Here is a 117,115-nt window from a genome sequence, read left to right on the forward strand (position 1 = left end):
CTTCAAAGACAGGGAGAAATTAAATGATTGTGTAGCAACCATCTGCTCCGTACTTCAAATGTTGGTGCTTTTTGTATGCATGCAAATCTGTCACATTACTTGCAGATCACATACTGAAAATTATACACAATATAGTATGTCGTGTAGAGAAATCATACAATAGTATGTAGCATGGAGAAATCATGCAATATAGTATGTAGCATGGATAATTCATACAATATAGTATGTAGTGTGAAGAAATCATACAATATACTGTAGTAATAGTGTGGAGAAATCATACAATATAGTATGTAGCATGGAGAATTCATACAATATAGTATGTTGTGTAGAGAAATCATACAATAGTATGTAGCATGGAGAAATCATACAATATAGTATGTAGCATGGATAATTCATACAATATAGTATGTAGTGTGAAGAAATCATACAATATACTGTAGTAATAGTGTGGAGAAATCATACAATATAGTATGTAGCATGGAGAATTCATACAATATAGTATGTAGTGTTAAGAAATCATACAATATAGTATGTATGTACCATGGAGAAATCATACAATATTATAGTATGTAGTGTGAAGAAATCATACAATATAGTATGTAGTGTGAAGAAATCATACAATATAGTATGTATGTACCATGGAGAAATCATACAATATTATAGTATGTAGTGTGAAGAAATCATACAATATAGTATGTAGTGTTAAGAAATCATACAATATAGTATGTATGTACCATGGAGAAATCATACAATATTATAGTATGTAGTGTGAAGAAATCATACAATATAGTATGTAGTGTGAAAAAATCATACAATATAGTACATAGTTTGGAGAAATCGGTAGCAGTAAATGTGTGGTTATTAGAAACTGACTTTGTGAACTCAGTGTTTACCCATATGGGCCTTCTTTATAGCACTGCTTTCGTCTGTCTCGCCGGCTCCTCTGATTGGCTACAGCGTCTGGTCCTGGTTGTACTGGAAGCCGTGGGGAGTGTCTCTGATTGGCTACAGCATCTGGCCCTGGTTGTACTGGCAGCCGTGGGGAGTGTCTCTGATTGGCTACAGCATCTGGCCCTGGTTGTACTGGAAGCAGGGGGGCGTGTCTGGGCTGTGTTCCCAGTGCCGAACACGTGGCTGCAGCCTCAAGGCCTCCAGCCTTGAAGGGACAAACAGCCACATGTGCAACACATGTCATTAGTGTCTCCAGTGCTGTGCTTCAGACTCTCATTCTGCACGTTATATATGAACGGTATATCATGTGTACCTGGAAATGCCACTGCAGCAGGTCATGGTGATGGAGCGGAGGGGGGGACAGTTCTTCTCCAAGTAGCAGAGGCACCGATCTGTGAGAAGCACACAGCCACTGACGTCCAGCTCTCTCAGGTAGCGCGCCCCATTCGTCAGACACCGCACTGCAACGTCTGTCATCTTGAGACGAGAGGGTAGTGAGACAAACATGCAGACGTAACCGACACAAGGATGGAGCCAGGGGGACTAGGAGAAGGCAGGGGGGACTAGGAGAAGGCAGGGGAGACTAGGAGAAGGCAGGGGGGGGCTAGGAGAAGGCAGGGGGGGGCTAGGAGAAGGCAGGGGGGACTAGGAGAAGGCAGTGAAGAGCAGGGGGGACTAGGACAAGACAGTGGGGACTAGGAGAAGGCAGGGGGGGCTAGGAGAAGGCAGGGGGGACTAAGAGTAGACAGTGAAGAGATGGGGGGACTAGGACAAGACAGTGGGGACTAGGAGAAGGCAGGGGGGACTAGGAGAAGGCAGGGGGGACTAGGAGTAGACAGTGAAGAGATGGGGGGACTAGGACAAGACAGTGGGGACTAGGAGAAGGCAGGGGGGACTAGGAGTAGACAGTGAAGAGATGGGGGGACTAGGACAAGACAGTGGGGACTAGGAGAAGGCAGGGGGGACTAGGAGTAGACAGTGAAGAGATGGGGGGACTAGGACAAGACAGTGGGGACTAGGAGAAGGCAGGGGGGACTAGGAGTAGACAGTGAAGAGATGGGGGGACTAGGACAAGACAGTGAAGCGCCAGGGGGACTAGGAGAAGACGGGGGGACTAGGAGAAGGCAGTGGTGACTAGGAGAGCCGGGGGACTAGGAGAAGGCAGTGGGGACTAGGAGAGCCGGGGGACTAGGAGAAGGCAGTGGGGACTAGGAGAGCCGGGGGACTAGGAGAAGGCAGTGGGGACTTGGAGAGCCGGGGGACTAGGAGAAGGCAGTGGGGACTAGGAGAGCCGGGGGACTAGGAGAAGGCAGTGGGGACTTGGAGAGCCGGGGGACTAGGAGAAGGCAGTGGGGACTAGGAGAGCCGGGGGACTAGGAGAAGGCAGTGGTGACTAGGAGAGCCGGGGGACTAGGAGAAGGCAGTGGTGACTAGGAGAGCCGGGGGACTAGGAGAAGGCAGTGGGGACTAGGAGAGCCGGGGGACTAGGAGAAGGCAGTGGGGACTAGGAGAGCCGGGGGACTAGGAGAAGGCAGTGGGGACTAGGAGAGCCGGGGGACTAGGAGAAGGCAGTGGGGACTAGGAGAGCCGGGGGACTAGGAGAAGGCAGTGGGGACTAGGAGAAGGCAGTGGGGACTAGGAGAGCCGGGGGACTAGGAGAAGGCAGTGGGGACTAGGAGAGCCGGGGGACTAGGAGAAGGCAGTGGGGACTAGGAGAGCCGGGGGACTAGGAGAAGGCAGTGGGGACTAGGAGAGCCGGGGGACTAGGAGAAGGCAGTGGGGACTAGGAGAGCCGGGGGACTAGGAGAAGGCAGTGGGGACTAGGAGAGCCGGGGGACTAGGAGAAGGCAGTGGGGACTAGGAGAGCCGGGGGACTAGGAGAAGGCAGTGGGGACTAGGAGAGCCGGGGGACTAGGAGAAGGCAGTGGGGACTAGGAGAGCCGGGGGACTAGGAGAAGGCAGTGGGGACTAGGAGAGCCGGGGGACTAGGAGAAGGCAGTGGGGACTAGGAGAGCCGGGGGACTAGGAGAAGGCAGTGGGGACTAGGAGAGCCGGGGGACTAGGAGAAGGCAGTGGTGACTAGGAGAGCCGGGGGACTAGGAGAAGGCAGTGGGGACTAGGAGAGCCGGGGGACTAGGAGAGCCGGGGGACTAGGAGAAGGCAGTGGGGACTAGGAGAGCCGGGGGACTAGGAGAAGGCAGTGGGGACTAGGAGAGCCGGGGGACTAGGAGAAGGCAGTGGGGACTAGGAGAGCCGGGGGACTAGGAGAAGGCAGTGGGGACTAGGAGAGCCGGGGGACTAGGAGAAGGCAGTGGTGAGGAGTCAGGTCTTGAGGCAGGATTTGGAAAGCGGAGGTGGATTTTGAGTCACTAATGTGTTGGATAATGAGTTCCAGAGTTTTGGGAGCCGCCCCAGAGAGAAGGATCTGTCCAGGAACCAGCGGAGTTTGGACTTGGTGGGCGGAGAGAAGGCAGATCTGAAGGGCCGAGGAGGTCAGTGAGATATGTGGGGGGATATGTGGGGGCAGTTGGTGAAGGTACTTTTCTAGGTGGGGACCTGGATTTTGTAATTGCTCCAGTAGGAGACAGGGCGCTGGAGGTCTTTGAGGACTGGGGTGTGATGGGGTGTGTGGTGCCAGGATTGGGTGTGGGCTAAGAGCAGGGCGGAGGCCTTCTGGACCACGTGGAGCCTGTCGATGGAGCTGGCATGGAGGAGTGAGCTGTGGTAATCAGGAAGGGACAAAATGAAGTCGCGGAAGAGCGTTTCAGCTGCAGGGCTTGAGGGAGGCGGCTCTTTTCAATGTTGTGGAGGGCGCAGAAGGGGGATTTGACAGGTTTTTCTGATGTGAGGGTCATGGGAGAGGGTGGGGTCAAGGGTCGCGCCAAGGTTGAGGCCTGGGAGGAGGGGTTGTGTGGTTTTCTTTACTTGTTTATTTGTGTGTGTGTGTGTCTGTGTGTGTGTGTCTGTGTGGGAATTGTATTACTATAGTACAATAATTACTATAATAAGGACTTTTTGGGTAAATAAAGTAATTTTCGCTGGTCCTCACTGTTTATTAGGTCAGGACTAATGAAGCTTAACGATTTAGTTGAGTTGCAGATATCATTAGTTATGTACAGGGCAAAAGGCAGAGTATTGTCAGAAAGCTAGCAGAAGTAGTTTGTTTTTAGCTCCGAGGACGAGAACCATAGAAGGAAATGTAATTTTAAGCACCAGTATGTAGGACGACTTTAAAGCAGATGTGTATTTCAGTATGTGGCATAATACTGTGGAATTCTCTACAGAATGATTGAAAGAGCTGTACAAACATCTTTCAATTCAATTCGAGACAAAGAACCATTAGACTTTATGAAGTTGAGGAGTAATAACTTTCTGTATAACATGTTAGTATTGATACTTATGTAAGTATTGATAGTTAAATATGTGTAATTGACAGGCCATCTATTTCTATTGTCTATTTATTGTTTTGGGTAAGAGGCAGGCTAAATAATATTTTCTTCTCCCTGCTCCTTTTCGCTCATGGAATGTGCAAATTGAACTGTGCATTACCATGAACGGAACAAATACAAATTAAATTAAATGAAATAAGTGGCCATTGGGTTAAGGTTAGCGTGTAGTGGTGAGGGTTGGTGAATGGAGGATCCTTGCAGCTACAGTGTGGGGGTGTGTACCTTGGGACAGCCGGCCATTCGCAGTGTGACTAGACTACTGCAGTAGAAGGAGAGGGCTTTGATGGCCTGATCAGTCAACCCCTCACAATTTGAGACATCCAGGTGCTCCAGATCCACCCTCTTGCAGAACATCTACCCTCAGAGAGAGAGAGAGAGAGAGAGAGAGAGAGAGGGAGAGAGAGAGAGAGAGAGAGAGAGAGAGAGAGAGAGAGAGAGAGAGACTGGATGAAGGAACAGGTTTGAACGAGGACACCTCATAGATGCAAAGTACATTTCCAGTGAGCTGCCACTAGGGGCAGAGCGGCTAACCGTGAGTGAGTTACTGAACGAATGAGTTAGTGACAATTACTGGTCATATACTATAATAATAATAATAATAGATTGGATTTATATAGCGCTCTTCATGACACCCCAGTGACCCCAGAGCGCTTACAGAGTCCATTATTCGTTCATACACAGTCATACCGGTGGTGGTAAGCTACAATTGCAGCCAGAGCTGCCCTGAGGCAGACTCACGGAAGCGTGGCGAATAATCATCGCCTACGGCCCCTCCGACCACCACCAACATTCATTCACATGCATACACATTCATACGAGGCAAGTAGGTTAAGTGTCTTGCCCAAGGACACAACGGCAGTGGGATGGACATGGGCTTGAGCGGGATTCGAACCACCAACCCTTCGATCATTGGATGACCCGCTCTACCCCTGAGCCACGCCGCCCCACAAATATATATACTCCCAGGTAAAGAGAAAGAGACCGATTCCTATTCATAACAGAGACCACAGCAAAATAAACGTGTGTGAGTCGTACAAATGATACATGTCAGTCAATTTTGCAGAGTAAATTTGACTCAAACTGAGTACATTTTACTCAAACTGAGTAAAATTTTACTCAGTTTGAGTTAAATGTACTCAGTTTGAGTCAAATTTACTCTGCAAAATTTACTGTGATAGGCCTGTACTGTAAGTGTCTGTGCTCTAGATCTAGACTCACCGTACCTCTAGTCTAGACCGATGTCAGTGATACAGACACAGTCGGCAAGAACCACTGTCTTCAAACACGTTCCCTCCAGGGAGATCAGGCCCTGAACATACAAACATCAAGTTATCACCACAACAGCTACTGTAAAATGTCATTATCCAATGAATAAACGTTATTATCTTAGAATGGCAATGTTTTTATTTATTTTTTTAATATATTTGAAAGTCAACTATGAAGCTTGTGAGTGAATAATCAACTATTCAGGCCCATCCCTATAAAGAATATAGGACACACACACACACACACACACACACACACACACACACACACACACACACATACACACACACACACACACACACACACACACACACACACACACACACACACACACACACACACCTGATCCTGAATGTTACAACCGCTGACATCAAAAGAGGTGATGGAGCAGTTGCCACTCAACCACTTTAGGCTGCTGTCACTCAGACTCTTACAGCAGCTCAAATTAAGATGAGACAGTTTAGAAAACCTGAGGACACACACACACACAAATAGTGCTGTCAGAGCACAACAGACTAGAACAGAATTGTACACCAGTTTTGTTTGTATCAACACAACAATCCTCACCTCTGAGCTATCCTCATGACCGATATGTTACTGATGAGGCTGCAGTGACTCACATTCAGGTCTCTCAGTTTAGTGGCCGAGGGACCTTGTGTCAGGTACTGTATTCCTTTATCACCCACCCTGAAACAAACAAACAGAGAGAAAAACACAATGTAGGAAGTGCATACAGTTTACTGGGGTATAAGAGGGAGACTGTATGAGTGAATTAAGGGAGGCTATGAACAGAAACACACTCACAGTCATATAGAGTACTGTATACACACACACACACACAAATATTTGGACATCAACACAATTTTCATAATTTTGGCTCTGTACACTACAACAATGGATTTGAGATGTGCTTTAACCCGGTAAAGCCCAAATAAAAAATACAGTAGCAACTTCAGAGGCCAGAGGGTGGGACCTATAAGCACATTTACTACCATTAGCATTGTGAGGATGAACAACAGGACCCATTGACTATGTAAATGTGTAAAAAAAGAAAAAGAAATAGCTATTTTTAAAATTTTAAATAGCTCAAATCTAAAAGTGATGCACTAATTTCACAGGGTTATGTGCAGACATTAAGCTTTAATTTGAGGGTATTTACATCCAAATCAGGTGAACGGTGTAGGAATTATGTGCCTCCTCCTTTTTACAGGATCAACAGTAATTGGACAATTAGTAGGGTCATCTGTGGCACTTCCGTGACCGTGGAGAGCGAAGGTCCGTTTCTCAATGGATTTGTCATCTAGGAGGGTTAATAAACAAATTTAGCCGGGGCGTATTTTTTTAAAAGGCGGGAAAAATTCGTGAGAGACCAAAATCCAAAATGGCTGCCGTGGAAATTAACTTTTTAATGGTTTGACCTACAATGATGCACAATACATGGTTTCAGAGCTTATTTTGATCAAGGAATACATATTTGGTGTTTATATAATGATTTGACCTATTGTTGACCTTAAAATGCAAGATGGCTGCCAATTTTGAGCTCCAAAAGGGATTTTTTTTCAAAATCGTCACAGAGCCTTCATATTAGGTTCTAATGAAAGCTCTGCTCATGATGAGTTGCGTTATGGACAGAGGGGATGGGTGGGTATCTTCCACCATACTCCATCCATCTGTGAACGTCGGAGACATGATCACCCCTGTTTGCTTCAGCAGGGTGGGTTATTGGCCCCAGATGCTGTTTCCACAAGGTTGTCTGACTGCTTTGTCTGACCTCTCACCCTAGACCTGTCCGGTTTGGTCAAACCTGCTAGGAGTTTCCTCCTACTGGCATAGCTCTCAGGGTTCACTGAGGTACTCAAGCTCCCTTACTACAACAAGGTGAACAGTCAAAAGGGAGTTTTTTTTTTTTGGTTTTTTTATATATATTTTTTGTAACTTTTGTATAACTATGGTGCTTCAACAAATAGCACTCCAAAATAATAATTGATCAATTAGTAGCCTAATGGCCTTAAGGGCAGATTTGGAGGCAACAGCATCTCCCTCTGGCTGACACAGCAACTGAACCATGTAATGTCAAACTGAAAATATAATTGTTAGAATAAAATACACTAATGTTCACATCACAATATTAAAAAATAAAGGAAATAAGGGTGGAGAAAAAAGGCTGGTAGAAAACACAAAATACAGAGTAGGGATGGATATAAAGTAAGCTAAGCAGACAATATAACGTAACAACTTGTTGTTGATGGATGATGAGAACCGGAAACAGAATCACTATTCTTCATCAGAATCTGTTGATTCTTCACACTGACTCCATTCATCATCACTGCTACTCTCATCTGAGCAGTCATGAGATGGGAGCTGCTGGGGCAAGAGGGGAAGGGTATGACGCACTGGCCGGCACTTTCCATTCACTAGTTCCCAGCCATGACCAATGGGGGAAGGATGTTCTTGAAGGTTGTAATGGAGCTGGCAATATGTAATGTTGTTTGTCCTTTCCACATGAAGATCCAAGGAGTCCTCATCAGGTGGGAGACGAATCGTACACTTATTCAATTTGTGCCACTTGGAAGCTCTGGCCTGGCCACACGTAACATCTGCACTCTCAGCGTAAAAACAATTGAGAGGACAAATGCTTTCATATCCGCTCTCACTTCATCTTTCAACGTCCCAGGAGCTCTCTTGCCTCAGGAACAACCATCACCTTCTCCAACACCTTTTTCTTTCCATGGCCATAGAAGCCGGAGGTGTGGTCACTGCCAGTGATCACATGGAGAGGTATGATGATGTCTGCAACCTCTTCAGAGAGCATTGCATGGCAGTTGATAAATGCATTCTTGCGCTTGATCAGCAGATCACCTCTGATTTGTTGCGAGACACAAGCTGCTTGGACAAACACGTCTGTGTCTCCGCAGACAACAGGTCCAGTGTAGTTGGTGGTCCTCACCTTTGCATAGGCGGAGAGCAGCATTGTATCTGCCTCTGGATGTTTGAAGACATAGTCTCCATTAGGCACACCAGTGCTGAGGTTGGTTGACACTTCTCCCTCACAGTATATAATATCACCCTGCACTTGACCAACTTGTGTTTTCAGTTTCACCTGTTCTTTCACAAGTTTTTGCAATTGACCATGAGTTCACTGGATTCAGCAGCACCTGGGAACCTGTCTTCGGGTTTTGGGAAAACATTTGGGACGTGTGGATCACAGTAAGCTGTCTGTAGAGCCTCTTGAGTTTCAGTCAGTGCATTCCGCAGAATGTTGAGGTTCTCCTTGATGTCTTCCGATAGTTCTTGTGCTCAAGCATCTTTGACAGTTGATTTTGGATAAGAACCTCTCTCAAGAGCAGGATGCACCGCACTCCCCCGTCTGTAGTGCTTTCCTCCTAGTGCTTGTTCTACCGACCCCTCCACTACTACCCCTGCTGTAACCAAAGTGTCTGCCATTCCAGAGCCCTTGAATCTCTGTAGATAGCCATCAGCTGGTGGAAAGCTCAGAGGATTGGGATGATGTCCTTGAACATTTCTGGATTCTCCGCCTTGAGCTGAGTGATCGTCTTGTAGGTGGGCAGGTCACCAACAAGAAAGAATGGAATATTCTTCAGCCACATGGCCTCCACACAGGGGCGTATCTCCCACGGGGGACATTGGAATGTGTCCCCCGCATTTTTTCAGAATGCAGTTATGTCCCCCCCCTTCTGACTACCTGTCCTATTATTATGCAAAGAGGAGTAGATGGGGGTCGCATTCTTGCCCTTGCCTAGAGCTAAACCAGCAGCAGTGACGACACCAGCAGTGTGTGTGTGTGCAGTGGTGTGTTCCTGAAATCAACTGGGAGTGCACTCGCTATTTGCATATCAATAGCGCCGGTCGTCAGGTGTGTTAAATACGACCGGCGCTATTGATATGCAAATAGCGAGTACTTATCTGGGCTTGCACTTAGTAGTTAGGAGCACTTAGGAGTTCAAAAGTGCGTTCATTCTCAGCACTCTGTTATAACGGCGTTCAAAGATGTGCCAGATTTCATATGTATTTCAGCCGAAAACCCAGTTAAAATACACCGTAAACAGGCTTTAAAATTATGTGGAAAACCAACCGATCTGGCAACGCGCGTGTCAACCCCTGCTACGTCATCAGACTCATCACAACAACAGCTGAATCTGCATCTGCGAGCAGAAGCCCAGCAGCAGGTCGAGAGCAGCACTCGCTCAGAGAACTCTACCTCTTGACGTCGGTGCTTGGGGATTTAAAATAGTTTAACGTTAAAGTCAGTACTGACTCAGACGGAAACAATCTAACGTTTGTCTGTAAACTTTGTCCACCCGGTTTGAAGAAGCAAGTCCCCACATCGACGCGACCGCGACGACGTCAACAGCAACATTGAGAATATGCAAACGTCCTGTTTTAGTTTTCATAATAAAGACAATTCAAGCAAAGTTGTTCCTCATGTTTTTGAAAATATACTGTAGAGATGAAAGCTGCAGTGTGGACTGAATGCGCGGTGGCAAATCGTTATGGAAATGCCAGTATTCTGATTGCTGTCTGTGTGGTTCAATATTTAAAAAAAATAATAGTTTGCAGCAACGTATTGAAAAAAGAACTAACAAAATGGGCCGTTCAATATCTCCTTTAAATATGTTCGAAATGTCAAACAGACCTGGGTACCTACAGGCTACAGTCTATCACTACTTTTGGGAATCTAAGTGTTTATCCAGGTTCTGGGGCCAAGTGATTGATTGATTGAACACTTTATTAACATATTGCAGAATGGGTACAGTATAGTACAGCTCAGTCATGAATTGAAAATGGGGGACCCTGATGTAAACAAGACGAAAGTCTTTCTCTGGTCTGCATCCCCTTAACAATTGTATGTATTGAGCTGTACTGTATCAGGGTCCCCCATTTTCAATTAATCAGGACATACATGACATACAGATAGACAGTACTGCTACATCTATACATTTATGACATACCAGATTTGCAAATACAGTACTGTTTGTGATACAAAAAAGATACAAAAAATGCGGTATTGCACCCCTGGTATTTAAAAAAAAATCTAGGTAGAGAGGGGGGGGGCCCCCCGCCTACCCCCCCCCCCAGCGACGTCACTCGCCACGCCCACAAATCTGTCCCCCGCACACCTGGAGAGAGAGTTACGCCACTGCCTCCACATGTTTCACCATGATGTCATTCACCACTGACTTGCTTGGAGGTTCATTGTATGTTGTGTGGTAGTAAGGCTTGCTCTTGTTGGGTGGTGGATGACAGCAGGACTGGGCACCACTGTATCCTGGAACTCGCTGCTCTTCAGGTGGTGGTCTTGTACCATGATTGTCTACACGAGACAGTGCATGTATCACAGAGCGAGCACGCTGCGGAGCTGACCCATCCACTGGTGGATCTACCCTGGGACAAGCAGGTGGCTCACTCTTGCTACCAGGGGGGCATCTGTACTGGCAAACCTTTGTCAGTTCTGCACACTTCTGCTTTAGCTGTGCAGAGATTTCCTTCTTCTTGGTGAGCGTTTCAGCAGTCTCTTTGCCTGGTTTCTTTTCATAGCTCTCTGGCTGCACGTACATGACATTTGTTCGATGGGCTCCTGTAGAGTCACCTGTCATAGTGTCAATCTTGAAGTCATCATTGTCGATGATCACGATAGCTGGCTTGCTGTCTGTGATTTCCTGTGGGCAGGTTGCTGATGCCTCCATATCCATCAAAGCCCAGTGGTCATAGAGGAGCAGTGTATCTGCATAGCTGATGCAGACACCACTTGTGCAGAGTGTCTATTAGATCTTTACTCCTTGTCATGCCATGGACATTTACGCCTATGCATAGCATCATCTGTCTTGAAGACTGTGTGGTGGATATGCTTCATCCAACAGGCATAGTGGTACATTATATAATTTGCGTAAGGATCTGATAGTGCTGTCGTTGACTCAATTAGCCGTGTGAGACGATCCCTGAGCTCCTCATCTTCTATGAGGATTGTGTGGCGCTTGAAGGAGCGCCATGCTGACGGTGTGTTGATTCTTAACAGCTTGCCTTGTTTCCTGTTCGGGTGCCTCATGTCTGTACCCTGGTTTGCTTAACACACTCCCGGCCAACCACGGACATGTCCATGTTTCGGATCCAACGCTTGAGAGCCAACCACGGACATGTCCGTGGCAAGGTTGTTTTGGCTTTTATTCCATTTTAATATCCTACTCAATGTCACCGAGCGGCACTGCAGAATTACCCTACTCTTGGAATTCGGAAAAGTGCATTACCGGCCAGATCCTCATAGGGGCGCTGTCTCGATAATGCAGTGTTCCCTGTGGCAGAACGTTTTTTTTTTTTTTTTTTTCTTGAATGGAGTTTTCTGTTAGCCTGAAGCTATGCGTGTAGCATGTAGCATGGAATAGTCAAGTCAAGAGTTTTAATTGTCACGGCATACAGGTATACAATGAAATGCGGCTGGTCTTGCCCGCGACGATGTGCAATACAGTGGTACAACATATAATAGAATCCAATAAAAATACAGTGGTACAACATATAATAGAATCCAATAAAAACAACAGTGCAATAAACAGGTAACATGGTGTGACATCTCGGTATCTGTACATAGTATTTACAGAGCGTAGCTTTAGTAGTGCAATACACTGTTCCTGTTGTTATACTAATTTAAAGTGGCCTTTCCTCTTGGCCATAAGTGTGCGTGTGTGCGGCATGAGTGTTAAAGTGGCTGCTAGTGTGTGAGCATGCTCAGCGTGCGTGTCGTGTGTGTGCTTGTGTGTGCTTGTGTGTGGATAGTTCAGTTTCTGTGGCTCTCAATGTTCATTGTTCAAGGCTCTGATACGTTTTGGGACGCTGAATTCAGTATGCAGTAAAGGAATATATCATCAGCCAATGGACATATCGATCTACCAGATGGCGATCGATAACTGGGAAATCCTTTTTGGGATCCAACCAGCCCACGGTAAGAGCTTTTTCATGTAAATTACATGCTGATCAGGCCTTGTTATCATATCCAACCAGCCGATCAGCTAATGTGGCTACTGAGGCTAATGCCGTTATTGGTAATCAATAATCAGAAACGACGTCCCCCGCTTTCTTGCCTCCCACAAGCCGGCTGCAATGTGGACTAAGTCATACATAGCACAAGTCCCCTCCGGTACTTGAGGTAACAGCAGTCGCATCTTTTCACCTGCGCAGCTCGATCTCTCAGTGTCGAGGAGTAACGCGTGGGAGGCTCACGCTGCCCCCGACACTTCCTGATTCTACTGCGCAGGCACACCAACCGACTTGTAGGAGTCGCTTGTTCACAACGTTCGATCCCCACCCTTCAGTTTTCCCTCCCCGTAATACGGCCAATGTGTATTACTGCGGACGACCAGCCAAACTGAAAAACAATGTGGAGAGCTGGATTCGAACACGCGAATCCTAGCGTCTCCACACTGGTGGCGAGTGCCTTGCCCACTACACCACCTAGCCGCCCCCCCCCCCTCCCCTTTCATGCATTCATGGTGGACTATGATACAGACAATATGCATTTTGATTTTTAGCTCTAGTTTCGTTAGGGCCGAAACGCCATTCGATTTAACGTTATTAGCTTAGCGGCCTGTATCTTGTTTTGCAGGAATTATACCAGACCATTCTGCTATAACGTTCATATTCACGATGCTATAAAATGGGAACGTATTGATGAAACTCTTTTTTATTTAAGGCATTTTGAAGGGACGGTTTATAGTGTCAATTGACAATGAGAATGGACAGATAGCAATAATATAAACTATAGATTTAGCTCTACAAACAGCCTCACGCACAATGAAAGGTTGTTATGAAATGCTGGCCGTATAGAGTGAGATTAGACGGATCCAAATGGCTGTGAATGTGTTAAGCACAGGTGTACAATACAATATTCCCACACAAACCGAGACATTCCCACACAAACATAGATACATTGTATCATCTGGGAGAGTGGCATAACAAATTTTCTCGCAGCAACACCAATAAATAACCACGGTTTGGATTCCTGTCAAGTTCATTCTGATATTGATTTATTTCCATAATACAGTTCTAAAACTTACAAAGCAGTTTACTCAATAAAGTGTCTTCATATATTAGCCTGTTATAGTCAGATTGCATAAATGTTTACCCATTTTCTTCAATATGGGGAACAGCATGAATGAATATAATCCTATTTTCGATTGAATAAATAGGTATATTGTGTCTTAGGGCTATATGGGGACATATAAAATAAGGTTTGATATGGGGACTGGTTATGATATGATGATGTTTCAGGCAATACTATCTGCTCATATTCAGCCAAATGCTTCAGAACTTATTGGACGGTGCTTCACAGTGCAGATGGACAATGACCCGAAGCATACTACAAAAGCAACCAAAGAGTTTTTTAAGGCAAAACTGAAGGGAAAATGCACAAACAAGGAGGCTCAGTAGAGGCCTGGCAGAGCATCACCAGGAGGGGCCCCGTTCCCTGTACCTGGATAACTGAGTTAGCCGGATAATTTTCGGTCAAGCCTGACTTAAGCCGGACCTTCAGATTCCCCGAAGCTCGATTGTCTAAATCACCATGACAACAGATCAAAAAGTTTGAGCCTGGTCGGGAGCAGGGTTAAGTTCAGTTAGCCGGATGAACCATGGCCACGCCCCCGCAAAGAAATCCCAGCTCCCTTCCTGAAATGATTCTCACAGTCTAGAGATCCCATTTATACCATTCTGAATTACGTTTCTGTGCTTCGTTTTCCTAGAGGGGGCTTCTGAAATGTATAATAATAGAACTAAATGCTGATAATAAATCATATTGAGCCTATAGATTTACTTTGTCCTAAATAAAATAATGCACGTCATATACGGCGCTCGGAGTCGCGATACATGCTGTATGTGGTTATTTTAATAAGTGTCTATGCGGGGATTGTGGATTTTGTGTGATATTGTAACTGGGATTAAAATGTCTGATGAGATGCGCTGTTTGACGGATTTGAGAAATTGAATGAGCCGTTGACGTCACATTAATGCATTTGAGAATAAAGAGATAAAACTTCATTTTTTGGTAAGAAAAATATTCTAAACACGGGTCTCACGTCCATTAATGCATAAACAATGAGTATATCCTGTCTGGCACAGTGGCCCAGCGGCTAGTGCTGAATCCTGGCAACCGGGCGACCGGTGTTCGAAACCCTGTGTTTCCAATATAATTTTTTTGGAATATAATATTAATGTTTATACGCAAAAGTAGCCTAGTTTTAAGTTAAAATATTATAAATCTACATGCATTGAGGATGTCATTCTTTATATAGCTCTCAACGTGCACCAAATTGAATTATTCCTACATTGCAAAAAGAAGGAAAAGACTAGGATTCGAACCCCGGTCGTCTGCGTGAAAGTCAAAAGGACAAACCGTCACACCGCAGTACAGATAAATAAAAAATCCACCATACATCAATCAATGGATAAGAGAGCCGTATCCTTATTCTGAAACAGTTGAACTAATTATTTTCGCTAGCAAGATCTCATTTGATTATCCAATGCATAAACCTACTGCCAGCAGGAACGTTTAAAGAAATATAATCTGATTGATTGGGGTAATGAGGGATTTAAAATTAGCCTATAGATTATGCATTTAACTTGTCGGCAAGGCTATTGAGCCGCCTGCAATCTGTAAAACAATCAATCAATCAATGCCGTTAGAAGATCAGGATTTCTGCTATCTACACCTGCTGTCTTTTCAACTGAAGCGGCCGCGCGCACTTATCCAGAGTCTCAAGTCTGGCTCGAGTTAACGAGACTGAATCAGCGTTCCAGGAACAGGAAAATCCCGGCTTCAAACATCGGGTTAACTGAATCTGGATAATGGGACTCTTGATCGACTTAGTTGAACCAGGTACGGGGAATAGGGCCCAGGGATGAAACCCAGTGTCTGGTGATGTTTATGGTTTCCAGACTGCAGGCTGTCATCGACTGCAAATGATTTGCAACCAAGTAGTAAAAGTGACCATGTTATTTATGGATTGTTTGTCCAATTATTTTTGGTCCCTTAAAAAGGGCGGCGCATGGGGGTGGGAGTAGGGGAAGAAATGTCAAATGTCTTTTGTAATGCCTGTGGTAGCATCATTTTATTTTTATATCCTGTTTTATTATTTTGTTATTTCTATTGTCATTATATTGTTGTTATTACTATTGCTATGTCCTGTGAAGTCATGTTTATTGTTATTATTAGTGTATTGTGTTTTGTCTTGTTTCATGTAAAAGAAAAGAAAGAAAAGAAAAGAAGAAGAAAAAAAAACATTGGAGGTTGAGAGATGCGCTGTTTGACGGATTTGAGAAATTGAATGAGCCGTTGACGTCACATTAATGCATTTGAGAATAAAGAGATAAAACTTCATTTTTTGGTAAGAAAAATATTCTAAACACGGGTCTCACGTCCATTAATGCATAAACAATGAGTATATCCTGTCTGGCACAGTGGCCCAGTGGCTAGTGCTGAATCCTGGCAACCGGGCGACCGGTGTTCGAAACCCTGTGTTTCCAATATAATTTTTTTGGAATATAATATTAATGTTTATACGCAAAAGTAGCCTAGTTTTAAGTTAAAATATTATAAATCTACATGCATTGAGGATGTCATTCTTTATATAGCTCTCAACGTGCACCAAATTGAATTATTCCTACATTGCAAAAAGAAGGAAAAGACTAGGATTCGAACCCCGGTCGTCTGCGTGAAAGTCAAAAGGACAAACCGTCACACCGCAGTACAGATAAATAAAAAATCCACCATACATCAATCAATGGATAAGAGAGCCGTATCCTTATTCTGAAACAGTTGAACTAATTATTTTCGCTAGCAAGATCTCATTTGATTATCCAATGCATAAACCTACTGCCAGCAGGAACGTTTAAAGAAATATAATCTGATTGATTGGGGTAATGAGGGATTTAAAATTAGCCTATAGATTATGCATTTAACTTGTCGGCAAGGCTATTGAGCCGCCTGCAATCTGTAAAACAATCAATCAATCAATGCCGTTAGAAGATCAGGATTTCTGCTATCTACACCTGCTGTCTTTTCAACTGAAGCGGCCGCGCGCACTTATCCAGAGTCTCAAGTCTGGCTCGAGTTAACGAGACTGAATCAGCGTTCCAGGAACAGGAAAATCCCGGCTTCAAACATCGGGTTAACTGAATCTGGATAATGGGACTCTTGATCGACTTAGTTGAACCAGGTACGGGGAATAGGGCCCAGGGATGAAACCCAGTGTCTGGTGATGTTTATGGTTTCCAGACTGCAGGCTGTCATCGACTGCAAATGATTTGCAACCAAGTAGTAAAAGTGACCATGTTATTTATGGATTGTTTGTCCAATTATTTTTGGTCCCTTAAAAAGGGCGGCGCATGGGGGTGGGAGTAGGGGAAGAAATGTCAAATGTCTTTTGTAATGCCTGTGGTAGCATCATTTTATTTTTATATCCTGTTTTATTATTTTGTTATTTCTATTGTCATTATATTGTTGTTATTACTATTGCTATGTCCTGTGAAGTCATGTTTATTGTTATTATTAGTGTATTGTGTTTTGTCTTGTTTCATGTAAAAGAAAAGAAAGAAAAGAAAAGAAGAAGAAAAAAAAACATTGGAGGTGGTTGGGTGGGGGGGGGGGGGTAGGCGGGGTACATATTGACTGTTTCATTTCAAGTCCATTGCGGTGCTGTACAGGGACAAAATTGTGAAAATTGTGTGGGGCGACAGTGGCTCAGGAGGTAGATCAGTCATCTGGTAATCGATTCCCACTCCCCCGGGCAGCATGTCGAAGTGTCCTTGAGCAAGACCCCTAATTGCTTCCAATGAGCAGGTTGGCACCTTGCATGGTTGACTCTGACGTCGGTGTGTGAATGTGTGAGGGAATGGGTCAAATGTGAGGAACAAATTGTAAAGCTTGTTTGGATACAATTGTTTGGATTTCCCAAAGGGGATCAATAAAGGAATATCTTATCTTATCTTATGAAAGCGCTATATAAATGCACCATTTACCAAATATTTATGGGCCTGACTGTATACACACACAGAGACATACACACACAGACACATACACACACAGTCACATACACACACAGTCACATACTGTACACACAAACCCACTTGTCGCAGCGGGAGATGTTGAGGTGCTGCAGGTGTTTCAGCGTGGCCACAGATCTGAGACCAGCGTCAGTCATCCTCGGGCAGTCGGAGGCATGGAGTCTGCGGAGGCCAGGTGAGCCTCGACACAGAGCCCTCCAGCTCACGTCTGTTAGGAAGTCGTTACCTGCAGGAGGACACACACACGTGCACGGACAGCGGCATTATGCTTTGTCATACGATGTACACAGGGGTGCAGTCGTAATATCAGAACTGCCTGGACGCCACGTGCACGCGCGCTCCCGCGCACGCGCATACATGTTCCCTCGCGTGTGCACAGACCAGCTCAAGCAAACCCCCCACAGGGCTTGTATTTTGGTCTTGCACTTCTCTTTCTTTCACAGTTCTTCATATTAGGATCTAACGTCCCAATATTCCTCTTTGTTTACGACCTGATCGTCACACACAATATAGGCCATTTAAAAATAGACAGTAATAAAAGAGCAGCAAAATAGTGCAGTGCAATAAAACAGTTAGTAAAATAGAATAGACAGAGTAAAATAAATGCAATAGTGCAGTTCTGAATTACTGTTTAAACCTAACAGTCTTTCCTCCTGTTTGATACACACACAGCTTAAAATCCTAAAATCAGATGACCTACATTCCACTAATTATACTGAGTGCTCTTAACACTTTCAATGCCAACGACACTATATGTCGTTTGTTCATGCCGACCGTTCATTGCCAACGACGCGATATGTTGTTTGTTTTTTTATTCGCGATTTTAATTCATATTTCATCAATCTAGTCTCACGTTAGTGCTGCAAACTCTCTCTGAGCTCCATTGGGAAAATACCGCCCCCTATCGTCTCCCGGATGGTAATGCACGCATTGGAATGGACTCAATGAAAATGGATGAGAAAAGAAAAATCCGGAATCCACATTTTACTTCTCAGGCAAGTAACCCGAGCCCATCGGACTCATTGTGGACCATCAGAACAGCGTGGAATACATATTTCCAGTATGCAGCGTTGGATCAATAAACGCGATCGATATTTGGAATGGCGATCAGGAATTGGAATAATCTTTTTGGAGAACATCTGATCTGAGGTAAGGAATCTATTTTACCAGTCTTAGGATAATCAGAACTTTTTTCACAGAGATATCAACGTTTGCCCTATGTGTGTGTGTGTGTGTGTGTGTGTGTGCTGATCAGGAAATGAGATTTGATTTTTCAGCTCGCTTCTCTAGCGTGCATAAGTACACATATACTATCGATAATCTAGCGTTTATTTGAAAACGATTCATAAATAGGCTGAAAAATGACAACGGTTTTTGTGTATTCCAGAATATTCCAGTAAAGGGCGATTATCATAGAATCGTTATATTTTCCTGAAACTTAAAAAAAACAAGCGATTTTCAAAATGGTATAAAACGGAAATGAACCGATTAGAAAACAATCCGTTTCGACAATGTTGACTGCAAACAAGTCATTGATAAGCGACGGCCAGATTAGACACATAGCCATAATTTAAGACATAGGTTATGCGTTCACAAATGCGAGTGCTATATCAAGTGGGTGGCGGCATTCAAAAGGAAAAGGAAAACACGGCCGGCACGGAAAGTGTTAATTAAGCAGTGGCAAGTTGGAGGGGCTGGAGAGAGAGAGCACATGCTGACTCCTGATGCTGATGTATAATTTGAAGATGGAAGATTATTGACTATTGAAGATTGAAGACTGGAAAATTGTGAAGAGGAATATTTTGCTATACCTGTGTATTGGAGGATATGGACCCTTTGTTGTGTTTATTGCCTGTCTAAAAAGACAGCTGAAGAAGGCCTGGAGGTCAAGCTAAAGAGCCCAGGGAAGAGGAGTTATAGTCTGGAGCTACTACCCTACTAACCTACTAACCCCTACCCCTCTCTTCTGCTCTCTACCATACTAACCTACTAACCCCTACCCCTATCCCCTGCTCTCTACTACCCCACTAACCCACTAACCCCATACCCCTATCCTCTGCTCTCTACTACCATACTAACCTACTAACCCCTACCCCTCTCCTCTGCTCTCTACTACCCTACTAACCTACTAACCCCACCCCTCTCCTCTGCTCTTTACTACCCTACTAACCCCTACCCCTCTGCTCTCTACTACCATACTAACAGCTACCCCTCTCCTCTGCTCTCTACTACCCTACTAACCCCACCCCTCTCCTCTGCTCTTTACTACCCTACTAACCCCTACCCCTCTCCTCTGCTCTCTACTACCATACTAACACCTACCCCTCTCCTCTGCTCTCTACTAACCCCTACCCCTCTCCTCTGATCTCTATACCCTACTAATCCCTACCCCTCTCATCTGCTCTCTACTAACCCCTACCCCTCTCCTCTGCTCTCGCCCTCCAGGCAACTGCAAGACAACAACCCCAGAAGGGAGGAATTTATGTTTGATTACTCCCCACAGTTGGACAATAAAACATACTATTCTTTTGAACTTGCAAACCCAACTTTTGCCTCTCATTTCAATTGTTGAGCTGAAGCTAGGCCAGCAGGGGCGTAATTATGGGGGGACACACGTCCCCTGCATGGCTTCAGAAGGCAGTTATTGTCCCCTGCACCTTTTTACCGTCCAAAACAATGTTACACGATAATAAACGGTGATGCGACGCAGCACTTGGACCATACGGAAACCGGCTGCTTGTTCCATCTGAGCTCAGGTCTCTGACGACCTGAGTCATTGTCATGCAAAGACAAGTAGCCATGTGAGCACCCGGCGAGGGACGAGTCACATTTATTTTTCACACGCACCAAGTACCGACCTGGCCACCTGTATTTGCATAACAACAGCCCATGTCGTCAGGTGTGCTCAAATACATATCACCCCTCCCCTCAAAGTTTGGTGTGAACGATGGTCTGTGTGATTGCCATGAAATGCAACAGCATTGCTTGGTGTCTGTGAAATATCTGTCTATGACCTTGTTGTATTTAAAAGCCTCTAGGCTGTTGTTTTATACATATAGTATGTTGTCTACTTGACCCTCTCTCTCTCACACACACAACGCAGTACGCACATTCCGAGACTCACGCGGCGTTATGACTTGTCATAAGTGAATTAAATTGTATAGAAACAACTCAACAAAATGTACTATTGCACAACTGATTTAAAAAAAAAAATCTACGAAGGGGGGGGGGGGGGGGGTCCACCCCTTCACCCCCCGCGACCTTAAAACTATACGTAGCACCGGCCGCAACAGCCACCCTCCCTCCTTGGCTTTTACTGAAACAACGCCACTGACCACACCCCCAAATGTGTCCCCTCCACCATTGAAAACAAAATTACGCCCTTGTAGGCCAGGCTTCGCACAACACACAGGCACACAAAATGCACACACCGTACCCCTCTCTCACCCTCTGTGCTAAACGTCTTCAGTTTGGCCGCCTCGGCGATGGCCTCGAAGGCGGCGTCTGACAGATGCGGCGTGTCCAGCAGGGAGACAGCAGACAGCGAGCGACACTTGGTGATCAGCGCCTGTTGGGACAAGACAAGGAATATTCCACAACACCAGGAAGTGACCCTGTTTTTCTGTCTTCCGTGGGGCCGTTAGGTACTTAAAAAATGTACACTGTGGTGGAACCGGAGGTCAATTATGCTCGTGGTCAGATCTTCATGGTTGATACAGATTGATTGTTAAAACGTTGCAAGTCAAGGCAATCAGGTTTAGGAGTCTGGAAGGAGGTTTTGTCCCTCTCCTACTAAGGGATCTACCTAACCTATTACTACCTACTATGCTAATATGCAGTGGTGCGTTGTTAATATGGACTGAGCCGGCACGCAGGATAATGACGCCGCGCGCACGGGCGCGCGCACGCGCGGCCCCGCGCGCATGCGCATATGTTCCATCGCGCACATAATAATAATAATACACTTTGTTTGTATAGCCTTTCATACAGAAACTGCAGCTCAAAGTGCTTCACAACAGAAGAAAGACAGGCATAAAATGAGCATATAAAGTGCAGACATATAAAATCAGTTTTTCACATTAGGATCTAACATCCCAACAGGCAACCTTGTTTATGGTTTGATTCAGTTTTAATATAAATAATAAAAATAAAGAGAAGATTAATTAATTATCTACTCAGTCCCAAAGTTTGTGATGTAAATATGGAATGTCCCAAGTTGCTGCTGTTTACAGAGTGTATTGTTGTCCAAAGGTGAATGATGGTGAATGAAGGGTTAAATCAAAACAGTTGTCAATTCCAAACGGTGAGACACGTCCTCATACATCATTCACCTTTGGACAACAATACACTCTGTAAACAGCAGCAACTTGGGACATTCCATATTTACATCACAAAGAGTCCAGACGTGGTTGAAGACACCGGCCTAGCGGCTATTGTTATGATAATGCGAGGTAGCGCCGGGAGGCAGGTAAACAGACGAGCCGAGTCGAGCGCAGCGCATTCTTGAGTGCACGCGCATGCGCGCACAACCATGCATGTGCGTGCACGCGCTTCTGCTCAAATCTTTAATACTCAGTGAGCTTGCACACCGTGCTACCCCGTCCCATGAACAACGCATGCCTGCTAATATGCACTCAAGTCTGTAGCACTCAGGTTCGACACTGTTTGACGAACAATCTCACTGACCCTTAGCTGCCAGAGTTGTATCTTTCCTGCTGACTTGTTGTACACAACTTTTCCCAGCCCTTCCCAGTCGCATTTCTCTCCTCACCCCAGGCTCCTCAAGGCCGTTCCTACCGCCGCCTCTACTGCTCCATGAAGCCCGACGCTGCTATGCTCTGTGCTTCGTGCCGGTTGCCGGACTATACTCAAATCAACTTGAAATGGATCTAATCAGTGGATTGCATATTTTCGTCAAGAAGCAGAATAAGGCTAACCCTCTCTGCCTCTTGGGACATCATAATCGGGCTACCAACTTGAAGACGTGGTCATTTTTGGATTATCAAAGCTTTTGGACTGCAATAAGAAGATTTTGGATCTGTTTACCGCGCACAGGACCTACCAAAATGAACTGATTAAGACACTTGGACACTTGGACTAATGCATTCAGTCATTTGGACGGAGTTGTTCAAACTCACTCCACTCGACTTCCGGTTTGACCGCGGAAGAACATGGCAGCCTAACTCACGAGCTACCCGACAGCAAAATGCTATAGCCCCGAAAAACATTTATTGACAACACCAGGGTATATATTTAATAGGGATGAAAGAAGGGGCTATCACAAGACGTAGGGCGAACAACTGAAAAAGACGACGGAATGGCAGAGAATGGCAATACAACGGGAGAAAAAGATGGCGAAGATGACTCTGAGCGAGAGGCCACGCTGATGAACATCTACAAGGAGCTCAAAGAGTTCAGAAGAGACAATGAGCGTCAATTTCGGGAAATTAAAAATGAGATGAAGACAAGGGGGGGACAAATATTTAATAAAGATAATGTTGATAGCGGCCAGAAAAGCAATAACGAGACTGTGGTACAAGGAAGACCCACCGACAATAGCAAAATGGGTAGGAATAGTGGAAGAAATACAGGATATGGAAAGGATAACACACATGCTGAGGTTACAGGAAGAGAAATTTGGGGAAAGATGGGGAAAGTGGGAGGATTATAAAAGGAACGAGAACGACATCACAGAGGAAGAACCAAATGCAACACAAGAGGGCGAAGGGTAAAGGAGGAAAGATGTCCAAGGAGGGTCTATGAACCCATGTCACACACCTGTGCTTTAGTTAGTATTTTCTATTTTGTTTTTGGGATATTACAATTGCTGAATGCTTTTATACCTTATTATTTATGTCTGTTTAACGGTGTGATATTAAATATTCAGGGATGATGTGGTTTGTGTATGGGTGAACCAAAAGGCAAAGTGAAAGTTAATAAACAAGAGAAAAAAAAAGAAAGGACGAAGGATAAGGGAAGAAAGAAGCTCAAGGAGGGTCTCTGGACCCAGATCACACATACAAGCCTTAGTCAGCATTTATCATCTTTGAGTAGGAATTACCTGTTTATGCCTGTTTAAGGGAGATACACAATCAGCCTTTGTATCAAATACCTAGAAAACAACAGTAGGGGAACCAGACAACTAACCATGATACCCATGTAAATATTTATGTGCACTGTTTTTTCTTTTTGTTTTTATTGTGATGCTAGTTTCTTTATTTTTTATTCTTTATTTTTTGTAAGTGCTGTCTGTCTAAAAACTGTTAATAAAAAATTTAAGTTAAAAAAAAAAAAAAAATGAGATGAACAAAATGAACAACAGACTCGGTGAAGCGGAGGGGAGAATCGGAGAAAATGAAAATGTGCTTGATGCGGCAACGGTTTTAATCAAGAAGCTAATGCAGAGGCAGGCTGACGTGGAAGCTAAACTGCTCGACCAGGAGGGCAGAACGAGGAGGGAGAACCTACGGGTCTACGGTATCCCAGAGGAGAAAGAGGGAAAAGACATGCACGGATTTCTAGACAGCCTGTTTAAGGACGCACTTGGCCTGCCTCATGACATGGACCTTCGTATCGAACGAGCACACCGGGCATTAGCCCCAAGGCCTAACAACCCGCAGCTGAAGCCACGGTCAATCGTGGTTAAGTTTGGGAGCTACAAAATGAAGGAAGAGATAATACGCCGGATGTGGCAGAAGAAAAACGTCTCATGTGGCAATGAACGCTTCTATGTTGACCATGATTTCCCCACTGAAATCCTGAAGAAGCGCGGAGAATATGCCGAAGCCAAGAGAATAATGAAGGAGAAGAATCTCAAGTTCCAGACACCGTATCCTGCGAAAATGAGGGTCTTTTACGAAGATGGCACCCGCCTATACCAGAACGCAGCGGAGGCGACGGCGGATATGGCAAGACGTGGATACCAGATCACCGTGGTGAACCCTCCTGCCGACCCAGATCGAGAGGAGATACTGCGGCTGTCTACCTGGCAGACAGTGGGAAGACAACGGGGACCGGGAGGCGACATACAGGCGACGGAGAATGGAGGTCCCGCACAGCAGGGCAATGAGCATCACGGGTACCGGGAGAAACTCCAGGGATTCAGACGGGGACAGTCGGAGGCGGACAATTAAGATAATGGTCAAGAAACACGTGGATACAGATAAGTCTCAGGGGCATCGTCGTAGAGTAACGAACATCACAAAGTGCCAATATATTAAAAAAGAAAAAAGAAAACTTGAAGTGAAAATAGAGTGCACTAAATAGAAAAATATGCTATAAGCGTGGGAAGGGAAATACCCTGGATAGATAAAAAAGGGATGGCGAAATGAACCACAGTCCAATATGGCTATGACATAGAAATTGCAATGTACCAATATATATCTAGGGGATATACAAATGTTAATTGTTGGAAAAGAAAAAAACATCACCATCTTGATAAGTTCAGTTGAGTTGATCACACTGTATATAGACTACAGTGTGAGCCATACGTTACATTAGGGTATACAAAATAGTAGGGGCACAGTTTTGGGCAACCTGCCTTGTGCCAAATGCACTCCTCTGGTAGACGAGGGGGACCAAAGTGCACGGGTGAGTATCGATCTCACCCTCGGTACAATTGTTCTATCTGGGGTCCTATCGAACGTAGCTTGGGTAAATGTGGGGGGGGGGAATGTATTTATGTTTTTATATGTTCCTTTTTATTTCATCATACTATGTTGTTGTATATATATCATCACAGTCTCAGGTCCTAGATATGGAAATATGGGATATAGCGCCCCAGACATAGAAGCATTACATGCTGGATTGCACAGGGGAGATACATTACAAGGGATATGGGGCTGATTAAAATAGTATCGTGGAATATAGACGGATGTCATCATCCCATTAAGAGAAAAAAAGTACTGACGTTCTTGAAACAAAAAAATACGGATATTGCACTAACTCAAGAATCACACCTGAATGAGGAAGAGTCGGCCAAGCTTAAGAGGGACTGGGTGGGACAAATATTCTATAGTACGTTCTCTTCTAGGAAGAGGGGGGTGGCAATATTAGTGAGAAAAAACATAGACGTTAAGGTGCACAACAGTTTCTCGCATGATGAGGGGAGATGGGTTATATTGGATGCAGATTTGGAGGGACAGAGAACTACATTAGCTAATATATATGCACCCAACGTGTCGTCCTCATACTTTTTTCATGAAGTGTGTGAGGTGATTAGGAAGATAGGGAATAGCAACGTAATCATAGGGGGGGACTTCAACCTGGTTGGAGACACCTTGCTGGACAAATCATCTCAACCCATGACCGCTGACAACGCAGGGAGACTGGCGGTCGGTGTACTGATAGATGAATTGGGCCTAGTGGATATCTGGAGGGTTCTGAACCCACAGGAAAGAGACTACACATTTTACTCTCACCCACATGCCTCATACTCTAGAATAGACTATTTCCTGATCTCTAGCACGCTGGTAGAACAAATAGCAGATAGTAGGATAGGGAACATTGTAATATCTGATCATGCTCCAGTTGAGTTGGTAATCGCATCCATAGAGGAGAGGCAGCGGTCCCTGAGATGGTGATTTAATAACCTAATGTTGAATGACGAAGTGTCATGTGCATACATTAGAACTGTATTTAAGGAATTCTGGGAACTTAATGAAGGGTCAATAGATGATAGTGGCATAATGTGGGACACATGTAAAGCATACATGAGAGGACGACTCATACAATACAGTGCAATACTAAAAAGGGCAGAGAAACAGAAAATGACAGCATTGGACAAAGAAATTAAAGCACTCTCGAAACAGCACAGCCAGAGACCAGACCCAGAAACGTGGAGAAATCTGAACAAATCCAAATATGAATTGAACAACATATACCAAAAAAAGGCTGAATATGCTTTATTTAGGACCAACCAAAGATATTATGAACAAGGGGAGAGAGCGGGTAAAATACTAGCGAATTGGGTTAAACAAATGCAAAATCAAAATATTATATCCTCAATTTATAATAAGGATGACGAAATTATTACAGACAAAAAGGAAATTAACAATGTTTTCAGGTGCTTTTACCAGGATTTATATACCCCACAGGCGGCGGTGGATCAGGTAAAAATGGACGCGTTCTTCAACAAGATTGAATTACCATCGTTATCGAAACAACAAATGAAGTCAATGGAGGGGGAGGTCTCGATAGAGGAATTACACGCGGCAATCAATAGCCTTAAATTAGGTAAAGCGCCAGGAGACGATGGGTTTACTCCCGATTTCTACAAACAATTCAGTGATATAATTTCTCCAAGACTATTGAAAGTATATCAAGATTCACTGTTAAAAGGGAGCTTGCCCACTAGCTTGAGATCGGCCACTATTACGTTACTACAGAAAAAGGGCAAAGACCCTCAATACTGTGGGAACTATAGGCCTATATCCCTGAGCAATTTGGAAGAAAAAGTATTAGCAAAAATACTAGCAAATAGAATAGAAGATGTACTACCAAGTTTGGTACACTCAGACCAAGTGGGTTTCGTGAAGGGGAGAAACTCAGCTGATAATATTCGCAGACTCCTACACATAATGTGGAAGGTTAGGAATGATGTAGAGCCTACAGTGGCCTTCTCATTGGATGCCGAAAAGGCCTTTGATAAGGTGGAGTTTGCATTTTTGTTTCACACGCTAGATCGCTTCGGATTCGGACCATCGTTTACTGGGTGGGTAAAGCTGTTGTACACAAATCCGATGGCCTCTGTCTTGACTAACGGGATCGTATCCTCGCCCTTTAACCTAGGACGGGGGACGAGGCAAGGTTCTCCGCTTTCTCCCCAAATGTTCGCGCTTTTCCTCGAACCACTTGCTATCGCACTAAGGACTAATCAAGACATCAAAGGGGTAATAGCGGGACAGGTGGAACATAAACTATTTTTATATGCGGATGATATCTTATTGGTATCCAGCAATCCCCAAACAGCAGCTGGGGTCATTGGAACTGTTATCGAGTCCTTCTCAGAAATATCTGGATACACAATCAACTGGAGCAAGTCAGAAGCAATGCCTCTCTCTAAGTGCTGTCCCTCTGCTATTAGGAGGGGATGGCAGTTCAGGTGGATGCCGTCAGGGTTGATATATCTAGGAATAAAGCTGATCCCAGGTCTGAAAGAGATAGTACAAGCCAATATTGCCCCTATAATCGAACACGTTAGTGCTCTGACCCAGAATTGGGCCAAGATGAATATGTCCCTCCTTGGGAAGGTAAACTTAGTCAAACTTATATTGGCTCCCAAATTAAATTATATCCTATATATGCTGCCGCTGACCCTCTCGACTCAGTTACTCAAACAGTATGACAAGATAATTAATGTATATTTGTGGGGGGGCAAAAGGCCACTATTTGATCGGGCCAAAATGTATGCAGCAAAGGAAGATGGCGGCTTATCCCTGCCTAAGCTAGACTGGTATCACTACGCATTCTCACTCTCCCAGCTCTCCAAATTGAATCACTCGACTGAGGAGGCACCTGCTTGGGTCAAGATGGAGGAGGAAATGGTATATCCCTCATCTCTGGAATCCTTCCTGACACAATCAGACAGACCTATACCTTTTAAGAACCCTCTAATGGCGTTTGCCAGGGAAACTTGGAATCAGTCGCACAGGCTGACTAGTGATAGCCCATATCTAACTACAAGAGCCTCTATATGGTATAATAAAAAACTAAAGATTGGTAAGAAATCAGTCATATAGGAGGACTGGATTAAAAGGGGGATACATGTACTAGGTGATATAGCCGGGGAAGATGGGGTATTACCTTTTGAGGATATTAGAAAGGACTTTGGTATAGATAATAAAAACTTCTATAGATTCCTGCAGATTAGACATTGTATATCGTCATCAATGGGAGGGCCAAAATGTGGCCCGATTACTGCAATTCAAGAAATATTTTATAAAGGATGGCGTAGGAAAGGCGGTGCGTCAAGATTCTATGATGTTATAAGGGAACACAATGCACCCAAGTTGGCGGGTCTGAGGTTGAGCTGGGAGAACGATGTACGTGAGGATATTACAGAGGAAATATGGGAGAAGCTGGTGTCCAAATGGGGTAAATTCTCGCGGGAGGCACAATCACAACTTATCTTTTACAAAGTTTTAAACAGAAGCTATTGGACGCCTAGTAAACTGGCCAGACTAAAATTAAGGGACAGTGACATCTGCTGGAGATGTGAGAAGGAGACAGGCACTTTACTACATATGTTATACGAATGTGAGAAAGTCCGGAAAATGTGGGATCAAATTGTGATATTCCTAAGTAAAGTTTTGAATGTAAAGGTGAATAACTCCCCAATGGCATGTGTTTTGGGTATAGTACCGAAAGAGATTAAACTGCCTAAATACCAGGGAATGTGGTATAGAATGGCCATGAATGAATGAATGAAAACTTTATTTAACAGATTGCAGAATGGGTACAATACAGTACGGCTCAATACACACAATTGTTAAGGGGATGCAGACCTGAGAAAGACGTTTGTCTTGTTTCCATCAGGGTCCCCCGTGATATCAGGGTGTAGAATTGCCCATTGATATTACTTTTAAAGAATGGATGGAACTGATGTTCCGGACAGCATCATATGAAAGGGTAACATATAGAGTCGCAGGGAGAGAGGATATCTTTGCTGAGGTATGGGACAGTTTTCTACACCTGACTGAACGGTCTGGGGACGAATGATTAAGGTGGGGTTTCAGTATTATCAATGATGAAGGTGAAAAATGGGATCTGACCTGATGGTACCTATACTTTATATTGTATTATGTATGTATATGCATAGATTGTATGTCCGGATGGTGTATCTATGGAATGGCCACTTTCTCTATCACACTCTCACATGCGCATATCTAGCCGCATACGCATGTCTAGGACACACATACTTGTATGTGTACATAACTGAATTACACACACTCATATGCACATGGCTGGGATATACATGCCAGAGGCACACATACACGCATATCCTCATCCAGCTCCACTGGCTCCCCATCAAATCCTGCATCACCTACAAAACCCTCCTGCTCACCTACAAATCCCTTCACGCCCTGGCACCTCAGTACCTCACCGACCTCCTCCACCCCTACACTCAGTCACGGTCCCTGCGATCCACGGACACTGGTCAGCTCTCCATCCCCCGAACCAGACTGCGGACGTTCGGGGACAGAGCTTTCAGTGTGGCAGCTCCCACCCTCTGGAACTCCCTCCCCGCAGAACTCCGCACCACCCCAACTCTGGACTCATTTAAAAAACTGCTCAAAACCCACCTCTTCAACCTGGCCTTCAACCCCTAACTTTCTCACTTTATATGTATGTGTTGTGTCTGTCCACTATGTTTGTTGACTTGTTATCTCCCCCCCCCCCCCCCCCTTATGTAAAGCGACCTTGGGTCCTTTGAAAGGCGCTATATAAAACGAAGTATTATTATTATTATTATTATATACTCACATGTAGGAAGCAGGCATACACACACGTACTTATACACATATCTGAAGCATAAGCTCTCACTTACACATATAGGGGATATACACATACATATGGGACACACACACATACATAGCTGAGACGCACATACATATACACACCTGAGATATACACTCACACATGTGGCAGAGACGTACATGGATACGAGACACACACAAAAGGTAGGATCACAGTCACGTATCTGAGAGATGCACACACACACACGTATGAGACATACACACATACTTCCGTGAGACACGTACCCACATACACATATCTGAGACACACATTCATACATGTTCTCACGCACACCTACATATATCTGAGACACATCCTCTCACATGCACTATTGAGAAAGATGGCATCCCGATAGAAGATGCAGCACATACCTGCTCGCAGGTAGATCGGTCTACATGTAACGTATATGCATCAGGGGTATATATGCACAATGTATAGTAATGTTTTTCTTTTTTTTGTAAGTGCTTTTTTAATTTCCATGTCAGTTTTTAATATGTTTGTATGAGTCTTTTGTATGTTTTGTATGTTATTACGAAAAAGAAAAAGACAAATCTTGGATGTTGCATATTATGCTGTGGAAAGATGTCTTGTGAATGTTTGGAAGATTTGTGCAAAAATATATATATAAAAAAAGAAAAAAAACTCACTCCACTCAAATCAATAGAGTTATATTTCACTCTACTCAAATCAAATTTAAAGTGACGTGGCTGGGATAAATGTTGCCAGTCAGTTCAGCCAAAACAAATTCCTGGACCAAGGTCGAACCAGGGAGCTGCTGGAGTCGAAGGCCCTCTGGGAGATAAGAGTGGCAAGCGCTCCCCCCCCACCCCCAATCCCTATACCCAATCCCCCCTCCCGCGTGTACGCCTGGCGCCTATCCCACGTGATGGTGACGGCAGCCGACTAGTACGCGTGCTGGAGGGGGGAGCCTAAGACTGTCTCATCACCAAAGTCCTATCCCCCAGCTGACGGTAGTTAGTGTCATAAATCCCCGCCCCTCCCGTTGCTGCAACTGTGGTTTCTGGACAATCTTTCCTCCCTCCCTCCCGCCTGGCGTAACGACACCCCGGTGTTGCTGCAGCCGACAATCGCATATGGTGTCTCAGGCATTCTGTAGTCGACATGTGTCAACAAATGTACATGCCTGTTTGAATTTATTTTGTGCCGTTGTTACTGTAAAATGTAATGATTGTGATATGATGTTGTTAATGAGACGATGAGCTGTATGTGTATGTCACTGGAATTTCCCCAAGGGGATCAATAAAGTACCTATCAATAAGTCGCTTTGGATAAAAGTGTAGTAAATGTTAATGTGATGTTGTCTCTCTGGCCATGAGAAGTGAAGTCCCCTCTCAGTTATGTGAGCTTCTTAAGCTTTCTGGGAAGGGAGGTGGGGGCTGTGGGAAAAGGGGTGGGGGCTGTGGAGAGGGTGAATAACAAAGGCTGGTTGGTCGAGGAGGTGAGGAAGACAAAAGGTAAGGTATGGAGGGAGGAGGGGGGTGAACAGAAAGCCACACCCAAAGTGGAAAACATGAAAACTCTGTTCCACATTCTCCCCTGTATCCTCCCTGCCATCCGATGGCATCCTGTGTTGAACCTGAACCACGTGTTGGGGGGAAAGAACATGCATACCATGATACAGCCATCCGAGAGGGTGGTCATGTCGTTGATCACGACATCCTTGAGGAGGGGGCACGCAGTGGAAACGTACCCGAACCCGTCCACTGATATCTGGGGGAGAGAGAGGGGGGGGAGAGAGCGAGAGAGAGCATTGTAAGTGTGTGTATGACAGGAATCTAAAACATCTAGCTGGCTTCAGTATTCCTCAGCTCCATCACTGCCAGCAGAGTGAAACCATCTGGAGCTGAGGAAACACACACACACACACGGGGAAGGGTGTGTTTACAGTTTCAATATGTGGAGGTGGATGTAGCACGATGGGACGTGATGCAGAGTGCTGCACGTGGTGGGTGGGTGGGTCTGAGGTTGGAGTGTAATTCAAAACCACACACTTGGCTGCAGCCTCTCTCTCTCTCTCTCTCTCTCTCTCTCTCTCTCTCTCTCTCTCTCTCTCTCTCTCTCTCTCTCTCTCTCTCTCTCTCACACAGCCAAGAGAGAGAGACCCCTGATCATTCTTCCTTGGATCTGACAGCGGACAGCATTAAAGGAGAGGACCAGCGAACAACCAAAAACAAGAGAATACTCATCCACGTGGGTAGGACTTACAAAGCTTAACCCAGCCAAAGAGACCGACCTGCGGACTTACCTCGCCAATGCATGAAAAGCTGTGACCTGAGTACAGCCGAGAGAAGAGGACAGAAGTAAACTGACCTGAGTGCAGCCGGTGAGGTTGAGGTGGACCAGTCGGTGGCAGCCCTTCCCTGTGGCCAGGTACTGTAAGCCCTTATCGGTGAACCTGTGGCAGTAGGCCAGGCTCAGATACTGCAGGTTCACACAGCTCCTGCACCGAAACCAAGGGGTAGATCGCAACACAGATAGTAGTGTGTGTTTAAACTTTCCGTAAGTTATTCTTAATTGGGAAGAGTGTAGAGAGGGGCAAGGAAGCATGTTAACCCTTTCATTACCACAATACATAAGGTTAACGCTTTCACAACCACACCACAGAAGGTTAACGCTTTCACTACCACACTACAGAAGGTTAACGCTTTCACTACCACACTACAGAAGGTTAACCCTTTCACTACCACACTACAGAAGGTTAACACTTTCACTACCACACTACAGAAGGTTAACGCTTTCACTACCACACTACAGAAGGTTCACACTTTCACTAGCACACTACAGACGGGTAACCCTTTCACTACCACACTACAGAAGGATGACCTTTCACTAGCACACTACAGACGGGTAACCTTTCACTACCATACTACATAAGGTTAACCTTTCACTACCACACTACAGAAGGTTAACCTTTCACTACCACACTACAGAAGGTTAACCCTTTCACTACCACACTACAGAAGGATGACCTTTCACTAGCACACTACAGACGGGTAACCTTTCACTACCACACTACATAAGGTTAACCTTTCACTACCACACTACAGAAGGTTAACCTTTCACTACCACACTACAGAAGGTTAACCCTTTCACTACCACACTACAGAAGGATGACCTTTCACTACCACACTACAGACGGGTAACCTTTCACTACCACACTACAGAAGGTTAACCTTTCACTACCACACTACATAAGGTTAACCTTTCATTACCACACTACAGACGGTTAACCTTTCATTACCACACTACAGACGGTTAACCTTTCACTACCACACTACAGAAGGTTAACCTTTCACTACCACACTACATAAGGTTAACCCTTTCACTACCACACTACAGAAGGTTAACCCTTTCACCACCACACTACAGGTTAACCTTTCACTACCACACTACAGGTTAACCTTTCACTACCACACTACAGAAGGTTAACCCTTTCACTACCACACTACATAAGGTTAACCTTTCACTACCACACTACAAAAGGTTAACCTTTCACTACCACACTACAGAAGGTTAACCTTTCACTACCACACTACAGGTTAACCTTTCACTACCACACTACAGAAGGTTAACCCTTTCACTACCACACTACAGAAGGTTAACCTTTCACTACCACACTACAGAAGGATAACCTTTCACTACCACACTACAGAAAGATAACATTTCACTACCACACTACAAAAGGTTAACCCTGTCACTACCACAGTACAGATGGTTAACCTTTCACTACCACACTACAGAAGGTTAACTGTATAACCATGTGGTAGTGAAAGGGTTAATGGTAACCATGAGCTAGTCCCATAATATTGTTATTGTCAGTGGGAAAACCCTGGAGGTGGTGAGGATATGTTCAAATGTATTTATGATCCCAAATATGGATTGATAATTGGATAAGCTTAGCCGTGAAGAACTCCAGCTCTTTTATGGTACCATACAGCTCCCTCTTAATCATAACGGAACCGCACTAGGCTTTCTGACATGAAATATGGCCTGGCCTGGCACTGGCCTGTGTGTGCAACATACATCTTTCCTTGTGTGTGAGAGAGAGAGAGTTGGAGTGAGAGAGAAATAGAGCGAGAGAGAAAGAGAGCGAGAGAGAGAGAAAGAGAGAGAGACACACACAGAGAGTTGGAGTGAGAGAGAAAGAGAGAGATAGAGAAAGAGAGAGAGAAAAAGAGATTCTGGTAATGTGGTGGCAGAGAGCCAGTGGAAATGGGCCTCATACAAGACGTTTGGACCAAACAGACACGTTTAGTGGGCGGGAACTGATGCACACAAGCCTCACAGTTACAGAGTGCAGAACTGATGCACACAAGCCTCACAGTTACAGAGTGCAGAACTGATGCACTCAAGCCTTACAATTACAGAGTGCAGAACTGATGCACACAAGCCTCACAGTTACAGAGTGCAGAACTGATGCACTCAAGCCTTACAGTTACAGAGTGCAGAACTGATGCACACAAGCCTCACAGTTACAGAGTGCAGAACTGATGCACACAAGCCTCACAATTACAGAGTGCAGAACTGATGCACACAAGCCTCACAGTTACAGAGTGCAGAACTGATGCACACAAGCCTCACAGTTACAGAGTGCAGAACTGATTCACTCAAGCCTTACAATTACAGAGTGCAGAACTGATGCACACAAGCCTCACAATTACAGAGTGCAGAACTGATGCACACAAGCCTCACAGTTACAGAGTGCAGAACTGATGCACACAAGCCTCACAGTTACAGAGTGCAGAACTGATGCACTCAAGCCTTACAATTACAGAGTGCAGAACTGATGCACACAAGCCTCACAGTTACAGAGTGCAGAACTGATGCACACAAGCCTCACAATTACAGAGTGCAGAACTGATGCACACAAGCCTCACAGTTACAGAGTGCAGAACTGATGCACTCAAGCCTTACAGTTACAGAGTGCAGAACTGATGCACACAAGCCTCACAGTTACAGAGTGCAGAACTGATGCACACAAGCCTCACAATTACAGAGTGCAGAACTGATGCACACAAGCCTTACAATTACAGAGTGCAGAACTGATGCACACAAGCCTCACAGTTACAGAGTGCAGAACTGATGCACTCAAGCCTTACAGTTACAGAGTGCAGAACTGATGCACACAAGCCTCACAGTTACAGAGTGCAGAACTGATGCACACAAGCCTTACAGTTACAGAGTGCAGAACTGATGCACACAAGCCTCACAGTTACAGAGTGCAGAACTGATGCACACAAGCCTTACAGTTACAGAGTGCAGAACTGATGCACACAAGCCTTACAGTTACAGAGTGCAGAACTGATGCACACAAGCCTTACAGTTACAGAGTGCAGAACTGATGCACACAAGCCTCACAGTTACAGAGTGCAGAACTGATGCACACAAGCCTCACAGTTACAGAGTGCAGAACTGATGCACACAAGCCTTACAGTTACAGAGTGCAGAACTGATGCACACAAGCCTCACAGTTACAGAGTGCAGAACTGATGCACACAAGCCTTACAGTTACAGAGTGCAGAACTGATGCACACAAGCCTCACAGTTACAGAGTGCAGAACTGATGCACACAAGCCTCACAATTACAGAGTGCAGAACTGATGCACACAAGCCTTACAGTTACAGAGTGCAGAACTGATGCACACAAGCCTCACAGTTACAGAGTGCAGAACTGATGCACACAAGCCTTACAGTTACAGAGTGCAGAACTGATGCACTCAAGCCTTACAGTTACAGAGTGCAGAACTGATGCACACAAGCCTCACAGTTACAGAGTGCAGAACTGATGCACACAAGCCTCACAGTTACAGCGTGCAGAACTGATGCACACAAGCCTCACAGTTACAGAGTGCAGAACTGATGCACACAAGCCTTACAGTTACAGAGTGCAGAACTGATGCACACAAGCCACAGTTACAGAGTGCAGAATTGAGGTTGGAATCAAGTCTAACTTCAAATCATTCTCCCACACAGAGGTTTACCTGGACAGGTGCCTCAGAGTCTCATTGGTCACTGGAGTGCAGGACAGGTTGAGGTAGAGTAGGATGGAGCAGCTCTCAACCATTCTCTGCACCATCTCATCCTGCCCACGTGAAAAGTACAGCGATGCAAAGTCAAATCCATGCATAGCTACAGTATCTAAACTATACAAACTTTTGACTAAAGGCTGTACAATAATAATATTATAATTTGTGGAATGTATAATCTCGTAAAATGTATGAGAAGGTTTGCTTCCATCTGAAGAGGTTTTTCAAGTACTTAATCTGGTGTATTTTGAGAGAGGGATACAGTTTTTGTATTCTGTATCATTTTATCATTTATACCGGCACATTATATTATATTAGATTAACTAAATTAAATTGACATCTAACCAGAGTACAAAGTAGCAGTAAAGTGCATTGCAGTATACAGTATAACATGTCAATATGTGGAGTATATATGATGAAGCTACGGAGTAAATATCAGTGCGTACAGTGTACAGTCATGATACACTTGACGGGTGTTTAGCTGGAGTTGAGGATGTAGAGAAAATACTTATTGGAGACTGGAACACGAATATGCAACGAAAAGATGCACCCGTCTTCAAGTCTTTCAGTAGGTTTTGCGATCTGCATGGCTTCAGCCAGCTAATCACAGCATCTTACCTCCATCTCGAAAGTCATGGAAAAAATAGTATACGAACAGGTCGAAAAGTACCTTGCGGGAAAAAATCGAATCTACAAATTACAATCTGGCTTCAGAACATCCCACTCCACTGACACATGCCTTCTCTATTTGAACGACCACATCAAACAAGAGGTGGACGGACGTGGGCAAATACTGCGGCATGGTCATGCTGGACCTACAAAAGGCCTTCGACCAGGGGCGTCATTTTGGTATGGCAAGGTATGGCACTCGCCATACCTTGGCAAAAAAAAAAGTAAAGATTTTTTTTTTTTTTTTATTACGTTTTTTTATGTTGATTTATAATTTGAATGTCAACATTATGAACGAAGCTTCGAACTATTCGGTACAGCCCTAGCATGTTTTGATATTGTCAATTATCTCACTTTCACTAGGTGACTTTTACTGTGACTAACTGAAATATGCCCAAAAGAAAAGGAAAATGGACATAGGGACGTTTTTTAATCAAAGGGCAGCAGAGACAAGTGATACAGGGACACAGGTAAGGTCTGGCTTAGTGATTATAATAGTGCAGTTCAGCATTCAGTAACCCATTTTTGTGAATGTGTTTTTGATACTACATTCTGTTGAACACACACCTCAAAACCGTACCTAAGGAAAATTGGCTCAATTGCAAGAAAAGTAATAGACAGTTATGATATTACATTCTGCATAATTCGTATGCAAAATATTGTGGTTCCCTGCTTTAGTCTGTTGACACATTTCTATACTAAAAATGCTTGTGTAGTCCTGTGTCATACCTAAATGTCATATAACTGAATTGTATAGAAACAACTCACCAAAAGTGACTATTGCACAACTGATTTGACAAAAAAAATCCACCAAGGGGGGTAAACCCCCCCTTCACCCCCCCTTCACCCCCCTCCTCGCCATACCTTGGCTTTTACTGAAATGACGCCACTGCCTTCGACACTGTCAATCACTCCATTCTGATTGACAAGCTAAAAGCAATTGGTTTTGATAGTCTATCAGTGAGCTGGATGTAATCCTACCTAGAGGGGAGAGAACAGATGGTGGAGGTAAACGATACCCTATCCCCCCCCCCCCCCCCTCCCAGTGAGCTGTGGTGTTCCACAAGGAAGCATACTAGGACCGTTACTGTTCCTAATTTATGCAAATGACATGTCGTCAGCTTGTGACTGCAACTTGTTCCTGTTTGCGGATGACTCAGCCCTGCTGGTCTCTGACAAGAACAAGTTACAGGTTGAAAAAACCCTCAGCTCGGAACTCGGCAGAATCTGCACCTGGCTCGCTGATAACAAACTAGTTTCAAGTTCAAGTTTCAAGTTTCTTTAATAGTTGTCATACAGAAGTACAGGATACTTTCATACAAAATGCTTCTTACTGTTACGCTCCAGAGACTGTGCTAGACAAGATAGTATCAAATAACATAGTATAGCATGTAATTTAGAAGTAGAAAATGAGGTCACAGTGTTCAGTATAGACATATGTACAATGTTCGATGCAGAATAGACGTAACTGAGTTACCATATAATATACAATACTATGCTACTAATGTACAGTACTATATAGTGCAAAGCAGAAATGGGATGAGGTACAATTTAGGTACAATTTACAGTAAGGTGTACGAGTTGTAGTGCAATCCTTCATCAATAAATATAAAGTGTGGGGAGTGGGTGCTACAGTGTGTTTGTTTAAAGTGAGTGTGTGCTATAAAGTGTGTGGAGTGGGTGCTACAGTGTGTTTGTTTAAAGTGAGTGTGTGCGTGTGGATGTGTGTGCTATGTGCGTTTGATGGTTGTTGTTGTGTAGTGTTCATTGTTCGTTTAGCAGCCTGATGGCCTGGGGATAGAAGCTTCTTCTGAGTCTTTCTGTGCTCGCCTTGAGACTCCGGTATCGCTTGCCTGACCGCAGCAGTTCAAAGAGGCAGTTGTTCGGGTGACTGGAGTCTTTAATGATTCTCTTAGCCTTGCCCCTGCAACGCTTGTTGTAAATGTTCTGGAGGGTGGGGAGCCCCCCTCCAATTGTGCGTTCGGCTGAACGTGTCACTCTTTGTAGTCTGCTTCGGTCTTGTGCAGTGCTATTCCCAAACCAGCAGGAGGTGATGTTGCCAGTCAGGATGCTCTCTATTGTACATGAGTAGAAGTTCTTAAGGATCTTCTGACTGACTTGGAACTTCCTTAGGCGCCTGAGGAAGTAGAGGCATTGTCGTGCCTTCTTCACAACACTGTCAATGTGTGTGGTCCATGTCAAGTCCTCGGATATGTAGGCTCCGAGGTACTTAAAGCTGTTGACTCTCTCAACCAGTGCCCCGTCGATGCTGAGGGGGCTGTAGTCCTTGACCCCCGACCTCCTGAAGTCCACAATCATCTCCTTTGTTTTGCTGACGTTCAGGGAGAGGCTGTTTTCCTGGCACCATCCCGCCAGGACCTTGACCTCTTCCAGGTAGGCCCTCTCGTCGTTGGCAGAGATCAGGCCCACCACCACTGTGTCGTCAGCAAATTTGATGATTGTATTGCTACTCCGCTGAGCCACACAGTCGTGTGTGTACAGGGAGTAGAGGAGGGGACTCAGAACACAGCCCTGGGGGGCCCCTATGTTGAGGGTGATGGATGAGGAGGTGCAGTTGCCTGCTCTCACCACCTGGGGTCTGCCCGTCAGGAAGTCCAAGACCCACTGGCAGAGGTCATAGTTCAAGCCCATTAGACCTGGGTAAAACAGAGTCCATTCTCTTCTGTTCAAATAACAAACTCAGCAAGACCAACGGCTTCTCAGTTACAGTGGGTGACAATATTGTCACAAGGAAAGATGAATTACATACCTGGGTTCCATCCTAGAGGCAAATATTTCCTGTGACAAAATGGCATCCAATGTAATCAAAAAAGTCAACCAACGAACTAGATTGAGCCGTACTGTATTGTACCCATTCTGCAATCTGTTAAATAAAGTTTTCATTCATTCATTCATTAATTAAAGCATAGCGATAAATACATATTCATAGCATAACATTAGTATTTAGATAAGCCACAGAAAAAATCACGTTATAAAAATAAGCAGTTTCTAAGAAAAAACGATTTGTTATGTGCATTTTTGAAGCATATTTATCATTATGGGCGCAGCCATTTTGTTGCTGACGTCATGGGGCTGGTTTGGTGTATACACTGCTGGTTAGCTGCCTATAGTGAATGGGTCAGTCAGTAAATAAAATGTTGCCTACAAAACAACGGGACCGCGGTGGTTCTTTTTGTATTGCTCCTGGCTGTTCAAACTAATTTTACCGTGTGAAAGAGAGGAAAGTTGGTTAATTTCCACAAACTACCAGTGAAAAAAACAGTGTTGTTGGCACGTTGGCTCAGGCTGGCTGCACTCAGGCGGCGCGACCAGCCTGTTGGACAGGGAAGGAGGATCTGCAGCGAACACTTCATTGCCTCGGATTATGTTGTTGGGGTGGGAGGTTTGTCCAGAAGACCACTAATCAGCTGAAGCCGGACGCGGTTCCCTCGGTCTTCGACAGACAGACCGGCCCAGGCAGTTCAGCGTCGCGGAGCATTCAGCCTGCTGGCTACCTAGCTCCACTTCAACCAGCGTCACGGAGCATTCAGCCTGCTGGCTAGCTAATAGCCTCAGCAAGCTAATGGTAGCTGGCTCCAGCAGCTTGTCGGTGTGCTAATAGCCTCGGAAAGCTAACGGTAGCTAGCTCCAGCAGCTTGTCGGTGTGCTAATAGCCTCGGCAAGCTAACGGTAGCTGGCTCCAGCAGCTTGTCGGTGTGCTAATAGCCTCGGCAAGCTAACGGTAGCTGGCTCCAGCAGCTTGTCGGTGTGCTAATAGCCTCGGCAAGCTAACGGTAGCTGGCTCCAGCAGGTTGTCGGTGTGCTAATAGCCTCGGCAAGCTAACGGTAGCTAGCTCCAGCAGCTTGTCGGTGTGCTAATAGCCTCGGCAAGCTAACGGTAGCTGGCTCCAGCAGCTTGTCGGTGTGCTAATAGCCTCTGCAAGCTAACGGTAGCTGGCTCCAGCAGCTTGTCGGTGTGCTAATAGCCTCGGCAAGCTAACGGTAGCTGGCTCCAGCAGCTTGTCGGTGTGCTAATAGCCTCGGCAAGCTAACGGTAGCTGGCTCCAGCAGCTTGTCGGTGTGCTGGAGCCTCGGCAAGCTAACGGTAGCTGGCTCCAGCAGCTTGTCGGTGTGCTGGAGCCTCGGCAAGCTAACGGTAGCTAGCTCCAGGCTATTAGCACATCGACAAGCTGCTGGAGCTCCCGACACTCGGCTGGTTGAAGTGGAGCTAGGTAGCCAGCAGGCTGAATGCTCTGCGACGCTGAACTGCCTGGGCCGGTCTGTCTGTCGAAGACCGAGGGAACCGCGTCCGGCTTCAGCTGATTAGTGGTCTTCTGGACAAACCTCCCACCCCCAACAACATAATCCGAGGCAATGAAATGTTCGCTGCAGATCCTCCTTCCCTGTCCAACAGGCTGGTCGCGCCGCCTGAGTGCAGCCAGCCTGAGCCAACGTGCCAACAACACTGTTTTTTTCACTGGTAGTTTGTGGAAATTAACCAACTTTCCTCTCTTTCACACGGTAAAATTAGTTTGAACAGCCAGGAGCAATACAAAAAGAACCACCGCGGTCCCGTTGTTTTGTAGGCAACATTTTATTTACTGACTGACCCATTCACTATAGGCAGCTAATCAGCAGTGTATACACCAAACCAGCCCCATGATGTCAGCAACAAAATGGCAGCGCCCATGGCGAAAACAGGGAAATTATATTTGATTTTTCAGACAAATAAGCAGGATTTCACATTTTATTATAGGACCCTGTCTTACACAAGGTACACAACAAACAAACTAGGATTACATTGTTCACTGCTTCATCTCCCCTTTAAAGGCAGGTCTGCCATCCCCTTGGCCCATTATTAGGAGTTCACACCTGTGCTCATAATTTGATTATATGAAAGAAAGTCCAAGGTTACATTCCAAAACAAAATATACACCATTTAATAACATGCTACACCTACCCAAACAAAAGGACAGTTAGACTGAAAGAAAAGTGCAATATGAATTACTAGTGAAGTTGTTAGCTTACCTTTGGTTACAAAATAGTAATATTTTAGATGTAAGTGTATACCAGAAACAAGGGAATATAGCCTTATTAGAAGGAGATCCCATCAGGTAAGATAGAGTAGTAAATTACTACATACTGTAAGATACAAAGGCCCCATCCTCTAAGACGGTTACATGATTGTATTATGTTCAATGAATAGTCACCAGTCTATACAATGTTTTACTTACAGTGATATTGGAGCATTCAGACAGGTTTAGCTCCAGTAGATTTCTGCATTCACCTATGAGAGAGAGAGAGAGAGAGAGAGAGAGAGAGAGAGAGAGAGAGAGAGAGAGAGAGAGAGAGAGAGAGAGAGAGAGAGAGAGAGAGAGAGAGAGAGAGAGAGAGAGAGAGAGAGAGAGAGAGAGAGAGAGAGAGAGGTTAGGGAACAATGTAACAAAGCAAATAATTTGATAGGGCTTGGCGATATGGCCAAAATATCATATCGGATATCACAATATCTTTCTTGGTTTTTTGTTCCAGTACAAATTACAATGTGATATGACATTTCATTAACACAATGGTCATGGTGCCAAAAATTACACTGCTTCAAGGAATTTAATAATAACCAGTGTGTATATCAACAAACACGTATAGGCTATATTGTGGATGACTGTATAGTAAAAAGCCCTAACTTTGCATGGATCCATGACAGTATACCTCCTAGAACTATCTGATATACGTACTTTGACACACTACAATTCCCTTGAAGAAGAATGAGTTTGTAAAATGTTGTCGTCAGAATATAATGTTGTCTATATAATTGATGTATCATTTAACAATCTAGATCTAGATTCAATCAGAAATGTCCAGTTATCTTTGCCAAAGAATACAAACACGACTGCAGAATAAAGCATTCTTGTTTGTATTCACTCTGAAGCGGCCTCTCCTTTAGGCTGCATAATGTAGACACTTTGTCTTCTCTTCTCCCGCTGCAGGGAACTGTGTCTCGCCAACAATAACACTGTTGACCTGTGACCCTTGGCTTCTGTTTCCAACTATTTCCGAAGAGCCACTCTCTTGACTCCGGTTCTGCCCACTGGAAAGACAATCCCAGCTGGGCTCAAGATGCGTGTAACCTCCTCTCTCCTCGTGACCCTCCTGGTTCTCCTGCTGGTTCCATCTGCCCGGATGGAAAGAGAAGGCAGGGGCAGAGGGCTCAGAGGGACCCGGCGGGGCCTCAAAAGAGACAGGTAGGAGTTTTCCATGGTGCATATTTCTCCAAATGTACGTATTGTTCATCCCGTTGATTGTGCACTGCGGTGACTTCATGTATGAAACCTGTTGATGAAAGTGTTTCTTTTCTGAAATCATGTCATTGTAAGAATAAGAATAAGAACAAACTGGCAAGGATCGTTAACATGGGCATTGGCCAGTGAAGTCATAGGGAAACCACAAAGAGTTGTCTGAGTTATATGTACTAAGGAATAGGGACAAGGCTCAGAAAATATTGTCTGTTCCTTTGCATCCAATTCACAGTGAGTTTGACAAACTTCCATCTGGAATACGCCATCGATTTCGCCTAGCCCCTAGGGCGGCTGACTGGCGCAGTGGGCAAGGCGCTCGCCACTAACGCAGGATATGCTGGTATCGAGCCCAGCTCTCGACGTTGCTACCGGCTTGGCCGGCCGTCATACTAACACAATTGGCAGTGTTAGAGGGTGGGAAAGCCGGTGGGTGGGGATTGGACGTTGTGGACAGCGACTCCTACAGGTCGGTTGGGTGACGCCGGTACGGCGGAAACAGGAAGTGTAGGGGGCAGCGTGAGCCTCCCACGCGTTACTCCTCGCCACTGAGAGTTTGAGCTGTTGCGGTGAAAAGATGCGACAGGCTGCCTCCTCGTGTACCGGAGGGGACACGTGATGCAAGGCTTCTATCCTCACTACAGCCGACCAGTGGGAGGCATAGTCTAGCAACGTTCAAGACAGGGGAGGGTAGCGGTCAGGTGGCGTAGCGGAGATTGCGTTCGTCACCAACCCCGGAGACGCTGGATTCGCCTGTTCGAATCCAGCTCACAGCTCCGGGGTTGTCACCAGCTTGGCTGGCCGTTCACACTAATACAATTGGCAGTATTAGAGGGTGGGAGAAGCTGGCGGGGTGGGTCCGGGTTGTTGTAAACAGCGACTCCTACAGTTCGGTCGGGGCGCCTGCTAAGCGCGGATAGGATCTAAGTGGGATAGTGTGATCCTTCCACACGCTACGCCCTCTCAGTGAGAGTCCGCGCTGCCAGGTGAAAAGAAGCGGTTGATTGGTTAGACGTGTGTCGGAGGAAGCACGTGATAGCCTCCACTCTCCCAGACCGACTGTGGGGGGTAAGTGCACAGCGACCAGGAAGGGGATTGGGAATTGGCATAACGACTAACATTGGGATGGGAGAAAATCTGAGGAAAAAGGAGGGGGAAAAAGACCAAAAAAAAAAGAGACAGGGGAGGGTAGAATTGGAAATACGAAATTGGGATGGGAGAAAAAGGGGATAAAAAAAATAAAACATTTCGCCTAGCCCCCCAAAACATATCTAAGAGGTGTTTCATTCCACATGCCATTGCTCTGATAAATTCTTAGATTTTCATTTTAACCATGGTGCTGATTAGGTGCCTGAAGCTCTGTCTGTGTTTGTGTTGATAGGCAACCGTGGTGAAGCCAAAGATCAATTTCCACGAAAGTTGACAAATAAAACTCTCTCTCTCTCTCTCTCTCTCTCTCTCTCTCTCTCTCTCTCTCTCTCTCTCTCTCTCTCTCTCTCTCTCTCTCTCTCATAAGAGGTAGCAAGCCCTACAGCAGAGCAGGCCCCTCCAGGCTTGTGGCATCCGACTGCTCACTGACCACAGAATCCAGGGCCGTATTCCTGGACTGTCAGGACCGCCTCCTCGCCTCCGTCCCGGCCTCAGACGCCTGGTCCCAGGAGCCCGACCACCTCCTTCTGGCCCGCAACCAGATACGGGTCCTTCACGACGGGGCCTTCGCCGGGTTCGAGAATTTAAAGAGTCTGGACCTGCAGCAGAATCAGATCTCCATAGTGGCGGAAGGGGCCTTCCAGGGCCTGACACGCCTCAGGACCCTGCTGCTACAGCACAACCGCCTGGGCACGCTCAGCGAGGAGGCCGTCATCCCCATGCCCAGCCTGCACTACCTACGTCTCTACGACAACCCCTGGGAATGCCACTGCCCCCTGGATAGTCTCGTGCGCACCCTACAGGTCCCTAGCAACCGTAACCTAGGAAGCCACGCCAGGTGAATGATTCTAAAAAGTGATTTATTCATTCCTCAGGTGAGCCACACATGGAGGTGTCTCAGTAGATTCGATCAAATGTATTGTCATTATACAGTACAATTGCAGTACAATGAAAAGGAAGTTTGGCATCCAACCAGAGTGCAAATTGTTGGATTCTGGCAATCAGCCAATCTCATCTCATCATGGCTCCTTTGTGACTCTCTCTGTTGTGCGTTGTGTTTTATTGCAACCCCTGATAGTACATCCATAGTCATAAGAAACTACACTGCAACTGGATCTCTTTCCTCAGACCATCATGTTTATCATAAACCTAGCCTCGTCATCAGATGTAAACCAGTTCTGTATTGTCATTGTTCAGTCTTAATTCTCGTCTCTCCGTCTCCTGTCATTAGTCCGATGGTTCTGGGCCTTGTCGTAGCCAACCACCATATCTGCTAGTGATGATGTGTCATCTTCTCCATTGCTGCCCCCCCCCCCCCCTTTGCGAGGGGAGGAGGGAGCCGTTTCAAAGTCTCTGATCAACGCTTCTCCTCTGTGTGTCGTAGCTCAGTCTAACTTACACCCGGAAGACACTCACATTATATTATTCTCGCCATAGCAACGACAGGCCAGGCCCCTCTTCTCGATGCTATGTGACACGCTGTTATGACAACTGCTGTTCACCTTTAACACACACTAAACATCTGTTCTATTGATGTCAAACTCTCCATAGTTCTCTCTCAGTCCTTATCAGTGTTTATGTTAGCGAGCTGCCGAACGACCTCGAAGCCACACACCCTGCTTGCTACCGTGGAGACACAGAACTGGCTGCCCTACTTTTAAGATCTATAGATCCGTCTGAGTAGATGCTGTCACCCACCGATATATATACATTATATACACCTTGAAAAACATAGACATCCTTCAAAATGTAACAGTAAAGTGTAATAGTAATATACAATGTACAGGTGATTAAACTGGGTATAAAATATATAAATGAGTACTACTGAGTAATAATGCTAATCAGATGCATGTATAGAGTTGTAGTATTAATATGTACAGTGATACATGAATAGCAGGGGTGACAGTGGCTAAGGAGGTAGAGCGGTCATTTGGTAATCAGAAGGTTCCTGGTTTGATTCCCGCTCCTCCCGGGCAGCGTGTCGAAGTGTCCTTGAGCAAGATACTTAACCCCTAACTGCTCCCTATGAGCAGCTTGGCACTTTACATGGTCGCCTCTGCTATCTGTGTGTGAATGTGTGAGTGAATGGGTGAATGTGAGGAACAAAATTGTAAAGCGCTTTGGATAAAAGCTGCTAATGCACCATTTACCAGTAAAGACACCATGGTAGTAAATCTTACTGGCCAGCAGCCAGTAGTCTGTATCTGTAGTATATATACACAACGAGATTGCTTACCAGTTGTTATTTTCTGTTAGCTATTTGCCATTAGTTAAATACCATCCCCTTTACCCCACACCATTAACTTCAATTATTTGGCTCCCAGTGCATGAACTTTTGGGGAGGTTTTACATGTAAGCACATCATCATAACCTCAGCTTTTGGGGAGGTTTTAGATGTAAGCACATCATCATAACCTCAGCTTTTGGGGAGGTTTTAGATGTAAGCACATCATCATAACCTCATCATTCTCCCAGTGTGTGAGCTTTTGGGGAGGTTTTAGATGTAAGCACATCATCATAACCTCATCGTTCTCCATCCACCCTCCAGGTGTTCAGAGCCTGCCAAGCTGAGCGGCATGAAGCTGAGGGAGCTCAACCCCGAGCTGCTCTGTCAGGAGTCCCAACTACACATCACCAACTACACACAGAGCGACCAGATGGACTTCTCGGACTCTCTGCTACCCAGTCCCATCCGCAGCAAGCCAGACGCCACCGTCTCCTGCCACACCTACCTGTTCCCCACGCCACGGCTGGACTGTAGGAACAAAGGTTAGCTCATTTACATTTAGTCATTTAGCTGACGCTTTTATCCAAAGTGACTTACAAGTCCTGTACAGGAAGGGCACGACTCTGGCAGCTAAGGGTCAGTAACATTGTTCATCAAACTCTCCTTCTACTGCAGTAGTCTACTCACACTGCGAATGGCCGGCTGTCCCAAGGTACACTATAGGTCAATAAAAGAAAATAATAATAATATATATATTTTTAATCAATGCAGTTGAAACGTCACCTTAGGATTGATAATTTGCGATGCATCAATGCATTGTTACACCCCTAGTAAATGGCAAATGGTGCATTTATATAGTAGCTTTTATCCAAAGCGCTTTACAATTTGTTCCTCACATTTGACCCATTCACTCACACATTCACAAACCGACGGCAGAGGAAACTATGCAAGGTGCCAACCTGCTCATCGGGAGCAATTAGGGGTTAAGTGTCTTGCCCAATGACACTTCGACACGCTGCAGGGGCGGGAATCAAACTCTGCTGGAATGAGAAAACAAAGAGCAGGCAAAGAGAGACAGACAAACACATTCCTACGCGGAGCTGTCTCTCCCACGGTGATATGTCACAACCTGTTCCACAGCTCTGCCCGAGAGAGCCCACATTTATACCAAATCCGGACATCCATGACCAAAATAGTTGGAAGGAAAATTTGGCTGATAAACAAGGTTGCACAGACGCTGTGAAATTTAATTATAAATATTTTTCGGTTCTTATTTATAAAAGAGTCAAAAGATATGGGGGGGGGGGGGGAATAATATAATGTTAAAAATAATACTAGTATAGGTGGCACCCGGTTTGTTTACTTCCTCTTTGGGCAGAAAGAAAGTCATCCAGCTCTCTGCATAGGAGGAATGACTGACAATGTGTCAGGTTTTCCTACTCGACTCTGCAGCATGTGAGCTTGCGTTTCCACTTTCTTGTCTCACTCTAGAGTTCACTCTATCCCATCTTCACGAGGAACTAGGAAACTATTGGCCAAATAAAGGTATTATCATCACATATCAAGTCCACCTGGAACAACTAATAAACAAAACCGATAACGGGTCCAATCCACTCTGGATTACATTAAACCTATCCATGTGTGCTAGCTTAAATACAAGCCTATTGGCCGAAGGCCCGGATATACACTTAACATCGCATCAGGCCCGGACCGGCCGCCAGGGAGTCGGGACAGTTCTGTTGCCTGATTTGACCTGCAGTCGTGACCAAAAGACAGCACAAACAAAAAAGGGTATTCGGTCCAAATCACATTAGCAGGGTGTTAGCATGTTAGCTGTAGGCTAAGTCCACACATGTGGTCCACAGACTGAATTCATTATCAGTTCATTTTGGCCCTGCTCCCTTCTCCACATGCCACAGATCAAGTGGACCGTTTCTCCCTACAGCGTTCTCTGCTCTGCACCTGCATTGTATTCTGAATGAAATCGCATCAACCCTCACAGGAGCGAGTATATCAGATTCAAATTCTTTATTGCAATAATTACTAATATAATTATTGTAACGTATGATATACTGAAACCGATAGGGCATACATCTGCACCTTTGTTTACACTGTTTATCTTTCTCATATTTATATATTGAGAATCTACTATTACCCTGCCCATACCTGTACCTCCCATCCCCCCTCCCCCATGCTGCTATGACGCCCAAATTTCCCCAAGGGGATTGTTAAGTAAAGTATTGATGTTTGCATGTAACCGCATGATACTTATCCACAGCAAGAGGGCGCTGTCGGCAGAATGAGACGCGGTCTAATGACTGACGTCATGTACTTGATAAAAGGGAATGTTCCCCCCCTTTCTATCTCTCTGTGCTCTAGCTCTCACGGAGAGCAGGTCATGTGGTGCATATGTAAATAGACCATGCCATTTAGGCTAAAGATGAATACCTCATCATGACAAAGTTATTGCTGTTAATGTGACTCTGACAACAGGTTATGGGCCCAGATCACGGAAGAGCAAAGTAACGGTAGCTAGTTAGCTGAAAAGTATAGGCTAGTTTAGCGGTGGGAGAACTGCGAGATGCTGAAGCTAGGCTAACGGGCAGCTAAGCTAAGCTACAACCAAAATCCATGGCGACCAGAGGCAGAAGCAAGTGGCCCACGTTTGACGGAAGGGCAGAAGAATATGAGCTCTGGGAAGAGAGGATGTTGTGCTGCATGCACGGAGTGGGGCTGAAAAAGATGATTTTATCAGAGCTTACAGGAGAAATAGCGGAGGCCACGAGCCCTAGATGCTAAGCTGAACGCCGACGCGTACTGTGAGTTAGCACCGCTCCTCGACAACACGAGTTTGGGACTAATATTCAGAGACACAAAGGACAAGGGCTGAGAGAGTCTCAAAGTGTTGAGAGAGCACTACATCGGCAAAGGTAGGCCCTGGATTGTCTCCTTGTACATAACAATGACCGCGCTGAAGAAAGCTAACACAGAGACTGTGACTGAATATATCATCAGGGCAGAACAGATCATCACGGCACTCAAGAGTGCAGGTGAAGCACCAAGCGAGGGACTGATGATGGCGACTACCGGAGATGTATAAACCATTCACGCTGTTGGTGACACACGGTTCAGCAGACACGTCGCTGGGGGAGTTCAAGGCCAAGCTGCGGAACTTCGAAGACTCAGACCCGGTCGCCGAGGAGGCGGGAGAGAGGATAACGCCAAGGAAGAAGACCGGACCCCCGACGGAGCTGGCGTGTTGGCGATGCGGAGAAAAGGGTCACCGGACAGACGGTCAACAGCCACCAGAGGATGATGGCGAGAAGCACCCTAGGGTGATGTCACATGCCTCATGCAGTGGGAGATATCCCTCCCAGGAGCATAAACCCCCAAAGTATCTGGGAGATTATGCTCAGAGAGAAAATGACGTAGTAGTGAGTGGTGTACCTCAGACCTTTAAAGAGGCCATGATATCCCCTGAGTCGGGAAAATGGGAGAGAGCGATGGATGAGGAGATGAAGTCCCTGGAGGACAATCAGACTTTCACTCTAACAAAATTACCAGAAGGCAGACAGACAGTGGGAGGAAAATGGGTGCACTCAATCAAGGAGGGTATTGAGGGACACGACAGATGGAGGTGGCGTCTGTATATACATACACAAAGACACCAAATTCATCAACAGAAATGACCTGAATCATAAATCAATTGAAACTGTATGGGTGGAAATCCTATTCGAAAGGGCGAAATCCCTACTGGTTGGCTCAATCTACAGGCCACCAGATCATAGTGGCTTTTATGATACACTTGACAGGTGTTTAGCTGGAGTTGAGGATGTAGACAAAATTCTTATTGGAGACTGGAACACGGATATGCAACGAAAAGATGCACTCGTCTTCAAGTCATTCAGTAGGCTTTGTGATCTGCACGGCCTCAGCCAGCTAATCACCCAACCCACACGTGTATGTGAATCAACTCAGACTACCATTGACCTCATTCTGACCTCCGACAAGTCCAAGATCTCCAATAAAGGGGTTATAGCATGCGGGTTAAGTGATCATTATATGATATTCTGTACTGTAAAACAAAAGGCAGGCTGCCACAAAACAGTCACATCTAGAGACCTCAAAACCTACTCTAGCAAGGCCTTTAACCTTGAACTGGAGAGTCTGGACTGGTCAGATGAACTCAATGGTACACTGGTTGAAGAAACATGGCTTGGTTTCAAAACCAAATTTTCAACAATACTAAACGACATGGCCCCCCTAAGAACCACCAGGGTAAAAAATCGCGCTGAGCCGTGGATGCACTCCGAAATACTGGCCGCTATGAAAACCAAAGACAGAAAATGCTCTGAGTTTAGAAAAAGTCAGTCAAAGCTTACCAAAAGCACGAGCAGTGAACTCCAAGCCCACGTGACCGAACTCAAACTAGAAAGAAACAGACTAAGAAACGACGTAAACTCCATGAACAAAACTGCAAAAAAGAATTTCATCAATGACAAAACTGAGGAAAACAAAAACAAACCATGTGAACTTTGGAAATTACTCAATAATCAACTAGGATGCAGTAAAAAACTTAAAACCAGATTCTCAAACATAAACATAAAAACGGACAACACGCTCATCACAGACAAGCTGGATGTAGCCAATTACTTAAACATTTTCTTCACAAACATAGCCACAACACTGGTAAACAAACTACCCTCCCACTCAGGGCTTTATGGGGTAGAACACATAGTAGCTTACTACAAAAACCTAGGGGTCCGCAAGGACGACTTCAAGCTGGAAATGGTAACAACAGATGAGGTACTCAATAAACTGAGCGTCCTCCAACCTAACAAGGCCACTGGCCATGACAACATCCCCTCCAAATTCCTCAGAGACTCAGCAGCCGCCATCACCCCAGTCATCACACACATAATAAACCTCTCCATAAAACAGGGACACGTCTCCAAGGACTTCAAAATTGCGAGGGTAACCCCTCTGCACAAAAAGGGCAGCAAATTAGACCCAGGCAACTACCGCCCTGTTTCTATTCTCACCTCCATCTCGAAAGTCATGGAAAAAATAGTCTACGAACAGGTCGAAAAGTACCTAGCGGAAAAAAATCTAATCTACGAATTCCAATCTGGCTTCAGAACATCCCACTCCACTGACACATGCCTTCTCTATTTGAATGACCACATCAAACAAGAGGTGGACGCAGGCAAATACTGCGGCATGGTCATGCTGGACCTACAAAAGGCCTTCGACACTGTCAATCACTCCATTCTGATTGACAAGCTAAAAGCAATTGGTTTTGATAGGCTATCAGTGAGCTGGATGCAATCCTACCTTGAGGGGAGGGAACAGATGGTGGAGGTAAACTGTACCCTATCCCCCCCCCCTCACAGTGAGCTGTGGTGTTCCACAAGGAAGCATACTAGGACCGCTACTGTTCCTAATTTATGCAAATGACATGTCGTCAGCTTGTGACTGCAACTTGTTCCTGTTTGCGGACGACTCAGCCCTGCTGGTCTCTGACAATAACAAGTTACAGGTTGAAAAAACCCTCAGCTCGGAACTAGGCAAAATCTGCATATGGCTCGCTGATAACAAACTATCATTACACATGGGCAAAACAGAGTCCATTCTCTTCGGTTCAAATAACAAACTCAGCAAGACCGACGACTTCTCAGTTACAGTGGGTGACAATATTGTCACAAGGAAAGATGAAATTACCTACCTGGGTTCCATCCTAGAGGCTAATCTCTCCTGTGACAAAATGGCATCCAATGTAATAAAAAAAGTCAACCAACGAACTCGATTCTTGTACCGGATCTCCTCTCTGGTAAACAAGAATACCCTGAAGACTCTGGCTGGAGCACTCATTCAAGGGTACTACGACTATGCTTGCACCTCATGGTACCAAAGCACCTCAAAGGCGCTAAAAACAAAATTACAAACATCTCAAAACAAACTGGTCAGACTACTGCTTGACCTTACTCCTAGAACCCACCTCACCCCTGCCCACTTTGACAACCTAGGATGGCTTAGAGTAGACGACAGAGTACAGCAACTTGCAATGGGCCTGGTCTACAAGATACACTACACGACCAAGGTACCCATGTACATGTCAAAATACTTCCCAAAGGTCAGTGAATACCACGATCACAACACCAGAGGGAGCGCCACAAATCATGTTAAACCCAGATTCGGCTCAAATAAGGGAATAAACACGTTTCGCAATTATGCCACATCAATGTGGAACGCCCTACCCAAAGCTGTAAAGGAATGTGGATCACTACCCACTTTCAAAACCACTCTCAAGGGACACCTACGGGAGACTGCAATTCAAAACTGGCCCCTGTAAATGTCCTAACCCAACCCCCTCCAATGTACAGTCACTTACCTAGTATGGTTTTGTCAACAGTCCAATGTACAATTTTGCTTGTTTGTACAGTGTCTCCCCCCCCCCTCAATGTACAGTTTTGCTTGTTTATACAGTGTTTCTCCCCCCCCCCCCCAACCACCTCCAATGTAAATTACCCAGTATGGTTGACAATATCCCAATGTACCCAACCCCCCCCACACAACCCCACCCAACCTCCTCCAATGTACATTTTCTACGTCAAATGTATATACTCCCTTTTCTTGACTCCTTCTGAATCACAAACAGTACTGTATTTGCAAATCTGGTTTGTCATAAATGTATAGATGTAGCAGTACTGAATATCTGTATGTCATGTATGTCATATATGTCCTGATGAATTGAAAATGGGGGACCCTGATGTAAACAAGACGAAAGTCTTTCTCTGGTCTGCATCCCCTTAACAATTGTGTGTATTGAGCTGTACTGTATTGTACCCATTCTGCAATCTGTTAATAAAGTTTTCAATCAATCAATCAATCAATCAGATACAAGGCTAGGTTTGTAGCGAAAGGCTACAGTCAGAGGGAAGGGATAGACTATGGTGAGATATTATCACCTACAGCTAATCTGACCAGTGTGTGTGTAGTGATGCAGAAGGCAGCCCAAGACGACTTGATCTTACATCAAATGGATGTGAAGACAGCCTACCTGCACGCGCCTATTGATAGAGATATATATATGGAACAACCTGAAGGTTACGAGAAGAAAGGAGAGAAGCTAGTGTGTAAGCTACAAAAATCCATTTACGTTCTGAAACAGTCTGGGCGAGATTGGAACGAGATGCTTCATACATGTCTAATTGACGACCACTTCATACAGAACCCAGTAGACCCCTGTGTTTATACAAAGGAGTCAAAAGAGTCAGGGAAGGTAATAATTGTGATTTGGGTGGATGATTTAATTATCGCAGCCAACAACACTAAGAGCCTAGAGCAAGTGAAGGGTATGCTTTCCATCAGATTCAAGATGAAGGACCTAGGCAGGTTAAAGCATTTCCTAGGCATGGAACAGTCCGCCAGTTGTGTGCAAATATCCCAGAAGAGATATGTGGAAAAGATCCTGAATCATTTTGACATGCAGGAGTGTAACTAGGGAAACATCATGTGACCAAAAGCTAAACTACACTGAGGATGCACCAAAAATGACAGATGTGAAAATGTACAGAGAGGCTGTAGGCAGCCTCATCTATTTGACTACATGTACTCGCCCTGACCTATGTTTTGTAGTAAGTAAGTTATCACAGCATTTTGCTGATCCCACAGAAGAGCACTGGATTACAGCAAAACATGTTTTTCGTTATCTTAGAGGTACTGCAGATAAACAGCTTTGTTTTATAAAGAGCAGCGAGGGTTTAGGCCTCCAAGCCTATAGTGATGCAGACTGGGCGGCGGATGCCAGCAACAGGAGAAGTACCACAGGGTATTGTGTGAGTATGGATAAAGACAGCTCACTGGTCTCATGGAAAACAAACTTGTGAAGCAGAATATATGGCTCTAGCTCTAACAATACAGGAATGTATTTATCTGGAGCAACTGCTCGAAGGTATAGATACTGTATGTATAGAAAACTGTTGTTTATGAAGACAACCAGGGGACTATTGCACTTGCCACAAACCCTGTGTGCAGACAGAGGTGTAAACATGTAATTAATTAATTCTCTGTGTGCAGACAGAGGTGTAAACAGGATATAAAATACCACCCCATTAGATCTATCATAAGAGAAGAGAAGATGACACTTGTTTACTGTTCTACAGATGACATGGTTGCAGATGCTATGACCAAGCCTGTCTCCAAGCTGAAATTAAAGAAATTAGCAGGGGTCATGTTTGGTGTGTAAAAATATTGACTGCTATGTAATATATTGACTGCTATGTAATATATTGACTGCCATGTTCTTTTGTTGTTTAAACTGATTTTGGAAAAGTTGTACAGTATACACATTCATAAGTGGGAGTGTTAAGTAAAGTATTGATGTATGTTTGCATGTAACTACACAATACTTATCCACAGTGAGAGGGTGCTGTCGGCAGAATGAGACACGGTCTAATGACTGACGTCATGTACTTGATAAAAGGGAATGTTCCCCCCCTTTCTATCTCTCTGTGCTCTAGCTCTCACAGAGAGCAGGTCATGTGGTATATATGTAAATAAACCATGCCATTTTCATTTAGGCTAAAGATGAATATCTCGTCATGAAAAAGTTATTACTGCTTAATGTGACTCTGACAACAGGGATCAGTAGTGTTTCCCCTACCATTGCCTTGGCGGGGTGGCCCACCCCGCCAACGGGACCCCCCGCTCCCCCTGAAAAGATTATAATAAAAAAAACTGTATTATACATATATATATATTTTTAATCTTTTTTAAGTTTGCTTTAATCACAGTAACGTTGGCGAGCTAGCTAAATTATATAAAAACGAACTGGATAGTTGATATATATTTTTTTTATCCACTTTTTCTCCCCATTTTCTATTTTTCTCCCATCCCAATTTCGTATTTCCAATTCTTCCCTCCCCTGTCTTGAAAGTTGCTAGACAATGCCTCCCACTGGTCGGCTGTAGTGAGGATAGAAGCCTTGCATCATGTGTCCCCTCTGGTACACGAGGAGGCAGCCTGTCGCATCTTTTCACCGCAGCAGCTCGAACTCTCAGTGGCGAGGAGTAACGCGTGGGAGGCTCACGCTGCCCCCGATACTTCCCGTTTCCGCCGCACCGGCATCACTCAACCGACCTGTAGGAGTCGCTGTCCACAACGTCCAATCCCCACCCACCGGCTTTCCCACCCTCTAACACTGCCAATTGCATTAGTATGACGGCCGACCAAGCCGGTAGCAACGCTGAGAGCTGGGCTCGATACCAGCATATCCTGTGTTAGTGGTGAGTGCCTTGCCCACTGCGCCACTCAGCCGCCCTATAAGTTGATATATTAATTGGATAGTTCATATAAGCCATTCTCCCTTTCTGTGTGTGTGTATGTGCGCGCGTACCCGTCCCAACTCTGGTCTTTGACCAGATAAAGTTTTTTTCTTTTTTATCCACTTTTTCTCCTTATTTTCTATTTTTCTCCCATCCCAATTTCGTATCGCCAATTCTCCCCTTCAATTCTCCCCTCCCCTGTCTAGAACGTTGCTAGACTATGCCTCCCACTGATCGGCTGTAGTGAGGATAGAAGCCTTGCATCACGTGTCCCCTCCGGTACACGAGGAGGCAGCCTGTTGCATCTTTTCACCAGACAGTGCGGACTCTCAGTGGCGAGGAGTAACGCGTGGGAGGCTCACGCTGCCCCCGATACTTCCTGTCTCTGCTGTACAGGTGTCACCCAACTGACCTGTAGGAGTCGCTGTCCACAACGTCCAATCCCCACCCATCGACTTCCACCCGCTACCTCTGCCAATTGAGATAGTATGACGACTGGCCCAAGCCGCAGGCAATGCTGACTCGGGGAGTCGAGACCGGAGTCTCTTGCATTGGTGACGAGCGCAGATATCCCAGCTTCTTCCACTGGAGAGATTGACCTTGGAGGAACATGGCCGGGGGCGGATGTTCCGGGACCTTTGGTCTCCGCTGTTTTCTCGATTGGGCGGGGGGGCTGTTGATTGATATGGCTAATGACGATATGTGAATATGTCCGCATGCTGTCACTGGCCGTGTCGACTGGTGGTTTCGCTGTTTGGTTGGGGGAGGGGTGGGGGCCGGGAGTCCTGGGGTGTCTGTCCCCGGTTGTGTTTGTCGGAGGTGGGTTTCCCTAATGGAAGAAGTTGTACAGCAGACGTGTAAGAGGTGTGCTGTTCATTTGTTGACGATGTTGTTGTTGTCAGTTGTTATTATTTATTGTTGTTTATTTTAATTTTATTATTGTCCTGTCTTTATTTAGTTTTGTTGGCCGTGGGTGGGGGAAGGGACCAGAGGGTGAGAGAATTGGCGTGTGCTGTGGGGCATGTATCTGCTGTACACCTGTTTCTCAAATAAAAAAGTTAAAATGTGTTGTCATCATACAGCACAAGTACAGTACAACGAAAATAAGTTTTGCATCCAACCAGAGTGCAAATGTAACAGTAAAGTATTGTAGTATTAATATTTACAATGATTGTACTGACCAGCAGGGTAACTAGTAAGAATAGGTATGGATATGTACAGATATGGTAAATGGTAAATGGACTGTATTTATATAGCATTTTTATCCAAAGTGCTTTACAATTTGTTCCTCACATTCACCCATTCACTCACACATTCACACACCAACGGCGGAGGCAACCATGCAAGGTGCCGACCTGCTCATCAGGAGCAATTAAGGGTTAAGTGTATTGGACACTTCGACACACTGCCCGTTGGAGCGGGAATCGAACTGGGAACCTTTCGATTACCAGATGACTGCTCTACCTCCTGAGCCACTGTTGCCCTTAGATATATAGATAGATATAGTATCTACGGATATGTAAAAAGAAATATTATATACAAATGATAACTTTTGGGTGAAGTGCTCCTTTAAGAAGAGAAAATTGGAGGCATCAGCATCAAGAATGGGAAAGCTGTGGGACCCTGACAGTCAGTAGCCTCTGCCAACGTGTCATGGTCTGAATTATTGTCCCAGTCCGGCCATGCCACCAATAAAGCTGAGGTTGAAACTGTTTCTGTGCCAGTTTTCCAATTACTGACCTTTCAGCGTTTACGGTACCCATGGGAATCTCAAAGTGATCCACAGAGACAAATGCATATTTGTTGCCAGACATAAACTGACCAAATCTGATTGGCAGACCCCAAATGACCCCCTTCCCCTCTCCCTTCAGGTTTAACGGAGGTTCCTGCAGGTATCCCAGGTGACATCGTTCATATGGACTTGTCCCAGAATTCCATCCAGCACCTCAGGCCCAGAGATTTCCAGGAAGCGAGGAGCCTGAGGACACTTAACCTCAGAGGAAACAACCTGGAGCACATTGACAAAGGTATCATACCTTTATACCATACCTTTATACACATCCACAAAGGTACCACACCTTTATACAATACCGTTATACACATCCACAAAGGTACCATACATTTATACAATACCTTTATACACATCCACAAAGGTACCATACATTTATACAATACCTTTATACACATCCACAAAGGTACCATACCTTTATACAATACCTTTATACACATCCACAAAGGTACCATACATTTATACACAACAACAAAGGTACCATACCTTTATACACATCCACAAAGGTACCATACATTTATACAATACCTTTATACACATCCACAAAGGTACCATACCTTTATACAATACCTTTATACACATCCACAAAGGTACCATACATTTATACACAACAACAAAGGTACCATACCTTTATACAATACCTTTATACACATCCACAAAGGTACCATACCTTTATACCATACCTTTATACACATCCACAAAGGTACCATACATTTATACAATACCTTTATACACATCCACACAGGTACCATACATTTATACACAACAACAAAGGTACCATACCTTTATACCATACCTTTATACACATCCACAAAGGTACCATACATTTATACAATACCTTTATACACATCCACACAGGTACCATACATTTATACCATACCTTTATACACAACAACAAAGGTACCATACCTTTATACACAACAACAAAGGTACCATACCTTTATACACAACAACAAAGGTACCAGACCTTTATACACATCCACAAAGGTACCATACATTTATAGAATACATTTATACACATCCACAAATGTAACAAACGTTTATACACAACAACAAAGTGTTAGATTCTGATCAATTGGCCAGTATCACGTCTTCTTGTGTTATCACCTCTCCATCACTCCCTCTGCGTTGTGTACTTTTAATGATCCCGACGTCTCATATACTGGCTGTACAATCCTTATCTCTCCCCGTTAGTGCAATCCGCATACCGTAGTAATTCTCCACCTTCGTAAGAATTCGACACCTTGACAGCATACCTTTCTTGAAAAAGCGTTGTTTATTGATATAAACAGAAGCCTCAGCCCAGATGTTATCAGATTGTATTTTCATTGCTATCGTCTCTGCTGTTATTCAGTCCAATGGTGGTCAGGCCTGGTCGTTAGCCTGAACCATCCTTGTGTTAGCCGAAGCTAATGATGATGTGTCATTCCCCCCCCCCCCTCTCTGTGATGAGAGGAGAGAGTCTCTTCTGGTTTCTTCCCTCTTAGTCTCAGTCAGATTTTAGTCTGGACCTACCCGGAACCACTGTTCGATTTATAGATCTTCGTCATAGCAACGACGGCCCGCCCCCCTTCTGGTTGTCATGTGACGCGCTGTCATGACAACTGCTAATAACCTTTCACACATTTCAAAACGTTTCATTACTGTTTCATTAAGGATGTCACCTCTCTCCCTCGCCCTGTGCTGCTATCAGCTTGTTGATGTACTGGGGAATTCAAAACATTCTGTTCTGCTCAGTGTGGTGCTCACACTAATACCCTGCTCGCTCTTCCACCACCGTCAGCCTGCACATTTCGACCTCCCTGATGCTCTCATCTCCCCCCAATCTATACATCATACATACATTGAAAAACACCCCAAAACACCCGTTTCCTTCATTCCCCCCTTTGATTCTTAATCACAGCTAGATCACAGCTGCAGACAGCAATTGAAAGACAGGGACTCACTCCTCAAACAGAGCTTAAAGTCTGGACTGTCTATCGACAGACAGAGATTCACGCATGCTAGGAACAAGGTCACACAGACCCTCAGAAAGGCCAGAGCAAACTTCTTTATTAGTATAATTGAAGCAGGAAAAGGGAACGGCAAAAAAATCTGGCAAACCTTGAATAAACTCCTAGGCAAACACCAGAATCGGGAAAAAGACCCCCTAGAACTGAATGTGAATGACATACTAGTTAAAGACCCCACAGTACTGGCCTGCACCCTCAACGAACACTTCTTAAATAGTGTTCTAGACAGCACCAAACACTTTGCCCCCTCCAGTATCCTACCAAACCCAGTAACCAACACCCAGCCCCTCTTTGAACTGGAGGAGATAACAGAGCCTGAAGTGAAAAAGATCATTCTGGCTCTGAAAGGCTCCAAAGCCAAGGACGCCTACGGGCTCGACACTGATTTCCTCAAAACATACTCTGATGCACTCATTAAACCCATCACTCTACTAGTGAATCAATCAATCACCTCCAGGGAAGTTCCATCATCCTGGAAGATGGCCATGGTGACCCCTATCTTTAAATCTGGCAACAAGGCACTGGTGACCAATTATAGGCCCATCAGTATACTTCCTGTCATATCCAAAGTTGCAGAGAAGTGGGTGTCGAATCTCATGACTAAACATCTCGACTTGGGCCCCACCCCACTTAACCCAATGCAGTTTGGATTCCGTGCCCTTCACTCAACAGAGTCAGCCAACTGTCTGTTTGTTGAAAAGGTCAAGAGTGCACTAGATAGCAACAAGTATGTTGGTGCTGTCTTCTTAGACCTTAGCAAGGCTTTCGACTGTGTCAACCATAATATCCTCCTAACCAAACTAACTCACTTCAATTTCTCAGCTGCTACAATAGAATGGTTTAGATCCTACTTATCAAACCGAAAACAATGTGTCACGGTCAATGGCGCCAAGTCCCCATATCTAGACAACCCTGTAGGTGTCCCTCAGGGATCAATCCTTGGCCCCTGCTATTCTCCCTGTATATCAATGACCTGCCAAATGTGTGTCCCGAACTCAATGTACAGATGTATGCCGATGATGCAGTCATCTACACACAGGGCAAGGACATAGAGTTGATTACATCCAGGCTCACATGCGCACTAGACAAGGTACAATGCTGGCTAAACAGCACCTGTCTCCTACTTAATGCGAAAAAGACTGTGTGCATGTTCTTTAGCAAGCGTCCAGAAACCATCAAGCGGTCCAATGTGTTCCTGAGGAAGGAGGGAAGGAAGGAAGAACTAGAACTTGTTTCCCACTTCAAATTCCTTGGGGTCATCTTGGACTCAAACCTGACCTTTAAGAAACACATAAAGAAAGTGAGGAACACCATCAACTTCAACATTTCCAACTTCAAACAAATACGGCCCTCCCTAACACTTGAAGCCGCAAAGACATACCTACACTGTATGGTCTTCTCTCACATTGAATATTGCCTTCTAAACTGGTCATTTACTGGGGCCACAGCCATGAAACCCATAGAACAACTCTACAACAGAGCATTGAAGGTATATGACAGGAAACAGTACTCATACCACCACTGTAAAATCCTGGATAAGCATCAAATTTTTAATTTTGAAAACCTCAGACGTTATAAAAGTTCCTGCTTTGTATATAAATGCCTGCACAGATTAGCCCCTCCCCCTCTCAAGGAGTTTATCCACGAGAAAAGGAACACTGGATTAGCCACTAGATCAAACACCAGAGGGGATTGTGAGGTCCATTTTAGAAAGACCGCCTTCAGCAAAAATTGTCTATCGATAAAGGGAAGTGGAACATGGAACAGCCTTCCGGTCCCCTTAAGGGAATGTCCCACCCTGTCCACCTTTAAGGGCCAACTCAGGAAATGGCTGTTAGACAGCCAAATATGCACTCATTAGGGATGTTAGTGATGTTGTACTGACTGAATGTCATGTTAGTGTGGTCATGTCAGTGATGTCAGTTTTTATGAATGAACGTTGTATGGTCCGTTTTGTGTTTGTTTTATGTTAGGACTACGGGTGGAAATTAGCCCTGTGCTATTCCCGGCATATTTACGTCCTTATCATGCTGTGATGTTATGCATACACATGTAAATGATGTTCATTAATTTGCATTGTCCTTAATAAACAAATCTTAATCGTAATCTTAATCAACCTTCAGAATCAACAGACTACTTGGTTTTTCAATTAATTATACCCAAAAATAGACTCATAACAATTAGGGCACCTCCGTCTGCTCCCAACAATTCTATCCTGTTGCCTTATTGTTTCCCATTACACGCATCACACCTAAACCAGAAAGGCTAAACAACGGTCAGGGAGGAGAGAGAGAGAGAGAGACAGAGAAAGACACAGATTTGCAACTTTTCAGACAACACACCTAAACCCTTTGGCCCCCCTACTTAGGTACACCCCACGTCAAATCAGAGCGCTCCCTTCCCTCTTACAGTACACCCCCCATCTTGGGCCGGTCCCGTCTTCTAGGGCAAGGGCCCCTTCAGCGACGGCTCCTTTCCTGAGCTGGTCCCCGTTCCAGGGCGCGGTCCCCTAGGCAAAAATGTCTCCTCTGGTCTGCTACGGCCTCAGTGCTCTGGCTGTCCTCTCCACATCTGCTCTCCCACCGCCGCCGTCTCCTCCCTCTTGTTGTAGATGATCTGTGTACCAGGCTGCAGTGCCTGGCCCCTGCTGCTTCCTCCTCCTCCAGTCTGTCTCCTGGTCGTCTCCACCGCGGTCGGACATCTCCAGACCCTAAAAGCAGAAAACAACACCAGCAGTTTTCTGTACACTCGACCCTTGTGTTTTATATTAGTCTATGACCTTCTCCACACCTATTATCTGTACTACAGGGCGGTTCCCTGTTTGTCGTCTTCCGTCGTGACACCAGCAGCTAACCGATACCCACTCCGCGCAACTCTTCGTCCCACGGGTGACCCCCAGCGCGCACCAGTTCTTTCTGGTGACGTGTCTTCCGAAGACTCTGCCTATTTATTAGGTGTGAGAAGGCCCCACTGGAGATCAAACTCCCTCTTATTTCATAATTAAACCTATTTAATTAACTGCACCTCATCTCTCTGTGCAATTCTTATTTAACCCATTGTATAATTAAACTCTATTTAATTAACCTGTATATCAATATTCTAGGTGGTAGTAGAGACCTATGGAATCACTCTGTCATCTTCCTGATAAAACTCCCCTTCACTACCCCCCCCCCTCCACTAGAGGGTAGTAGAGACCTATCTTCAAACATTTGCCTGCATTATCCCACTGTCCCCCCTAGATGGTGGCAAACTCAGTCTAGAGTATTTTAGCTGACGTCACTCTCTGACTCTTATCCGTTAGCATCCTCGTGGCTCACGGCCATCTTGTCTCGGTGCAAATGGCTACTCTCTCAAACAAACGGCCGCTGCCCTTCCTTCCGAGGCCTAAAACACTGCTGTTTTTCTCTCTTTCCTATCCATATCAGGGGACGCTATCTCAGACTAATACTCTTGCCTGATCGGACATAATACCCACTGGTAAATCTCCTTTCGACTTTCCTCCTGTCATAACAACAGTCCCGCCATAACAATTTTTCGATCTGGTTCAAGCGTTCCCCCCCCCCCCCTTTCTCCTCCTGCATTTACACTCCCAACACCAAAAACCGTGCAGCCTGCCTCTATCTCGCCAGCACTCCTTCTGCACCGGCCCCATTTTGTTTTTCATTCTCTGTAGATAAAAACCCTCGATTTTCAAAACACCATGGCTCTCTGCTCATATTATTACAGCTGGCTTCTCTGTCGCTACTTATTTACGGATGCACTCTGTTCATTTTTATTTGGCTTAAAAGATCAAAACAACCGTGTGTGCACATTGAACTCACATCTTTCTCCTGAGCGCTGTTTCTCCTACAGCGCTGGTTCGCCTCCTGACCGCTCGACTCGGCGCACTCTCTCAGGGCTGGCCGGCCTTGCTTCGATCATGATTCTCCCACACACGATGACTGTTGTTCACTGTCGCCCCATTATTGAAAAAGCCTTTTTCCGTTGTTCTTATCTCTTGCAAATCCGGGTCACGGCACCAACTGTTAGATTCTGATCAATTGGCCAGTATCACGTCTTCTTGTGTTATCACCTCTCCATCACTCCCTCTGCGTTGTGTACTTTTAATGATCCCGACGTCTCATATACTGGCTGTACAATCCTTATCTCTCCCCGTTAGTGCAATCCGCATACCGTAGTAATTCTCCACCTTCGTAAGAATTCGACACCTTGACAGCATACCTTTCTTGAAAAAGCGTTGTTTATTGATATAAACAGAAGCCTCAGCCCCGATGTTATCAGATTGTATTTTCATTGCTATCGTCTCTGCTGTTATTCAGTCCAATGGTGGTCAGGCCTGGTCGTTAGCCTGAACCATCCTTGTGTTAGCCGAAGCTAATGATGATGTGTCATTTCCCCCCCCCCCCTCTACGTGATGAGAGGAGAGAGTCTCTTCTGGTTTCTTCCCTCTTAGTCTCAGTCAGATTTTAGTCTGGACCTACCCGGAACCACTGTTCGATTTATAGATCTTCGTCATAGCAACGACGGCCCACCCCCTTCTGGTTGTCATGTGACGCGCTGTCCTTTCACACATTTCAAAACGTTTCATTACTGTTTCATTAAGGATGTCACCTCCCTCGCCCTGTGCTGCTATCAGCTTGTTGATGTACTGGGGAATTCAAAACATTCTGTTCTGCTCAGTGTGGTGCTCACACTAATACCCTGCTCGCTCTTCCACCACCGTCAGCCTGCACATTTCGACCTCCCTGATGCTCTCATCTCCCCCCAATCTATACATCATACATACATTGAAAAACACCCCAAAACACCCGTTTCCTTCATTCCCCCCTTTGATTCTTAATCACAGCTAGATCACAGCTGCAGACAGCAATTGAAAGACAGGGACTCACTCCTCAAACAGAGCTTAAAGTCTGGACTGTCTATCGACAGACAGAGATTCACGCATGCTAGGAACAAGGTCACACAGACCCTCAGAAAGGCCAGAGCAAACTTCTTTATTAGTATAATTGAAGCAGGAAAAGGGAACGGCAAAAAAATCTGGCAAACCTTGAATAAACTCCTAGGCAAACACCAGAATCGGGAAAAAGACCCCCTAGAACTGAATGTGAATGACATACTAGTTAAAGACCCCACAGTACTGGCCTGCACCCTCAACGAACACTTCTTAAATAGTGTTCTAGACAGCACCAAACACTTTGCCCCCTCCAGTATCCTACCAAACCCAGTAACCAACACCCAGCCCCTCTTTGAACTGGAGGAGATAACAGAGCCTGAAGTGAAAAAGATCATTCTGGCTCTGAAAGGCTCCAAAGCCAAGGACGCCTACGGGCTCGACACTGATTTCCTCAAAACATACTCTGATGCACTCATTAAACCCATCACTCTACTAGTGAATCAATCAATCACCTCCAGGGAAGTTCCATCATCCTGGAAGATGGCCATGGTGACCCCTATCTTTAAATCTGGCAACAAGGCACTGGTGACCAATTATAGGCCCATCAGTATACTTCCTGTCATATCCAAAGTTGCAGAGAAGTGGGTGTCAAATCTCATGACTAAACATCTCGACTTGGGCCCCACCCCACTTAACCCAATGCAGTTTGGATTCCGTGCCCTTCACTCAACAGAGTCAGCCAACTGTCTGTTTGTTGAAAAGGTCAAGAGTGCACTAGATAGCAACAAGTATGTTGGTGCTGTCTTCTTAGACCTTAGCAAGGCTTTCGACTGTGTCAACCATAATATCCTCCTAACCAAACTAACTCACTTCAATTTCTCAGCTGCTACAATAGAATGGTTTAGATCAGGGGTCTCAAACTCAATTTACCTGGGGGCCGCTGGAGGTAGAGTCTGGGTGAGGCTGGGCCGCATCAAATATTCCACAAAAAAAGGGTTTCAAGTATTAAAAAAAAAAGTACAACTGATCCAATCTTCTCAATCTTTAGCAATAACATTTCAGAACATGAACAGTTCTTCAGAACATGAACGGTTCTTCAGGCTTCTCAGTGGTGTCAGTGGACTCATCCACAGCTATGGAAATGCACTGTGCATTTTTTTTATTCTATCACAAAGCTGTTTATAAAAAAAATAGGTAAAAACCATATTATGCGTTTTCATCAATAAATAAATGCCCCACATTTTTTAATAGATTGGGGGCCCACAAATTGATTCTTTCATGGGGCCCAGAATCTCCAGCTACGCCCCTGGCTGGGACTTTTTCCGTCCATTCACCTTTGAATTGCAGTCGACTTTTCTTTTACTGACCATCTTTGAAAATGCCATATTTTTCTGCTGGCTGCCTGCTGGCGAAAATAGGCTAATAGCTACATTTATCTCACAGAGATAAAACTGGGAGTGAGTTTACTGTAGATACGCAGCGCTGTCAACTCTGCTCCGACTTGAACTGACTGAAAGAGAGAGACGACATGCAGTCCGTGAAGACCCGCCCTACTCCCCTACTCTGCCTCTGATTCGCAGACTGTGGGTGAGGGGGAAAAACGCTGACGGGACGCGTATGTGATTGGACCAGACTCGTACACAGACAGACGGTGGCAGTGCAGGCGGACAGCGCGCAGCACTGCTCGCAGAGGAGAGAGATAGCGAGGATGCATTTGCTTCCACTTTACTTGATATCATATCACTCCGGAATCACGTTTCAACCAAGTCACTAACATAACGTTGCTGTCATGAGCCTGCGCTATGGTAGCCTACAAGTGATAAAATAAATAAAACGTCCAACTCTCGCGCAACGACTCGGCAAACAGTAGTGCGCGGGCCGCATTAACACTACACTTTGATGTCCAGTAGGGGGCCGCAAAATATCATCCCGCGGGCCGCAATTGGCCCGCGGGCCGCGAGTTTGAGACCCCTGGTTTAGATCCTACTTATCAAACCGAAAACAATGTGTCACGGTCAATGGCGCCAAGTCCCCATATCTAGACAACCCTGTAGGTGTCCCTCAGGGATCAATCCTTGGGCCCCTGCTATTCTCCCTGTATATCAATGACCTGCCAAATATGTGTCCCGAACTCAATGTACAGATGTATGCCGATGATGCAGTCATCTACACACAGGGCAAGGACATAGAGTTGATTACATCCAGGCTCACATGCGCACTAGACAAGGTACAATGCTGGCTAAACAGCACCTGTCTCCTACTTAATGCGAAAAAGACTGTGTGCATGTTCTTTAGCAAGCGTCCAGAAACCATCAAGCGGTCCAATGTGTTCCTGAGGAAGGAGGGAAGGAAGGAAGAACTAGAACTTGTTTCCCACTTCAAATTCCTTGGGGTCATCTTGGACTCAAACCTGACCTTTAAGAAACACATAAAGAAAGTGAGGAACACCATCAACTTCAACATTTCCAACTTCAAACAAATACGGCCCTCCCTAACACTTGAAGCCGCAAAGACATACCTACACTGTATGGTCTTCTCTCACATTGAATATTGCCTTCTAAACTGGTCATTTACTGGGGCCACAGCCATGAAACCCATAGAACAACTCTACAACAGAGCATTGAAGGTATATGACAGGAAACAGTACTCATACCACCACTGTAAAATCCTGGATAAGCATCAAATTTTTAATTTTGAAAACCTCAGACGTTATAAAAGTTCCTGCTTTGTATATAAATGCCTGCACAGATTAGCCCCTCCCCCTCTCAAGGAGTTTATCCACGAGAAAAGGAACACTGGATTAGCCACTAGATCAAACACCAGAGGGGATTGTGAGGTCCATTTTAGAAAGACCGCCTTCAGCAAAAATTGTCTATCGATAAAGGGAAGTGGAACATGGAACAGCCTTCCGGTCCCCTTAAGGGAATGTCCCACCCTGTCCACCTTTAAGGGCCAACTCAGGAAATGGCTGTTCACCTTGACAGCATACCTTTCTTGAAAAAGCGTTGTTTATTGATATAAACAGAAGCCTCAGCCCCGATGTTATCAGATTGTATTTTCATTGCTATCGTCTCTGCTGTTATTCAGTCCAATGGTGGTCAGGCCTGGTCGTTAGCCTGAACCATCCTCGTGTTAGCCGAAGCTAATGATGATGTGTCATTTCCCCCCCCCCCCCTCTACGTGATGAGAGGAGAGAGTCTCTTCTGGTTTCTTCCCTCTTAGTCTCAGTCAGATTTTAGTCTGGACCTACCCGGAACCACTGTTCGATTTATAGATCTTCGTCATAGCAACGACGGCCCGCCCCCCTTCTGGTTGTCATGTGACGCGCTGTCCTTTAAGGATGTCACCTCCCTCGCCCTGTGCTGCTATCAGCTTGTTGATGTACTGGGGAATTCAAAACATTCTGTTCTGCTCAGTGTGGTGCTCACACTAATACCCTGCTCGCTCTTCCACCACCGTCAGCCTGCACATTTCGACCTCCCTGATGCTCTCATCTCCCCCCAATCTATACATCACATACATTGAAAAACACCCAAAAACACCTGTTTCCTTCAAAAGGTACCATACCTTTATACACATCCACAAAGGTACCATACCTTTATACACATCCACAAAGGTACCATACATTTATACACATCCACAAAGGTACCATACATTTATACAGAGAGAGAGAGAGAGAGAGAGAAACGGGGAGAGAGGGATAAACCAGGAGATAGAGAGACAGGGAGAGAGAGACAGAGGGAGAGAGAGGGAGAAACAGAGGGGGAGAAAGAGAAACAGAGGGAGAGAGAAACAGGGAGAGAGAGACAGGGAGAGAGAGACATGGAAAGAGAGAGACAGACAGAGGGAGAGAGAGAAACAGGGAGAGATGGAGAAACCAGGAGATAGAGAGACAGGGAGAGAGAGACAGGCAGAGGGAGAGAGAGAGGAACAGAGGGAGAGAGAGACATATGGAGAGAGAGAGAAACAGGGAGAGAGAGAAACAGGGAGAGAGAGAGAGACAGACAGAGGGAGAGAGATACACAGGGAGATATAGAGAAACAGAGGGGGAGAGAGAGACAGACAGAGGGAGAGAGAAACAGAGGGGTAGAGAGACAGACAGTGGGAGAGAGAGAAACAGGGAGAGAGAGAAACAGGGAGAGAGAGACAGGGGGAGATATAGAAATAGGGGGAGGGAGAGAAACAGGGAGAGAGAGACAGGGAGATAGAGAGAAACACAGAGAGAGAGACAGGGGAGAGAGAGAAATGGGGAGAGAGAGAGACAGGGAGAGAGAGAGAGAGAGAGAGAGAGAGAGAGAGAGAGAGAGAGAGAGAGAGAGAGAGAGAGAGAGAGAGAGAGAGAGAGAGAGAGAGAGAGAGAGAGAAACAGAGGGGGAGAGAGAGACAGACAGAGGGATAGAGAGAACAGACAGAGAGAGACAGGGGTAGAGAAACAGAGGGAGAAAGAGATAAGAGGGAGGGGAGAGAGAGACAGACAGAAGGAGAGAGAGAAACAGGGAGAGGGAGAGACAGACAGAGGGAGGGAGAAACGTAGGGAGAGAGTTTCCCATGTCAAAGTTGAATTGAACATTTTAGAGAGAGAAAGAGAGAGAAAGAGAGAGAGAGAGGAACAGAGGGGGGGAGAGAGAGAGAGACAGGGTGAGAGGGAGGGAGAGAGAGAGACAGACAGAAGGAGAGAGAGAAACAGGGAGAGGGAGAGGCAGAGAGATACAGACAGAGGGAGAGGGAGAAACAGAGAGAGAGAGAGACAGAGGGAGAGAGATAGACAAAAGGAGGGAGAAAGACAGAGGGAGAGAGAAACGTAGGGAGAGAGAGTTTCCCATGTCAATAAAGCCCCTTTGAATAGAAGATTTTAGAGAGAGAGAGAGAGAGAGAGAGAGAGAGAGAGAGAGAGAGAGAGAGAGAGAGAGAGAGAGAGAGAGAGAGAGAGAGAGAGAGAGAGAGAGAGAGAGAGAGAGAGAGAGAGAGATACAATAACATAACATTGCTTCTCTGTAACACCATATCATACAGCTGGCTTAGATGAATAGTATTATTTGCAACTTTTGTATTGTCTTTCCAAATGGACCAAGATGAAGGTTGAGTATCAACACCTTGACAGCCTCCAGGCCTCTGGGAAGGAATCTCTCAATCAGTCACTTTTGGATTTGTCACTCTTCACTGTAATATTCAGGACAAATAAACTCACATACCTATAGTTGTTTTCTTTCGTATAATGATGATAATATTTGGTCAGGTTAAAAAAAAAGTACAGGGAGCAGACTTAACTGTATATCACTGGTAAAATAGTTTTTGTTTTAGCAAGCTAGGGCTGACGGATGGGTGGAGTTTACAGTGGGGAGCTGTTTTTGAGCATCCAGTAACTTTCCATAGAAAAGTATAGTAAATTAACTTTCATATTATTCCCTGTGATTGTCTAAACGTCCTCATACATCCTTTCCAAATACCTGATCAAGGTCTTTATTTAGACAGGGGGAAGTGGAAAGGATGGCTGACCCTCCTAATAATTAAGTATCCATCCCATCAACCCCCCCCCTTTCTCTCTTCAAGCCTCCCTGTCAGGCCTCCTCCAGCTCAGGATAACACACAGACCTTGTTGTGAGCAGGTTCAGGTAGGAAGTATCTTTTACCAAACGTACACACCCATTCATTATTATGGGGGTGTACTTTGGTAGAAAATAGTTCCTACATGATACTGCTCACAACAAGGTCTTTGGGTGAACTGCCCCTTTAAAGGGATAGTTGTGATTCTTCTAACCCTAGACCTATTCGCTATTTACCAATGATGTTGTGGACCGTCCTTCCTCAGCACAACCCATGCTGTTCCTCATACTAGCTCTGGCTACTGTACTGTAGTTAGACACACACCAATTAAAAGTCAATGGGGTCAAGCTGACTGAAGACTATGGGAATATACTCCACAGAGCACCCAAAGCAGATCTCAGTCGTCTCCAATCAGCTTGTACAGACGGGAGCTTGACCCCATTGACTTTTAATTGGTTTGTGGCTAACTATCTGGAGTACGAGGAACAGCGTGGTATCCATCCCTCTATCAACCCCCCCTCCCTCTCTCTCTCTTCAAGGCTCCCTGTCAGGCCTCCTCCACCTCCGTGAGATGGATCTGTCTGACAACAGCCTACACTTCATCCAGTATGGGGTTCTAGAAGACCTCTACTTCCTGTCCCAGCTGAGGTTAGGAGGAAACCCCTGGGTGTGTGACTACAGGTGGGTTCCTATTGGTTCAGCAGGTTTAAAGGTACCTAGATATACTTCCTGTCCCAGCTGAGGTTAGGGGGAAACCCCTGGGTGTGTGACTACAGGTGGGTTCCTATTGGTTCAGCAGGTTTAAAGGTACCTAGATATACTTCCTGTCCCAGCTGAGGTTAGGGGGAAACCCCTGGGTGTGTGACTACAGGTGGGTTGCTATTGGCTCAGGAGGTAACAGGAAACATCTCCATAGGCACCAATACTACTCCACCAATATTACAAAACTACACCAATATTACTCTAACTGATACTATACTATATATACCATACTATTAGGAATGTCTGACCACTAAGTGTCAGGGGATATCAAGGGCTTACGCACAGTCGGTCGTGAAGCTACCATCTGACATTCGGGGCAGGAGCGACAATAATCCTCCACCTCTCTTTGCACCCCCGGCCAGGAAAATCTGGCCTTGATTCGGTCTAGGGTCTTCTTGACCCCCAAGTGAGCCCCTAGCAAGTGTGAGTGGGCTAGGCATAGCACCGTACTTATATCTGGATCGGGGAACCAACAACAACTCTAGAATCGACTCTCCTTTTTTCACCACCTGATACAACAATGTTTTCTTGATAGCAAAATGTGGAAACATTAATTCTCCTACCCCATCCATCTTCTTTCAAGTAGCAGCAGCGATGAGGAACTACAATCTCACACTGCTCGGAATAAACAAGACAGGATGGACACAGTCCGGACAGAAACGACTGGCCTCAGGAGAGTTACTGCTGTACTCCGGACACGAACGTGAACGTTCTACAACGTTCTACAACGTTCTACAACAGACTGCAGTCCATGATAGAAAAGCACCCAGAGAGAGACATCACAATCCTGATGGGAGACCTTAATGCCAAGATCGGAAGTGACAACAGGGGGTACAAAGATATAATGGGAAGACACGGATTGGGGGCCATGAATGAAAATGGGGAGAGGCTGGCGGACCTGTGCGCTATGAACAACTTGGTCATTGGCGGCAGTGTTTTCCCCCATAAGAACATCCACAAGGCCACTTGGATATCGCCAGACCACATAACCGAGAACCAGATTGACCACGTCTGTATCAGCAAGAAATTCAGGAGGTCCATGCAGGATATAAGAGTAAAGAGAGGAGCAGATGTGGCTTCAGACCACCACCTCATCGTAGCCAGCCTGAAGCTGAAGCTGAGAAAGCACTGGATGTCGGCACATACAACACGACACAGGTACAACACAGCTTTCTTGAGAGACGCCAGTAAGCTGGAAGAGTTCAGAGTAACACTCAGCAACAAGTTCCAAGTTTTACAGGAGCTGTTGGAAGAGGACGAGTGCACCCTGGAGAACAGTTGGAAGGGGATAAAAGAGACAGTAACGTCTACCTGCCAGGAAGTTCTTGGCCCCAAGAAGCACCAGCACAAAGAGTGGATCTCAGGGGACAGTCTGCGAAAGATCCAAGAGAGGAGGGAGAAGAAGGCGGCAGTGAACAACAGCCGGACAAGAGCAGAGAAGGCCAAGGCACAAGAAAGGTATGCAGAAGGAAACAAGCTAGTAAAGAAGAGCATCAGAGCAGACAAGCGAAGGTATATGGACGACCTGGCAACAGAGGCAGAGCAAGCAGCAAGAGAGGGGAATCTGAGAGAATTGTACAACATCACCAAGAAGCTGGCAGGAAAGTACAGCAAACCAGAACGACCTGTGAAGGACAAAGAGGGAAGACCGATAACAATGGGAGAGGAGCAACAGAAGAACAGATGGATGGACCAGCACCACAAAACCCACCAGACATCGCACAGGATGACACAGACCTACCCATAGCCTGCAACGCACCAACCAGGGAAGAAATTAGGAAGGCTATCAAGCAGCTGAGGAACAGAAAAGGCTGCAAGACCAGACAACATCCCAGCGGAGGCACTGAAATCAGATATAGAAACCACGGTGAAGATGCTCCACCCACTCTTCATGAAGATATGGGAGGAAGAAGACGTGCCAGGAGATTGGATACCTCATCAAGATCCCAAAGAAAGGCGACCTTAGCAATTGCGCAAATGACAGAGGGATCACACTGCTATCAGTGCCAGGGAAAGTTTTTAACAGAGTCATCTTGAACAGGATGAAGGACCTCATCAATGCACAACTCCGCGATGAGCAAGCTGGTTTCCGCAAGGACCGATCCTGCACAGACCAGATTGCAGTGCTGCGCATCATCGTGGAGCAGTCGATAGAGTGGAACTCACCCCTGTACATAAACTTTGTGGACTATGAGAAAGCCTTTGACAGCCTAGACAGAGAGACCCTCTGGAAGCTTCTCCGACATTACGGGGTGCCGACCAAGATTGTTTCCATCATCAGGAACTCCTATGAGGGACTGACATGCAAGGTGGTCCACGAAGGGCAGCTCACAGAGGCATTCCAAATGAGGTCCGGGCTCAGACAAGGTTGTCTGCTCTCGCCCTTCCTTTTCCTGCTGGCCATTGACTGGATAATGAAGACCTCCACAGCACAGAGAAGGTACGGGATTCAGTGGACACCTTGAACGCAACTGGACGACTTGGACTATGCTGACGAATTGGCACTACTGTCGCACACCCAACAACAGATGCAGGAGAATACCAACAACGTGGCATCCACTTCCACGCAAGTGGGACTCAACATCCACAAAGGCAAGATCCTCAAGACCAATGCAGCAAACAACACCAACGCAATCATGCTGGATGGCGAGGCTTTGGAAGAAGTTGAAGCCTTTACCTACCTTGGCAGTGTTATTGACAAGCAGGGCGGCACAGATGCTGATGTCAGAGCACGAATAAGGAAAGCACGTACAGCATTCGTGCAATTACGGAATATCTGGAGCTCCAAAGAACTGACTTCCAACACCAAAGTCAGATTCTTTAACACCAACATCAAGGCAGTCCTACTATACAGAGCAGAGACGTGGAGAACTACAGCTGCAACCATCAGGAAAGTGCAGGTCTTCATTAACAACTGCCTGCGGAAGATCATCCACATCCGATGGCCAGACACCATCAGCAACTGCGAACTCTGGCAGAGAACAAACCAGCTGCCCGCAGAAGAAGAAATTAAGAAACGCAGATGGCGCTGGATAGGCCACACCCTGCGAAAGCCTGCAACATCACCAGACACGCCCTAACATGGAACCCACAGGGCAAGCGGAGAAGGGGCCGCCCAAGAAACACCTGGCGCAGAGACCTGGAGGCAGACACCAAGACCATGAAGATGACCTGGAACCAACTGGAGAGAACAGCTCAAGACAGAGATGCTTGGAGATCACTTGTTGATGGCCTATGCCCCAGAAGGGGTAGCAGGCATAAGTAAGTAAGTAATCCATCTTCTTACCGTCGACCATGGCTACCTAACATAGTGCTGGGGCCAGGTTCTCATCCTCCAGCTGGGCGGTGCCGAATCGTCCCGTCAGTTGTGGTGGTAAGGGTGGGGTGTCATCATTCGGGTTGCCGGGGAACAGATCTCCCCAGACAGGTTCGTCCTCGTCATGGAGGGATGAATCCTCTCCTCCGCTGTCGACCGGTGGACCGTTGTACTCTGCTGGGCCGTTGTCCTCTGCTGGGCCGGCGGTGGGATCCCCCTCGTCTGTGTCCTTGCTGACAGGGCTGGACTCTTCCTCTGGTAGGGGGTCGGTAGACGCCTGGGGGTCCACCTTGTGTAACCCGCACATCCGGGTCCTCTGGTCGGCGTGGTGGTGGACACTGTTCTGGGGGGGACAGCGTCATTCGGCCGCCAGACTCTCCCACAGCGAACAATGCACAGTCGGTTCCGATTAATACTTCTACTGGGAGGTTGTCTACTACCTCCACAGTCGTCGTACATTTTCCCTGGGTGGAGGTTAGTTCGATGGTGGCGGTCGGATATTGTCTATTCTCCCCATGTACACATGTGACTCCCACTGTTTTTCCCAGGATGGGCCCATCCACCAACTCCGGTTTTACTAGTGTCACCGTGCTACCTGAGTCTAACAGTGCAGTCATGTCATGGTTATTAGCTCTTACTGGTGTGAGAGTGGACACGTTTGTGTCCTCCGCCAACAGGCGGTCGCAAGTTCACACGGTCGGGACAGGTGTGGTTCAGCTGCAGAGGGCATCGATAGGTCATTTTTATATGGACAGTCTCTGGAAATATGGCCCTCCTCGCCACAATTGAAACACCTTCTTCTGTCATTATACATTACAGGTTGTCTGAAGAGGGATGCAGGGTTGAGGTAGCGGGGTGGCGTCTCTACTTTCCGTAGCTGCATTTCTGCAGACCCCTCTCTGATTGGTTGAGCCCATTTCTGCAGACCCCTCTCTGATTGGTTGAGCAAAGCCCCTCTCTGATCGCTATAGTTTCCCAACAGGAGTAAAGTCTGGAACGCACCACAGCTTGTCACAAGCAGTAGAGATATGTCGTAGCAATCCGAAGTGACATTGACCACCAGACTCTTTCTCTTAAGGCATTAACTGGGTTAATTAATATAAATGTTATATTGTAACTGTCTAGTTACACATTGGTTCCGAAACATGTATGTTCCAGGCTGCAATTAAAACTTTGAATCTGAGAGTGCTGGACCGGCTTCCTGCTTTCTTCTAACTGTCTAGTTAGGCATTAACTGTGTTAATCTAAATGTTACATTGTAACTGTCTAGTTAAGGCATTAACTGGGTTAATCTAAATGTTAGGTATTGTCACACCAGGATCAGTTGGTATGATGAAACACATGTTATTATATGTTGATTGAAATGTTGTGTCTTACTAATAATAACTAATTCCTTGGTCAATAGAAGTCTCTGTGATACTTTCTGAATATGATTTGGGAACATCAAATGGGCAGGGTTATAATAGAAGAAAGACAGTGTAAACAATATAATTAACTCTGAATATAATAATGAGGAAAAAGAAACAGGATACACAACAAGGTGCATGAGATGAGGTTATATGTAGAACATGGTACAGTTACAGTAAGTGGGGAGTGCGTCATGGTACAGTTACAGTAAGTGGGGAGTGTAAACACTAGACAGTGATTCAAACCCCCTCAATGTACAGTTTCTGACAGCTGGGCTGTGTTGAACTTGTCACGTGAAATAACGTTATGTGCATAACGTTATGAATAAACCGCGAAATAACATAACGTTATGTTACAATGTACAGTTTCTGACAGCTGGCTGTGTTGTGAAATGTGCATAACGTTATGAATAAACCGCGAAGTCACGCGAAATAACGTTATACGCAAATCTGGTAGTACATTTCTTTTTATCTTCTTGATATGATAACATTACGTCCGCCTTTTGCTCAACCAATCAGAGAGGGGTCTGCAGAAATGGGCTCAACCAATCAGAGAGGGGTCTGCAGAAATGCAGCTACGGAAAGTAGAGACGCAGCGGGGTGATTCGTGTCTCTTACCCGTCTCCGTCGCCGGCTGGGGGGTCCGGTTTTCGTGCTGCTAGTCCTCCGGTATAGCGATTCCGCTGCTTGATACACCTCCATTCCCTCTACGACCTCGTCCAAACATGTGGGCTTTGTTTGGCTGATGATTTTACGTGCGTCGGCAGGTAGGGCACGTAAATATCTGTCCATTGCCATTCGTTCGATTGGTGAAATGTTCCGGGGCTCTGCTAATAGCCAGCTGTTTGCTAGCCATAACAAATCATGTTGTTGTTCTCTGGGGGACAAGTTCCCGTCATATGCACAATCGTGATACCGCTGGGATCGAGTGAGAAATGTAATTCCCAAACGACGAAGTATTTCTTTTTTCAGAAACTCATACGTTTTATCCCCCAGCGGGGCGGTGTCATGATACGCCGTCTGGGCTAGTCCGGATAAGAATGGTGCTAACAAACTAACCCACTGTTCTGTTGGCCAGTTCTCTCGTTCAGCGGTCCGTTCAAACGCCGACAAATAACTCTCAATGTTGTCTACTTTGACCCTTTGAACCTCCCTTACTTAGGGTACACCTCTCCTCTACACAGGGGCAGGTTCCCTCTTCTAGGCGAAGGTCTCCTCTCATAGATAGAGGTCCCCTCTTCCAGGGCGCAGTTCTAGGCAAGGTCCCTTTCCACCCTTAGGCCTTACCATCCAGACTGCTCTGGACCGACAGACCTTAGCTGTCTGCTTCCCGGCATTTTCTTTTAAAAAACACAGATCACAGAAACACTACTTGCCTACTAACTCATTCGGTTTCAGCTTATAGTGGCCTGACTGTACATTGAGCCGAACGCGGCGGCCATCATCATAGTCTTACTGCCATATGCGATCCAACTGGCCGGTGATGCAGTTGATAGTGATCCCAGAACCCGTAGTGGTTGTTGGCCACCCAGTTAGGAACCGACGGTCTGATCCCCACCCCACTTTGCTTTGGGTATGGAAACTTTGACCGTTTTCACCAGCCTTGCCTGTAGCAGAGGTGCCTTTGCCCCCTCTGCTAGGTGTGGACTGTCGCCCACATACCACGTGTTGCCCACACTTACGTGCAACACACACCCGACTAGATGGAGCCACAGTGACATGTTAATTCATATCTCATCAGACACGGGGACCTTCGGTATCTTCCCAGCACTATATGACATTTTTAACGTGCCTTCGGAACTTTGCGGTCCCACTGCCGCCTGTTAGCGACTAAGGTTCAGGGGGCCTAATCCCCTCCCTAATCGCTATTCAGTTTGACCAAAAAACATCTGGGGTTAATATTGTTCATCTGCCTCTCCTCTCTGTGGGTCTCTGCACGGTGGAATGAATCGAGCGCTTCCTGTCTCCATTTCTATGCCGTTTCCCGAGATTCACTCAGAACCGCGTCATGGCGTGCCTGAGCGTCTTGCATCGCTTCCTTATGTCGCTTCTGATTTACCCGTTGCTGGGTCTCGCTGTACCGAGCCCACTCCTGGAACAATGCCGTAACATCGACTGGATTCGCCATTGCTCCTGTGTTTTTGTTTGAAAAATGCTTGTTTTTAAACCAAAACTGCTCGCATCCTCCATCAAATGTGACGAGCCTGGTGGTATTCAGACTTGTCACAGTTCAAAAACAAACAAATTCAAATGTCCACACAAGTGCAATATCAATCAATAAGAATATTTATTGAATACAGTAGAATATAGTTCGATGGGCAAATAGAATGGTCGTAATACAGTCCGATGTCCAAAACACAAAACAGGCTCTCGTACAGAAAAAGGATTGTTCAATACTCAGAGTAGTCATCCGGTCCAGGGTCAGTACACAAGGGGGTTTCTCAGCCAGTCTAGGTTCCAGTAAACAATGAACACCTTCTTGCCTTCACCTCTCCTCTCACTACCTCTCACCTCGCAAAACTCTGTACACAATCAATCTCTCTCTCTCAATACAACAACTCCTACCTCACCTCCTCTCAACTCAACTCTCTCTGTCCTAGTGTATTTGTAGTGTGTGTGTCTGGCGTGTGTGCGTGTGGGATGTACTAATCAGCTACCTAATTGCTTCTACTCCTGCCGTGGCAGTAGTACCTCTTTTCCTTCACATATCCATGAGACGGGGGTGATATCTGCCACAATATATTCATATTAAAATTCTTTATTGCCTATATTTATTGTAACATATAATATAACCAATGGGGCATACAGACCCTCATCTGCACCTTTGTTTGCACTGTTTACTGTCTCATATTTTTATGTCCAGAGTTAATTCTATTGTTTACACTGTTTATCTTTTCTCATATTTTTATATTCAGATCAAATTGTATTGCCTATATTTATATCTTTCTCCTATTACCCTGCCCATACCTGTACCTCCCCTCCCCCTGCTGTTATGACGCTTGAATTTTGAGTTATGTTGTGTTATGTTATCTTATGTTATCTTATCCTATCTTACATTATTTTATCTTACAGTATCTTATCTTATCTTAGAATATCTTATCTTATCTTACAGTATTTTATCTTATCTTATCTTACAGTATCTTATCTTATAGTATCTTATCTTACAGTATCTTATAGTATCTTATCTTACAGTATCTTATCTTATTATCTTATCTTACAGTATCTTATCTTATCCTATCTTATTTTACAGTATCTTATCTTATCCTATCTTGTCTTATCTTACAGTATCTTATCTTACCCTATCTTATCTTACAGTATCTTATCTTATCTTAACACTTTCGCGGCCACTGGGATCCGTCTAATCTCACTTTATAAGGCCAGCTTATCATAACAACCTTTCATTGTGCGTGAGGCTGTTTGTAGAGCTAAATCTATACTTTATATTATTGCTATCTGTCCATTGTCATTGTCAATTGACACTATAAACCGTCCCTTCAATATGCCTTAAATAAAGAATTTCTTCATCAATACGTTCCCATTTTATAGCATTGTGAATATGAACTATATACCGCAATGTTCTGGGGTATTTCCTGGAAGGCGAGATACAGGGCGCTAAGCTAATAACGTTAAATCGAATGGCGTTTCGGCTATACACAAGCTAGAGCTAAAACTCAAAATGCATATTATCGGTATCATGGTTCACCATGAATGCATGAAAGGGGGGGGGGATGTAGTTTCCGATGATTGATTACCAATAATGGAATTAGCCTCATTAGCCTCATTCGCTGATCGGCTGGTCGGCTATCAAAGCAAGGCCCGATCGGGCTGTAATTTACGTGAAAAAGCTCTTACCGTGGGCCGGTTGGATCCCAAACAGGATTTCCCAGTTATCGATCGCCATCTGGTAGATCGATATGTCCATTGGCTGATGCTATATTCCTTTACTGCATACTGAATTCAGCGTAAAGTATTCCATGCTACATGCTACAGGCATAGCTTCAGGCTAACAAAAAAGTCCACCCATGATGAAAAAAATAAAAACACCAGTCTGTAACAGGGAACACTGCATTATCGAGACAGCGCCCCTACGAGGATCTGGCCGGTAATGCACTTTTCCGAATCCCAAGAGTAGGGTAAATCTGCAGTGCCGCTCGGTGACATTGAGTAGGATATTACAATGGAATAAAAGCCAAAACAACCTTACCACGTATATATACGTTGTTGGCCACGAATGTGTTAAACAAACCTTCACTGAACATAACAACCAAACCCTTGCTCCGCAGCATCCACTACATGGTGTACTGGCTGCACCTGCACCCGGGAGTGACCCACAGCGGCCTGTCCTGCCGCTCCCCTCCCGAGTACCTGGGCGAGAGCGTGAAAGAGTATGTGCACTCGTACAACCGAGAGTGTCCCAAGGTGAGTAACAGGCAGCGTGGCCAGACGGACCAGAGCGAGACAGACCCCCAGCTGTGGAACACGGCCATGGAGGTGCAGCGCGAACTGGAGGAGGAGCTGGAGCCCAGCCACCAGAGGACTTCCCAGAAATACCAGATCATCAGGCTGTCCTGATCGGAACATTTGAGAACTGACCTTAAAAAACTGTTTGTCTTCCTTTCCCTTTTGAAGAGGCGGCCGGTATGTATCCGATTGGAGAAACGTACTTTTTCAAACGGCGCTGCTTTGTCACTATATATACTGTCTTTTTTGGCCATATGAAAATATACAGTATGTGATTTAAATAACTTACGTATGATTCGTTTTTAAGTTGTTGTTGTTGTTGTTGTTAGTAAACACAATCATCTTTATAGGTACATTTGACTATTCTATATATATATACAGTATATGTGTCAAATATAGATTTTATTTTTGTATAGTATCTGCAGATAATTCTTAGTTGATATTTGAACCTGCTTGTAGAGCCAGAACCAAAAAGGTTATGCCTTTTTATTTCTTTTTTACAACATCAAATGCAAAACTCTTCGGTTTCCAAACTGCACATGCATCTTTTGAGTTGAAATCCTGACACGTCCTCTGAGATGTGAAACAGACATGTTATTTAGTGGCGTCTGCCCGATTATCATGCTCTGCTGCAGTGAGCTGGGTCAGGATCTTTGGCGTGTAATGCCCTTGCATACCTGGTTAGATTATTGTATTCCGCTATCTTTCTGTGGGAGAGATTCTGGAGAGATTCTGGATGAAAACACGTGACTAGGCGGAGGTAACCATAGATATATATATAACTAGATGGTGCAAGGGGGAGTTTCCAGCATAGTTCACCGGCTGCCATCTTGTCACAGGCAGCACGCCCACTCATAACATAAATGTCTATGGTGCATGTACTATTGAAATAACCATAGCTTGCTAAATTCTTAACTGATTTATAAACGGTTTGGTTTATTACAAACGTTATTAACGTGGCTATGATTCAGGATGCTTGGACATGTTGAAATTATTTTCATATGAAAGTCCATTATAAGTATGCAGTATGACTACATCTCTTACGTTTATAACAAACCAAACCGTTTGAAAATCGGTTGAAAACTTAGCAAGCTATGGTTATTTCAATAGTACATGCACCATAAACATTCATGTTATGAGTGGGTGTGCTGCCTGTGGCAAGATGGCCACCATGTGGCAACGCCGGTCTCCATTGGCCAGCAGTGCGGGTGAGTCATCTAGCCTTTATATATGTCTATGGCGGTAACCAGGACGCCTATTCTTTATTCCCAGCGGAAGAGTGCTGCCGAGTGCTTCCGCGTTTTCCCTGATTGGCTGCGACACGCCCCGCGGCAGCGCGGCAGCCGCAGAGCGGAGCGGCAGAGCTTGTGGCATTATGTAGCCGTAATCCCCAATGTTTTTCATTTGACGCTTAGCTCAACTGGTATGCCGCCGTGCTGTGGAGCCTGCTGTGCGGTTGGTCACAAGTTCGAATCGCTTCAATTTTTATTTGTTTTATTTTTTACGTTTATCATCTCTCGCTATAAACGTGCATTCTTCCGCTGGTTAAGTTTAGGCATTCTTTCGGAGTTGGTTAAGGTTAGGGAGGGTTAAGGTTAGGCATTCTTTCGGAGTTGGTTAAGGTTAGGGAGGGTTAAGGTTAGGCATTCTTTCGGAGTTGGTTAAGGTTAGGGTTAAGTTAAGGTTAGGCATTATTTCGGAGTTGGTTAAGGTTAGGGTTAAGTTAAGGTTAGGGAGGGTTAAGGTTTGGCATTATTTCGGAGTTGGTTAAGGTTAGGGTTTGTCACAGAGAATGCCTGTCTGTCTTTCTTGACGTGGAGGATGCAGCCTATTTCCGCACTGCCGCTCTCTCGCGCTGCCGCGATCACATGGGCGTCGCAGCCAATCAGGGAAAACGCGGAAGCACGCGACGCACTCTTCCGCTGGGAATAAGCTACACGCAACCAGGACAGGTCGTTGGACGTCACGCAGCCTCGTCCAGAATGTCCCTGGAGAGTCTTGTGTGACAAAATTGCGGGTGCATTCCAGGAATGGCATCATTGTTTGCTGAATGGTGACCGCAGGTTAAATTATGTTAATCAAAAGCAGCTCCACCGTCCCCTTGGCCCCTTATTGGGAGTTCACACATGTGCTCATAATTTGATTATTATGAAAGAACGTCAAAGGTTACATTCCAATACAAGATATACACCATTTAATACTATATCTCATAATGATGTGTATACATACATGATTGTAAAAGGGTCTATTTGAATGTCAATTTACAATGTACCTATTGGGATATGGGATATAAATCTTTAAGTGATCTTTCTCTGTTTCTCTACTTGCATAGTTTGCAGAGCATGTATCTGTTTGCTCTTTTCTGTATTTGGGAAATTACCTGAAACCATCAGTATCACCCTGATGCAGATAGACCCACATATTTAGTTCTCCAAGCAAGTTTAAATAAATGCTAGGATTTAATTAAATGCCAATTGACTGAAGTCTGATCTGAGGACAGCATGTGTGCAGATAATGGGTGGAGATAACTTTTAAGGACTTTTACTCAATTAGTGTAGCTACTGTATGTACATGTTTAAGGTACTTGTATTTGAGTATTCCCCATTAAACCAATTTTACATTTGACCTAATTTCAAATATCCAACTTCTTTATTCCAATCACATTTAACCAAGACTTGCATTCATTCCCCTTTAGGAACAAGATTTTACATACAAATGTATTCATACAAACTATACAATACGTGAGCATTATGGACCAGCAATAACTTCATCTTCATTTATAGAGGCAAATGCCTTGAAGATGGGAGCACTTCCGAGACTCTATGAACCGCGACAGGGTAACAGGCAGCACGACAGAATACGGAAATAGAGTAATGAACCCACAAGGATGACAGGAGGGAGCACACATAAATACACACACTGATTGGATGAGGGACACCTGGGAGGAACACAGACAGACTACAGTGACACTAAATACAAGACAGGACTGATAACAAATACACACACACACTGGAGACATAACACTAGACCAGACAAGGGAACACATCAGGTAACAGGTACACAGGGATGGACAACATGAGAGTACACTATAATGACTAAAGACAGATTGACAATAGCACGAATGGATAAACACAAGCAGAGGCAGTAGCGGCAGTAGTCCAGTAGGTGGGGGTATAGGACTGAGCAAAAGTCTCTGGATGGACAGGAGGGGGAGGGGGAGTGCAGGGGCAGGCAGATTGTAACATAGGGTTCCAAAAATCAGAACTATCCCTTTAAGTACATTTCATATGAAACATTTTGAACGGAGGGCAACACTCACTGACGCACGTGAAGCTCGGCCACTGCAGGGAGCTGCATCCACGCATGTTGAGGTGGATGACAAACGTCCGGTACGTGCCCAGGACCCGCTGCACGGTGCTGTCCGTCACCCAGCGCTTCTCCGCGGATAAGTTGATCTGTGAACATTCAGGGAGAATAACAGTTCAAGTAAGTTGATCTGCGAACATTCAGGGAGAATAACAGTTCAAGTGAGGCTTTCCTTTTGTAAATATATGATTAAATTGACTGTAATTCAAAACACAGAGTGTCGCTGCTTGTTTCTGACCCGACTCCACAGCGAGCCCGTCTGAGAGATGGCCCTCCATGTGCAGCACACCTCGGTGCAGTTCAGCAGCTCTTGCAGATCTAAATACTGGAAGATCTGAAGGAAAACACACACCATGCACAAACAAACACATTACGAGCCAGATCAAAATGTTTGTGCTAACGCCATGTGTCTCGCGGCTGAAATGTGATGTTTAGACACGGTTGTCAAAAGTGAAGTGCAAATGTAACAGTAAAGTGCAATAGTAATATACAATGTACAGGTGATTAAACTAGGTATAAAATATACAAACGAGTACTACTGAGTAATAGTGCTAATCAGATGTATGTACAGTAGTCCAGTACAGAGTTGTAGTATTAATATGTACAGTGATACAGGTATTAAGACGCTATTATTGGAAGTCATACTGGCCAGCAGCGTAACTAACTAGTAAGAGTAGGTAGTAGGTACTTTGTATTTCTGTATTTATTTATTAACACAGTTAAACAAAAGTAAAAAAAATACATAATAAGTAATAACCATATTGTGAAGGAGAAGTTAGAAGCCTAGAGGCTTATCGAGAACTTCCCCTGTTTTGTAAAATCAAACATACAATAATACAAAAATATACATGTTATAAAATACCAGAATACATTCAAAAGATACGTGTTAAATAATACAAACATACATACACACAGTACATACATGCATACTGTATACTGCGTACATTGCTGTCAATCTATTAAAATATTTAACTCGATTAATCGCATGATTGTCCATAGTTAACTCGCGATTAATTGCAAATTAATCGCATTTTTTTTTATACCTTAAACAGATCTTTTTCAAGTTCCAAGTTTTAATACTCTTTTAATACTCTTATATATATATATATATATATATATATATATATATATATATATATATATATATATATATATATATATAAAAAAAAAAACGAGAAAAAACCCCCTAACTAACCTTACTGTCATGCACTTGTCCTAATAAACTAACCTATACACTGTAACACGCAACACTTTGATGAACATTGTTACTCAGCTGATAGAGTTGTACCCTTCCTGATGACTTGTCGTACAGAACTTGTAAGTCGCTTTGGATAAAAGCGTCAGCTAAATGACTAAATGTAAATGTAAAATGTAAACATGCGAGTCAACAAATGCTTTCTTTATGCAGCCATTTAACACAAAAGGATGACCCTCATGCATTGCAAATGTGCATCAAATTCAAAACAGAGTGATGCACAAAATAACTTAAAAGAAAAGAATAATTTTAAACAATGAATAAAGTGTGCATGAAATAATAGGGGAAAGAAAACGTTAGGAACTTGTTACATTCACCCACACAAGAGCTGAGTAATCACCCCCCCCTCTCTCTCTCTCACACACACACTCTCCCAGGTCTCTTTCTCTCTTGCCCCTTCCTCATCTCTTTCACCCCCCTCTCTCTCTATATATCACACATACACACACACACACACACACACACACACACACACACACACACACACACACACACACACACACACACACACACACACACACACACACACACACACACACACACACACACACACACTTCAGAAACAAACATAGTATCAATGAGAGCCTCAATAATACACCTGAGTGAAGTCTAGTAAAAAAATATATATATATATATTTAAAAGAAATTCTTAAAAGTTAATCGTGAGTTAACAGCCTTAAATAATACATAACCACCCACCCACCTGCCTACAAACCTACCCACCCACATAACCAAATGCATACCTACATGTATGACCTATTTATATCTACTACTTTTAGATATGAGCATTTTTTTGTAGTTTGCTTAAAAAATAAGCATAGATGGAGATTTCCTCAGTATAGGATCAGCTGCATTCCAAAGATTGGACCTTCTATACCTCACTGAGAACTGCCTAAGTGAAGTACCACAATAAGGTATATGCAGGTCCCTGGACTGACGTGTAACATATGAATGAACATCTGAATTAAAAGAAAAAAAACGATTAATGCATTGTACACAAATATACATATCTGTAAAGAATTAACCTCAGACAGTCAGAATGTTTAGTTTCTTGAAAAGAGGAGCAGATGGTTCAAATCGATCTAAGAGGGTTGCCAGTCTAACAAATCTTTTTTGAAGTAAAATCATTTTTTGAAGATGAGATGAATGAGTGCTAGCCCATATTATGTTACAATAAGATATGCAAGGAAAGATCAGACTATAATACAGGATTAAAAAACAACTTCTATTTATCAATGACCAGCAGAAGAACATTTTAGTTCATCAATTAAGTCACTTATTTCTTGAGTGTCTGGGGGCTCAAAAGAAGAAAAAGGAAGAAAATATCTTGAGATGAAATCAAGTGGAGCCTTGGAATTCTTGTGCGTGAGAGAACAGAGGCTTATTTTTTTCCCTCATTAATAAGTGTTTGTAGGTTTGATTTCTAACTATTAGAATATTGAACCAGTGGTTCCATAGTTTCCATCTGTGGGGTTTAAAATAACATTGTGCCATCTTGGTAGGGGAGTTACTTCAACCGTCAGTTTGAGCGCCTTGTTTGTTTTAGCAAATGTACAATGTTATGGCACCGTGTTGCACTTCTTGCCAGACAGTGATTGTTCTGCTATTTTTTATCGAACGCCTCCCTGAATATAACTTCACTGTGACTATGTTTGGAGAAGGACAAACGGCTCTTTGTGCGAAGGAGGGGTTGTAAGGCTGGCAGAGGCCGATCTTCTCTGCCCAGGAACCAGTTCTTAAGGGACGTCCACTCATCTGAAGTGAAGGGCTAAGAGGGGCAGGGCGAGGGTCAATCACATGTTGGGTTGTGATGTCACTTCCTCACTTCACTTTTGGCTTAGGAGATGTATAAAGGGGTGCTCTTACAGTGTCAAACATATTTTAGCACACATCTCTCAACATATGTTCATGAACCACTGATGTCAGTCACATTGTTCTGGGCTTTTTTATCTGTCTCTGCATCCTTCCTAAGCTTCCTCTCACTCTTCCTATGCTTCCTATCATCCTTCCTAAGCTTCCTCTCACTCTTCTTTATATATGTATATGTAGATAGTATCTATGTAAAAAGGATTATATGCAGGTATGTACAAACAGATGTGGATATATTTATCTCCATATATATTAACTTATGTTGAGATGTGTGCTAAAAGCATACAAATGATGTTAGGAAGCAGAGGAAGGATGTTAGGAAGCATGTTTGGAAGCATAGGAAGGATGTTACTAGGAAGCATATAGGAAGAGTGATAGGAAGCTTAGGAAGGATGATAGGAAGCATAGGAAGAGTGAGAGGAAGCATAGGAAGGATGCAGAGACAGATAAAAAAGCCCAGAACAATGTGACTGACATCAGTGGTTCATGAACATATGTTGAGAGATGTGTGCTAAAATATGTTTGACACTGTAAGAGCACCCCTTTATACATCTCCTAAGCCAAAAGTGAAGTGAGGAAGTGACATCACAACCCAACATGTGATTGACCCTCGCCCTGCCCCTCTTAGCCCTTCACTTCAGATGAGTGGACGTCCCTTAAGAACTGGTTCCTGGGCAGAGAAGATCGGCCTCTGCCAGCCTTACAACCCCTCCTTCGCACAAAGAGCCTTTTGTCCTTCTCCAAACATAGTCACAGTGAAGTTATATTCAGGGAGGCGTTTGATTAAAAATAGCAGAACAATCACTGTCTGGCAAGAAGTGCAACACGGTGCCATAACATTGTACATTTGCTAAAACAAACAAGGCGCTCAAACTGATGGTTGAAGTAACTCCCCTACCAAGATGGCACAACGTTATTTTAAACCCCACAGATGGAAACTATGGAACCACTGGTTCAATATTCTACTAATAGTTAGAAATCAAACCTACAAACACTTATTAATGAGGGGAAACAATAAGCCTCTGTTCTCTCACGCACAAGAACTCCAAGGCTCTAAAACAAACACTCTGTGACAGATTATTGAGTGAGTCATTCTGTAAATACAGGCCCAGACATGGAAATAGTAACAGGCCCATGATACACCATAACAGGCTGTGACTGACTTTAATCAAGTGACCTCAAAGGCTTCGTTCACACTGCAAGCCTTTAGTGCTCAATTCTGACTTATTGCTCAGATCCGATTTTTTTGTTTGGCTGTTCACATTATTTATTTATTTTTAAAGTGGCCAATATCAGATTCCAGTGTGAACCGGTCACACTCCTGAACTAACCTGCATGTGCAAATGAACAATAACGAATATGAATGTGAATGTAAACATGGAGGACACCATTTATGGTTTCATTCATGAATTGATCTGCAGTGGAGTTAATTTGCCAGCTAATTTGTGAGCAGTTAATAAGGACAAGGAGGAGGTGAAAGAGAGCCGTTTCTTCTTTCAATATGCTTTCAAACACAGAGCGGTTATGATGAAACGTCCCCTCATGTTTTTCTTGTACAGAAGTATTACCCCAAATACCTCACTGGCTCTCCACTAACCACCTCCATCCCAGCTGTCTTCCATGTTTGTATTTACTCCCGCCAGCGCAGAACTGTGATGAATGTCAATCTAGACTAGTGACGTAAAAGTCACATGAATTCTGATATTTTTACAGTTGTGAAAAAAAATAGATCTGAGTCACATACAAGCAAAAAAAATCATATTTTTACCTTTTGCTTGCAGTGTGAACGTAGCCAAATAAACGGGGTGCATATTCACGCTGAGGTCCACTTAAGTGTTATGCAACAAATATTTATGACCTCACCACTATTACTTCCTGGAAGGCTGGGGAACATCAGTCGACCTAAAGCCTGGGCCATGTGTGTGTGAGTGAGAGAACTAATGGAGTCTAGTGAAGACAACTCAGGAAGACTAAGTGAGAAGAAGTGGATGCTGTGGTTCTATTGAGAAGTACGTAGTAAGAGAGAATACCTTCAGTAGGAGCTTGCTAGGGAGCTCTGAGTCCCTTGTATCTTTCTTCAGTGTGATGCTTCTGGGAGGTGAAGACACGCACGCACATGCACACACACACACACACACACACACACACACACACACACACACACACACACACACACACTAACAAAGGTTATCCAATAACCCTAGTTATATGATTGGCGTAGCTTTTCTGCTTCGCCTATGGGATGTCCTTGTGCGCCTATTGCGCGTCAACTGAAACTTCTCACATGCACCTTCCATCTGCCCGACCACGCCCACCTCTGGCCAGTACTTAGCCCAGGTGTGGTGATCAACTCCCCCTTCCGAGTCTGAATTTCAATGAAACACAGCCAAGGGTCCTCAGGGCTGCGTGTAAAGCAGAAAAGCTACACCAATCATATAACTAGGGTTATCGGATAACCTTCGTTATATTTCATTGGCTACGCTTTTCTGCTTTGCCTATGGGACAAAGGGCGAAGCAGGGCGCGTAGCCCCGACAAATGCACCCCCTGAGGTCCCCTTCACGACCATCAGAAAAACATGGGGTGGGGTCCCGGCCGCGTGTAGCCTTTTTACAACGCATCCGCGTTTCCGGCGCTCTGATTGGCCAGGTCATGTGACATGTGCGCCCAATAGCGTGTTTGCCCATTTCCGCGTCGAAAAGCCTGCAAACTACCTGGCGTTCTATCGCCATGCTCTAAGACAAACTCTAACCTTAACCAACTTCGAAATTAGTGCCTAAGCTTAACCGGCGAAAGAACTTGCCGTCACGCTCTAAGACAAACTCTAACCTTAACCAACTTCGAAGAGTGCCTAAGCTTAACCAGTGTAGAAACTTGCCGTCCCACGATTGGCGCTCATGTAACATGACCTGGCCAATCAGAGCGCAAAACGGGAACCCGGAAACGGCGATGCGTTGTAAAAAGGCTTCAAGCGTCCCGGCCCCCTCGCCCCTCCTAACAACTCCTAAGGACTCCGACCATGCGTAGTGGGGCGCAGTTACCCCAAAAACGCACAAGGTGAGTAGATCATGTGGAAAACTGCTGTCTACCTCACCATGCACCCTGCCAGCCGCCCAGCAGTGGGATGCAGAAGGGGTTGCAGCTCCAAGGGCCGCACCTCTTCTTTTCAGAGGCGGGGCCCCCGGCCACGGCCGCGAGACAGAACCCCCCCAAAGGTTCCGATGAGGACCAAGGCCCTCTCCCGGATGTATGACAGCATCCTACCCCCCCCCCCCCCCCCAGGGCCACTGCGCTACCTATCGAGCCGAGCACCAAGAGAGGGAGTGCGCACGTGCTTGACCGACGAGTCACAGAGGGTGCCACGGGGGCCAGCTGTCCGAAACAGCTCCGCCGTGGCCCACCCCCCGGGTGGACCCCCCTGTGACGGCAAGCCTGCCCCACCCATTCCCACACCGGAAGCTCCGAGACAGCCGCCAGTGAGCCTCCTGGAATGTTGGGGCCTACAGGTGACCAGTACAGCAGAACATGGCTGACACCTGGTGGACACTAGGTTAAGACCGACCCCGCCCGGCGCGGCCAGGATGAGTCCTGTGTCCCCTAACGCAGCTGCCCCCGTAAAAACAGACAGGGGGTGTGCGTTTCGGCCGTAAGTCACAGGGGCGCTAGAGGGACTGACCGCCCGAGAGCAGCATTCCACTGGCCCACCCACTGGTGGGGGCCCCCCCCCTGTGACCACAGGCCTGCCCCGTTACCCTCTCTTGGGGGTCCCTGGCTGCGTCTAACCAGACGAGCCCTCTCACAGAGCCCCCCAGGGGTTACAGGGACCTACAGGCTGACCAATACCTTAGTAAGAGCAGAGCTCGATTGTCCGCCTGGAAAGAGGGAAACCTATTTTAAAAAAACTCTTCCCCATCTGTACGCATAGAAAACGCTGTTTCATGTCGTTCCGACAGATCAGGGGGCGTGCCCGGTTCCCAACGGCAGTGTTGACAAACACCCGGAACCCGGCAGCACTGACTTCCAACTACCAACAGGTCAGGCTGTAGGGGGGCAGAAATAGGCCCACTACCCCCCACCGTATTGGCCCGGCACCCCACGTTCAAGGGGAGTCTGCGAAGTCCGCCACGTGAGATGTAACACAACCCAGTGGCCGAGGTCCCACACCAATGATTGACCAACCAATTGAAAATTACTTTTCCATTCTTAACTTAACAGATTGGAGAACGGGTACCACACTGTTAACACTTTCGATGCCGGCCGTGTTTTCCTTTTTACCCCCTTGAATGCCACCACCCACTTCAATGTTAGCGTTAAAAACGCATAATCTATGTTTTAAATTATGGCTATGTGTCTAATCTGCCCGTCGCTTATCAATGACTTGTTTGCAGTCAACATTGTCGAAACGGATTGTTTTTTAATCGGTTCATATCCTTTTTATAGAATTTCGAAAAGCTATCGTTCTCTCGAAAATTTGGGGAAAATAGAAAGATTCCCCCATAAACGGCATTTATTGGAATATTCTCGAATACACTAGACACGTTGTCATTTGTCGGCCTAAAATTTTATGAATAGTTTTCAAATAAACGCTAGATTATCGATAGTATATGTGTACTTATGCACGCTATAGAAGCGAGCTGAGAAATCAAATCTCTCATTTCCTCAACATCACACACACACACACACACATACACACATACGGCATACGCTGTTATCTCAGTGAATACAGCTCTGATTATCCTAAAACTGGTAACATAGACTCCTTACCTTAGATCAGATGTTCTCCAAAAAGATTATTCCAATTCCTGATCGCCATTCCAAATATCGATCCTTTCCAACTCGCGATCACTTCCCTCATCATCAGATCCCTCGCCAGCATAATGGAGCCAGTTGGCTCCCCCCACACAGATCACCCAGTATAATCGAATGGCCTGCAGTTACACAGGGATAGACGATAGGGGGCGGTATTTTCCCATCTGAGCTCCTAGAGCAGGGCTATTCAACTAAATTGTTCAGGGGCCACATTGTCAGAAACCCAAGGGGCCAGGGGCCGGACTGCCACGGTGCCTCCCCGTGCTATGAATATATGTACACTTGACACAACACGCAACCACATTTTCACAACTTTTATTTAACTACATTGCAAAAGTAGTATACTTTAAAAAAAAAAGTGCTTCATTTATGTGCCACATCTGCAACATCTCCTGCAAAAAGTGCTTCATTTATGACTGTGCAACAACTGCAACATCTCCTCTTCAACATTTCAATATAAAAATAAAATAAAAAACAAACAAGTGCATGATGTGCATCTGAACATTCTAACATCAACACTTGAACAAAAAACACATTTATAGTGCAGCTGAGCTTATGAAAAAGTGCTTCATGTCTGTGCAACAACAGCAAATCACAGCATCTTATTAGCACTTATTGTCCACTCTTAACTCTCAAACATCAGGGGGGGGTGGGGGGCAGACAGGCCTAGCCTACATACACACATCTAATGAGAGAGATTGCACTTCTTTGACTGGGCAATGGCAGAGAAAGTGGGTGCATAGGAAGTGAGGGCTACCCGCAAACAGTGATGCAAATGCTCATTTGTCAAGGAGGCACGGTTGCTTGTTTTAATGGCATTCATGTGAGAGAAACTGGATTCACAGGTGTATGTTGAGCCAAACATTGTTAGCACAGATATTGCCAGCGTTTTTATTTTGGGGAATGTGTTGACATGAATACACTTTATCCAAAATGTTGTGGTGGATTCATTCTCAAGTGCCTGCTTCAGAGCAGATGATGCTTGCATGTCAATTATTTCAAGTTGCAGGAGACCTTCATCAATGTGAAGTGATGCAAGGAACTCTTGTCCTTTTGTGGAAATAGCAGCTACATTGGCAAATGGGTTGCTCCAGGGTTTCCGTTCCACGAGGTGAGGAACGTAGCGATGTCCCTCCCCAGTTTAACATACAAGTGACACCTGAGTTACACTTGCCACCATGTTCAAAAAACGCCAGGCTCTGTCATGCCAAAAGAGAAACATCCCCTTAGAGAGTTTTCTCTTCCCAGACAGTATCATATCACAATATGTATGAACAGACTCAGGCGGTTAAAACCCTGCTGAGTCGAGAGACATACAATACGTCACCACCTACCTCCTCCCAGCGGGAGCGGCAACGCGGCGTCCCGCTCGGCTCATCACATCAGGCCTTCTCCCGAGGGAGAGGACTGAAACGTCATATAACAACATATGAATAGATTGTAAATGACCACCTTTAGGCATAACGCTGGTCCCAATTTGAAAAAATGGGACCAGGCACTGCCCGCCTGCCTCCGGAAACAGCGGCTTCAATGTCATTATAAATAATACAGACCGCGGGGTCACTGAACAATCTAGTACATCAGACACAGTCAGAAAAAAGACCTGTCAATGAAAAAAGGCACAAGACACGCTACCATTGTACCTCCCCACAGGGAACCATACCAGGTATATTCTCATGGGGAATATGACTAAGACGACATATAACAACACACACATGATTAGGTTCAGGGACCCCCGCCAAGTGCAACGCCAGGCCCAAGACTTTAATAGAAAGAAATGGAACTTCAAGCACCGCTCGCAGTTCTCCGGGCTAAACGCCAGGAGGCAGCGGAGTCAAATCATATTACAACAATAATAGGCGGTGGAAGGTTACTGACCAAATCCAGCACATCAGATAGTCATTTTTCTTTTCTGAAAAAGGACCGGCTGACGGAAAAGGCACGCCACCATTTTACCTCCCCCAGGAGAGGTAACATGGCGCCAAGCTGTCTAGCATCATATCAAGCATATTCCCATGGGGGATATGACTAAAACGTCACACCACAACACACATGATTAGGTTCGAGGACCCCCGCCAAGTGTAACGCCAGTTACACTGCTAAGTCTTCAATAGACAAAATGGAACTTCAAGCACCGCTCGCTGTTCCCCGGGCTAAACGCCAGGAGGCAGCAGGGTCAAACCATATTACAAGAATAGGTGTGTGTGGGGGGGGGGGGGGGGGGGGGGTCACTGGACAAACCTACAACACAACAGTCAGTTAAAAACCCTGTTGATAAAAAGGCATACAAAAATGCTTACCACCTAGCTTTTAAACCCCTAGGAGAAAAGGTAATCGTGGTGCACCCATTGTCTGGCACCACATCAGACATCGTAAATGGTTTTCAATCTACCATATATATATATATATTAGTGCTGTCAATCGATTAAAATATTTAATCACGATTAATCGCATGATTGTCCATAGTTAACTCGCGATTAATCGCAAATTAATCGCATTTTATTTTTTTTATCTACCTTAAACGGATCTTTTTCAAGTTCCAAGTTTTAATACTCTTATCAACATGAGAGTCAACAAATGCTTGCTTTATGCAGCCATTTAACACAAAAGGATGACCCTCATGCATTGCAAATTTGCATTAAAAGAAAATAATAATTTTAAACAATGAATAAAGTGTGCATGAAATAATAGGGGAAAGAAAACGTTAGGAACTTGTTACATTCACCCACACAATGGCTGAGTAATCACACACACCCCCTCTCTCTCTCACACACACACTCTCCCAGCTCTCTTTCTCTCTTGCCCCTTCACACACACACACACACACACACACACACACACACACACACACACACACACACACACACACACACACACACACACACACACTTCAGAAACAAACATAGTATCAATGAGAGCATCAATAATACACCTGAGTGAAGTCTAGTAAAATAAAATAATATATATATATATTTATTTTTTCTTAAAAGTTAATGGTGAGTTAAAAAAATAGTGGCGTTAATAGAATCGGGTTAATACCGTGTTAACTTTGACAACCTTAATATATATATGCCTAAATCCATAATTCCCCGTCGTCGTGACACAACACGAGTGGGAAGTGTGGACACAGCCCTGCGGCGCTTCACCTTGTCCAAACAGGTGATGCAGGGCGCGAGCCAGCATGAAACATATTGATTGAAAATCGTATTAACAGATTGCAGAATGGGTACAATGCAGTACGCCTCAATACACACAATTGTTAGGGGGATGCAGACCAGGGAAAGACATTACAGTCCTATTTACCCCAGTGTACCCCATTTACAATATACATATATATATACATATATGTCTAAATCCATAATACCCCGTTGTCGTGACATAACACGAGTGGGGAGTGTGGACACACTGCATGGCCCCCCGGCGCCTCACCTTGTTCAAACAGGTGATGCAGGGCACGAGCCAGCATGAGATATAATATTGATTGAAAATCGTATTAACAGAGTGCAGAATGGGTACAATGCAGTACGCCTCAATACACACAATTGTTAGGGGAATGCAGACCAGGGAAGACATTATAGTCTTATTTACCCCAGCGTACCCCATTTTCTCAATTTCACCATATATATATACATATATAAATATATGTCTAAACATATAATTCCCCGTTGTCATGAGACATAACACAGGGGGAAACCAGGCCGTCGCTACTCCTTTGAAAGTGCGGTCAGTGGTCACAAGAAAAAACAGACATGCGGGGCGAATGACCATCCGCCTGTTTTAACACAAAACTGCCGGCTCTATAGAGTGGTCTTACACTTTTATAAACAAACAAGCATGATATGCAGACACCTCCATTTCTGGCTACATGTCGTGGCTCCCTCTGTACCTGGCGAGGGCGGAGCCCAGGGAACCCCACTGCCTGGGATTCCCTCTGACGCGCCTCTCTTGATGACTCGCTCCGCCACGTCCAGCCTGCAATTAACCCTATCACGCCACGCGGGAGTAAAAAGGCATTTGGAGGGGAGCACGCCAGGGAAGACAAACAAGTCTTTCCCCTGGCTCGATAGCCTGTCCACCGGCCGCGCTATAGCATACCGGAAGTCCTTCGACGAGGAATTGCCGGTCTGCTCGAAAAAACTCCACAACGAGCACAAGCAGCAGCACCCCAAGCGCTTCCATTTCCGAACACACCTGGGAAGTCCTGAAAAAGGACTTCGGTCGAATATCCTTACATCTCTTACCTAACTAACTAACAAAATTTCTGTTGCAAAACTGCCGAAGGCCTGTGAGCACAAGGTTTCGTTGAAACAATGAGGAAGGGGGAGTTGATCACCACACCTGGGCTAAGTACTGGCCAGAGGTGGGCGTGGTCGGGCAGATGGAAGGTGCATATGAGAAGTTTCAGTTGACGCGCAATAGGCGCACGAGGACATCCCATAGGCGAAGCAGAAAAGCGTAGCCAATGAAATATAACAATTTGGAAAGTCTTTTCAATACACACAATGTTTTGACTTTCCACCTGGTAAGTAACCATACCTCAAAGTACTCTCTTATCCTCTTGGACTCCTGTACAGCACGGTACCACGCAACTATGATATTTTTATAGCGGATTCCGTTAATAACTCTCTCCAGTTTCGCCATGGCAGCTGAGTAAAGAAAAAAAGAAAAAGAAGAAAAAAATAAACTTGTTTAAAGGGGAATGCCACCCATTTTAAGAATTCACACATGAGCTAGAAACCTGAGATTCCTATGGAGAGAACCCTCTGATCAGTGATGATTAAAAATCTGGGGCTGCTCTATAGACAACTAGAAAGGTGCACTCAGTGCACTCATTAGCATACTAATGCTAACAAACACACAGACCAACATACTGACCGCTCTCCAATTATAGTTGCATTAGCATGCTAATGCTAGATGGTAGTAGTAAGCATGTTAGGAAGCATAGGAAGGGTTATAGGAAGCATGGGAAGCATGTTAGAAAGCATAGGAATTATGTTAGGAAGCATAGGAAGGGTGGTAGGAAGCATAGGAAGGATGTTAGGAAGCATAGGAAGGATGTTAGGAAGCTTAGGAAGGGCGATAGGAAGCATAGAGAGGATGTTAGGAAGCATACAAAGGGTGATAGGAAGCATACGAAGGGTGATAGGAAGCATAGGAAGGGTGATAGGAAGGATAGGAAGCATAGCAAGGATGTTAGGAAGCTTAGGAAGGGTGACAGGAAGGGGGGGGGGGTGGCTCAGGAGGTAGTGCAGTCATCTGGTAATGTGAATGTTCCCGGGTTCGATTCCAGCTCCTCCTGGCAGCGTGTCGAAGTGTCCTTGAGCAAGACACTTAACCCCTAACTGCTCCCGATGAGCAGGTTGGCACCTTGTATGGTCGGTGTGTGATTGTGAGGCACAAGTTGTAAAGCGATTTGAATAGAAAACGCTATATAAATGCAGTCCATTTACCATTTACACGCAACCAAACACATTATCCTCCCCAGGCTATCGCCTGGTGGAGATAATGAATGGGGCTGTGACTTTATGGGGCCATAAAATGTTTGTATGAGCTCTTATACCCAATCGAGGTTTAAAATTCTGGTTCAGACCTTCTAGCAATACTAGAATATAAAACTAATTTAGGACAAACAAACATTATGGCCCCATAAAGTCAGAGCCCCATTCATTGTTTATGGAGTCTACAGAGCATTATCTATCAGCATACATCGCTGATCAGAGGGTTCCAGCTCTAATTAGCTTTAGGAGAGAGTGGTGCATGTTCACAAATACTGACCGAACTGTCCTGGGGCACAGGAAGAACATGAATTCTTAAAATGGATGGCATTTCCCCTTTAAGTAAATCTTAATTATAATTGTATTCCTAGGGCGGTCCCCTCATAGTGAATTAGTCAGGCTAATAGGTTGGTTTGGTCTCTTATTAGTCGATAAGTCGTTTCTTTATGAGGGTTTTCCCCCCATACTTCCATATTTCCTGAAAAATTATCAGCACATCTGAACACATCTTGGGTAAGCACTAGTGTTAAGAGTAAAGGTAAAATGGGGGCGGAGCTGAGCGATCATGGAGTAGACGTGTTTCACATGAGCTCCCTTCTACCGTGCTGAAATATACGTTTCTCCCCATTAGTCTTTATTTTATTTTTATTTGTTTTTTATCTGTTTGCTAGGTCATCGTGTTTAGTATACATTCATCAACTTTTTTCGACTTTCTACGATGGCGGGGGTGGAAACCAGAGCCATGAAAGAATTGGGCACGACACCGACACCGCCGAGCATGGCCGCACCGTCTCCCGCTGTCGGGGAGTTAAGCGAAGCTGTGCTCTTGGTCATGACCAAGCTACACGCAGACTCTGAGACACGCATCGCTGAAGCACAGAAGAAAGTACACGCAGACTCTGAGGCACGCATCGCTGAAGCACAGAAGAAAGTGTTGGCGGATTTCTGTATCAGCCTCCGTCGTGAGATATCAGAAGAAATACGGCTGGCGGTAGTCCCGCTGACAGACAAGATGGAGACGATTCACGCTGCCTCATCGGCTAATGCTAACGAACTAGCCATGCTAACGACGGAGGTATCATCACAGTGTGAGAAGATGGCGGGTCTTGAATCCGCCCTGCTGGCTAGGCAGGCTGAAGTCAACAAACTACAGTCGGCGATGGAGGAGATGCAGTCCCGGGATAGACGCCACAACGTCAGGATTGTTGGAGTACCGGAGACCAGCGGTGAAGGCCGTCTCTCTGAGACCATGCCCGAACTGCTGCAGAAGATACTAGGGACGGACGTCCTCCCCTCGCCTCCTATCTGTGAGTCGGCCTACAGAGCGGGCAGGTTTTCTCCCGGCGTGAACAAAGAACCGAGGCCCATCATAGTCAAGCTGAACAGACTCCAACAGAGAGAAATCATCATGCGGTCGGCTCGTTCCAGAAGGGGTACTCTGAGGCTTGGCGATCACAAAGTGGCCATTTTCGAGGACTTTACACCGGAGGTTCAAGCTCAGAGAGCCGAGTACAAGGTGGTCCTGACTAAGCTATGGAAACTAGGCCTGAGGCCCACGTTATTCGCTCCCGCGAAACTATCTGTGTTGGAGAAGGTCGGTGGTCAGCGTTTGTTTTGGTCGTTGGCTAAGGCGAAGGAATATCTCGCGGAGACACCCGAGTCTGTTGCTTGATATCTATGGAGGGTGAGTGACTTGGCGGTTTGGGCCTATATACATTGATTAGGTCGACTATTCACAAACACTTGCTGTCATGCCCAGACATGCTAACTGTCCTCTGCCCATCCAACTAGCGGGGCTTCCCAATGACTTCTGTTACTTGCTAAAGCTGACCTCATGGTCGTACTTGTGTATCGCCTCTTTGGAAGCTAACGAGCTAGCTGAACAATGTACATAGTAGGCTAACGTGCTATCCGGATTCGTCACTAGCTTACGCGCTAGCCTCGGGCTAACCAACGGGCTTCGACTATGGTCTGCGCTGAGACATTCGTTAATGGTTACGTATTTTGGTTGCTGTTGCTGTTCAAAGGGACATTGGTTTGCACAGTTCAAGAGTGACCGAGTCCCTAACTAACTTCTGGTATGCTTTTTATTTTTATATCCAGGTTGTTTTGAGCTTTGGTGATCCAAAGTAGATGCCAAGGTCGGTTGAATATGCATATACAATATTTGATAACAGGTTGGGTCGGGTATGGCTTGCACTTCATGGCTATATGGTTATATGGCTTGCACTCTAGCCATTACCCTCTCTTCCTTTCTTTTTTCTTTCCTATTGTCGCTGTTTTTATGTCATCTATATGCGCGATTTAAATGTGATCCGGTTCTACCTTGGACTAACAGCTGACTCGCCTTAATTTTGTTTTGAATTTTCCGTGAGGCACTTATGCTATAACGTTGATACATTAATATGCAGACTCCAAGGTAGATGGTTACAGGTTGACACTGAGTAATTATATAATAATTATTGTCGCTGTTTTAATGGCATTTGAATGAGCAATTTAACTGTGATTCGATCCTACCTTGGACTAACTGCTCCGACCGATATCTTTATTGAAACAATGTATGATGACAGGTGGTGTCAGGTGTTGCCTATTACCATCCCCGGATTGATTAATGAATGATTGTGTTTAATTCTATTCTTACATAGGTTAGGTCATTTCAGCCGTTGTGCCTGATCAGAGGGACGGCTAAAGGGGTGCACTTTGACCATAAACTTTTTTTTTTCCCTTCCTCCTTTTTTTTGTCATTGTTTAATTGACACTGTTCACACAATTTTGCACAATTAACCTGTGACCCGAACCTGCCTTAGACTATCGGCTGGGATGCTTTAATTTAATTTTGTTTTGAATTTTCCTATACCTTTTTGGGCTATAACAATGTGATGTTGAAGCGCAGATTCGGAAATAGAGGGCTGCAGGTTGATGCGGAGTTATTATTTAATAATGGCTATTTTTACCATTATGGTTGTCTCATGCTGGGGCCAGGGCTCAGGTGGTTTTCGACCGATATCTTTATTGAATTTTATTTTATTATTATTTGTGTTTATTGGACTAGTGGGGGTTTACTCAGGGGTTTATCTAGAGGGGGGTGGGAGTGGGAAGCGTCTTATTGATCCATGTCTCTAGTGGGAAGTGATAGGAAGATGACCATCCTCAGTGGATGGGGCATAGGGTGGGGATTGGAGAGTGGGTATAGAGGAACTTATAGTAGGACGGGTGGGTTAGGGTTTAGAGTAGAAGGAGGGGGGGCTGTAGCTGGGGTGGTATTTTTATGTGTTTTATGTACTGTTGTCTTATATATGTGTAAGTGTTCCTCCTCTGAACTCCTGGGATTGACCGTCCGGGCCCGCCGGGATCGGCACCTCTGTACTCAGCCTGGCTGCACGGGTATGTTCTCTACGCACTTATACAAGCTCGACCATGGCTAAATTGAATATTTTAATTTGGAACGCAGGAGGGCTTAACGCCCCACACAAGCGTGCCAGTGTCCTTTGGCTATTGAAGAGGAGAAATATTGACCTTGCTCTCCTTAGTGAGACGCATTTAATGGTAGGTGACGTGTCAAGACTGGCAAATCGGCAATATCACGTTATCTCCTCATCCTCAGCCGATGATAAGACGAAAGGAGTAGTCATAGTTACAAGACGTAACCTTGATATCAAAATCTTGGATGTATGGTCGGACACGGAGGGAAGGATTACTATAGCAAAAGTTGAATTCTTGCATAGGAAGATGGCTATAATAGCATTGTATGCTCCTAACACATTTGATTCAGCGTTCTATAATACAATCACGAAGAATATGTTGGAACTTAATGGATACGCTCTCATTGTGGGTGGCGATTTTAATGCGTGCTGGGATGCGGAGATGGATAGGTCCGGGCCCTCTGAAACGAGCGACCAGAAACGGGCCTCTAAGGCCCTCAGGATGTGGGCCAAAGACACGGGGCTCACAGACCTCTGGCGCATATGCAACCCCACCCTCAGAGATTACTCTCACCTGTCAGCCAGACACAAAAGCTTCTCTCGAATTGACTATGCATTCGCGTCCCCTAATATGTTTGATAGTTTCGATGTCTCATTGGTTCCCTTGGCTCTCTCAGACCACAAGGGGATTTTCCTTACGGCAACCTTTGGCAGGCTCTCCGCAAGAGCTCCCAGATGGCGTTTTAATTCGACCTTGCTAAAGAACGATGACTTCTGTTCTGAGTTCAGGAGTAAACTAGCTGAATTTTTGCAGATCAACGTTGGCACAGTAGAAGACCCTAGGGTCCTGTGGAACGCATTGAAAGGATTCATCAGGGGTCATGTCACACTATTTGCCTCCAATTTGCGAAAATCCCGGTCAAAAAAGCTAGAAGGACTGGAATCATTATATGCGGACCTATACGCATCCTTGCAAACTGACTATAATGAACGACTAAACACACAACGTAAGATAGTCAAAAAAGAAATAAACTCCATACTTAAACAACAGTCTGAGTTTTTGATACATAGGACAAGACAAAATTACTATTTTCACGGCTCCAGACCTAGCCATCTATTGGCAATGAAAATACGCTCAAATGATCATTTCTCAGATATCCCCTCGATTAGGACGAGCCAGGGTGCAGTCACTACTGATTCGAAAAAGATCAATGACACTTTTAAAGAGTTCTACTCACAGTTATATAGCTCAGAGGGTAATCTGGATGACTCTAGATTTGAATCGTTCATTGGCGGGCTTGAGATACCCCACATTTCTGAGGAAGAGGCCAAGGAACTGGGGAGACCGATTACTCTCGTAGAATTGAGGGAGACTATTGTTGAAATGCAGAGGGGTAAGGCGCCAGGCTGGGATGGTATTCCACCCGAAGTGTATTTAGCTTTCTGGGACCAACTGGGTCCATTGATGCTCGATATGATCAATTACGCTATCGAACAAGGGGAGTTCTCAAGAGATGTCAATATGGCGTTGATTTCTTTACTTCTCAAAAAGGACAAAGATCCCAATGATTGTGGTAGCTATAGACCCTTGAGTCTTCTCGGGGCCGATTTAAAGGTGTTTGCCAAGGTGCTGGCCCGTCGCCTGCAGAGATTTATGTCTGTATTGGTACACTGCGATCAAACTGGTTTTATCCCGGGGCGTCTGGCTGCAGATAATCTTAGGAGGCTGTTGCATGTAATCGATAACAGTAAAGACAATACAACTCCATCCACAGTTCTGTCTTTGGATGCCATGAAGGCGTTTGACAGACTTGAGTGGTCATACCTGTGGAAGGTACTTGAGGTCATGGGTCTTGGAAAGAGTTTTATTCATATGATTAAAGTCCTGTATGCCTCGCCGTCTGCGATGATACTGACAGGCAAAAACTGTTCCACACTCTTTCCAGTCTCCAGATCTTCTAGACAGGGTTGCCCTCTGAGCCCGGGACTGTTCGCGCTTTCCCTCGAACCTTTGGCCCAATTTATTAGGCAATCGGAGGACATCGTCCCCATAATGGTCAACAATACTCCACACAAAATTGCTCTCTATGCGGATGACCTGCTGATTTTCATGGAAGACCCCTCCCGGTCGGCCACAAAATTATTGAGGATAATCGACGACTTTGGTAAATTGTCAGGTTTTAAGATTAACTGGAACAAATCAGCCTGCCTACCTCTTAATGAACTGGCCAAGGCGGTACGACTACCAGCTGATATCCCCATAGTAGAACATTTTAAATACCTGGGCATAGAGATATTCCCCACGCTGAACCAAACTACTAAGTACAACTTCACGGGTACTTATGATAAAATACGCCAGGATCTAGACAGGTGGTCGTCCCTTCCTAACTCCTTACAAGCCCGGGCTTCCATAATCAAAATGAACATCCTGCCTAGGATAAATTTTATTAGCTCAATGCTCCCCCTGCCCCCTCCAATAGACCACTGGCGCAAGGTACAATCGATGGTATCTAAGTTTGTCTGGAATAACAAACGCCCGAGAATCAAAAGGGCTACTACTCAACGTAGGAAACAAGATGGGGGCCTCGCAATCCCTGATTTTAAACTTTATTTCTGGTCCTTTTCACTGAGACCTCTGATGTGCTGGCTAGACCCTGTAGAGGCTGTATCGTGGCGCTCCTTAGAAGCGGCGGCGGTGTCTGTGTATGTAGTGTAATGTATGTAATGTAGTGTACTCCACTGTCTCTATTGCGAAATGCCGGCTGAGGTATGGACCGATCATAACTCACATGATCCAAACGTGGCGTAATGTACAGAGGTCGTGTGGGGTTAAATGCCCTTGGCACCTGGACTCTCCAATTTTTAATAACCAGCAATTACTTGTTGGACACAAGCCGGTTAATATTCCTCAATGGCAAAGGAGGGGAGTGCATACTCTGGAGGATATTTATGATAAGAACGGCCTCCGTGCGTTTCAGGACTTAAGAGAATTTTATGATCTTCCCGGCGAGTCCTTCTTTCTTTACCTTCAACTAAGGTCAGCACTGAGGGCGCATGGCGTACCGTGGGCTCAAGCCTTGCACCCACACCCCTTCCTCAGGCTCATAGTGGACAGGACGACATCCAGAGGGTTTGTCTCCGACTTTTATACGCTCTTAATTCAATCCACGTATAAAAATTTATCATTGGATACAATCTGGCGTGTGGATATCCCGGAGTTGGACCCCGAGTTTGACTGGGATGATGTTTGGGCAAATGTGGCATTATCTTCCCGCAACCCCAATCACCAGCAAATTAATTTTAATTATATTCATAGGACCTATCTTACACCTAGGAAGCTATTTGCTATGGGACTGATAACCGACTCTCGGTGCACTTTGTGCTCTCAAAAGGCCACTGGCACTTATATGCATATGTATTGGGATTGCCCACCAGTGGCCCGCTTCTGGAGGTCAATAACGGACAAACTTTCAGATCTGTGTGGCTTAACTATCCCATTCACAGCTGTTACGCTACTCCTGAACGATATAACGACACTACCCGCGTCCGTACAACTGAAAAGGGTTGTCCTAGCGGGCGTCACAGCAGCGAAGAAGCTAATAGCAATGAGATGGAAGGAGCCTGAGAAGCTTACAATGATTAACTGGTCCCTAACTCTATTGGATGTGATTTATCTTGAGATATCCACAGCCCGGGTGATTGGGGTGGGGCAGGCTGGAATTGACCTGTGGTTCGCAGCAGCTGAGAAGGTAAAGACCGCAGTGTGCGGCTGAGCGGGGTTGGGGTGCGTGTTCGGGTGAGTCCGGCGGTCTCTTGGGAGGGGGAGGAGGAAATGTTTTTGTCTGTCTGGTCCCTTGTCTTGTCAACTTGAGTTTAGCTGGGGATATTATGGGGGGGCAGCTATTTAACTAGTTCTTCACTGTTTGGCCACTTTTACACGGTCTCTGTGAGTCTATGGAACACCTACAGGTTTTTGCTTTTTCATGAAGGTTCATTGCTCTGTTTTCAGGTCGTGTTCCCCCAAAAAATGGTCCTTGTGGTGGGTTGGAGATGTACGTTTTATTAATATGGGGTCACACGGCCGGGAATCGGGACTGAACACTGGGAAAGACCATTTATTAGATAGTACCCCTTGGAATTAATTTAGTAGGTTGAACTCTGGTTTCTTTTCTCTTGTCTGTATAATTGTTAGTCATTATTATTATTGTTTTGTTATTTTCTTGTGAAGTTCTATGTATTGTGATTGTGGTTTATGTGTTGTCTTGTTTCGTGAGAATGTCAATAAAAAATTTGATCAAAAAAAAAAAGAGTAAAGGTAAAATGTCCTCAGTTGTGCTATTATGTGCTATATATATATATCAATGTGTTCTCTATATATATATTACAAGTGCAGTAATGTTGTTGTAACACTATGGGGCGCTCTAACTAAAGGTAGAGGCGCACATCTGTTTCACCGTGCTGAGCCTATAAAAGGGGTGTGTCCACCTGATCAGCTCTCTCTCTCTTCCTCTCTCAGCTGCACGCTGCAACAATGTTTATGACCAATGTGAAATAAACCAAGCCAAAAAGGCTAAAGAGTTCATCATCTCTCATCGATTCCTTTCCTCCGAATGCAACGCAAAGATAAGCTGCAGTCATTATCTTAACAACTAGATTTAAAGAAGTCCTTCTGCATTATTGCATGCGGGGAACTCAAGTTGTACAGATGAATTTAGTCGATTTTAGGATATTTAGTGGGATATCTATACTTATTGCATTTTCAAAAATGCATTAGATCACACTACAATATTTATCATACATGAATAAAGTCTTCATAGTGTGTTCAGTCTTTAAATAACCATTACGTAGCGTCAACACAAAGTTAAGTAAAGGAGTACGAGACCAAATGAGTCACTGGAGCAGCAGCAGGGTATATGGTGTGTAAACTAAACAAAACTAAAAAGATGAATGACCTTCAGCAACTATCCAAGCAGCAGACAGAACAACCAACAGCACATGTTTTCTCTGGTTATATACAGCCATTCCCTCTTTCCCTCCTCATATTTCTATATTCAGATCTAATTGCATTGCCTATGTTTATGTCTTTCCACTATTATGCCCATACCTGTACCTCCCCTCCCCCTTCCCCCATGCTGCTATGACTCACAAATTTCCCCAAGGAGATCAATAAATGAATATCTCATTAGATTAGATTTAGATAAGATGCAAATGTATTGTCATTATACAGCAAAAGTACAGTACAACGAAGTTTGGCATCCAACCAGAGTGCAAATGTAACTGTAAAATGCAACAGCAGTATACAATGTACAGGTGATTAAACTATTTATCTTATCAAATCTTATCTTATCTTTGCCAAAATAAATAAAATAATAATAAGCCTGTTCTAAATAAATGACTTTTTGGCACAGAACATCCACACTGGTTACCTACCGGCCTGTCTCTTCTTGTGGAATTGTATCCAGTTCACCCATTTGGTGAGAGCCGTCCTCTGGCATCTCCCATCGTGGTGTCGCTCTGCCAGTTCCATCTTCACATTCAGCTCCACTGTGACATCACTCTTCCTCTTAGCGACAAACCTCTTCCACCTCCTGTCTCCGCCCACAAACACAGCTCATCATTAGTTCAGTAAGCAGGTAACAGCCAGGCTGGCTGTTCGTTAAGACAACAAGGTCAATGTTGAAAAGAAATAGCGATGGATGAATATTATTTATTAAAGCATCAGTGCAAAGTAGATTCTTCATGTATTTAACTCGACTCAAGTGGCTATCTTGGTATTCGGATAGTATTTCTGACGTTTATGGGACAAAGGCCACAGTAGCCAGTGATGTAGTACTCTACACTAACAACAGCTAGTTGTGGAGGTAAAAGGGAATCTGCTGGATAGAATAACCCGGATAATCCTCACGCTTGTTAACCAGTGATCCAGGTACAAGGTCTGGACTTTCATTCACGTGGGTCAAATTACTATTATTTTCATCTCATCTACTGCTTGGATAGAACTGTTTTTTTTTATCCACTTTTTCTCCTGTTTTTCTGTGTTTTTTTTATCCCATCCCAATTTAGTCGTCATGCCAATTCCCCCCTCCCCTTCCTGGTCGTTGCTCTCATGTGCCCCCCACTGGTTGGTCTAGGGAGGGTTGATAGATACTATCACATGTCCCCTCCGATACATGCCGAGTCATCCAGCCACTTCTTTTCACCTGCCAGCGCGGACTCTCATTGGTGAGGTGTAACATGTGGGAGGCTCACACTACCCTCACCATCTCCCTTCCTCGCTGTGCAGGCGCCCTGACCGACCTGTAGGAGTCGCTGTTTACAACGACCAGATTACCACCCACTGGCTTCCCTCCCGCTGACTCTGCCAATTGAGCCAGTATGAAGGCCGGCCAAGCCGGAGGCAACGCTGACAGCCGGATTCGATACCAGTGTGGCGAGCGCTTAGTCCGCTGCGCCACCCAGCCGCCTGGATAGAACTGTTTTGTAGTATGAAAACGTATCTAGTTTAAAATAAACACATAAATGCGAGAATTACATGGTGGCAAGTTGGCAACATAATATACTAGCTTATTTCCCCAAATGTATTTATTGAGAGTAACGTATAATATAACCGATAGGGCATACAGACCCTCATCTGCAGCTTCGTTTACACTGTTAATTTTTCTTATATTTTTATATTCAGATCAAATTATATTTGCCTATATTTATGTCTTTCTACTATTACCCTGCCCATACCTGTACCTCCCCTCCCCCCTCCCCCCTCCCCCAGGCTGCCATGACGCCTGAATTTCCCCAAGGGGATCAATAAAGGAATATCTTATCTTATCTTATCTGATAACCGAGTTGTGACGTTATGCCCTTTGACCGGTGCGACCATTGGCTAGTTCAGCCACAATCAAAACAAAAAGTGGAGAGAATCACATAATTTTGGTGTAGTGCAGTAGAAACAAATACAATTAACTTGTTCATCAACAGTAGTAGTGGCATGATATACATCAAAGTTTTCTCTGACTTTCCGACATTGTTTATACGACTTGGAAGTCTGTTCATGTGCTTTTCTGGGTCAAAAACGTGTTATATCCATTTAAATACCCGACACCACATGAATGCAGTATTAGGTCATTCTACTGATCTTCACAGATACCACCAGCTGCCTACAATCAGCTCGTCTCAGCTGGTGTGGTCTGGATCTTAAACATTTTTATTGTCATTCCTTGTGTTTTCCCTGCATTTCTTCCTCTCCCTTCCTATTGAGGCAGAGGATCAGAGGAAAGAAGGGCTTTAGGACTGCCACCGTTTAAGTACCAAACTAGTAAGAAAGAAACGTATGTTTCTGTTCATGTAGAAAGGCTTTGAAAGTGAACAGTATCTGGACTGGTAGTTTGTCAGGAGCAGGTACTGTGGTTGGACTTGTCACCATGCCTCTTCCTTCTGGGTGAGTTGAATTGTGGGATTATCTTGGCAAAGGAATTGGCATGAGATTTTACCCATTTTGATAACTCTTAATTGTTTTCAGGGTTTCTTGGATTTATCTTCTGTTGCTTGGGACCTGTATTTGTTATCCTTCTCCAGGAGGTGAGAAATGTGTTCAGTGCTTTATTCCATTTAACTTAAACTAGCATGTTGAGTTTAAAGGAACACACCAACACTTTTGGGAAATTAGCTTACCGTCTTCTCCAGAGAGAGACAAGAAGATGGATACCATTTTCCTCTCTGTGCGTTCAGTAGAAAACTATCTGGCTACATGTTAGCCTAGCTTAGCAAAATGAATGGAAGCGGACATGTACGGGTAGCCTTCAGGAGAGGTGTTAGTTGGACAATGCGTAGGCTACCCGTACATGTCCGCTTCCTTCATTGTGCTAAGCTAGGCTAACGTGCAGCCAGATAGCTTTCTACTGAACGCACAGAGGAAAATGGTATCTATCTTGTCTCTCTCTGGAGAAGGCGATAAGCTAATTTCCCAAAATGTTGCCGTGTTTCTTTAATGACTTCAGCTTGGATATCTGCCTATCTGCCTTTCTGTTAGGTCACAATGACGAACACAGATATCCCCTCAGTGATGCCGAGTTCAGCAGCTACGGAGGTGCGTTTGCCCCTCAAACCTCCGGCCAGGTTCACGCTGAAGGATATTTGAACGCTGGTCACTACTCTTTCGACCCAAGTGATCAGACGCAAGCCATGTGGCCCGAAGAAGGCTTTGTTTCTCCTCTGAAAGAAATGCTTCCTCATGCCCAAGGGATGGAGGAGTTTACTCCATTCAGGCCTAGTTCTAACTTATTGAGCCAAGTGGAAAGTATAGCTCCCCAAGAATATGAACCAAACAAGTCTTTTGTAGCCCCCTCCAAACCTTTAGTTCAAAAACATGAACATGCCAATACTGGTTACGAGGTTCAACATCCCCTTGGTGCTTTAATGGAGGACCACAAACGGAGTGATGATGATGTAAGGGGCCGCATCAGTTTCCCAACAATGGGACATTTCAAATCATTTATTGAGTATATGAAGAGCTCCTTCCTAACACCAGGAAGTAATGTTAACATGTATTTTGACACAAACATGGGAACTATGGAAAATGCACTAGTCGATAATGCTGTACCTGTCGGCAAAGAGTCGCAGACTTTAACCTATATGCCTGGTCCTGGTGAGGAAAGGCCTGTTGACTATGAAGTCGGTGCGACACAGGACTGGAATGAACCCATGAATACTGTGTCTAGACAATATGAATGGAGTACCATCAACCACATGCCAAGTGAAGGCCGTTCTGTCCCCGATTCTGCCATCTCTACTCAGAATTTTATTTCTCCCTATGATGGCAGTCAAGACTCTGATCTGGGTGCTGTGTTCTACCCAAGCCCATATTATGCAGTAGAGGAACATCTTGTGAGTGATCGTACAGGTCCATCTAATGGTGGCTTTTCCAGAGGAGATCTAGAAGATGTGACTGGTAGTTTTGATGTGCAGAGTAATGCCATTCAGCAAACAAGCGACAAGCTCTCTGTACAAAGACCAGTTCAGTCTAGCTCATCTCTTGGGCAGGATTATTCTTATAGAGGCCATATGAACACATTGCCGGTCAACTCCCTGGCCAGTCCATCTGAAGGTCTCGGCCACCATTCAGATGAGACATCCAATAACTTTGTGTCTGATCAGAACATTCAACAGCCAAAATATGCATCTTATATTTCTGATGATAATTATTTTAGAGGCTATGGCGGTTCTAGCAGTTTTGATAAGCCCAGTAAATGGGTTTCCCAAGTACAGAAGCTAAGCGAAGTTCCTCAAGTTGGTTATGTCCCCGCATCCTCTACTGCTTTCACTGGACAACGTAGGCCTATTTCATCTTATGGGAGGGATTTTGGAGTCTATGCCCCCAGTTTGAGCTCTATCCCATCTCTGCTGTCTGAAAGTCAAGAGAAACCAGTCCAATCCCAACAGGAGTATCATTTCTCAATCAACAAGGACTCAAATGACATTAGCTACCAGCCCACTGTCCATAGTAGTTTATATTCCAGGTCAGACCAGCTTTCACCTCACAATAGTGATGGCTATGTAAATGTCCAGTCAGTAAGTCCTGCCAGCCCAACTGAAGACTCAGAGCAAAGGCTATCAACCATGCCCATCAAACAAGATCATGTAATGTGGGCTTCCAAACCAATCAGCCACAAAAATAGATTATTCAATGCATTTGGGAGTTATGAAGACTTGCCTGGCAGGGTTGACCATCAAAATGAAGTTTCTAATATAAAGCAGCCAGTCAAACCACCTCCAATCTCTCCATATGACCAGAGTGGACAATATGGTTCTTTTAGCACTGGTAGCTACCTGAGCAACCCTAGAACAAAGCCTACACATCCTTCCACTTCTACTGCCCAGGCAAAAGGCCAGGGGAAACCATACATGTTCATGCAGAATCAACCCCATTTCAACCAGGAACCAAGACTCATCCCTGGCAAACTCAACGTTTGGTTTCCTGTGTCTGGTCAATTAGATTCACCCCACACTGGGATGTCATCTCAGGACAGTGACGGCTATGAGAGGTTCAACTCCCCCACCAGCATGGCTACAAGCTGGGAACCAAAGGGAACCTATTCAACCTTTGCTTCCTATCGAGAGCCAATCATACATGAGCAAAACGATGTGTCCTTCCAACCCGGTGAGGACGGTGGCTCATCCTTTCTCTATTCTACCGGAGGAGAAACCGAAGGTGTGCCTGGCCGTTTAGGCACAGAGAGCATGGTCTCTAATATGCTTCCGATGACATCACAATCCGCCGACATGCTCTTGAGCCAAAACGCACAAGGTAGCTCTCAAAACCATGGCGGTGATGTGAGCACAAGTAGAGTCAACCCTACTCACTCCTTCCGCCTACTTCCTCCTAACTACCAAAGTGAAGAACAAACCTCCACTAGGCAGACTCGTCATGCCCTCTTCCCCAAGAAGCCCAAAGGAACGACCGATAAACCCACTGCCCACCTGCCTGCGTCCCAATCTTCTCGTTCCACTGTTTATCAGAGAACAGGAGTTCCCAGAGACCTAGGTTCCCAACAGCTACCTACACCTTTGCCCAGTTATGTTGTTAGAGACAGAAATGGCTACGTAAGGGGCAAAGAGTTTTTCTCACAAACGCGCTACACCCCTAGCTACACCCCCAGCCAAGGCGGAAGGCTGCAGATTAACAACAGAAAAGCCACTGGTGAACTTGAAATCAAGAAAACCATCAGGTACAGTAATGTGGTTTGTGCATCTGTTCCTAGGTTATTATTCTTGCCATATATATATATATATATTAAGGCTGTCAATCGATTAAATATTTAATCTGATTAATCGCATGATTGTCCATAGTTGACTCTCGATTAATCGCATATTTTTTATCTATTCTAAATCTACCTGAATGAATGAAGTTTCTTTTTCAGTCTTGTTTACAGATAAATCAAAAACAATAAATTTTTTATGTTTTACTCAAAACTGTACTCCTGAATTATTTTATCCTTTTAAGGCTTTTAAAAATCTCCCCCTGAGAAGTACACAACTTCAACCCTTCAGATTCCTCGTAATTCATATCCACACGTAAAGCCGCTTCAATTTATGCTTGAATGATACACAATCCGGGCGCTCCGGTTAAGCAAATACATCCACAGTGGAGAATATGGAACGAATCGGAGCCAAACGCCTGTTTCATTCATTAAAAATATCCCCACGGGATTCACATTTGCAATGCTCCGTTATTAAAATAAACACATAGTGTGTGTCGCGACTCGCAAGCGCCGTATAGCTATGACGTGCATTATTTAGGACAAAGTAAATCCATAGGCTGAATATGATTTATCAGCATTAGAAAAACGAAGCACAAAAACATAATTCAGAATGGTATAATGGGATCTGTGAGGAAGGGAGCTGGCATTTTTTTGCGAGGGGGTGGCCAGTTTATCCAGCTAACTGAACTAAACCTGCGCTGGAGCAGGTTCAAATTTTTCTATCTGTTGCCATAGTGATTTAGACAAACCTGCTTTGTGGAACCGAAAAGCTTGACTTATGTCAAGTTATCCTGAAGATTATCCAGCTAACTCAGTTAGCCACGTACGGGGAACGGGGCCCTGAGTGAAGTCTAGTAAAAAAAAAGAATGCATGTTTTTTTGTGTGCTTGCGTTAAAAAAAATAGTGGCGTTAAAATAATTGTGCGTTTGACAGCCTTGATGTATATATCCACACCTGTCTACATACCTGCATATAGGCCTAATCCTTTTTGCATATCTGTAGATACTATATCTATATCTGTACATATCCCTATACTCTTACTAGTTATACCTGTATCACTGTACATATTAATACTACAACTCTGTACATACATCTGATTAGCACTATTACTCAGTAGTACTAATTGATATATGTTATACTCCGTTTAATCACCTGTATTGCACTTTACTGTTACATTTGCACTCTGGTTGGATACCAAACTTATTTTCGTTGTACTGTACTTGTGCTGTATGAGGACAATACATTTTAATCTAATTCTAGATCTATTCCTAGGTTAGTCTAAACTTCATTTATTTTATTTAGCCTTTATTTTTTACCAGGAAGTCGGATTTGATTGAGATGCAAAATCTCTTTCTCAAGGGAGACCAGGCCAAAAATGGCAGCAGAGGTTACACAATGAACACGTACAACATGCAATACAGTAGAAATACAAAGTGGTCAAATATAGAATGAATGAATGAATGAGAACTTTATTTAACAGATTGCAGAATGGGTACAATACAGTACGGCTCAATACACACAATTGTTAAGGGGATGCAGACCTGAGAAAGACGTTTGTCTTGTTTCCATCAGGGTCCCCCATTTTCAATCATATAGACATTTATGACATACACAACATGCATGACATTTATTTATAAAATAATATTAGAATAAAAAAAGGTCACATCTGGATCAGAAACAGGAGAACATATCTTGCATTATGGTATGAGAAGTGCTCTGTAAAACATAACATAATGGGCCTTATTCACGAAGCGATATAAGAAGGGATTTCGTTCTTAACTAGCATTTCTTCTTATTTTGTACTTATACCTGGGATTCAGCCATTTTTGCTTTTAGGCAAGACCAAATTCTAAGAGTGGTCGAGAGCACTACCCAGATAAGAAACTCTTACCCAGATGAGAAACATTTTTAAAAGCCTACCATTCATAATAATAAATCAGATTTATATAGCGCTTTTCCTAATGCTCAAAGACACTTTACAAAACAAACAATACAATACAGTTTTAGTAGAGAAAATAAAAATAATATATAAGGGTGTAATAAAGGTGAGAGAGGAAGGAGTTCAGAGAGAGATGACAGGTGACAGATCTGGTATTTCCCAACCTACTGCGCGATTGGTTCTTGACAAGCACGCAGTTGTTGAGTATTGACAAAGCCTACTTTGCTGGAACGATTTATTTCGCACTATACAATACGTATCAGTATAAGTCTTTATTTGTCATCAGATTAACACACACACACACATGTGATGAGCGACCCACAGGAACACACACACACACACAGTAACTGTTCAGTAACTTACAAAATAGCCATAGAAAAACAAAATATTGTGATGTATATTGTGATAATGTGCAATAAAACAATTAAATTCTCTTTTACAGTTCTGATCATTTGTGACTGGCAGCCAGTCATTTCCTCTAAATTTAGGGTAAGTATTATTGAATGATCAAACATTTGAATAGAATGCAACCCCATACTGAAAAGGATTATAAGAAACATATGGTGTCTGTCTTTAGATCTTATCGCTTTACTCATCATGTTAAAAAATACACTATAATTACTAATACTATGTTAGATTATTCTCTGCCCAGCCATATAAGGCAGAATCTCTAAATACCATCTAATCGTATATGTGGATTTGTTTGTTGGATATGTTTTGGTAGACCACATACACATTTTGTAAAGATCTGTATACTTGACTCATATCTTTCATAAGGGACCCTTGCTTAATTCCCCATGTCTCTCTTGGCTGTCAATAGGATCTGGTGCCATAAGGAGCTGAATAGGCTACATGTGATCTCCTGTTCTTTACTCAAATAAATCAATACATTTATTGTGCTTGTTTCTGTTTCCTGGGAGAGCCTACTGATTGTTCACTGAGAGGTTTTAATGGTTAAAACTGGTTAAGTAGGGGCGCCCCAGTGGCGAACCACATAACGCGCTCAGCCGCGACACGGCCGAATGTCTTCCCCCCACTCTGTCTCCCATTCCTCCTCTGTCTCTCCCTACTGGATTGCCCAGTAGAAATAAAGCGATAAAACACAGAAAAATAAATCTTAAAAAAAAAAAAAAAAAATGGTTAAGTAGCAGTCACTGAAATAGTTACCAATTTACAGATTAAGAATTCACTAAAACTTCAAAGTCCATCCTAGAGGCAAATCTTTCCTGTGACAAAATGGCATCCAATGTAATAAAAAAAGTCAACCAACGAACTCTATTCTTGTACCGGATCTCCTCACTGGTAAACAAGAATACCCTGAAGACTCTGGCAGGCGCACTCATTCAAGGGTACTACGACTATGCTTGCACCGCATGGTACCAAAGCACCTCAAAGGCGCTAAAAACAAAATTACAAACATCTCAAAACAAACTGGTCAGACTACTGCTTGACCTTACTCCTAGAACCCACCTCACCCCTGCCCACTTTGACAACCTAGGATGGCTTAGAGTAGACGACAGAGTACAGCAACTTGCAATGGGCCTGGTCTACAAGATACACTACACGACGAAGGTACCCATGTACATGTCAAAATACTTCCCAAAGGTCAGTGAATACCACGATCACAACACCAGAGGGAGCTCCACAAATCATGTTAAACCCAGATTCGGCTCAAACAAGGGACTAAACACGTTTCGCAATTATGCCACATCAATGTGGAACGCCCTACCCAAAGCTGTAAAGGAATGTGAATCACTACCCACTTTCAAAAACACTCTCAAAGAACACCTACGGGAGACTGCAATTTGAAACTGGCCCCTGTAAATGTCCTAACACAACCCCCTCCAATGTACAGTAAATGACCAAGTATGGTTGTCAATATTCCAATGTACAGTTTTGCTTGTACAGTTGTACAGTGTCCCCCACCCACCCACCCACCCAACCACCTCCAATGTACAGTCCCCCCCACCCCCCCAACCTCCTCCAATGTACAGTTTCTACGTCAAATGTATATACTCTCTTTTCTGGACTCTTTTCGTATCACAAACAGTACTGTATTTGCAAATCTGGTATGTCATAAATGTATAGATGTAGCAGTACTGTCTATCTGTATGTCATATATGTTATGATGAATTGAAAATGGGGGACCCTGATGTAAACAAGACTAAGTCTTTCTCTGGTCTGCATCCCCTTAACAATTTTTGAGCTGTACTGTACTGTACCCATTCTGCAATCTGTTAATAAAGTTTTCAATCAAACACACAACTATAAATATATGGGTAAGAACAACTATAAATATATGGGTAAGAACAAATAAAACCTAAGATTAAACATCTCATAATATTCTACAAATTATTTATCTTGTAAGAGATTTTAATGAGACTCATGAGGTAGCCTAATACAAGAGAGGTCAGAGCAGAATTTGGGCCTACCTGAAACAAGTGTTTGTTAAATGTCTTCTGTAGTACTGGTAGGCCTTCTCACACAGATGAGGGGGCAGCTAAAGAGGAATATGATTATTTGTAACATGCATTACAGAACCTACTCAAACTACATGCAATTCTTCCAGGTTTTAAATCTGCAGTAGGCAACTTCTGAGAAATGAGCAAGCGTGGGTTTACCTGCCCAGCACAAATGGAGCCAGCTCTGCATCACTTTTCAAGCCTGTGCAGCAACACAGTTTTCTACAGACTCCCAGAGGAACCAGCAGCCTTCAGCTGAATTCTTGGAAAAAAAAGTGGCAGGTGGTTTTGCATATAGTGTACTTTTTGACGAGGAATGCAATGGTGGAGGCTGGGAACGCAACATGGCATGGCCAAACACATCTGATTGGTTGCTAATGCAGGGATGGGCTTAAAGTGATGCTGAGCTTGCTCCATTTCTGCTGGGCAGGTAAACTCAACTCTTGCTAATTTCTCAGAGGTTGTCTAATGCAGCTTTAACTTGATTTGTAATATCATTCATACCACACTGTCATCTGTTTGCATTTTCTCAAAGATGGTGTCCATCATGCTGTCCACCATACTTCTTGTTATTGGGGTTATGTCAATATGTTCTTCTGGATCATCAACAAATGTGTGCCTAGTTGAAATCAAAATCACAAGGTGGTTGACTGAAAGATTTTCTTCATGCCTCACAAATACTTATTGATATACAGAAGATTGGCCATATTGCATTTTTCACTCTAGTCAAACACACAATTAGCACAATCAGTGACACAAGCATCACACATGTAACAAAAACGATATAGGATAAATAAAACGACTAAAATGCATAGGAGGAAGATTGTAAGCTCTTCCGAGTTGCATTGGGCAGCTTCTAGGCCCAGGATGATGGACACAGGGAAACTTGGGAAAAGTGGGACATCTAGTGTCCATCTAAGCCTAAGGGAATGTCGCAACCATTCACTTACCAGTCAATGTCATTCAGATCATGTTGTCCGTACATTACGGCCATAAGTTTACTTGCCAGGAACTGTTGAGGATTGTCCGGGCGTGATGCAAACAAAGCCGTCAATAAGGCCTGTTGTCAAAACGAATAACGTTACAAGCATTGCCGTGTTGGCTAATTGCAATGAACTGAAGTTGACTGGTTAGCTTTGCCTTTACTCCTTTAGTCAACTGAATTTTAATGGGATTATTTCATTTTACTGGAAAATTCAGCAGATCGAAGTTTATCAACAAGTAAGCTAGCGACCACTGCTGTCCCTGTTGTCTGTCATCAACACCACCATGCCTCCCAGTCCCAGATGTCAGGCTCCTCATTCATTTTGGGGACCAAGTCTAAATATCAAGTTTCAAGTTTGTTTATTAAATATCACAATAAAATACACATACTTTACGGTGAAATGCTTGGTTCTGTATTAGCCCATGAGAGTGTGCTTCATACAGTAAAAAAAGTAAGTAAAAAGTAAAAAAAAAAAAAAAAAAAAAAAAAGTAAGTAAAGGGGAATATACAATACATACAATCTATAGTAAAAAAAAATTGTAAACAGTGAGGTACACAACTTTGAGGTAAGGTTCAATTGCAAATTGGGTTTGTAGTGCAAATTGTAATATTCATGCCTTGAA

At 44.7% G+C, this 117,115-nt stretch overlaps 2 protein-coding genes across 3 annotated transcripts; one reads left to right on the forward strand and one right to left on the reverse strand.

The window, feature by feature from the left end:
• Positions 1 to 1,059: 1,059 nt before the first annotated feature.
• Positions 1,060 to 116,068, reverse strand: fbxl13 (F-box and leucine-rich repeat protein 13; the record flags this gene model as incomplete). The annotated part of the gene is made up of 14 exons (XM_084335247.1): positions 1,060 to 1,156; positions 1,265 to 1,428; positions 4,623 to 4,754; positions 6,009 to 6,135; positions 6,234 to 6,353; positions 17,796 to 17,958; positions 21,180 to 21,300; positions 31,881 to 31,979; positions 32,580 to 32,709; positions 36,251 to 36,351; positions 42,199 to 42,251; positions 83,460 to 83,595; positions 83,745 to 83,840; positions 116,012 to 116,068. 14 exons carry the CDS (start codon positions 116,066 to 116,068, stop codon positions 1,060 to 1,062), a joined length of 1,596 nt encoding a protein of 531 aa, XP_084191373.1.
• LOC311245145 (leucine-rich repeat-containing protein 17-like) lies at positions 32,501 to 82,765 on the forward strand. Of its 2 annotated transcripts, none has more exons than XM_084334943.1 (7): positions 32,501 to 32,639; positions 43,021 to 43,203; positions 44,771 to 45,241; positions 46,952 to 47,172; positions 57,828 to 57,983; positions 70,735 to 70,876; positions 79,963 to 82,765. In XM_084334943.1, the coding sequence occupies exons 2-7, from the start codon at positions 43,079 to 43,081 to the stop codon at positions 80,249 to 80,251; spliced, it is 1,404 nt and encodes a 467-aa protein (XP_084191069.1). In that variant the 5' UTR covers positions 32,501 to 32,639; positions 43,021 to 43,078; the 3' UTR covers positions 80,252 to 82,765. The 2 variants fall into 2 exon arrangements, with proteins under 2 accessions (XP_084191069.1, XP_084191068.1); XM_084334942.1 differs by having other exon boundaries at positions 32,504 to 32,639; positions 42,949 to 43,203.
• Positions 116,069 to 117,115: the final 1,047 nt, after the last annotated feature.

The sequence above is a fragment of the Notolepis coatsorum genome (genome assembly GCF_963971535.1).
Source record: "Notolepis coatsorum genome assembly, chromosome: 18".
NCBI lineage: Eukaryota > Metazoa > Chordata > Actinopteri > Aulopiformes > Paralepididae > Notolepis > Notolepis coatsorum.

Bases quoted from the DNA above. Each gene is read 5' to 3' on its own strand.
- LOC311245145 (XM_084334943.1), top strand. From the start codon at position 43,079: ATGCGTGTAACCTCCTCTCTCCTCGTGACCCTCCTGGTTCTCCTGCTG. The intron at 45,242-46,951 runs GTGAATGATTCT...TCCACCCTCCAG, and splicing joins AACCTAGGAAGCCACGCCAG to GTGTTCAGAGCCTGCCAAGC. The intron at 70,877-79,962 runs GTGGGTTCCTAT...CTTGCTCCGCAG, and splicing joins CCCTGGGTGTGTGACTACAG to CATCCACTACATGGTGTACT.